Source organism: Trachypithecus francoisi, unplaced genomic scaffold (genome assembly GCF_009764315.1).
Source record: "Trachypithecus francoisi isolate TF-2019V2 unplaced genomic scaffold, Tfra_2.0 Lachesis_group17, whole genome shotgun sequence".
Classification (NCBI taxonomy): domain Eukaryota; kingdom Metazoa; phylum Chordata; class Mammalia; order Primates; family Cercopithecidae; genus Trachypithecus; species Trachypithecus francoisi.
Window position 1 is genome coordinate 41,431,592 of NW_022681462.1, and position 144,179 is coordinate 41,575,770.

At 38.7% G+C, this 144,179-nt stretch overlaps 2 protein-coding genes and 1 pseudogene across 6 annotated transcripts; 2 read left to right on the plus strand and 1 right to left on the minus strand.

Moving 5' to 3' along the window:
* Positions 1-603: 603 nt before the first annotated feature.
* ZC3H6 (zinc finger CCCH-type containing 6) lies at positions 604-61,351 on the minus strand. 3 transcript variants are annotated; one of them, XM_033175450.1, is made up of 13 exons: positions 46,436-47,321; positions 40,392-40,397; positions 36,958-37,138; positions 33,620-33,742; positions 25,529-25,802; positions 23,789-23,922; positions 18,584-18,700; positions 17,828-17,939; positions 13,596-13,705; positions 12,565-12,818; positions 10,816-11,327; positions 10,280-10,513; positions 604-3,861 (listed from the first exon to the last, which is right to left on the minus strand). In XM_033175450.1, the coding sequence occupies exons 1-13, from the start codon at positions 46,441-46,443 to the stop codon at positions 2,378-2,380; spliced, it is 3,549 nt and encodes a 1,182-aa protein (XP_033031341.1). In that variant the 5' UTR covers positions 46,444-47,321; the 3' UTR covers positions 604-2,377. The 3 variants fall into 3 exon arrangements, with proteins under 3 accessions (XP_033031341.1, XP_033031340.1, XP_033031342.1); XM_033175449.1 differs by lacking the exons at positions 40,392-40,397; positions 46,436-47,321 and adding an exon at positions 60,920-61,351; XM_033175451.1 differs by lacking the exons at positions 40,392-40,397; positions 46,436-47,321 and adding an exon at positions 34,130-34,170 and having other exon boundaries at positions 36,958-36,989.
* A 4,479-nt stretch (positions 61,352-65,830) lies between these two features.
* Positions 65,831-65,927, plus strand: LOC117063179 (annotated as a pseudogene).
* A 16,670-nt stretch (positions 65,928-82,597) lies between these two features.
* ZC3H8 (zinc finger CCCH-type containing 8) lies at positions 82,598-124,233 on the plus strand. 3 transcript variants are annotated; one of them, XM_033175452.1, is made up of 9 exons: positions 82,598-82,807; positions 87,435-87,519; positions 99,950-100,172; positions 102,460-102,593; positions 104,916-105,032; positions 106,104-106,215; positions 107,546-107,655; positions 108,543-108,590; positions 123,443-124,233. In XM_033175452.1, the coding sequence occupies exons 1-8, from the start codon at positions 82,734-82,736 to the stop codon at positions 108,573-108,575; spliced, it is 888 nt and encodes a 295-aa protein (XP_033031343.1). In that variant the 5' UTR covers positions 82,598-82,733; the 3' UTR covers positions 108,576-108,590; positions 123,443-124,233. The 3 variants fall into 3 exon arrangements, with proteins under 3 accessions (XP_033031343.1, XP_033031344.1, XP_033031346.1); XM_033175453.1 differs by lacking the exon at positions 123,443-124,233 and adding an exon at positions 115,717-115,758; XM_033175455.1 differs by having other exon boundaries at positions 82,605-82,807; positions 99,955-100,172.
* Positions 124,234-144,179: the final 19,946 nt, after the last annotated feature.

The window sequence follows — 144,179 nt, forward strand, 5'->3', positions numbered from 1 at the left end:
GATTCTAAAAACACCAACTGACCTAAAAGAAGAGGTATTTATTGGGGGAAAATGCCTACTTATTCAATTTGTATGAGAAAATGGGAAAAAAGAAGAAAAACAAACTATGTTTACAGGATATGACAGAATAGTCCATAAACTAATGTTATCACAATAAAAATGCTGCATAATAACAATTATTTTAAACATAAATTAAACATTTTCATATAAAATACATTGTCAACTTTGAAACTAAGTTCAAGCTTTCTTGTAAAATAGTCTCTAGAACACCAACTGAGGTAATAGGGACCCAAGAATACTGAATGCATGAACATTACATAATTTGCATTAATAACTTTTAAACCTGACTTTTTAATAAATCTTGGAATATCTCCTTTAGTTGTAAAAAAGATATTCTGTTAACAGTTTGGATTCTATTTTGATCTTTAACAAGCCAAATTATCTTTTTTGTATGATGCTTAAAATGTAAACAGCATTGCTTGACACAATAATTATAAATTACATGAATGAATTAAAAGGTTTGCTAAAAATTTCATTTACTAAAATCAGCCATCTTTCCGATTTTATCCTGACAAAAGAGTAAATTACACTTTGGGATATATATATATATTTTTTCTGTCAGTTTAATCCATTTTATTGACTTCTCAATTAACAACAAAGTTCATTTGGACAGTAAATCAGAAAATACTTTCTATGGTGGCTTTAAATTACATTTTTTAACCCAAAAATGTTATCCAGAGCCATTTTAGACAATAAATGTATCCGAAGTACAAACAGTAAAAATTCACATTCCCTTCAGTAACTCTCCTTCCACTTAGAACACAATGAACTTCTTAGGTGGGCAGAGTTCTCGTTCACTTAACCACAACCCCATTTTAGCACAGAACTGCATCAAAAAGAATTGAAGAAGTGATTAGAAAGGATATGCATTATTAATAAACCATCTGCTATGTGAGTGTTAGGTTCCCACGAAATATTTTACTTTTCATTAAAAAAAAAAAAATCCCTTCTCAAGGGCACTGCTTTCATTAGAGGACTGATTTCATTACCTATTTTCATTATCTTTTATAGTGAAATGCTCCTTTTCAAGTTATTAATACGCATTGGAGTTGTTACCAGCAAGCACTGTCCTACACCTCCAGTTCAAAATAGGAGTAGCAGTGTAATACTTAGATTCAGTTATAAATTATATACGTATAAAACAAATAGAGTTGCCATTATTTATATATTGCAATAAATACACAAGAATGAATACAAGTTATTTTTCATAAAATACAATTTCTAATCAATTTAGGAGATTTCCACACTATGAGGACATTAAATACTTAAAACACCAGGTAATCCCCTCTGTTACAGAATGCCAGCCGGGTGAGATCTGAAAGAGATTCTTTATTGATAGCCAAATATTGTTGACTATACTAGCAATCTGTGTTTTCTTGCTATTTAAGAAAAAAATACAGAACCTAGACATTTAAAACATTATTCGTGTAATAATCACTACAGACTCTCACTGAATCTTTAAAAATTGTGTTAAAAATCGCCAAAGTCATGATGAACACAATTAATGCAGCTACATCATTTGAAAAAGCAATATAAATTATGCTGCTAAAGACAAAAACGTTGACATACATAAACATCACAATGTAACACAGCAGTAACTAATTGCTATTTCATATGAAAAATTAAATGTAAAAAGTTATGCTAGGGAACTTGGAAATTTTTCACTTTAGCAAAATGTTCTATTTATATACCTCCAACTTCTATGATACAGTATACAATAAAATACTTTAAAAAGATATGACATTCAAATGCTTCATTTACACAAATAATATTGCCAATACCAATAAAAGTGATGCCCTTAAACATGAACTGCTCTGCTAATTATAATTTTAAAATTTTTTTTACTTGATTTTACATTTTAATTAGCAGTTAGCATTACATATTAATCAGTTCTGTGCTGACAAATAGAGAGGTCCTAGTCAAAATACTGTTTCTCAAAAGTAATGTACATCATATTGCTTGAAACTAAACAACCATATAAAAAGTGGCAATCATTTATCTAAACATTGATTATGAAAGACAACTGGCATATACTCAGGCAGAGTGTTGAGTTCATGATTGTTTATTTACAATAAAAGTACTTTTACTGAAGCTAACATAAGTTTTTAGGTCAATTACTACAGTCTCTTAAAGTTATAAAAATATTATATAAAATACCACAGGCTTTAGAGGCTATAACTTCATGTGGTTCTGATACTAGCAGCTGAAAAGTGTTTATAATTTAAAAATAAATAAACTATAGAGGTAAACCAGTTACAAAACAGCAGAGGACTGAGATAGTCACAAGAGTGAAAAGAATTGCTCAATTACACAATAGCTAACAAAATGGTGAAGCAGTTGGATCAAAAGTTTTAAAAACCTCTTTCAGAGATTTGTCATCTGTTTCTCTACCAGGATCATTATCTGGGGTTGGGCTCCCCTGTCCTAGCTGCCTTGCCTGCCTTGGATCACTGTACTGTGGCCTAATTAAGCCTGTTAATGCCTGAACAGGAAGGCTGTGCACTGCTGGGACCTGAACCTTACCAGAACTCCTGGGAACATCTGCCTGTGGGTCAGCTGGCCCATCAAGAGTGACTTCCACATTTGGATTGGTTTTCTGTGGAAGGATAGCTTCTCCAGGAGAAGGCTCATTTTTGTCACTACTTTTTAAGCCACCACTTTTTTTCTGGTTCTTTGAGTTTTCTCCTGAAGAAGCTGTTGCTAGTTCTGATGTGGATGATGAACCATGATCCCTAGGGTCATACAAACTAATACCACTAAGAACTGAAGTTGAAGTTCCCAGTGGAAGGCCAGCTGAGGAAGAGAGTTTAGGGACATATGGAGGCAGAGCCCCGGAACCAGAATTGCTAGCTCCTGCCCCTGAGGGCTGTGATAAACCAGGGTTTGATCTGGCTAAGTGAGGGGCACCCTTTGATGTATGTGAATCCTTCATAACCACTTGATGAGACTCTGTATTGGACAGTCTGTGAAGCCTAGGATCAAAATTCTTTTGTAGTCTAGGATCTCCTAATTTACTTCCTGAAGTGTGTGAGTCTCCAAATTGTTCTAGGTAGCCTTCTCTGCTTGTTGTGTTAATTTTGGCTTTGGCTGCTAATTTTGGATCAATGGACACTGTGTTTTGATGAAGATCGCTTTTGGTATTCCATAACCTATTTAGCCTCTGGTCAGCTATAAGTGGGGGCAGAGGTAAATTGATTGAAGACACTGGATCAGGTTTAGGTAAAGGTACTGGAAGTAAGTCTTCCGGAGCCCACACGATGTGTTTTGCAAAGTTGGGTTTGGTTAGAGTAATGTCCATTTTAATGTGACTGAACTGTCTCAATTGTGACCTTGGATCCTGGAGCATTATGCCAGGTGAGGCATCCAAAGGTATTAAGAAAGCTTTTTCTCTCAGTTCTCTTTCTGTATCTTCATCATCATCATCGCCTCTTTTGTGTTTGACATTAGTGCCAGCATTTGCATGATGCAAATCAAACTTTGCTCCACTAACAGAAGAGCCTACGTGACCACTTCCATTCCCTCTCAATTTCCTGGGATCCCACGCAAGTCTAAGATCCAGTGGGGCAGACTCAGAAGGTTTTCTAATGTCTTGCCTTGGGATAGTCCTAAGTCTAGGGTCAACCACTTGGTTTCCTTTACTTTTCTCTTTAGCAAGTCTTGGATCAGTAGGAGTGCTGAGTTCTGTGGAAGGTTGTTGCTGATTCCTTAAAGTTTCTGTTTGTTTCTGTAATGTTTTCAGTATTGATTTGACACTGCTTCCTTCTTCCTCTTCACTACTGGAATACCAGTTAACTGTATCATCTAAACGCAGACAAAAACTTATTATAAAGAATGAAGCATTTATATGTAGACTTAATTAACATTAAAAAACACATACTCTTTCTGAAATAAGTATAGTCTAACTTCAAGAAAATGCATAACAAAAATGCCAGATTTCAAAACTGGAACAAAATAAGATGTGGTAAGAAAACTATCAATTCAGTCATTATACTCTATTAAGGAAGCAGGGTGATACTAGAATATGTGTAATGTCATTCTAGTCAGAGAAAAGGCAGGACCTTTCCTTCCAACTGGCCAAAGGGAATTCAGATATGTGTGTTGTGTGTGTGGTGGGCTGTAGGAGAAAGGAAAATGCTCTTAGCATTCTAAAATGTGCTAGGTCTCTTCAAATCAAGCATTCCTTAAGCTTCCTAGCTCTGAATTTATCAAGTTAACAATGGACTAAAAAGAAAACAAAACATTGAAAGTGATGGTTAAGGTAGCAATGGAAACTGAGCAAATGAGAAATGGGGTGGAGACTTTTCATTTACTCTTTATTATATGTTTAGATATTTGACCTGTGTGACTATATTAGCTATTCAAACATTAACTTTAAAAATAACAAAACTGGCCAGGCGTGGTGGCTCAGGCCTGTAATTCCAGCACTTTAGGAGGCTGAGGCAGGCAGATCACAAGGTCAGGAGATCGAGACCATCCTGGCTAACACGGTGAAACCCCGTCTCTACTAAAAATACAAAAAAATTAGCCGGGTGTGGTGGCAGGCACCTGTAGTCCCAGCTACTCAGGAGGCTGAGGCACGAGAACGGTGTGAACCCAGGAGGTGGAGCTTGAAGTGAGCCGAGATCGAGCCACTGCACTCCAGCCTGGGTGACAAAGCAAGACTCCATCTCAAAACAAAACAAAACAAACAAACAAACAAAAACCCTAACATCCTAAGACTCCATCTCAAAACAAAACAAAACAAACAAACAAACAAAAACTCTAACATCCTAAAACTTATATACTTTATGAGAACACTTTGAGTCTTACTTTTAAAGCCTATTTAACTCTAGTGTATTAGACACGAGTTTAAGAAGCCTACCTATCATAAGTCTTTTCTCTAGCAGAAGGAATTACAAACTGATGTTTCAGAAGGGTGATTCTCTCCTCTCCATTAAAATAGACACAGGTTGGCTCTGAATTGGCCACAAGGTATCTCCTGTTCACATTCTTTTTTTTTTTTTTGAGACAGAGTCTCGCTCTGTCTCCCAGGCTGGAGTGCAGTGGCCGGATCTCAGCTCACTGCAAGCTCCGCCTCCCAGGTTCAGGCCATTCTCCTGCCTCAGCCTCCGGAGTAGCTGGGACTACAGGCGTCCGCCACCTCGCCCGGCTAGATTTTTGTATTTTTTAGTAGAGACGGGGTTTCACCGTGTTAGCCAGGATGGTCTCGATCTCCTGACCTTGTGATCCGCCTGTCTCAGCCTCCCAAAGTGCTGGGATTACAGGCTTGAGCCACCGCGCCCGGCCTCTCCTGTTCACATTCTTGCCAGAACGTAAGAGTCAGAACATGGGATACAGATATATAGATATACTGTATATGCATATATGTATCTCCATCTTAGAGTATCTTGGATCAGCAGAATATCCTAGACATTCTCATTTTTACCTCATCTCACTGCTCACTAATGCATGCCTACTACATGAAACTTTAGTGTTACAGGGTTAGTTTGAACAGAGTAATGCTTACAAAACAAGCATTGGTATTGAGGGTAGAATGTGGGTTAAAACAGCATATGGTATGTCACAACTGCAAAAAGTTTTACTCAGATCTCAGTCTGAAAAAACTACTTCTAGACACTAGATCTCTTTTCTTCTCTTTGACATCAAGGAAACCTACAGATGGATTTGTGATTCACTTTTACCAGTTGCAATTACTTTAAATATTTCTGTATAGTAATTTCACTCCTCATAGTATTCGTTACTTCTATCCTTACTTTTTCATTCCCATATCAATATATTTTATAAGCATTATATATATATTTTATAATTTATAAAGCATACTTAGAAATCTTTCTTAAATGAGAGTGAAAATAGTAACAGAGGGAGAGTAGAAGAATAGAGACAGGCTGGTGGAAAACAGATATTAGATAAAAAATGATAATTAGCAGCTTTTTATCAAAGCAGAGATAAAATGCATAAAAGCATTAAAATCCATAAAAATTAACACAAACACAAGTAAACCTAGCTGTTCAAAATATTTCTGTATCAGAGCCAACAACTCCCACAGAACACTACCAATTACATAACATTATAGAATAAAGTTTTCTATTATCTAAAAGTTTTATTATCTTTGTTTATGAAACTTTAAGACTACCGAAAGATTACTTATTTATTTATTTATTTTTGAGACACAGTCTCACTCTGTTACCCAGGCTGGAGTACAATGGGGTGATCTCAGCTCACTGCAACCTCTGCCTCCTGCAAGCGATTCTCCTGCCTCAGCCTTCTGAGTAGCTGGGACTATAGATGCGTGTCACCATGCCCAGCTAATTTTTGCATTTTTAGTACAGATGTTTCACCATGCTGGCAGGATGGTCTCAATCTCTTGACCTCGTGATTCACCCGTCTTGGCCTCCCAAAGTGCTGGGATTACAGGCGTGAGCCACTGTGCCCAGCTGAAAGATTACTATTAAAATGTTTATAATTTAAATTGTACAGGAAATTCACTTATTAGGAATCTTTCATTCTCCTGTGATGTTAGGTAAATGAAGAATTAGTAATATCTTCTTTGAAAATGTAGCAAAAAATGGTCATATACATTGATGCAAGAAACTGAAGAGGACACCAAAAATTGGAAAGATATTCCATGTTCATGGATTGGAAGAATCAATATTGTTAAAATGTCCATACTACCCAAAGCAATCTACAGATTCAATGCAATTCCAATCAAAACACCAATAGTGTTCTTCAGAGATATAGAAAAAAACTGTCCTAAAATTTATATGGAACCACAAAGGACTCAGAATAGTCAAACCTATCCTGAGCAAAAGGAACAAAACTAGAGGAATCACATTACCTGATGTCAAATTATACTACAGAGCTATAGTAATCAAAACAGCATGGTACTGGCATAAAAACAGGCACATAAGCTGGGTACAATGGCTCGCACCTGTAATCCCAGCACTTTGGGAGGCCGACACAGGCAGATCACTTGAGGCCAGGCGTCTGAGACCAACTGGGCCAACATGGCAAAACCCTGTCTCTACTAAAAATACAAAAAAAATTAGCTGGGCATGGTGGCGTGCACCTGTAGTGCCAGCTACTTGGGAGGCTGAGGCACGAGAATTGCTCAAACTCAGGAGGTGGAGGTTGTGGTGAGCTGAGATTGCACCACTGCGCAACAGAGTAAGACCCTATCTCAAGAAAAAACAAAAACAAAAACAAAAAAATGAACTAACAAAAAAGCAGACACATAGACCAAAGGAACAGAACAGAAAACCCAGAAGCAAACCCATACATCTACAGTGAACTGATTTTCGACAAAGGTGCCAAAAACATACACTGGGGAAAGGACAATCTCTTCAATAAATGGTGCTGGGAAAACTGGATATCCATATACAGAAGAGTAAAACTAGACTATTTCTCACCATATACAAAAATCAAATCAAAATGGATTAAATACTTAAATCTAAGACCTCAAACTATGAAACTGCTACCAGAAAACATTGGGTAAACTCTCCAGGACACTGGTCTGGGCAAAGATTTCTTAAGTAATACCTCACAAGCGCAGGCAACCAAAGCAAAAATGGACAAATGGGATCATATCAAGTTAAAAAGCTGCATTATAAAGGAAACAAATGATGAGACAACCCACAGAATGGGAGAAAATATCTGCAACCTACCTATCCAAGAAGAGATTAATAACTAGAATATATAAGGAGTTCAAACAACTCTATAGGGAAAAAAAATCAATAATCCAATTTAAAAATGGACAAAATATCTGAATAGACATTTCTCAAAAGAAGACATAAAAATGGCACACAGGTATATGAAAAGGTGCACAACATCACTCATCATCAGAGAAATGCAAATCAAAACTACAATGAGATATCATCTCACCCCAGTTAAAATGGCTCTTAACAGGAAATAACAAATGCAGGCAAGGATGTGGAGGAAAGAGAACCCTCATACACTGTTGGTGGGAAAGTAAATCAGTATGACCACTATGGAGAACAGTTTGAAAGTTCCTCAGGCCGGGCGCGGTGGCTCAAGCCTGTACTCCCAGCACTTTGGGAGGCCGAGATGGGCGGATCATGAGGTCAGGAGATCGAGACCATCCTGGCTAACACGGTGAAACCCCGTCTCTACTAAAAATACAAAAACTAGCCGGGCTAGGTGGCGGGCGCCTGTAGTCCCAGCTACTCGGGAGGCTGAGGCAGGAGAATGGCGTAAACCCGGGAGGTGCAGCTTGCAGTGAGCTGAGATCTGGCCACTGCACTCCAGTCCAGGCGACAGAGCGAGACTCCGCCTCAAAAAAAAAAAAAAAAAAAAAGAAAGTTCCTCAAAAAACTAAAAATAAAGTTACCATCTGATCCAGCAATACCACTGCTAGGTATATACCCAAAAGAAAGGAAATCAGTATATGAGAGAGATATCTGTACTCTCACGTTTACTGCAGCATTATTCACAATAGCCAAGATTTGGAAGCAACCTAAGTGTCCATCAACAGACAACGGTCAGGCATGGTGGCTCACACCTGTAATCCCAGCACTTTGGTAGGCTGAGCTGGGCAGATCACCTGAGGTCAGGAGTTCGCAACCAGCCTGGCCAACACAGTGAAACCTCATCTTTACTAAAAATATAAAAATTAGATGGGCATGATGGTGCACACCTGTAATCCCAGCTACTTAGGAGGCTGCGGCATGAGAACTGCCTGAACCTGGGAAGAAGAGGTTGCAGTGAGCCGAGATCGTGCCACTGAACTTTAGCCTGGGCAACAGAGTGGGACTCTTAAAACAAAACAAAACAAAACAAAACAAACAAAAAACAGACAATGGGTAAAGAAAATGTGGCATATATACACAATGGAGTACTATTTAGCCATAAAAAGAATGAGATCCTCTCATTTGCAATAAGGAACTGGAGGTCATTATGTTAAGTGAAATAAGCCAGGCACATGAAGACAAACTTCTCATGTTCTCACTTATTTGTGGGAGCTAAAAACTAAAACAATTGAACTCATGGACATAGAGACTAGAAGGATGGTTACCAGAGACTGGGAAGGGTAGCTGGCAGATAGGGAGGAAGTGGGGATGGTTAATGGGTACCAAAAGTTAAATAGAATGAATAAGACCTAGTATTTGACAGCACAACAGGGTGACTATTGTCAATAATAATTTAATTGTACATTAAAAAAAAACTAAAAGAATATAACTGGATTATTTGTAACACAGAGGATAAATGCTTAAGGTGATGGATACTCTATTTACCCTGATGTGATTATTATGCATTGCATGCCTCTATCAAAATACCTCACGTACTCCATAAATATCTATACCTACTATGTACCCACAAAAATAATTTTAAAATTATAAATATATATTTTTAAACGTTCATATAATAGCTTGTAGCTACCTAGCGTTAGTTTTACATAAATGTCATGTTTGAGTGGCCAAACATCAATTTTGTAATTCATAAACAGAACTGAATGCTTTAAACTTTTCTCATCCTTTACTGAACTAACTGTTGTATACTTACCAATATCAAAAATACTAAGATAAACTTAGTTTCCATATAATATTTTTATGTTTAAAAATATTTCTTAGTATTATAGCAGATCCTTAATTATATAGCCTATGACATAAAAATATCTCTAATAACTGAATCATTTTGAAATTGGGCTAGAATTCAAAATCCTCAAACTGAAAGGTGTCCTTTTCTTGTTCTATTTATTTTCTTCAAAAAAAAAGCAAAAGGCTTGTTTGCAAGTCTGCACAACCTTGCACTCTAGCTTCAGATATTTTTACTGCTTCAAGTCAAACCTTTTGCAATTAAATATTAATGCAATTAATGGCACTGAAACCACAATCAATCACAAGATAGTTGCTATGAGATAAATTGGAAATAGAAGAGAGAGCTCATTTTTAATTCTTTTTTTTTTTTTTGAGACTGAGTCTCGCTCTGTTGCCCAGGCTGGAGTGCAGTGGCGAGGTCTCAGCTCACTAGAACCTCCGCCTCCCAGGTTGAAGCGATTCTCCTGCCTCAGCCTCCTGAGTAGCTGGTACTACAGGCACATGCCAACACAACCAGCTAAGTTTTGCATTTTTAGTGGAGATGGGGTTTCACCATGTTGGCCAGGTTGATCTCGAACTCCTGACCTCCAGTGATTCACCTGCCTCGGCCATTTAAAAGTTTTAACCCATCCAAATAGGTAAGATGCTATTAATAACTTCTGACACACCTTCTTCCTTGCTTGGTGCTCTATGAGGTTGGGTGCTGGTTTGTTCTTCATCTTCTTGGTATCTCTGAGTAAGTCTGACAAAAAGAGCTCTTTGCACCGCAGGGAGGAGGCCTGCTACAGGCAGAGGGCCATGGCCTGTCCTGGTGCTGCTGCCATCAGACCCACTCCCATGGTTAGGTGAGTCTTGAACAATAGGAGGCTGCTGCTGGGCAAATTCGCCATGCCACATCCCATCTACATGTATAACATGGGGAGAGACAGTCATTGAGTGAGCACAAAACTCCACCAAAGTCATAAGAAATGAAAACTTTCATAATAGGCACACTGGATTATCAAATTATGTCATTTAAAAATATTTCTAAAAGTTATCTAAAATTCTATTGTTTCAAAAGTTTGGCAAACTGAAAACATTTTAAGGTTTCAATCTTATCAATTTTATTTAGCTTTACTTAAAACATATGTTTCTATCATGCTTTTAATGAAAAATAGGACTGCATTTTAAATTAGGAATAAATTATTTCAAAAAGTAAACTTACCACCAGAGTTACTGGGTGGCTGAAAATTATGTACAGGATGCTGTGCATAGTAATTATCATAAAACTCAGCTGGGTTTTGCAGGGACTCATAATTGGTGTTAAGCTGCGTTTCACCAGGACTTTGCTGGTATGATGAACCTGGAGAACAGTGATTCTCTCTGGGTATTTTCATCACATGTCCTGGAAAGCCTGGGGAGTGGTAAGCCCCACCCATACTTGGTGGTGTCAAAGATGTGTCTGGTTGAACAAGTACTCCAGCTTGATTTTGAGGACCTACAATTTCAGGTGGACCAGGTGGTAAAGGTGGGCTCTGTGGCACTGGTAGACCAGGAGGTCCTGCACATGGGTGATGTCCAGGGGAGCATGGGTGCATCACAGGACTACTGTGTCCCTGAGACATGTTAGGTCCAGGACCTGGACTTGACCCAGAACTATAGATATGTTGAGGGTGTGGACTGCTTCCCTGAAATTGTGGTCCTGGTGGTGAGGCACTGTTATAAAATGCTGGTGGCCTGTAGACAGAAATAATATTTCTTACTTCAAAGAAAAACAAACAAGAACATTAACAGTTCTAAACAGATATTGGTTAAGTATGTTTTTTTTAATATCAGAATACTGTGTATTTAAGAAGGAATTTGTTCCATATCGTTGATAGGTAGAAACACGAAATAGACCTCTTGCTTTCATTTTAGCCCACTTGCTGCTTACTGTCAGCTGTTCTAAAACTTACTCTGTTTTGAAAAATACAGAAAAGTACAAAGATAAATAAGAATCAACCCTAATCCCACTACTCAGAGATAAAATTTTTTATTGGTTCTCTCCTACTACTCCTTTTTCAGGTGTATGTAACCTTTTACAATAAAATTAGAATCTACTACACATAAACATTCAACTTTTTATAACAACTTGTAATTGGTTATTGCTGGCATACAAAAAGACATTCAGTTTTTGAATGTTGCTCTTCTTTCTTGACATCTTGCTAATTTAATTATTTCCAATAGTTTTGTCTGTTGATTCCTTTGGGTTGAGGGAAACTTCCCAAATAATTAGGCTGCCACTCCACCTCTAATCTTTATAACTTTATCTGATTTCATTGACCAGGATACAATATATATTAGCAAAACAGTGGACATACTTATCTTCTTGACATTAGTAGAAATACTTTTAATGGTTCAAATGAATTGTGATATTTGCTATAGATTTCTTGTTCCTCATTGGCTGAGACCTCCTTGCTTTCCTGAGTTGTCAAGGCTAAACGAATGCTCCACAATGCGACTTAAGGCCCAGGTGAACAGACCCTGGGGAACTGGCAGCAGGGCTGGAATGGTGGTGTTAGAAAATGAAAATCTGGATCCAGAGGTTTTCCTCCAATAGCCTAAGGAATTGCTCTTCAAAAATAATCAAATACGTGGAGACCTATTTCCCACAATCTGAAGGCATTATCAACAACAATGCAGCCTCATAATCAAGTGAGAATGCCAAATCCACCCACCAAGCAGGGTCCTTCAGCATTACTATGCTGAGAGGTTTCAGAAGCTGTGTAAGAATTGCATATGGGAAAGCACTGACGGCAAGCAGCAGAGGGTGGGAATGGAAAACAAAGGGGGGAGCAGCCATCTGCGTGCATGCCAGATATGTGCTATCTCTAACCAAGTTTAATTATACGATTAGCTTGGAATATGACTTAGTTTCTTAATGATCGTTTTCAGAAAAAAAAAAGTTGATGTCATTTTGAAAGTTTTCACTTACTTCCTCCCAATTTTATGCGCTAAATCCACAGTAGGTTTTACAACTATTTCAAAAAGAGATGGAATTTTCCTAAAATCATCAGAGAAATCTGTCTGAAAATCGTCTTCAGGATCAGAAAAGGGAAAATGCTCTGGAGGGGTTGGCAGAAGCCCAACCCCTGGAGGTGGTTTGGGAAGAGGAGTTATGCCACGCTTTCTAAGTTCCTCTAATTCTCTTTCATCTTCATTTATGAGTTCTTCATCAGTATTCAACACCTAAAAATAATTGGCAAAGATTACTATTTCAAAGTGAGTCTTTTCCTCACATTTAAAACTAGAAAGACTTAAGTTTTGTTAGTAGAAAAATAACATTAAAGTTGAAATGAGCTGGTCACAGTGGCTCACGCCTATAATCTCGACACTTTGGAAGGCCAAGGCAGGTAGATCGCTTGAGCCCAAGAGACCAGCCTGAGCAACATGGAGAATCCCCCGTCTCTATAAAAAGTGCAAAAATTAGCTGCCCATGGTAGTGCCCACCTCGGAAGGTTGAGGTGGGAGGATGGCCCCAGGGGTGGGGGTGGGGGTTGCAGGACAGGGGGTTGGCAAGGAGCAGGGTGTGGAGGTTGAAGTAAGCTTAGCCAAGATCACACCACTACACCCAGCCTGGGCAACGCAGCAAGACCCTGCCAAAAAAAAAAAAAGAGAAAAGAAAAGAGAGAGAGAAAGAAAGAAAGAAAAAGCAGGCAAGAGAGAGAGGGAGAGAGGGAGGAAGGAAGGAAAGGAAGGAAAGGAAGGAAAGGAAGGGAAGGAAGGGAAGGAGGGAAGGGAGAGAGAAAGAAAAAAACAGTTGAAACGGTTTGGAGATAGCTAACTCCTCATTTTTATAAATAGAATGAGGTTCAAAAAGGTAAAGAATATTCCTCAAATAGAATAAAATATAAAATAGTAAACCTTCAATTTCTCAGCAGTTTCACAAAATATCATTTATAAAATATTATTCAAGTCAAATGTATTTGTGGAGAGATGTAATCAAGGTACAAAAATATTACTCACTTTGTCCAAAAGTTTCTTTGTTTCTTTAGTTAGATCATCATGGGAAAATTTACAGTTGTCTCCCTGGTAACATTTTGCTCCACTATGATAGAACTTGCAAGGAAATTCATGTAAATAAAAATATTAAGGAAAAGACCAGGTAAAATCAAGGTCTATTTTTTTTTTTTAAACCAAAACCTACAACTGTTAGACAAGATGGTTAAGTTCTAGAGATCTGCTATATAACATTGTACCTATAGTCAACGATACTGTATTGTATACTTAAAATTTTGTTAAGGGAGTAGAACTCATGATAAGTGTTCTTAACACATACACACACTAAACCATAACTGTGCTGAATCAATAAGGCTGTATTATTATATATTATACTGAATTTACTATAATCATATCAGCTTATTTTTTATTCTATTAAGGTTAGATATTTTAATTATACAAAAACATTCAAACAGCTTTTTTCTCTATTAAAACTAGAAAGCCACTTTTTAAAGAAAAAAAACATTTATACGTCATGTTAAAGGCAAATATCCCAATAACTAACTACAGACTAATCTTAAGATTTTGGAGACAAACTTATAAAGAAAATATTAAATCTAGAAGTATAGTGAAAAATGTACCATTCTCAGGTGATGTGTGCTCAAGCTAAAACAAAAAGGCACTATCATTAAAACATGTTTATGTCTGCCACAATCACTATTATTTAACATTCTTCTGGGAATGTGGCCAATACAATTAAAATTAAATAAGAGGTATGAATATTGTAAATGAAGTAAAATTATTATTATTTACAAACAGCATGACTATGTGACAAAAACCCTGTAAGAATAGATTGAAAGCTTTCAGAAACAGAATAAAGTATTTGTTTCCTAAAAAAATATGTCAAATCTGAAAAAATTTATTTTTCTTGATTAGGACAAATTTATTACATTTTATTTGTTTTTATTGTTTGCCAAATCACTTCTAACCTGAGAATATTACAACATTTTTTTAAAAAAGGAAGGCGTATATGCCTTATCAAATATCAAACATACTCTTACAGAGGGGAATAATCAAATACCACAATAGATAAGAGTAGTATAGAAGCAGAATTGTGTAAAAATGAGAATTTACGGTCTGGTAAAGATGCCATTTTAAATCAGTAAAGATGAGGCAATGAGTTAATCATCTGGAAAATAAAAGGTCCTTATAACACACTGTGTATTAAAATACAGTCCACATTCATGTAAATGTCAAATTTAAAAATACAATATTCATAATCATTATAGATTTCATTTTTGTAAAAAATTATGTGTATAGGCTGGGCCCAGTGGCTCACGCCTATAATCCCAGCACTTTGGGAGACTGAGGCAGGCGGATCACCTGAGGGCGGGAGTTTGAGACCAGCCTGACCAACATGGAGAAACCACACCTCTACTAAAATTACAAAAATTAGCTGGGCGTGGTGGTGCATGCCTGTAATCCCAGCTACTAGGGAGGCTGAGGCAGGAGAATTGCTTGAACCCGGGAGGCAGAGGTTGCAGTGAGCAGAGATCGCGTCATTGGACTCTAGTCTGAGCAACAAAAGTGAAACTCCATCTCAAAAAAAAAAAAAGAATTACGTGTATAAACATATACACATCCATTCATACCATAGCACAGAAAAAAAAGTCTGAAAGGCTTTATGCCATAATGCAAGCCTAGTTATCTCTGTAGGATGACATTACTTAGGATTTTTTAAGTTTGTTTGAAGGTCTTTAACCATACCAAAGTAGAAAGAATAATTAAATGAAGTCCCTCTCATGTTGACCTCATAGGTTCAACAACTTTCGTTTGTTGTGAGTATTTCCATACCTATTCTGAACAGATAAGGAATATTGTTTCTATTGTTTCTTTCCTTTTTTTTTTTTTTTTGAGATGGAGTCTTGCTCTGTTGCCCAAACTGGAGTCCAGTGGCACCATCTCTCGGCTCACTGCAACCTCCACCTCCCAGGTTCAAGCAATTCTCCTGCCTCAGCCTCCCAAGTAGCTGGGATTACAGTCCCACGCCACCACGCCCAACTAATTTGTGTATTTTTAGTAGAGATGGGGTTTCACCATGTTGGCCAGGTTGGTCTCAAACTCCTCACCTCAGGTGATCCACCCACCTCGGCCTCCGAAAGTGCTGGGATTACAGGCATAAGCCACCGCGCCTGGTCCCTTTCCTCCTTAAATTACTTATGGGAGTGGAGGAGGTGTCTCACTATGTTACCCAGGCTGGTCAACTCCTGGCCTCAAGCAATCCTCCCGTCCCAGCATCTCAGTGTTAGGATTATAGGTGTGAGCTACCATGCCTAGCCAGGAATACTTTTTCTTACCAATCAAGACTTCATTACCAACCTGGCAAAATTAATGTGTTAATTTCAACTAGTAACCAGTCAATATACAAATTTTCCAGACTCTTAAAAAGTGTATTTTTATAATTCCTTTCTTCAGATCAGGACACAAAGATGATCCACAAATTGTATCTAGATATCTCCCAAGTTACTTTTATTGATTTCTAGAAGTTCCCCTTTCCCTTTTATTTTTGTATCATTTGTTAATTTTAATACAGGTCATAGATAGTATTCAAATACTCTCTACTGTATCATATCAAAAGGCATTTAATATCTGGTTGTTTCTTTTTAGTAATGTTAAGACTGATCAGTCCTTTCAGGTGTTGTCAGCTTCATCCATCAATTGTAAAGTTCCTAATTAACTTTCACCTCATGATTTTAGCAGGCATCAGTAATCACTGCCCAGGTCTATTGGGGAGAATTTGCAAAATTTGGGATTGCTGGGTCAAAGGGTAAATGCATATATAATTTTGCCAGACTGCCAAGCTCTCTATAGGAATGCACCATTTTGACACTGCCAGTAACAAGGTTTTCTCACATCCTTGCTAACAAACTTTGCTGTCATGGTTTTTTGATTTTGCAAACCTGACACAGCTGCAAATGTTATCTCAGTGTGGCTTAAATTACATTCCCCTTATTAGGAACAAGACTGAACATCTTTCTATATGTTTTGGGACCATTTGCATTTCTCTTTCTGTGAATCTGTATCTCTTGCCTCATTTTTCTTCTCAGTGTTTAGAAACTCATATATTAAGGGTATGACCTCTTCATAAGTGATATAAATTACACATAATCTTTCTCACTTTATTATTTATCTTTTTATTTAGCTCATGTTACATGTATTTGTTTTGCAAATGCAAGCTTTTTCATGGAGTCAAACTTTCAATCTGTTCCCTTTTTGCTTCTGGATTTTGAGACAAGGAAATTTTTCTGTTCTCCTGGGTTATAAAGAAATTCATCATGTATTCCTCCGGTAATTGCATGGTTCCATTTTTTGACATTTTGATCTATGGTAACAGGCATTTTTCATTTTCCATTTTATTCACTTTCTTTTTTTCACATTTTTAAAACACAACAGAATTTAAAAATTTATCTGGAAAAATAAACATCAGAATCTACCAAATATTACAGTGTGCTGTTGTGGCAGAAATAATCACAGCAAAGCAACACAGACAAGAGGGTGAGCAAATCCATGAAGCCAAACACGAACTCCAAAAAAATAAATCCATACATATAAACATATTATCAATGATAGTTTCAATTCCGTGGGGGAAAGCTTTATTAGTCATAAGTGGTAGTGAGCAACCTGATAAGATATTTGGGGGGAAATTAACATGGAAAAATTGCAGAATACATTTTTTTAAAGGACCAGAACACTATATATAGTGAAATTCCAATTTGGGTAGGAGCAGGAATACAATTTACATGTATATATTTCCCAAGGGAGAGCAGGGAAGAATACAGCATCTATTATTGAGTGGTAAGATTTGATAAGACTTTTATAATTTTCACAATGATAATTTTATTACTCCTGAACTTAAGTAAAATAATTATGGAGTAAAATAATTATAGAATAAAATAAGTATTTTGCCAACTACTCCTTCAGGAAGCAGATTCTCTTGAAATACTTTAAGCTGATTATATTAAGGTAACTTCCCTTCACAGAATTTTTTCCAAAGGGCAGTTATTTCATTTCCCTAAGGAATAAAAGTCCGTTTGCTCTTTTGAAGTACAAAGTTTGACTAGACTGGCTTTATGTAATGTGTTGTTTTAAATTTAAAAACCAAACTAGGCTTTCTAGGATGTATTTATTATTTTTTAAAACCTCAAGGATGCTTTAAAACCTCAGCATTTTGTTTAACATACATTTTAAATAAAGGATATTATGCATATAAATGCAATTCTCTCCTTTGGTACAATATCCTTGTAAATAAAATTTGCAGATCTCTTTTCTTTTCTCCAACTCTGCATCATGATCAAATTTACACTGATCTCCCTATTCACAAAAAAAAAAAAAAAGAAAGAAAAGAAAAAGAAAAAAAACGGTAAGAAACAAAGAGAAACAAAGAAACAACAGCTGAATTTTCTACATGGTGTCTCATGGTAAAATTATGGTCATTATCTTCAGTCTTTAATAATGAACAAATAATAACTCAAATGACCCCTTAGAATTCCTGCCCAAGACAGTGAATGTAGCTACATGCATTGAGGCAGCACAGTGAGCAAGACCTCACAGGATACTGCCTGAGTTCAACCAGCACTCACCATTTCTAGCTGAGCTACCATGGGAACTTACTTAACCTCTTGGTGCCATGAATAAAATGGGGATAATAACATTAACTACTTTGTAGGGTCACTGTAGGATTAAATCATTTAATATTAGTTGTACTTTGAACAGTACTTGCACGTAGCATTATGGTCTTTTAAACAAAATTAAAACATAATTTCAACAAATTATGTTATTGTCCCAGAACGTAAATGAGCTCTAATGTATGGTATTTCCATGCAAGATACATTTTAAAGACCCAGTTTTATTACAACTACATGAGAAGAGAAAAAAATTAACCACCCCCCAAAAGACTTTAATCTTAAAGATTATTTTGGAAGTTAAAATGATTAATGATACCTCTATAAATTTACCTTAATACATCTCCCTTCCAGGAAGTATTTACAGATTTGTTTTCCTTTGTGTTCCACTGTGTGCTGATTAATAAATTCCTGAGTCATAACCTTCCATTTTTTCCCTGGTTTACTATACTGCAAGAAAAAAATTTCATTTGAATGCAACATATGAAACATTAATAGGTATCAAAATGTATAATTAAGTTAATCTGGAAAAAAGTACAAATTGACTACAAAAAGTGATCAAGACTGAACATTCTGATGCTATTCATTTATTTGGAGAGAGATATGTGTCTAGTAATCTACTTATGCTACTAGTGATTACCAAAAAAAGTCTATTTCTTTCTATTTTAATGAAGATGAATATTTTAAAATAAAATTATAAAAAGCTTGAAAATCCACAATTCTCAATATGAGCAAAGGCACAATAAAATATGCACTAATATTATTGATAGGTATGTTATAAAAGACTTTGAAATATCCATATTGTTTGACATACAATTTGTACTTTTGGGGATTATTTTGAAAGAATTATCAGGGAGACACATAAAGATCTATTCATATAATAAATTACTGCAGAAATACTGACATAGTAAAAACAAACAGAAAAACGAGAAACACTCTACACATCTAAAACTAGGAGACTAGTCAAATACACTATGATACATTTAGGTGGCAGAATATTATGCAGTCATTAAAAAAATCAACAACTTTGGATCATAAAAAATGTTTACATGGTGGCTCATGCCTGTAATCCCAGCACTTTGGAATCATTTGAGGCCACGAGTTTGAGATCAGCCTGGACAACATAGTGAAACCCTGTCTCTACTAAAAATACAAAATATTAGCTGGGCGTGGTGGCACAAACCTCTGTAATCTCAGCTATTTGGGATGCTGAGGCATGAGAATCGCTTGAACCTGGGAGGTGGAGGCTGCAGTGAGCCAAGATCACGCCACTGCATTCCTGCCTGGGCAACAGAGCGAGAGTGTCTCAAAACAAAACAAAACAAAACAAAAAACAAACAAACAAAAAGTTTACAATAATTTTTGAAGTAAAAAATTGATCCTAATTCTACAATAATAAATAAAGCCAAAGGAAAAAAGACAAAAAGAATATACCCCCATATTTTACGGTGTATATGTCTCTGGATGGCAGGATTAGAGATTGTATATGTGTGTGGTTATTTTGTACTTTCTTTAGGGCAAAAAAAGGGCAAACAAACAGGGAGCGTGTATTACCTTTAACTTTTAAATTTAAAAAGTTAAGAAAAAAACTTAAGAAAATTAAAGGAAAAGAAATCTTATAGCCCTACTTGTTTTCCTTACCTCTCCTGAGTCCCCTATTCAACTTCTGCTTTACGTGTAAGATTGAGTAACAAGGCAGAGTATGATGCTTAACCATGCTAAATGTAATGAGTTACATTCATCAACTCTAAAAAACAACAATATTGGTCGGGCGCGGTGGCTCAAGCCTGTAATCCCAGCACTTTGGGAGGCCGAGACGGGTGGATCACGAGGTCAGGAGATCGAGACCATCCTGGCTAACACAGTGAAACCCCGTCTCTACTAAAAATACAAACAATTAGCCTGGCGAGGTGGTGGCGCCTGTAGTCCCAGCTACTGGGGAGGCTGAGGCAGGAGAATGGCGTGAACCCGGGAGGTGGAGCTTGCAGTGAGCTGAGATCCGGCCAAAAAAAAAAAAAAAACACAACAATATTTTTCAAGCACCTGGTATGCACTGTGCCCTGTACATCACAGGAGTTCAACGACTATCTACTCTTCTGATTTCTGTTTTCCCTTTTCTCTTAATTTGCTAAAAGATAGAGCATAAAGTTCAATCTACTGAAAACAAGAAATTGCCTCACAGCAAACATTGAGGCAACAGATGTCTACATTGAAATCTGATCCCCAGCACTCACAGCTGAAATCACATTTTACTATAAGAATTCTGAAAAAGGTACAACAATACCAAGTAAACAGATAATCCTAGAGATTTGTTTTTAAAATATAAATATACCTAATTCACCCCAGGAAAACACAATGAAATTGCTTATAATATACTCTGATAGACTCATTTAAAGTGTCTCAAATCTATATAAATTTGATTCACAAACATTTTTATGTTTACAGATTCATTTAGAATAAGCAGATATAAATGACCAGCTCACATAGGCATTCTGTATGAAGAATCGTGGCTGTTATAAAATAAAACAAACAGCCAAAGGAACTGAATTATGCAAAAATCAACGAGCCAACCTGACGAATACAACTCTGAAATTAAAAAGTAAACAAATTAGGTAATCTCACACACACACACATACAACACCCTGAAAAATGCAACAAGTTGTACTTATGTTTCATTAATAACTTACTCTTTCTGTATATATTACTTTCAAATAATGTTTCATTGTTTTAACAGAGGATTGTGGTGGGGAAGTGTTTTGTTTTGTTTTTTAGTTTAGTTCCACTTAAATGAGTAGAAAGTATCTCGGTGTCCACAGCTATAGGAAAGGTACTACAGAAAATCTAAAGCAACTTTAACAAATAAATTTTTAGGGCAAAATTAAGTGCCTAGAAGATATGGCGAGTTATGCAGACTGACAGAACTCAGGAATTGTGCCTTGCAACTCCTATATTCTTTGCATTACAACACAGTACTGCAAATAAAAAACAATACAAGAAAGGAGAGAAAGAGGGAGAGATGGAGGGAGAAAAAAAAACAAGCTACCTACTGTACTCGGTCATTTTAAAACTTACTTACTTTAGAAGATATATTGATACAAGAGACAAGAGCATAAAAAAATATATATCAGGTAGAGGAAATGTAAGGATCTACCAGGAAAAAAATATTACAAAAAATGTAGTAGGTACAGTAAACACTAACACAATTTGAGTATTATGACCAATAAAATGAAGAATCCTTTAAAATTCAGTGAAAGTTTGCTTCTTCTGTGACTACTCTTGATTTTTCAAAAAAAAATTATGATGAATCTGAAGGCACCCCTGAATTGATTTGGCTTTGGAGACTCATAATCTCTGAAAGGCCTAGAGATGGATCTATCTTGGCCACTCTGGTGTGGCCTGCATGTTCACGCTATTCTGGATGGGCCAACTGCAGACCATTCCTGAAAATGAACTGCTTCCTTGGGCTCTGGCACACTCCCAGTTGTTTATGGAATCTTAAGAATTGTCTCTCATGATAGCCAATAAACTGACATGATTGATAATGTATTTTTATCTTGATATTTCTGTTACATAATTATCTTTCAGGTATAGCCCAGATCTATAGACATCTAAAATGTTGTGCTTCATGGAGCCCTTAGAGTTAACTTAATACTATACCCTCATTTTGCAGATTAAGCAAATTGAGGCAAGGCCGGGCGCGGTGGCTCAAGCCTGTAATCCCAGCACTTTGGGAGGCCAAGACGGGCGGATCACGAGGTCAGGAGTTTGAGACCACCCTGGCTAACACGGTGAAACCCTGTCTCTACTAAAAAAATACAAAAAGCTAGCCGGGCGAGGTGGCTGGCGCCTGTAGTCCCAGCTACTCGGGAGGCTGAGGCAGGAGAATGGCGTAAACCCGGGAGGCGGAGCTTGCAGTGAGCTGAGATCCGGCCACTGCACTCCAGCCCGGGCGACAGAGCAAGACTCCGTCTCAAAAAAAAAAAAAAAAAAAAAAAGAGACAGGTAAAACTTGCTCAAAGTCACACTTTCCTGGAAGCTAATTTTGTTTAAAGGTATAGGGTGTAAGAACTGGATATAGGAGCAGGCTTTCTTAGAAAGCATTTGTATTAGTTTGGGTTAGGGAAATCAGCACATTCTAAAGGTCTACTAGTGTCTAAGAAGATGACAGGTAGGTTTATTAGTCACCCCAAAATTCTAAAATAATAACTACAATAATTCCAAAACTGCTGTTCCATGGAACAGTGAGTGGCTCAGTGAATGTTAGTAGGTGTGTAGGGAAAAAAAATTGTTTGTAGTTGAGTGAACGATGGGTTGAACAAAATAAGCTTCTTTCTGGCTAAGCTGCTCAGAAGCTTTACTACATTAATGTCAACTGAGAATCTCTAAAAGCAGATGGCATGTGCTGTGTTTTGCAAATTTATTTGGGTCTGAACTTCTTTTTTTAGGTCACACCTGTTAACATCTCTCTAAACAGTATACTAAGGAGTGCATATTAAGCAATCTCTGCCCATTATCTTTAAACTGAGAGATCTGAAAACCAAGTATTTTCGAATTATAGTATATAGCTATCACTCTCAGCTCTCACTCAAAGTTGCAGTTTTTTTTTTTTTCTTGAGATGAAGTCTTGCTCTGTTGCCCAGGCTGGAGTATAGTGGAGCCATCTCGGCTCACTGCAAGCTCGGCCCCCTGGGTTCAAATGACTCTTCTGCCTCAGCCTCCCAAGTAGCTGGGACTACGGACGTGCACCACCACATCCGACAAATGTTTGTATTTTTGTAGAGACAGGGTTTCTCCATGTTGACCAGGCTGGTCTTGAACTCCTGACCTCAGGATCTGCCCAACTTGGCCTACCAAAGTGCTGGGATTACAGGTGTGAGCCACTGTGCCCGGCCAAAACTGCAGCTTTTAATGACCCACTATTGCCTCTATAATTCAATCAAATCTTACTAGAATAGCAGTAGAATACAGGAATTGGACCACTGTAATCCAGGGAGTCACTACAAGGTTAAAGTTCATGTTCAGAGCTCAACTCAATTTGACATATATTTATTGAATATCTACCACATGTAACATATAAGTTCACCTTTCCAACCATTTATATCCCCCTTTCTTCTCTTTCAATGCTTTCAACTCTAAAAAGGAAGTTAATTTACCACTGCCTCCCTTCTTGTCCCCGCTACATATTGAGCTATTAGCATTTTATTGCCAATTACATCTGGGGAAGATGATTCCTAGGAAAGAAAAGCACAAAAGAAGACTAACAGAGGATATATTTTTGCTTTTAAACTTATCAATTTTATTTTGAGGTTCCTTCAAACATAACAATTTTATTTCAAAGTCACCAACATTTGTACTTCTATACTAGTTTCACAACTAATTAACAACTATTTTTTGGAGGTGACTGATACTCATTTTATCTGAGCTGGTAATTTTTCATTTACTAGGAAAGTATCATTAAAATCACAATGCTTTCTTTGCCACCAAATAAATTAAAAGATGAAAAAGCTCCTCCCTTCCTTATATATAAATTCTTAGTACCTCTTGAAAGTCATCCGATACTGAAAAAACATTAGGCCCTTTACTGGTTCTTCCCCCACGTTCTTTTCGTTTGATTTTCTTCGGCAAGCCACGTCCACGGCCAACATTAAAACTTTTAACTCTCTGTTCAATACCTAGAAAAGTTAAAATGTACTTAAATTTAAGAGAAAAACAGCATACCTTCCAATTTATTAGTTTATAAGGAACAACACATTTTAATAGTCTATAATAGTGCATTTTTTTCTCCTTCTAGATTCAATGAAAAAAATTAAATCTTTATATCTTATCTCCTTGGTACTGTTTCTTAAGGGATGTTAACAACATAGGAAGGCAAGGAACAAGGATATGCATGGCTAGAGAAGCAAAATCGTTTTATTATTTTTAATTTTCCTTAGCATAAGATCATGAACAAGCCTTTCTGTTTTTAAGAGAATCAAATATTATATTCCTATTTAAGGAAGACATTGTAGGTATCAGTGGTTAATTAGCAGCAAATCAAATATCCACTGATAATTTTGAGTAGATATATACACATGAAAAAATTATACTTTTTTTGTTTTTGAAAAACTTGGTATTTAAAAGTATACAAAAAGATACCCAAATTACAAAAATTGTTTTTCTTTTTAGAGACAGGGTCTCACTCTGTCAGCCAGACTGGAGTAAAGTGGTGAGATCACAGCTCACTGTAACCTTGAAGTCCTGGGCTCAAGCAATCCTCCCACCGCAGCTTCCTGAGAAGCTGGGACTTTAGGTGTGAGCCCTTGGCCTGGCCAATACTCAGCTCTTTAAGAGGACAAACAGGTAGGAGCTTGAAAAGAAAAGCCCCAGGTGGGAAGGGATGAGCAAGACTTCTTTGCATTACCCTTATTCTCCAAGTGGGATGATCCCTGATACCACAACATCTAGACTACAGGAACAAACTTGCTCAGTACAACAGCATATGTGTAGAAAAATTATTTTCCCTTTATTTCAGCTAAAGCCTACATTCACATTTTTCAAAGAAATTTTGCTAGGAAATCAAGAAAAAATAAAGTCATAGAAATAACCAAATTTACTCATAATGGATTCCTGTATGCAAAGATAATTAAAGGGTAGTTATATAGAGTGTGGTTCCTCACTACTTCATTTCAGTCTCATATTGCTCCACTTTTCCTGAAGCAGGTATTTTGACTAGCCAATACTTAACGCTGATTTGAGCCTTACATGACCCATAGTTTCTTCACTTATTGTCAACAGCTGGCAACTTGTCTTGTCTCTCCAGGGACCATGTAAGGTGATCAGTGCAGAAATGTCTTTAGATTATGTTTTTATCTCCAATTTTCAAGGATGTTCATAGTTCATGCACATTTGTTTAGCAAAAATGACTGCTGTATTTTAAAGCCTAATAAAACAATAGCTTCCCAGCTTTTCTAAATTTAAAGCAATACATACAGCAAGAGAGACAACTGTATACTGACATCATATAGAAGCAAGGGGAAAAATATAAGAAAGTTGGATTGCATTTTTATGTATTTGTAAATCATTAGAATATCTTTCCAATTGAAATATTCATATATCATACAGATTGAAATATTTGTAGATTCTGTTCTAAAGTTCTACAAACTAAAAGAAAACGAATTTAGGTTCTATAAGAATAAGCTAATCTTGAGCGGGGATAAGAAGTTTCTAAGTTTTTACTCCACAGATGCCTGTTTTAATAAGGTTCTCACATTCTAAGACAGACTGTAATTTCAAACTTACCTTGCTGAACTCCTTTCATTCTCTGTTTTTTCCCTGATTCTTTAGAAAATGATGACCCTAAAGCAATATTTGAGGTTTCTTTAGCTTGCCTGTATTGTTTCAGCTGATTGGCAAAATCTTCCTCTGTTTCCTGACCGTAATTACCAAAGTTGTCATCACTGTAGTTACCGAAGTTGTCATCACTGTAGGTGCTGTACTCATCATATTCTTTACTTTTAAATTTTTTATGTTGACCCTTCTTTGATGTCATGTAGCTTCCTGATATATGTCCACGCTAAGTGAAAATGGACAATCATTATCAGGATTTTTCAATTATATATAGCAATTGACAGTAGCACAGGACATCCTTCCCCCCCAGCAAGTTCGGAGAAAGGAGAAAAGATAGTTACTAGTTCTGACTCTTCATTAGTACTTATCTACGATACTACTTAACACTAAGTTCAAAAGCCTAAATGTTACCCTGAGATAATTAAATATTGTAATCTTTATGCTTTAGCCTTTGTTTTCTATGTTCTATGTCTCAGTATCTTACACACAGGAAAAAGTAAAAATACACACCATCATACTATAAATTTTTCCTCCAAAAAATGAAAAAGCCTTTTTGAAAACAGGGAAAAGACAGTTAAATAGCTTGGGGTGGGGGAATGTGGTAAAACATACTATTTCTCCTAACACTGGAAAATTCTCAAATTACATTATATTTAATAAAAAACTGTATGTGTGGAAAATTTTATAAAAAGAAAATGTCTGTATCAAGGGTCTAATAGAAAAAACAGAGCTTTCCCTAATAGTGAAAAACATCTAGTGAATAAGCTGCTCATTAGAAACTTATTTATTTATTTTTAGAAACTGTTTATTACAACAAATATTATTACTTTTATTGTTTCCTTACTAAAGCATGTGAAAACAAAGAATACACTTTAGTACTAGAAGTTTATTAAATGACAGTATTCAGGTCTGTCTATTCACTGAAATATTTTTATTAGCTCTATTGTATCCTCTGTCAATATTTTATAATAAAGCGAGAAAAAATTGCACATAATTACAACTTAAGGATCTAGAAAAATCCAAACCAAATAACTCATCTTTAGCTTAGTTCATTTTATTTTATTTATTTATTTATTTATTTATTTATTTTTTTTTTTTTTGAGACGGAATCTGGCTCTGCTGCCCAGGCTGGAGTGCAGTGGCCGGATCTCAGCTCACTGCAAGCTCCGCCTCCCGGGTTCACGCCATTCTCCTGCCTCAGCCTCCCGAGTAGCTGGGACTACAGGCGCCCGCCACCTCGCCCGGCTAATTTTTTTGTATTTTTTAGTAGAGACGGGGTTTCACCGTGTTAGCCAGGATGGTCTCGATCTCCTGACCTCGTGATCCGCCCGTCTCGGCCTCCCAAAGTGCTGGGATTACAGGCTTGAGCCACCGCGCCCGGCCTTATTTATTTATTTTGAGACAGAGTCTCACTCTGTTGCCCAGGCTGGAGTGCAACGGCACGATCTTGGCTCACTGCAACCTCTGCCTCCTGGGTTCAAGCAGTTCTCCTGCCTCAGCCTCCCAAGTAGCTGGGACTACAGGCGCACACCACTATTCTAGCTAATTTTTGTATTTTTAATAGAGATGGGGTTTCACCATGTTGGCCAGGCTGGTCTCAAACTCCTGACCTCGTGATCTGCCCGCCTCAGCCTCCCAAAGTGCTGGGATTACAAGTGTGAACCACTGCATCCAGCCAGCTTAGTGCATTTTAAATGTGATATTAAAATACTACTCTGGCCAGGCACGGTGGCTCACGCCTGTAATCCCAGCACTTTGGGAGGCCGAGGCAGGCGGATCACCTGAAGTCAGGAGTTCGAAAAGAGCCTGGCCAACATGGTGAAATCCCGTCTCTACCAAAAAATACAAAAATGAGCTGAATGTGGTAGCATACGCCTGTAGTCTCAGCTACTTGGGAGTTTGAGGTGGCAGAATTGCTTGAACCCAGGAGGTGAAAGGAGGTTGCAGTGAGCCAAGATTGCACCACTGCACTCCAGCCTGGGCGACACAGTGAGACCCTGTCTCAAAATAAACAAACAAACAAACAAACAAACAAAATAAAATATTACTCTGGCAAAATACCAATACGAGACTATGTATTTAATGAAACGCAATGAAGTATTAAATCTTTCTAATTATAAAATAGAGAAAAAATGCACAATCAAGAAAACCAATTCACTCATCAATTTTAAATTTTAAAAACATTGTATCATATTTTTGATTTGTTTTAAGTAGTACTTTTTAAAGTTTATAAACTCCATTCTGAGTCTAGCACTTCAGAAGTTCAGAAGGGAATTTATGATTGTAGCCAAAACACAGTGTTTCTGACATTTTTTAAAAGCCATTATGAAAACTAAGCAAAACAAAAAATAATTGCTTAGATTAAGTTGAAGATTAAATTAACTAGTTAAATGATGGTTACATTTCTTTTTATTAAAACTGTGACTATATTAATACTTGATATATTTCAACACTTTATGATTAAAGATTACTCTGTTAATAGATGAGTATAAATTTTTCTCTGGAGATTAGATACTTCTCACAGAAGTTTTAAATTCTTAATATTAATTCAGTTCTCTGATTTGCATAGCTTTATCATAATAATCTCTGTGTTCCTACCTTAAGTAGAATTATCCCTAAATTTTCATTTACCTCCTCCCTAGTTTCCCAACTGTAAATAGTCTTAAAGTCCCCTAAGAATGCACATTCCATCCCATGGCTCCTTCTGTGGTTAAAGACTTCTAGTGTCGACTGCTAAGGTCCTTCACATTCAAATTCACACCATGTGGTATGAGCTTTCCAGGAAGCATGAAATGAAAAAAGGGTTACAGAGCAGCCCCACTTTTCTAGAGCAGTTCATACATTCATCATTGGGATGAACAAAATGCACTCACAGGCAAGGGTCTAGCAAGTATTTTTTCAAGTCCAACCAAGAGAAGATAAATGAAAAAGACAATAAATCCCACAAAAATAGATATCTTTTCTAATCACTCTGCCAACTGATTATTAGGCTATATAAACTGCTAGAATGTCTGTAGGGATAGATTTGGTTTCCGTAAAACAAAAATGGGCCCCACAGCAATCACTGGAAACAAATAAAGGAAAAGGAGGCCCTGAAGAAAGATGAGAAAAAAGGAAGCTATATTAAGTTCTCTAATTTAACTGCTAGGTGTTGACAGTATATTCTAATTTTGCCCCATAATTTTAGAAGTTATATAGCAGATACTTGTTATCTAACAAAAATGGATTTTTAGATATAGTTAGGATATAATCTTAATTCTCAGTGAGTCAACTCCAAAATATATATATGGAAGAAATGGTATTCAACTTTCTCTTCTTGTAAATAGCAGATTGGGTAATTCAGACTAGCTGTCTCTCTTAAAAAAAGTAGAAAAGATAGAAAAGTATTTTTTATAGTTTCAAGTTTGCTACCAAAATGCTCATATTGTCGTGTCTTTTTCTTGAAAATAGCAGACTTCAGATATAAATATAAATTTATAATATAAATTTCTATATCTGAAGTCTGTATTTTTTTTTTTTTTTGAGACAGAGTCTTACTTTGTTGCCCAGACTGGAATGCAGTGGCATGATCTTGGCTCACTGCAACCTCTGCTTCTCCAGTTCAAGCGATTCTTTTGCCTCAGCTTCCCCATCCTCAATTATAAAGGGATTGCAAAATGTGAATCAGAGACCGCAGCCCAGCCTTCAGGAATCTGAGTGGCTCAGAAGTCTCAAATCCTGAAACTGGAATAAAGTTTGTAAGGGTCACCAGAAATCTGGCAGAAGTAAGTAAAAATCCTTTCTGAAGGAAAAGAACATCACCCGAGGCCTCAAGTTATTTCTACAAAATGCTTAGAACAGAATAGACAAAACTGAAAACAAAAATAGGCTTATGAAGAGGTGGGATCACATGAAAGAGAACCAGCAAAAAATAACAGGCAATAGAAATACAGACTTCAGGCCGCGCACGGTGGCTCACACCTATAATCCCAGCACTTTGGGAGGCAGAGGTGGGCAGATCACTTGAGGTCAGGAGTTCGAGACCAACCTGGCCAACATGGTGAAACCCCGTCTCTACTAAAACTACAAAATTTAGCTGGGTGTGGTGGCATATGCCTGTAGTCCCAGTTACTTGGGAAGCTGAGGCAAAAGAATCGCTTGAACTCGAGAAGCAGAGGTTGCAGTGAGCCAAGATCATGCCACTACATTCCAGCCTAGGCAACAAAGTGAGACTCTGTCTCAAAAAAAAAATACAGACTTCAGATATAGAAATTTATATCTGAAGTCTGCTATTTTCAAGAAAAAGACACGACAATATAAGCATTTTGGTAGCAAACTTGAAACTATAAAAATGACCTAGAAGATTTTAAAAGAATCATATTTCTATATATGAAAAATACTTAATAGATGGGTTTAAAGGCAAATTACACTCTAGCCTGGGTGGCAGAGCAAGACCCTGTCTCTAATAAACAAACAAACAAACAAACAAATAAATAAAGGCAAATTAGATCTCTCAGAAGGGAAGAGAAGACTAAAGAAGAAAGATTAGGTAAAGTGTATGTGGTAAAATGTTAACTGGGAAATCTGTATGAAAGATATACAGGAGTTCTCTGCACCATTCCTTTTTTTTTTTTTTTTTTTTTTTGAGACGGAGTCTCGCTCTGTCGCCCAAGCTGGAGTGCAGTGGCCGGATCTCAGCTCACTGCAATCTCCGTCTCCCGGGTTCACGCCATTCTCCTGCCTCAGCCTCCCAAGTAGCTGGGACTACAGGCGCCCGCCACCTCGCCCGACTAGTTTTTTGTACTTTTTTTTAGTAGAGACGGGGTTTCACCGTGTTAGCCAGGATGGTCTCGATCTCCTGACCTTGTGATCCGCCCGCCTCGGCCTCCCAAAGTGCTGGGATTACAGGCTTGAGCCACCGTGCCCGGCCTCTCTGCACCATTCTTGCAACTTTTTTGTAAGCCTGAAATTATGACAAAATGAAAAGTTATAAAACATGAGGATAAAATAAACACAATGGCCCAATAAATAAAAGCTGAGAGAATTTACTGATAGCAAACCTGCGCAATAAGATATGCTAAACAAAGGCTAAATGATGTAGCACATCTAGCTAAAAGAAAATGGTATCATATTAAAACTCAGATCTATAAAAAAGTGAAAAACACTGGAAATGAAATGTAGATAAATATAAAAGACCATCCTTTATCTTAATTTCTTTAACTGATTTTTTGAAGCAAAAATAATAGCAGGATATCTATAGGGATATATAATAGTGTAATATTAACAATACATATTTATTAACAATAAATAACTGCATAATGTTTAAAAAATGTGAGATACCTCAAACAACTGCACTATTGTTTATACATACAAATTGATCTTGCCTCCCACAGTGGCCACATAGAAGGCTATGTACTTATTATAATAATGCTGCCACTATTTTAAATATTTGGAACTTCCTATTTGGGGATACTTTCAGTGATAATTTATGAATCCAGAACCTGTCTCATTACTTGATATTTTCAAATGTCTTCTTACCTGAAATAATAATGCCCATCCTGAGCATCTTTTCATTCATTGTAAGAGTCTCCAAATGACTTCTGAATATTTCTAAAGAATAAGTCTAACTACATATCAGTGTTGCTGAATTAAAAGTTTTGTCATTTGTGGTAAAAATATTTTTTAATGAATAGTTATAAAATGTTCTGAGAAATAGCAACAACCACTGACTCTAAAATCACTGGACATATTGACCTTACAAACATTTTGATATTTACCTAACTAGATAAAATTATTAACTAATATATAATTCTTTTCAAATTTTGAGAAGATATTTTAATAAAACCGCATTTATTTTTTATTTTTTATTTTTTGAGACGGAGTCTCGCTCTGTCATCCAAGCTGGAGTGCACTGGCCAGATCTCAGCTCACTGCAAGCTCCGCCTCCCGGGTTCACACCATTCTCCTGCCTCAGCCTCCCGAGTAGCTGGGACTACAGGCGCCCGCCACCTCGCCCGGCTAGTTTTTTGTATTTTTTAGTAGAGACGGGGTTTCACCATGTTAGCCAGGATGGTCTCGATCTCCTGACGTTGTGATCCGCCCGCCTTGGCCTCCCAAAGTGCTGGGATTACAGGCTTGAGCCACCGCGCCCGGCCTAAAACCTCATTTATTTAATGGTCACTTAGCAATCTGAACTATAAAGGCGGCAACAGTGAATCAGACAATAGAAATAACTAACAAAAATAGTCTTTCGGTTTCTAAACTCACAAGAGATTAGGAACACCAAATTAGGAAAAAGAATAGTGCTGCTGTAGACCAGAACAGTGACAGACTGGCCAAAACGAGAACTCAGAAACTCTGGGGCTTTTCAGATAAGTACACACTGATCTGAATACTTCCTAGTGACTCTGAAAGCATCATTACTTGCCTAGCACAAAATACTGTATATTTGGAGACAGGGCCTTTAAAAAGGTGACTAAATCAGAATTAGGCTGTTAAAGTGGGCTCTAATCCAGTTTGACTGGTGTTCCTACAGTAAGAGGAAATTTGGACAAAGGGAGACACCAGGGGTTCCTGTGCACAGAGGCATGACCGTGTAAGGACAACGCGTGAGAAGGGGCCAGTGACAAACCAAGGAGAGAAGCCTAGCACAGATCCTTCCCTTACAGCCCTCAAAAGAAACCAATCCTGCTGGCACCTTGCTCTGGGGCTTCTAGACTCCAGACTGTGAGAAAACACATTTCTACTGCTTAAGCCACACAGTCTGTAAAATTTTATGTTAGCTCTAGCAAACTAATACATTATGTATTCTTTATATTCAAAGATTTCAAATTTATAGCCTATGTCTGATAAAATACCAGAAAGAATAAAATTCAAAGTTTAATTTTTCTCTTAAAAGGGCAATACTCAAAACCACAATGAGATGCCACTTCATACCATTTTCTGTTTCCAAAAGAAAACAAAGAAAAAAAAAAAACATATGTTGGCAAGGATGTAGAGAAATTGAAACCCTCAGGCATTCTGTAAATAATGTAAATGTATTTTTATACTTACATTATTATAATGTAAATAATATGTAAATATTGTAAATAATGTAAAACAGTGCAGCCACTGTGGAAAACTGCTTCGTGGTTCCTCAGACAGTTGGACATAGAATCACCATATGATCTAGCAATTCTACTCCTAAATATATACCCCAATAAACCGAAAGAAGTCTTAAAAAGATTTTTGTATACCCATGTTCATAAGCAGCATGATTCACAATAGCAAAAGGTAGAAGCTTTTTTTGATGAACACCCACATGTCCATCAACAGATGAATGGATAAACAAAATGTGATACATACATACAGTGGAATATTATTCAGCCTTAAAAAGGAAAGAAATTCTGACACATGCTACAGCTTGGGTGAACTTTTAAAATATTATGGTAAGTGAAATAAGCCAGATACAAAAGGACAAATACTGTATGATTCCACTTATATGAAATACCTAGAATAGGCGAATCCATAGAAACAGAAAATAGAATAGTGGTTTTCAGGGGCTGGGGGCAGGGGAAAACGAGGTGTTATTGCTTAATGGGTGCTGAGTTTTTGGCCGGGCACGGTGGCTCAAGCCTGTAATCCCAGCACTTTGGGAGGCCAAGACGGGCGGATCACGAGGTCAGGAGTTTGAGACCATCCTGGCTAACACGGTGAAACCCCGTCTCTACTGAAAAATACAAAAAGCTAGCCAGGCGAGGTGGCTGGTGCCTGTAGTCCCAGCTACTCGGGAGGCTGAGGCAGGAGAATGGCGTAAATCCGGGAGGCGGAGCTTGCAGTGAGCTGAGATCCGGCCACTGCACTCCAGCCGGGCGACAGAGCAAGACTCCGTCTCAAAAAAAAAAAAAAAAAAAAAAAAAAATGGGTGCTGAGTTTCTGTTTGGAATGATCAAGAATTTTTAGAAATGTGTAAGTGGTGATGACTGAACAACACTGTGAATATACTTAATACCACTGAATTGTAGAGTTAAAATGGTACATTTTATGCTATCTATGTTCTATCACAAAACAAAAAAATGGCAATACCTGAGTAAATGGAATGTCATAATCCCTGTAGAAACCAGTTCTTTTTTTATGGGAACTTTCTGTATGTTCAACATCTGAATCAAGGCTGTAGTCCGAACTATCATCACTAGATGGGGAATTATGCTGAAGGGAGGGGAAAGACAAATATGTTACATTTGCAAAAGGAAGAAAATTTTACTAGTAATTAGATAAGCTTGTTTCAGCCAAAGGTACCAACCAGTAGATTATATTATTCCAGGAGACTCTGAAGTACTACTGAAAAATTCTTGCTCCAAAGGCCACCACTATTCCAACTTCACTGAGGTTTTCTGAGAAGAACGTATATCTTCCTCTCTGCTCAGAGACTTTATGACATTTTCCTCATTATCCCTTTGACCTAAACAGAAATACTCCGCCCCGTGCTCTAAAATGATCTATATTTAAGCTAAACCTAAAGAAAGTAAAATTGGCTCCTAGATCACCAAAAAGGGTCATAGAACATGAGTAGAATATGTATTAATTTGTTTTTACCTAAAATGGCTTTGGGGTTCTTACTCTATTGCATGAGTACCCTAAAACTAAAAGATACCAAAACATTGCAAATTACAAAAATAAAATACATCTGGCCCACAAAACTGAACAAAAGTGAAATGAAAAGCATAATTGATAATGATTATTGATGTCAAGTATAATGATAATTGATATCAAGAGTAACCGTTTTCAAGTATTAATATAATTTCAAAAAAAAATGGGACCAAATCTTCTCCATCTGGTCAAAATGATTACCCTCCCGAGTTGAGCATTCTCTTTAAAGAGTTCTTACATTTCTTAGCAATGAAGACACTGGCTCTGTGTATTATTATCCTTGCAGTCCCAGCATCTAGATCTAGTACAAACTCAGTAAAAATTTGCTGCCATGATTGAACTCTGATGCTCTTATAAGGACAGGCTCTGTTTTTCTCTAACCCATCCTGAAATGTTATTTTAGGAAAGACAAATTGCTTCCCTTCATCTTGTTCCTAAATGGTCTGGAGTTTGGTCTTTATGATTTTATTGCTTTTGTCTCTGCTGATTTGATAGGTGATATGAAGAAATATTTTTTAATTATGCTGTCAAACGCTTCAACTTTAAGTATCTAATCATTCTTGGCTAGGATTTAAAATAAACAGTATATATTTAAAAGCCAAGTTTGCTCAGTCACCATGAGAAGGCAGCTCCAGCTCTAAGGAAAACTTTTCATCTGAAAAATACTAATAGAATTATACTCTGAAAAGATTTGGTCCTTGTGTTTCTTGGTAGGGTGGATTACACACTCCAAAAAGTCTCAGACTTTTTGACTCTCTGGAATTAATTTCATTACGTAGTACTTTTCTAGAAAATTTTCCATTTCATCTTGGTTTTAATATTTATTTTCATAAAATTATATACATAAATTTCTTATGATTTTAATTTCCTTTTTGATAGTTATTTCACCCTCAGCATATATACATTTATTTTTCTTTTCCTTTTTATTATTGATTAGTTTGGTCAATGATAAATATGTTGTTGATCTTTTTAAAAAAACTATTGGCTTTCATTCTAATGCATTCACTTGTGCTCATAACTTTATTAAGTACTTCCTTTTTGTTTTGTTATTATTCTACGCTGTTTGATCATAGCTTATATTGTTTTCTTAATTTTTTGTCATTTTTAAGTATTAGGTTAAATTTTTCATATGCTTTGTGGGCATGCTTTCTTTTCTGGAAGACTTACTCTCCATTATTCCCTTTTATCTTACAATAACAACTATGAAATGTGACCATAGTCCTATCTTGCTTCTCATGTAAAAAAACGGATGGAATGGGCCAAGAAAGCTTTCCTAGCTTCATAGCTCTAGGGTTATCTCTTCTGCTGTTAGCATGAAGTATTCAAAAATATGGCTATTTTCTGAGCTATGCCTCTTCTGCTTCCTTCCCCCACTTGTTATCTATTTCTTTCCTTGGCCCTATATGCCTGTTTCTCAATGTAGATTCTACTTCCAGAAGTTAACTCCTCAGTGTGGGACTGTCGTAGAAAGGGATTTGGTTGATTCGTATTAGGGGTTCATTAGGTCCAGATCTTTTCAGCACCATCCAATTTCTGTAGTCACCTTACATTCATGCATGAACTGGTGATGATAGTACAGCCCCTCCCAGTTTCTGTTGCTGTTTTCAGGCCCATAAGGTTTCCATGCTGGGCATGGACCATTTGAGGTGAGTATCTGTTGGCAACTTGGTTTCTGGAAGTCCCTTTATTTTCCCTCTGCTTCATTTATACTGATGCTGTTGCGACACTGGTCTTGTTGCTGTCTACGGTTTGGCTCCAATCATTTGTATTTTTTAGGTTTATTAGAGATAACTTGTTTCTTCCTTCTTTCGTAGATGTTGTCAATGGGTTTTGGTTGTATTATCCTAATTGATGCGATTTTAATGGAGAAAATTCAGGGAATTTCAAAACCTGCTCCTCCATTGCTGCCAACTTGTCCATGATTTCTCAGTCAGCATAGGTTCCCCTTCTTCCCTACCCCAAATACACATAATTCTCCATCCAGTACCCTGCTGTTTTTCTGATAGCATTTGTTTTTCACTTGTGTGTTGCCTCTCTCCTCATTGCAATGTAATCCCTTTAAGAGCCAACTATTTCACTCACTACTATAACCCTCAGCACACAGCATAAAGATATCCATAGTAAGCACTCGATCATACATATAAATGAATACGTAAACAAATAGATGGACAATGCGAATGCGCTAATCTGTATCTGTAGAGAATGAAACTCTCTTTCCTTAACCTTCCAATATCCATGTATACAATTTTCCATCAATTAAAATATTATTTATTTCAATCTGTATTAAAATTTAACTGAAGCCCAGCGTGATGGCTCACACCTGTAAACCTAGCAATTTGGGAGGCCATGATCAGCAGATCACTTGAGCCTAGGAGTTTGCCTGGGTAACATAGCAAAACCCTCTCTACTAAAAAAAAAAAAAAAAAGAAAATTAGCCAGGTGTGGTGGCATGCACCTGTAGTTCCAGCTACTCAGGAGGCTGAGTGGGGGATCACCAAAGCCTGGGAGGTTGAGGCTGCAGTGAGCCAAAATTGTGCCACTGCACTCAAGCCTGGGCAACAGACCCTGTGTCAACAACAACAAAAAATTTAACTTAATTACTTTTTAAATCTTTAAGATAATTCATATAATCTTTGTTTAGAAAGTTTAATCACATAAATGAAAATATCTAATCCATATGTTTTATAATAAAATCATGACTTCTGCTTTCTAATTTTTAATATTTTATATTTCATAAAAATTTATCAAAGAATAAAAAGTAGATTCTAACTAACCTTATGTTTCTCACGTTTTCTCCTTTTGGATTTTTTCTTCTCTCTCTCTTTCTTATGTTTTTTTCTTGATTTTCTGTAGGCTTTCTCACTTTTCTGCTTTTCATTCTCTTTTGCTTCTTTTTCTTGTATTTCTTCAAATCCTGCATCGTCTATTTCACCATCTTCTAATTCGCCATCTTCTCTACAGAAGGAAAATTTTAATTTTCAAATATCAATTCTAAAACAAATCTTACAGAAAGATTTTCAAAAGAAAAAAGCATATGCTAAGAATTTATGTTATATTCATTTAGACAAGTGTTTGAAACATTTTTCTATAAAGGCCCAGAGAGTAAATATTTTACATTTGCAGGCTGTATATGGTTTCTGTTGCAAATTCTTCTTCGTTTAACATTCCTTTAAAAATGTAAGAACCATTCTCAGCAGCCGAAGTTTGCAAACCTCTTAAATTAAAATCACTGATTCTCACAAAATGAATGCATGAATAAATACAGTGCTATCCCAAAGTACTGCGACAGTTACCGTCTACTAAACTTTCTTCAAAAAAAAGGATTAAACTAAAATGCTATAAGAAACACTTGACTTACAAGAAGATATTTTTAACTTAGTAGCTCATAGACAGCTATAGTTTTAAACTAAAAGCAACCTAAGAACCAAGAATGGGCTGCCCTTGGGGAAAGAGGATCTAGGATCCGGTTGGTGCAGCTTATGGCTTGTCACTATGCGTACAGTCCTTAAATTATTATTTTATTTCTAAAAAATAATTCTTTAAATAGATAATACAGGCATGTGGCTTAAAGGCAAACCTCAAAAGGCACAAAAGGATCTGTCTCATTTTAAGTTAAAAAATACTGTATCACTATCAAATAATTAAACATTTCTTCATTTGAATATCATAACTTCTTTTTTCTTTATTATATGTTCCCTTTCCTGCGCTTACGTATTTTCAGAAATTTTAGTAGGTGTGCATAACACAATTTGTATTTTGTACTTAAATATTATACATTTCATGGCTGTATATTTATTTGATCAAGTTCTTTTATATCATAAATAATTCACATAGAGCTGAGCATTTGACTGCTTGCCGATAACTCAGCAATAAGCATTTTTAAGTGTGAAGTTATTCTTTGGTTGAACTTTATTCTTGATATGGGGCTTACTTAAGAGTCAGATATCTGGTCTACAGAAATTACCATGCTCAGGAATGTTGACATGTATCGCCATAATGCTTTGCACAAGGGCTGCACCAATTTAGATCTTTGGCAGTGAATCAGTGGATTAGTTTTACTACAACTTTACTAATGGTGGTGGTGGAATTTCAGTTGCTTTTTTTTTTGCTAGCTTAATAGGTCTAAAATTTTACTTTCTTTGATGACTAGTGAAGTTGAATTCTCCCTGCCTGTTATATTGCATACTTTGCCTGTTTGTGTCACTGTCCTTCTTTTGGATTGGGGTCATACCATTTTTTTAAGCTTATCTGTATAAAATTTTATTCAAAACTAGTACTGTTGGTCATACTTAATACAAATGATTTTCCTAATTTGAAAAAAAAAAGTTTTTAAAAAGCTTTTTTTTGAGACAGGGTCTCACTCTGTCACCCAGACTGAAGTGCAGTGGCACAACCTCAGCTCACTGCAATCTCTGCCTCCCAGGTTCAAGCGATTCTCGTACCTCAGTCTCCCCAGTGCTGGGATTACAGGCACACGCCATCACGCCCAACTAATTTTTGTATTTTTATAGAGATGGGGGTTTCACCATGTTGGCCAGGCTGGTCTCAAACTCCTGACCTCAAGTGATCTGCCTGCCTTGGCCTTCCAAAATGCCGGGATTACAGGCACGAGCCACCACGCCCAGCCAGTCTATATTAATTCTTACCAACAAAGTAAACACTAAGTAAACAAACAAACAAAAAAACAAATTTTCATACAGATAGTAACAAAACTCAAGCCACAAAACAATTCCTCAACGTGAATCTGTAAAAAAGATTCATAATAAAACTATAAATCTAATTTCTTTCCAAATACTAGTATCTTTGCTATTATGGAGGCAGAATCCTAGAAACAAGCTGACTTTTACATTGATTACGACATTTTAAAAGATGGAAACCAAAATATTCATTAACAGTATTTTCAAATGCAAATAAACCAATCGACACACATGGAAAGATGAATACATAAAACAATTTTATCATTTAATCATACTTCCAAAACACTATAGTTTGAAAAAATGCAAACTACTACAAATAGTACATGCAGAAAGGCAAATGTCTATGTATATATGGCAGCAAATGAAAAACCACTAAACTATGGTGTGTGCATTTTAAAGGTAATTTAGAATTACCAGGTATGTGTAATTTCTAAAACACAAAACTGAAAATGTCACTCTCCTGCCATAAATCTTCAATGATATGATATGGTATCTCAAATCTGCTTCAAAATAATCCACTACGGATAGTGGACATGGTCTTAATAAGATTGGCCATGTGTTGGTAAACTGCTGAAACTGTGGGATGTGTATATGAGGATTCATTCTATTCTTTATACATTTAAGGGGTTCTGTAATAAAAAGATAATCTTCAATGGTTCCTTCTGCTTACTCAGCTACCTTCAGTTTCTCAACTCTACAAGCCTTAAAAAGTGCCTAAAATCTCTCAATGCCCAGCTCACGTCACCAGCCTCACCACAACTCCTTCACCTGGCTAATTCCAATTCAATATTTCGGATGCAGTTTAGATGTCATTTCCTATAAGATGTCTCCCATTACTACCCAGGTTTAGGTGAGATGCTTCATTCTAAGTACTCCTCTGCTAGCTCTCATTTCTCTTATCATTGCACTCCGTACATTAGGTCAAATGACTTGTTTGTTCATTGGTGAAAGCATGGCACCTTGCTATTTACTGAATGACTGAATGAATGTATAATACCCATAACTCTTGCATCATAGAACAGGTATATGATACTATCCTAAAGTGGCTGTAAAGTCACTGGAATTTTCCCCAGCTTCTATTATAAAATCAAAGAGATACATATTCACTTAGACTTGAAAATTGCTTATGAGGCAGTCTTGACATTCTGGCTATTTCAATTAAAATGTTTTGAACTTTTGTAACTATAAAACCTTATAGTCCAAGAAAATGAGTGCACATATTCACCAAAAGACAAGTATAAGAATGTTTTTGGCAGCTCTAGTCATAGTAGTAAAAAATTATAAACAACAAATCTCTATCAACAGGCAAACATATATAAATTATGCTTTATTTATATCATAGAATACTAAAAAGAAAAAAATTAACAACTGCTACAAAAAATATAGAGGAATCTTATAGACATAATGAGGAGCAAAATAAGCCAGACACAAGACAGTACTGTATGATTTCATTTAGACGCACTTCGAAAACAGACAAACCAATATATAACAGAAGTCAGAATAGTGATTACCTCTTGCAGGACTGCAAGTGACATAAAAAGGGGTATTAAGGAAACTTCTGAGGTATTGAAATATTCTGTATATTGATCTGTGTGGTGATTACCATATATACACTACACATATTTGTAAAAACTCATCAAGTTATACATTTAAGTACTGTGTACTTTGCTATCTATATTTATACAATAAAATTTAAAACACAAATGACAAAAAGATCTGTAAGTGTTTATCCTTTCTTTTACTGCCTCTCTCCTTCAACGTGAGCTCCTTAAAGCATAAAAAAAATTACACCTGGAAATCACTGCTTCATATTTAGCATTTTAACTAGAGCTATTTAAACACAAAGAACACATGTTAAAAATGCCCATAAATTCATGTCCTACTTTACATACATTATTTAAATGTGAAATATGGGCCATTTATATTTGTTATGAGACATAAAACACTGCAAGCTTTTAAAATTTTTTCTTTATTTTCCCTTACCCTACTTATCATTTCAGCATTCACACAATAGCAGACTTAAACTTGTACATTTTTGTATGGCTACAAAAAATGCGAGAGAAAGAGGAAATAGAGAACAACAATTCACACTATGATCTGCTTCCAAACCCTTTGAAAGTCAGTTTTGGACACATGTGGAAAGCATGTGTGGTATAATGGAAAGAGAAGGAGATTTCATGGGAGGAAAGCTGGATTCTTACTCCAGCTCTATCACCAAAATAAAAAAAAGCTTTCTTAATTGAGCACCTAGTAACGTATCAGATACTAACCTAGTGATCTTGAGAAACACCTAGAAGAGGTAACAGAAATAATTAAGACTGCTTATCATTCTCCAGATTTTGAACTACCTTAATACTACAAGAGCTGTTTTGTTTACTAAACACAAGATTTTTAAAAAATGTAATACATAAAATAGATAAGTTTCTAAGTCAATTAATTATATACAGGTGATGTTTTATTAATGTAAACATAATAGAGAGATTATGTCCTTTTTAAAAAAGGAGCATATTCATGTTCTTGTACCAATGACTGGTAAGTAACTGTCCAGTTAATAAACAAATTAGTTTTAATAGATTTTATCTCTTAGGCAAATCTATATAGATACAAAGTAGATTAGGAGTTGCCAGGTAGATTAAAGGGAAAAACAGGGAGTGACTGCCAGTGGGTAAAGGGTTACTTTGTGGAGTGGTGAAAACGTTCTAAAATTAAATAGTGGTAATGACTGTACTACTCTGAATATACTAAAAACCAGTGAACTGTACACTTTAAAAGTGAAATGTATCTCAATAAAGCTGTTATTTTTAAAAACAGTTAAAAACATTTTTTCTCTAGATTTAAATATCTAGATTGGAGACAACTGGGGAAAATCATAAACACTATGATATAAAAATTCAAGACTCTGAAAATGGTCAGTACCCTTGTCATTCATGATGTTCTTATTTTAAGGTAATTATTCATTAAATCTTTACAAACTGATGTGCCTTAATAGAGGATTCTACTTTTTTCTATTCTGATATTAATGGCTGTTAAAATAAATTAACCTGAACTATTCAGTCTTACCTCCACAGGTAGTTTCTGCTTTTTCTTTATGCTTGCCTAAAGGCTCCTGTTACAAGCTACAGATCAGAAACTGAGTCTTCTGGAAGAAACACAAAAGCCTCTATAAAAGACTATACAAGTACTCCTGATAGATGACAGTACAAAGACATTACTCATGAATGCAAACTTCTTGGGATAATATAATATGATAATCACAAAAAAGACAAATCTTCAGAATGTACCAAGTGACTGTGTCGGAATCTCTAGGATTTCTTTCCAGTCCTGGAGCAAGCGACTTAATAGAATTAGACTGCTTACCCTAAGACCAACAGAGCAAAATTTCCTAGATGTTTGAAATGATTACTTATAACATTTTTCTGTTTATGCTTTTGTACGAATTCACACAGTCGTTTCTTTCTTACTATAGATGATAGGGTAGGATAACTGCTCTGTACTGGTGCCCTGGAAAACTTGCATGCCTCCACACAGGCCACTTAGGTAAGCCCAACGATAGGCTGACCTAAGCCTTGGCAGAATGCCCTGTGTTCCTTCAGAATATGGAAAGATAGGCAGTCTTGTGAGGTGCTGCTACAAGGCTATTTCTTACCTACCTCCATATTTTGTGGGAGCCTGCTGGGAGGCAGTTTCTCATCCACCTTCCCTGGTTCCATGAGGTCTGAGATTCACCACCTTGCCCACTCCTTAGGATGTAGCTGTAGGCTAAAAAATTGCTTAGCTACAGGATGGAAACTGTTCCTCAGCAACAGAGTGCCCACCACTCATGTTACCTATCATTTGGCCCCGTTTGGTTTCAGTGTTATCCTGTGGATGAGCAACTGACACCATGCTGATCATGCATTTGTCTATGTAATTAATAAATTAATAAACTGTCTGACTCTGTCAGCATGCTTGATAGATAACTGGATTGAGTCTAGGCTTTGCCCATGCCTACTGTGATCTTTTCCCTCAACCTAAATAGCACATGTATAGTTCTCTTGATTAATTGTTAAACTAACTCCCTACCTTACCCCTACCAAACTAGATATTTCTCCTCAAGGAAAATACTGTCTGCTCACACTGGGGCCATGGAAGATCCACTTGACATGAGTTTTTGTGATTTTCTGTTTATCTCAAAACTTGGCCTTGGGCATTTGTATCTTGGATGGCTTTCCGTATCTCCATTTTCTCTTTATAGTTTCATAAACAGTTCCTCTTGAAAAATTATCAGTAGTAAAATCTGATGAGCATCAATAGTTTTCAAAGTGTTTTTTATCTTTATCCTTTATCCAATACATTCTTACACTTCTACAATTATTTAGTTTGCAGAAACTTAGCTCACTCCTTTTTGACTATCTACAGCCATGGCAATTTTTACTTGGTTTGTTTTACTCCTCAAGCCCATCTTAGAATTTGTCAAAGCCTCAACCCAAATATAAAATCCTTCAGGAATGAGACTTAGTACAAATATATGGGAAATATTATAAATTTTAATTAGCCTAATGGCCTCCATAGTCCTGTGACAACCTTTTCAATTTTTGCTGAACTCTATGCACCGTATCTCCACCCAAGAGATAACTGAGAATTCCTTATTTACTTTTGTTACAAGTAATTCCTGTTTTGTTTTTGAAACTACAGGTGGCTCTCCTAATTTTTACCTCCTGAATCAACAACATATTTACTTTTATTTGCCTCATTAGAACCTAACTTGCATATACACATAATAACTCTAAGTAACAATGTAATAATTAGATGATTTAAGAGACTTCTCATGTCTTCCAGGAGATCATGCTTACCTGGGAGTGTCCGAGAGGACACTGATCTCCCTGATGGGGGTTACAAAACTTGAAAAAGCTATCAAAACTTGGTTAATAATGCTGACTGAAAAGATAAAGCCATAAAGCCCTAGAAGTATAACAAACTAATCTAAAATAATTAATCCAAGTGGTTACGGGTAACAGCATAGCTTTAGATTTCTTAATGGCACGCCAAGAAAAAAAAATAGGACATATTGCTAACATTTCCTGATGAATGTGGAGGGAAGGTTGACTAACCTATAGTCAAACTGAAAGAAAAGACAATTTGACTAATCACAAGCAGACTCAGAAGGACCCTTGAGATCTTATCTCCTGGTCAAAGTAAGGAAATCTTTGGTCATCAACCTAAAGTGACTTCCAGTCTCTCCTTATCATCATTCTGGTTATTCTTGTCTCACAGTCTTCTAATGCCTGGTCTCCAGAGCTGTATATGCCACTGCATAGCTGTTATTTCACTGATGGTACAAAAAATTATTTTGCAATGGAAGGAAAAATAAAGGGATTCAGCCATACAGCAGTGAGTGAATGATGTAATCACCTGTTCTATTTCTACAGGACTAAGGGATGATCAAAATAGGGGAGCGAATTGTTAAAACTCTGCTAGGTTCACCAGACACGGTGGCTCACACCTGTAATCCTAGCACTTTGGGAGGCCAAGGCGGGCGGATCACGAGGTCAGGAGATCGAGACCATCCTGGCTAACACAGTGAAATCCCATCTCTACTAAAAATACAAAAAGTTAGCCGGGCGTGGTGACGCACGCCTTTAGTCCCGGCTGCTCTGGAGGTTGAGGCAGGAGAATGGCGTGAACCTGGCAGGCGGAGCTTGCAGTGAGCCGAGATCACGCCACTGCACTCCAGCCTGGGCAACAGAGCGAGACTTCGTCTCAAAAAAAACAAAACAAAAACCAAAAACCTCTGCCAGGTTCCCAGTCTGTGCACTCAAAAGTGTTGACCCTATGTCCCTTAGCTTAACAAACACTCACATCCCATCTCAGACTTCTTTGTTAAGAATGTCTGTGGTTTTGTGACATAAGCAGAAAAAATAAAATAAAATAAAATGGAGAATTTCTAGTCCCCAAGTGAATCAATTAGAACGTAATGCCTAGAATCGGCCGAGCACAGTGGCTCACGCCTGTAATCCCAACACTTTGACAGCCAAGGCGAGCAGATTGCTTCAGGTCAGTAGTTCGAGACCAGCCTGGCCAACACGGTGAAATCCTATCTCTACTAAAAATACACAAATTAGCCAGGCATGGTGGCGGGTGCCTGTAGTCTCAGCTACTTGGGAAGCTGAGGCAGGAGAATCTCTTGAACCTGGGAGGCAGAGGTTGCAGTGAGCTGAGATCCAACCACTGCACTCTGGCTTGGGTGACAGAAATGAGACTCTGTCTCAAAAAAAGGAACTTAGTGCCTAGAATCCCTCCCAACATGTAGTAAGCTTTATTTTCTTCTTCATCTATCTCTTCCACTTTCTGTGTGGCGAGAAACATTACTTAACCAGCAAGCAGATTGATTTAGATTTATTTATTTAAGCCCTGGTGGTATTTGTATTATTTCTTAGAAGTATTTATAAAATATTTTATTGAGGCCTGGCGCGATGGCTCATGTCTGTAATCCCAGCATTTTGGGAGGCCGAGGTGGGCGATTACCTGAGGTCAGGAGTTTGAGACCAGCCTGGCCAACATGGTGAAACCCCGTCTCTACTAAAAATACAAAAACTGGCCAGGCATGGTGGGACATGCCTATAATCTCAGCTACTCAGGAGGCTGAAGCAGGAGAATTGCTTGAGTCCAGGAGACAGAGGTTGCAGTGAGCTGAGATCGTGCCACTGTACTCCAGCCTGGCCGACAGAGTGAGACTCTGTTCCACAAAAAAAAAAAAAAAAAAGTATTTTATTGAACAATCTATAAAATATGTAAATAATCACATAATCACAGTTAAAATTCTAGAGATTAAGATGAAACTAAAACTGAGATTAGCTTACATAGTGTATGCCAGAAACCCCTAACTAATTTTTAGATGTGAGTGGCAAATCTGGCTTTGAGCTTCAAGAAACAAAAATTAGGCCTAAGACAACAGTACTTCCAAGACAAAAACAGACCAGTTGCTCAAGAAAACCACACTTTTTTTCTGAGAGTAAGATCAGAGAGAAATTTCTCCTCTGAGTCCTCATAATGACAATATTACCTGATATAATGGACAGTACTTGACATGACAGACACTGTCCTCAAGAGTGTCCATACAATCAATGCAACATTTTATTGCTTACAGAATATGCCAATTTGAGCCAAGGGCACACTACCAAAGTTCGATTAAGAAAAAACAATTATGTAAAGGAACAAAGTACTACTGTGCGAGTACACAACTGTCTGACATTCTCACGTAATCCAGAGATGAAATCCAAAATATCCGGAGTCGCAATTCTTAAAAACTATATGCATGTAAAAATTGTATGTCCTTCCAGCTAAAAAAAAAAAAAAAAAAAAAAAGGCCATTCATTCATTTAATATGTATTTATTCACCACATTCTCAGTGGGGATACAATGGTAAACAAAAACAAGAAAAAGACATGGTTTCTTCTCTCATGAAGTTTTTAATCTTGGGGTAGCACAGACACCGAAGAATCACACAAATAAACATAAAATAACCACACAAGTATATGAAGTAGGTAAATGGTGCTATGAGGGCACACAACAGGGGAAAGTCATCCGTCAGGGAAGTGTGGAAGGCTTTCCCTGAGGAGGTCGTAAATAAACTGAGATGAGGAGTCTGCCTGAGAGACAGGGGATGGGGAAGGGACCTCTGCAAACAAAGGAATAGGATGAGCAAAACTTCTGTGTAGAAAACAGTATGACACACTATAGGAACTGAGACAAGGCCAGTGTCATAAATGTGAATTACTTCAATTCCTCAGGAGTTATTTGAATGTTTGTCAGGAAATGGTGGCTACCAGGGCAGACCAGCTGGGTGACAGCATGGGATTTGGAGTTATAAGATGCTATAGGTTTTTTTTTTTTTTTTTTTTAAATTGAATAGCATTTTTTTAAGCGCTCAAATAACATTAGTCCAAACCTTTTATTGTACAGGTTTTTCAAAAGCTGGGCACGGTGGTTCATGCCTATAATACAAGCACTTTGGGAGGCTGAGGAGGGTGAACTGGTCAAGCCCAGGAGCATGAGAGTAGCCTGGGCAACACAGCAAAACCCTGTCTCTATAAAAAAAAATACAAAAATGAGCCAGGTGTGACGGTGCGTGGCTGTGGCTCCAGCCATTCTGGAGGCTGGGGTGGTAGAATCGCCTGAGCCTGGGAGGTCGAGGCTAGAGCAAGCTATCATTGGGCCACTGTATTTCAGCTTGGGTGACAGAGACCCTGTCTCAAAAAAAGGTAAAAAGGCTTAACCATATGAAGCCAGAAAATCATATAAAGCTGGAAAATAGGTCACCCTATTTCATTTCAGGGTCCCAGATAAGTTGGTAAAGAGTGGTTCAGGGCCAGGTGCAGTGGCTCACGCCTGTAATCCCAGCACTTTGGGAGGCCGAGGCAGGCAGATCACGAGGTCAGGAGATCGAGACCATCCTGGCTAACACGGTGAAACCCCATCTCTACTAAAAAAATACAAAAAATTAGCCGGGCATGGTGGCGGGTGCCTGTATTCCCAGCTACTCAGGAGGCTGAGGCAGGAGAATGGCGTGAACCTGGGAGGCAGAGCTTGCAGTGAGCTGAGATCGCGTCACTGCACTCCAGCCTGGGTGACAGAGCAAGACTCCATCTCAAAAAAACAAGAGTGGTTCAGGGACAGGCATAGTGGCTCACGCCTGTAATCCTAGCACTTTGGGAGGCTGAGGCGGGTGGATCACTTAGGTCAGGAGTTCGAGACCAGCCTGGCCAACATGTTGAAACCCTGTCTCTACTAAAAATACAAAAATTAGCTGGAAATTGCTTGAATCCGGGAGGTGGAGGTTGCAGTGAGCCGATATTGTGCCACTGCACTCCAGGATGGGCAACAGAGCAAGATTCTGTCTCAAAAAAAAAAAAGAAAAAAAAAAGAGTGGCTCAGTTCAGCTACACATCAAAGTCAGTGGTGGGGGGTGGTGGCCATGAGAAGAGGAATGCTCAAAGAAATGAAAACTATTTTATTAATAAGGTTTGCAGTTCAGAAAAGGGCTGAGCACCAATATCTAGAAGAGAGAGTGGAATATAGTGAGGTAGGTGATTGTCAGAACAGCAATTTCTACCTAAAGTTAGAGAGGATCCAAACCAAAACAAAAACCGAATGAAATCTCTTATTTAATGAAGACCCACGGTTCTGGCAAAGTGAGGTCACCTGAACCTGGAAATTAAAATAGGAGTGTTAAATGAGAATAACCAGCAACAAAAGATTTCTTAAAAGGACTACTTAAGGCTTTAAACTTACGTGGCACATTAAAACTAATTACTTAGCATCATAGTAAGGTAGAACACAAAGCTCTAGAATCAGAAAGATCTGTGTTCAAATTCTGCTTCCCAATGTACTACCTATATGAACATGAACAAATTATGCCATCCCTCTAACACTGTTTCCTTCTCTACAAAATGGGATGAATTAATCACCCTTACCACTGCAGAGTTCTTAGATTGAGACAAAGTTAAGTAATTACCTATCATTGTACCACCTAGTAGATAGCCCTCAATGAAAGCTTCCTTTCCCTTTGTGACTTACGTAACTATACATATCTGAATAGAATTACTACGCTGGACTACAAATACTTCCACAGAAAAGAACTGGGAAAGGTTATAAATCCAAGGAGAAGGGATTCTATGTGGAAATTTCTCTTATTTTCCTTCAGAGGATAACAATGAAAAATTATCTGGAACAGGTTTAAAAAAAAATGAAAGAAAGCTGGAATAAACCAAGTTTGGAGTCTGTTCCTGAAGATATTTGTACTTTATTCCATCTCTACGCAATACACAGCAGCAGTCTGCATGAACACCTCTCATATTCTCAAAGTCTCCCCAAGGCAACACTAAAACATAAAACGGAGTATGACATCTAGTGATCACAGGGATTATGGTGACAACAGATGTTAATGATCATTCAAAGTAACCAAGTAAAGGATAAATCAGCAACTGTCTGGTAAAACAGAAAGGCACGCCATGTATTTTATTTACAAAGAGTTCCTTCAAAATGTTTCCAACAAATTGGTTTTTGATAAGAAAATATTTGCTAATTATTAATTATCTGCCCCCATCCAATGCAAGATGGAAGAAGTAGTGCTGAACATTAATCTAGAAAATTAAGAATTTAAAAATATATCCATAAGCTTGTATGTTTGACATCATGAAGAAAACCACACTATTCCTAAAATATATTATGCTTTATGTCATAAGCAGAGACAGAGTATTGCGTGAATAAACCAAACTGTGAATTGACTTGCCATAGCTTTTTTTTGGGACATTTTAAAAGTTATTCTTTTTATATTTCATTTACTCTCTTGGGTATCTAAGCTAGAAGTGATTTACTTTCATTACCTTTCAAATTATCCTCTTGATTTAGGCTTTTAGTGCAGACTGGAGAACTAGAAATTCCACGGAAACAAATCTCAGAAAACAAAATTCCCTTAGAATGTATCAGAAAATAATCTTCTATGTGTCATGATATCGAAAGTTTAAAAAGTTGATACTTTCCACAATATTTTCATATAGTAGTTCTCTAGAAATGCTTACTGGATGAATCTACAATGAACCAGAGTGGAACGGCCTATTACCTAGTAATATCCCAAATGGGCATTTGGCCTGTAAATATCTAATATCCCAATCCAGTATCTGCTACTAGATTAACTATAATTATAAGATACTGCAACGGGGGGGCATAAGGGGAGCAGATTTTTTAAAAGAAATGTTCCAAATTATACTTTGGCCTAAGTATTCGGCCAAAGTATGCTTCTCCAATTCTGCCTTGGCCCATCTCAAGTCATTTTTGGTATCCCTGAATGTCACGAGGTCAGAGATTGTTGCATGATCATTCAGTTACCATTATATCTAAACAGTGTAATAAAAATCTGGCCAGGCACAGTGTCATGCCTATAAGCCCAGCACCTTGGAAGGCCAAGGTGGGCAGATAACTTGAGCCCAGGAGCTCAAGACTAGCAAAACCCCGTCTCTACCAAAAACGCAAAATTTAGCTGGGCGTGGTGGTATGCACCCATAGTCCCAGCAACTTGGGAGGCTGAGGCAGGTGGGCAGTGGAGGTTGCAGTGAGCCAAGATTGTGCCACTGCACTCCAGCCTGGACGACAGAGCCAATCTTGTTTCCAAAACAAAGTAAGCTGTGCACTGGGTTGCCAAGACGTCATTCCCAAAGTATACTCCTTAGCGCCTGGCCACTATGTCCTCGACCCAGCCAAATAGGACATATTTCCGGAAACCCAGCAGGCGCAAGCCAAGTGACCATTAAAAGCCTGGCTGAAACCTGCTTACCCTAATTGCCAAGGACTCATCGAAAATCCTGCCTTGATTTCGTTGGACCTATGCAAGATCAGCAAATGTCTTTCCTAATTTCAGACCCACTCCTAAAAACTCACTCTTGGGAGCTCTGCGTGAAATTGGGCCCCTCTTCTTCTGGTATTATGTTTTCAAACTGACAGGGATAGGAAAGAAAAACTTATCTGGGAACGAAAATTGGATCCAACATTTAACCTGTCAAAAAGTCTGGCAATGATAACTATATATATTCTTGCTTAAATAGTCTATTAATCATTGAACAACAACAACAAAAAGTGAAAAACAATTTTTTTTTTTTAGACGGAGTCTCGCTCTCTCACCCAGGCTGTGTGCAGCGACGTAATCTCGACTCATTGCAGCCTCCGCCTCCTGGGTTCAAGCAATTCTCCTGACTCAGCCTCCTGAGTAGCTGGGATTACAGGCACACACCACCACACCCAGCTAATTTTTGTATTTTTAGTAAAGATGGGATTTCACCATGTTAGCCAGGCTGGTCTTGAACTCCTGACCTCAGGTGATCCACCCTCAACCTCCCACAGTACTGGGATTATAGGCGTGAGCCACCACACCTGGCCTGAGAATATTTTGCAAGTATGTCATTTAGGTGCAGTGGCTCACGCCTGTAATTCCAGCACTTTGGGAGACTGAGGCCAGCAGATCTCTTGAAGTTGGGAGTTTGAGACCAGCCTGGTCAACATGGTGAAACCCCATCTCTACTAAAAAATACAAAAATTAGCCGGGCATGGCGTTGTGGGCCTGTGGTCCCAGCTACTCAGAAGGCTGAGGCAGGGGAATAATTTGAACCCAGGAGGCAGAGGTTACAGTGAGCCAAAGATCCCACCACTGCACTCCAGCCTAGGTGACAGAGTTAGACCCCGTCTCAAAAAGAAAAAAAATTTACTCTCAGTATCTGAATATTCATTTTCCAATTTAAGGTGTTTCACATAAAACTTGGAATGAAAATCTTTTTGTTTCACTTTATATGTTGAAATTTTCTCAATTAGATGAAGTATAAATGTACATTAATGCAAGAAGAAAATGTCACAATAATTATGAATGCTATTTATGTACAAAAGAAACTAACAATTTTCAAATAGGCAAATAGTGTAATAATATTGAGAGTTAGCTAATGAATTTAAGAAGAATATTAAATCCTTTTTCAGACAACAAATAATTATAAAACTTTTAATGAAAAATACAAAGCAGAATAGAAATTTTGTCATAATTTCAATTGCATTCAGTTGCATTACCAGTATTCATTATACTAAACAAAATCATTTCTAAAGACTATATTTAATTTTCATTTTATTCCATGAATTTTTTTTCTTCCTTTTCTTTTCTGAGACTCACTCAAAATCCATGAATCTTCTAAGAGAAAATCTTTTTTGAGGATTCTTCACTTTTTTTGTAGATAAATTAAAAGCAGAATGTTATAAACTCTACCACTTTAGAATTTTATGAGGAAAACCTCCAAAGTTATGTACAACATAATCATTTTTGCTCGATATTAGATATGTGTATACATATTTATATACGCACACATATATATAAACACAGACACATATAAAGACGTTAGAGGAAGAAAGTTCCTCCACCTATTTTGTATTCCACTAACTTTAGTGGAAAGTGACCCTCAATTTAGTGTCTGTATGTGTATTACAGCAATCACAGGAACAATTTAGCAACAGGTAGCACTGAGAAAATTATCGTTACTGCACTACAATGTCCTACTCTTAAAATAAGATTACTAATATTTCTAATAATAAATTATAATAACTTCAGGGATAACATTTCATATCTTAACATATGCCAGAAGTTTATGATGATGATACTGACTTCTGCTCTAGCTTTAACAAATATTTGTTTTCACACTTGGCCATTTGGCAGTCAAAAAAGGGATATTTTGTGCACTAAATGTACAGCCAAAATACTTAGGTAATTCCTATATCAATTCATTATTTAATTCCATTTTCATGTGCTTATACAAAATATAATTTTAAAAGAGGATCTTATATATTCCAAGGATGTAGAAAACAGCCTCCCTTATGGGTCTAACAGGGGATATCACAAAAACTCAACCCCACACAGAAGCACCAGTGATCTAATAACATTTTATTGTTAACTGCCAATAATCAAGAAAAATCTATGCAAGAAAGGTGTTAGTTCTTCTGATCTCTATGCATTTTCAATGAATTCCCTTCACAGGCTGAAAGTTGTACACAATAGAATTGCTTTCTATAGCTAAAAACTTACAGATCTAAATTAGCTAGACTTGATTTCACAGTCTCTTAAAATATAAAGATTATTAACACCCTTATACATTAAAATTTTAGTATTTTAAGATTTAGAAAAAGGTATATTTTAAGATTTAGAAAAAGGTATATTTTAAGATTTAGACAAGTGTCACATAAGATGAATTTCTAATTAAGATAAAATTGTCTGTGATTCAGTAATATCCAAAATAAAAAACATTTATAAATGTCCAAAATCCCAATCCAGCAACTGATACCAGAGTAACCATCATTATGAAGCAAGGGAAAGACGGCTGAAACTGAATGCCATAGATAGGTTGTGGTTCTCACCCAGGGCTGAGTCATCTTGGACAAGTTATTTGCCCTTCCAAGTCTGTTTCCTAAACTACAAAATGAATATATTAATATCTTCTCTGTCTATATGTACCAAATGAAGTTATAGAAATTATAAACTCTGATATATGTAAAATATTGAGTATCATGAGGGTTCCAAATCTAGGTTATTTTCATACCAACTGTATGAATAGACTGTGATTGATTTTTATGTAGTTTTATGCTTACTTTTAATGTTTACTCTTTTTAGAAACTACTTGGAACTTGGTTATTTATTTATTTATTTGCCACTCAAGAACGCGGGTATGATTTATGAAAGTATATTAACAGTTATCTGAAGTATTAATGTTAAGCTAGAACTCAAATTACAAATAAAACAAAATAAAACAAATACAAAATCATAATAGAGGAAGCTTGCTCTTTGCCAAGAGTAATAATAATCTGCTGAAATCGTTATTGTTAGTCACTCAATGACTACTGTCTTGGTTGGTACACATCAGCAGCAGTCAAATAACACCTCCCAGAACCCAACCACCAAAAAAAAGATACTGGGAATAAGAATGTCCTCAGAAAGCTCAACTGTAAAACTAAAACATAAACCAGAACAGAGGTTAGGAAGTCAAGCACAGAGGATCAAGTAAAAGATAGGACTAACTAAATTTAAGATACTAACATGCAATGAAAATAACTGTATCTACCAGAAATATGGAGGTGAGTAGTTCGGTCAGCAATGGAAGCAGTGAAAAAGGAAAGGTACAAAACACTATCATGTAAGCATTACCCAGGAGAAAGGATATCCTATAAGGCAGATTGATGTAGGCAACTGCTTGAAAAGTATATTATGGAGCTGGGATTATCACTTTATCAGAGCTGATGCCACTTAAAACTTCTAGTCATTTATAATCAACTCCCTTGTTATTATCTCACGATCTTGCTCAGTAGGCAACTACTGAAATTTGGTTTTCCATTCAGCATTCTACATTGAAAGAATACACTCCCTGATGTAAATTTCTAGTCCTTATTTTACTTAAATAAACTGGCATTCTCTTGTGATGGGGATGTATATGCTCAGATAAGAGTGTGGGCTCTGGAGTCAGGTTACTTTGAGTTCCTACTGACTGACTTTGTGATCTTGGGAAACTTACCAATCTGTTGTCTGTTTCCTCATCTGTAGAAAAGGGGCCTAATAATAGGACCTATTTCCCAGGGTTGTTGTGAGGATTAAACAATTCATGTAAAGCACTTAAAACTGCACCTGTCATATAGCAAGTGCTAAACAAATGCTAGTCTTGTTATTATTTTTGAACACGAATTAACATTCCTGTGTCTGATTGCTCTGACACTGATCAGTTTCTAAATCTGAAAAATTAAAGCAGGGCCACTGTGTTCCACAACTCCGGGGGCATCAATGCACAAGAGAATAGAGTTCTCCGGCCGCTCTGAACTGAAGGCATGATCTGGTGAATTCAACGTCACCCATCTATGAGGTTCTTTTTGGTAGCCAATCTGTCCAGGCGAAAACTTGACTTAATATATAAGAGTTATAAACCTAAATGTCTACCCTAGTGAGGCAGATCCCCTAGATAAGTGAGGGACACCTTGAGTGGTGAGTTTGCCAAGAAACTGTGAGTGATAAGACTGTGGAGGGCAGAGCACAAATCAAGCCTTAAATGCTTTCAAATACAGATATTTTAAAACATTCTGTCACGCAAAAACAGTATAAGCAGATTCTAAGCCTGAAGCCCACCAGTGTGCAAACCCTGCAGCACCCTTTCATTCAAACCTTAAAATATTTTAACTTAGTATAAGGTATATCCTGTGACCTATTTTAACCTTAATTTTTCTTTACTGCTGTGACTATCCCTTCTTTTCTTCTCCCTTGGTTTCCAAAAACTTCTGTGCTCTTCTCCATACCTCTTGACATACATACTTGGAGTGGTATCATTCATTTCAACTAACATTTCAATCAGCTAAAAATTTCAGATATTTATATCCAACTCTATCAATGCTAAGAAATACCTCATGAATTTTGCCTGTCTACTTCCTCATTGCCAATGCCTTTGGTCAAGTCCTCATCTGATTTCGAGATGTTTACAATAGATTTGGCTCATTCTATTCTCTCATTGTCCACATCCAGTCACCAGCAAATCCTATTGGTTCTAACACCAATCAAACCATATCCAGAATCCAACCATTTTCACCTAAACCATCATCATCTGTTACCTAAATTACCACAGCAGTTCCTTTTACTACTCATTTACCATACTACTCATTTACCATATACCATAGAGGATCCTGTCCCTCCTATGGTCAATCCCCCAGTGGCTCCCAGGCCACTTAAGAGTGAAATCCAAGGTCCACACAATGGCTTACAAGGCCCTATACAATTGCCTATTACCCCTCTAATTTATTCTTATTACTCTCCCCTTTGCTCATTCTTTTCTCTGGCCACATCCCTTGTGTTTTCCTCAATTAAATCAGGCTCATTCCTGGTCCAGGCTTTCTCTACCTCCCACTCCCTTTATTTGGATGCTCTTTCCTCAAATATCTTGGGTCTGGATTGTTATCTTATATCAGGGTTCTTTGCTCAAAGGTTACTCTTTCACAAGTGCTTCCCTAAACACCCTCCCCACATCCACTTGACTCCCCATCTCCCTTTCTGCTTTATCACCATCTAACACATCTGTTTTTCACATTTATTTTCTGTCTCTCCCAAGAAAATGTAAGTTTCATTATGCAAGGATTTTTTTTCTTCATTGCTGTATTCCTAATCCTAGAACAATTTGTATTAAGCTTCATGTTTAATGAAAATGACTGAAAAGCTTCCTAACTTGTCTTCCTTCTACTGATTTCCCCTTCTGTAGTCCACGTCTTCCTGTCCCCCAGGCAGTATACCAAAAAATGCATCTGATAATTCTCCTGCTTAAAGGACTTTGATGGGATCCCCACATCCTTCAGGGTCTGGCCCCAAATTTAATCCGTTTACCCATTCCCCAAAATAGTTGTACATTCTCCACATACTAACACTTTTATCATCCCTGAACCTACTTGTGCCATTTCTCCAAGCTTTTTGTGTATCTCTGCGTTTACTTGGCCCAAGTTTTATTCATCCTCCAGGTCTAGCTATGCCATGATGTCTCCCAGAAGCCTTCATATGTACCCCCACAACACTTAGTTCAGGCCTCCATTATAGTACTTGTGCTATAACTATGTATTTACCAATCTGTTTCTGCAACTAGATTATAAGATCCCAGAGAGCAAGTTCATGATGTTGTGTCCAGAGTTGTTTTGCCAGTGCTTAACACTATGCTTAGCAGAAACACTGTCTTAAGAATGAAAATGTAATGAATGAAATTTTAAAATGAACGAAATAATTTCTTTATGAGAGGTTGGGGGAAGAAAAGAGTCTTCCTAAGAGTCAGAGTGCTTTCCAACATCAAACCTGAGACCCGATAGGAGTTTTTACATTTGCTAAAGAAAAATTTCCTTTAGTAATTTCAACAATAATTAAATTAGTGGATTCAGGAATCAAAAAGTTTTGAGTTAATGGCTAGTCAGGAAAGGTATTTACTCCACGGAACATACTAATTTACAAACCAGATATTGTGTGAAACAAAAAGTGTAGTCTGATCTGAGAAAAGGCATCTGCAATTTTTTTTTTTTTTGAGAAGGAGTCGCGCTCTGTTACCCTGGCTGGAGTGCAGTGGCGCTATCTTGGCTCACTGCAAGCTCCGCCTCCCGGGTTCACACCATTCTCCTGCCTCAGCCTCCTAAGTAGCTGGGACTAGAGGTGCCCGCCACCACGCCCGGCTAGTTTTTTGTATTTTTTAGTAGAGACGGGGTTTCACTGTGTTAGGCAAGATGGTCTCCATCTCCTGACCTCGTGATCCGCCCGTCTCGGCCTCCCAAAGTGCTGGGATTACAGGCTTGAGCCACTGCACCTGGCCGCATCTGCAATTTTTTATACTAACATTGATTTTTTAAAGTGGGAAGGAAAATTGAAAATAATCTAGTGCAACTACTTCATTTCACAAGTGAAAAAAATCATGAAAAGGGGGAAGAGCTTTAACCAACTTAGAAGATCAGGATCAGAACCAAGGTTTTATTCAAAATGAAGGGCTCTCTCTCAAATGTAACACATTACAATTCCAAGCTACTCAAGAATCAAAGTCCAGAACTTACTCCATTACTTTGCTGTGCAAACTTAACGAAGAGGGAAAACAATATCCAAGTAGGAAAATAATATTGCAAGAGTGAAAATAATAATACCTGGGTTCTTATCTAGGTTGTATTTGTGAGTTCTCAGACAATTCACTAAACCTTGTAATACTACCTTAATTAACTACTACGTGAGATTAATGTGAGAATCAAATGAAAGTCCTGTTGCAAATGAAAAGTATAATCATCTTTTCCATCCTCATCCCTTCAGATTCTCCAGTGCAGTCTCTTAGCAAGTTTTCAATCTATGCTGGGGGGGCATAAACCACTTGCAATTCTGACTAGTTGGAGTTTTGTTGTTCTTGTTGTACAGGACAGAAGCAGTGAGGGAAGGGTGGAGAGGTTGTTTATATATTATAAACTTCCTCCCAAAGGAGAGTATTATTCATACCACCTATCAATTAAAGACTCTTTGAGACTTACAAACTCTTAAATGTTTCATGTTAAAAAATTATCTTTTTCCCCAGTACAGGACCTATAAAACCTTTTACCATTAGTATATTTCAGAAAATTCTGTAACAATTGCTTGCCTTATATTTATCTTTTCCTACTCTACTACAGATGTGTCCAAAGAAAGGACTCATAGTGTTTCGTCTTCAGTTGTTGTTTGTGAATTGTTTTAATTGGGTGAACATCCAGCTGAAATATAAAACTAAGCGGCTGGAGTTGTGCCTGAGAGAACTGAATAAAAGAGAACTAAATGACAAGAGACCAGAATTATACCTCCCTCTGATTTCCCCCAACTCTTTCCTCTCCAAATCTATTACCTATTTCTAAAGACCTTTAGAAACTAGGCTCTAGGCTTATGCAAAAGTCCTCTACTACATTCTACATAGCCACAAGTTTATTTACAAATATTTTTATATTAATAACATTTTATAAAATACAATGTTTTAACTCCAGGTGTGAAAATATTTAAAGGAAAGTACACTAAATGGATATTTTTTTAAAGTTATTCATTTGGCAAACAATCTTGTGCAAAATGTTCACTATATAACATGTACAAGGTCAGGCATGGTGGCTCACGCCTGTAATCCCAACACCCTGGGAGACTGAAATGGGAGGATGGTTGGAGCCCAGGAGTTCAAGACCAGCCCGGGCATATAGCGAGATTCTATTCTTTAAAGGAGAAAAATACTATGCATTCTGTGAATTCCATTTACATTTAGAATCTCATTTTCACATAAACAGTAATATTTTAATTTGTATAAAATCAAAGCAATTGTAAATATAAATAATAGGCTTCGTTTTTTTTCCTGCACACACAATATGCCTTAATTTTTGAAAATGTTATAAAAAGAGTATCCTTGACTGGGCACAGTGGCTCACGCCTGTAATCCCAGAACTTTGGGAGGCCAAGGATGGTGGATCACTTGAGGTCAGGAGTTCAAGACCAGCCTGCCCAACATGGTGAAACGCGGTCTCCACTAAAAATACAAAAACTTAGCCAGGTGTGGTGGCGGGTGCCTGTATTCCCAGCTACTAGGCGGGCTGAGGCAGGAGAAAGGCGTGAACCTGGGAGGCGGAGCTTGCAGTGAGCGGAGCTCGCCCCACTGCACTCTAGCCTGAGCAACAGAGTGAGACTCCATCTCAAAAAAAATAAAAATAAAAAATAGTAATAATCCTTGAGACAAAGCCTAGCTCCATACACCAAGTTTCATATCTTTTTCTCCACTTAATTCACAGAAACTTTTATAACAGCATAAAATAGCTATAACATGGAAAGATACAGTATTTTGGGATCCCGCAGATTAGTCCATTTTTTTCCCCAAATTTCTTAAGAATTATCCAGGGAGCCTATGAAAAATACCTTAGAGATTCTGATTCAGTTGCTCTGGGCAGAACAAAAATTTATTCCCCAAAGTGATTCTGATGATTAACTAACATTGGGAAACACTGATCCAGTATAGCGGTTCTCAATGTGGCACATATTACAATTTCCTGGGGAGCTTTTAGAACTCTTAAAACCCAGGCGGAGGTCCAGACCAACAGAAATAGCAGCAACACTTTAAAAAAAAAAAAAAAAAACAGTTCACCAGGGAAGGTTAGAACCATCGATCTGATCTTGCAGAATTTCTCCTGACTTCTAGTTCACTTTGTTTTGATGTAGTTGTTTTGTTTTTCATGCGGGTTGACAAAAAAAAGTGTGAAAAAAATAAACCATCTCTTTCACCTCAGAACCAAGATGCCACTTAACAATTGGCTAAGTGGAGCTAACCTTTTTGCTTCAGAAATCGCTGGAAAATACTCTTAGTCCTAATTTTAAATAAAATAGACTAATCTTTAGCTCCTACTACCAAGCTATTAACATATCTTAAAAATAATTATTTAAGGTTTTCTTTTTAACCTCTAAATCAGTATTTTAAAATTTCAAGCTATTTAAAAGGTCTGTCATCACAGTTCCTTACCAGCAAAATTATTTTGATACTTGAATTTGATGACATGATGTACAATATATATATTAAAGTTACACTGTGCACTGAGAGGGAAACAGATTTCCTTCTTCCATATAAAAAAGGATTTCAGCTCCATTAGCAAAACCCCATCATTGGTTTGTCCACAGATACTCAAGAGTGGGAAACTTCTCAAGGTATTACTCAACCCATTCTAAGAACATTCTTTTTAATAAAAAAGATAACGTTACAAAAATCATTAAAAATATGCCAAGTGCAAGCTTATCATTTTTAAGAGTGCATTTTACTTTCTAAAAATTATTATACCTTTGATTGACGTGCCGTCTGGGAATCCACTTTTATTATTACAATACTGAAGTTGTTGAAATATCACTTTTATCCCTCTCAAAATTGCTAGGCATTTAGATATTTCAAATTTCAGCAGTGTTTGTGATTTTTCCTTCTGGGTTTTAAAAACGTGTTTAGGATGCTTTACCAAGCAGATCACATTACTACAGATAAAATTTCAGCAATGTATATAGTCTATAGTAAAATGTATATTTTTGATTACTTCTATTCACAAAGGAGTAACTGTGAGGTTCTAGATTTTCAAATTAATATTCTAAGTAAGAATCAGATGCAATGGATTTTGTTTCAGTAAGTTTAATGAATGAAAGCCACCCTTTCTCATTATTAAAGATATATACGAACGAAAGTTTGAATTATAACCAAAATTTAAGTATACTACAGTATACTTTGTAAATGTCCCCAAACTTGAATGGAATCCAGAATGTGCCTCTTAAGGCACAGAGCAAAAAATAAAAAATCAGAATCTCAATTAAATATTCAAGTGATACACACCATCTAGAAAATTGGGCAAGCCTGAATAATCCATGGAGTTTTTCCGTTAGGGTAAAACTATGCTACACTAAGTTTCTGCAAAGCCTAAGTATTTTGTGTTAACATACTGAACTTGAAACTTGGCCATCTCAAATTCCAAGGGGTAAGACTGTATACAACAGATGGCCTTTTGGTGCTGCTTAAAACTTCCCTGAAAACCAAACATGTTTTTTTTTAGAGGTGTTCTCGGTTCTCGGGAAGTAGTCAAATATTAAAACACCCGTTCCTGAAAATTCCTGGCTGGTCCTATCTGGCCGGGAGCACCGACCCCTGGACGGGAAGAGGCAGGACCGCAGCACCGAGCCGGGACGCTGAGAGCCGACCGGCGCACACGCAACCCGCCCGGGGGCGGGGGGCTCGCACGTGCCCAGCCGGGGGCGGGGCCGGCGCCGGCGAGCAGCGACCCCGGCTCGGGGAGGCGGGCGCGGCCGGGCCGACCTCCCCCGCGGCCGCGATCCAGCAGTTTACATAAGGATGCGCGTCATGGAACTGACGGAGCCACACAGAGACGTCTAGGTCATGCAGGAGGCGCCCGGCCCCGGCCCGCTCCCGCCGCCCCAGACCCCTCCTCTCATCCGACAGAAAGACAGACAAGAAGGGTTCCCAACCTGTCGTGCCCTGCATGTTCAGAGTCTGTCATGTTTGGTCAAGAACGGGGCGGGGCTGGAGGGCAGGTCTGCGAGGCCGGCGGCGACGGGGCGCGGGGAAGACCCCTGCGCCGCCTGCGGGAACCTGCTCCCGGCCGCCGCCGACAGGTGACGAAGTGGTAAAAACTCACGGTTACTAGTGAGCGACACAGACACAGACTTTCCAGTCTATTAACAACCACGCCAGAGAGGTGGGGCTCTAACTGCAAACACTGGGCAACGGCCCCGCGCTGCCGGCGCTGCCGCTCTAGTCTCTATTCGCCGCCGGTGGCTGTGGCGTGGGAGCGGGCGGGCGGCGTGCAGCGACGCGGGGATTTGGACAGTGGCCGTAACGGTGATTTCTCCTCACCAACATGGCGGCACCCGAAACAGGCGGCTCGAGAAAATGGCGCCGGCCGCAACACCTTTCCCGGGACTAAAGGGCAAGAGAGATTCCTCCGCGAGCCGCGGCCCTTGGCCAGCCCGCCGGGGCCGAGCGCGTTGACCATTGGAGGAGACTGCCCGTCAATCACCTTTAGGGGCGGGTCTTCGCCCTTCTCCGTGCGGCGGCGGAGGCGGCAGCCTAGTGGCGGGGCCGGGCGGCGAGAGACGCGGCCGGATGGCTCTTCGAGTGTCTGCAGGAGGGGGAGGCGGCCCACGGGACCAACGAGGGCCACCAGCGCCTTAGCTCCCGGCCCAGTGCGGGCCGCGGTTTTTCCTGCCAGAGGCCCACCGCTTGGGGAGTTCCGGACGCACCAAGCAAACTGGCCCCAAAAGCATTAGCCGAGGCGGGCAGGGGTGGGATAACAAAGAACAAGGCGGCTGTAGAGTCCTTAAAATTTTTTGTTAAAACCTTTGTTCTTGCAATAATAGGGAAATGCGGTTTATCCTTCACAGTTGTAGCAGGTATCTGTTTTTGTAACAGTTAGTGCTCAGCATCGTGTTTTAAGGAAAACAGCTTGCCCATGCAGTTTTTTTTATATTTAGTGCTAAATTTACCCATTACTTGAAATAGGAATAGCTATTGAAATAATTATATAAACGTTACTTTATTTCGTAATAATATTAACGTAAAATGTATGCGAGTATTTTATAAATAACCATTAGGCATGCTTATTTTTATTTTATTTTATTTTTTTGTAGGAGATGGAGTCTCGCTCTGTAACCCAGGCTGGAGTGTGGTGTTGGCGCTCTCGACTCACTGCAACCTCTGCCTCCTGGGTTCAAGCAATTTTCCTGCCTCAGCCTCCCTAGTAGCTGGGACTACAGGCACGCGCCACCACGACTGGCTAATTTTTGTATTTTTAGTAGAGATGAGGTTTCCCTATTTTGGCCAGGCTGGTCACCAACTCCTGACCTCAGGTGATCTGCCCGCCTGGGTCTCCCAAAGTGCTGGGGTTACAGCCGTGAGCCACTGCGCACGGCGATGCATGACTTTTTTTTTACACTTACGAACGTGACCTTAAAAAATTTTTAAATGACATGTCAGTGTTTTGGCCCATTTAATATATTAAATGTCCTGAAGGAAAGTTCCTTGCTTTATACTAAAATAGACAATGATTAATCCAAATATCTGACTTTAATTTGTCTTTCCTTAATAATGCATTTTACTAATGCATAAGTGGAATGCATTCAGAAACAATGAGTGGATTAAATTAGAAATGTAAAGTTTTTGATATTAACATATACATTGAAAATAAAGGCCGGACATGGTGGCTCACGCCTGTAATCCCAGCACTTTGGGAGACCCAGGCAGGCGGATCCCCTGAGGTCGGGAGTTCGAGACCCGCCTGACCAACATGGAGAAACCCCGTCTTTACTCAAAATACAAAATTAGCTGGGCTTGCTGGTGCATGCCTGTAATCCTAGCTAATCAGGAGGCTGAGGCAAGAGAATCGCTTGAACCCGGGAGGAGGAGGTTGCAGTGAGCCGAGGTCAAGTCGTCATTGCGCTCCATCCAGCAACAAGAGCGAAACTCCGTCTTAAAAAAAAAAAAAAGGCGCGCTTTGTTTTTTGTTTTTGTTTTTTTTTTTGAGATGGAGTCTAGCTCTGTCGCCCAGGCTGGAGTGCAGTGGCCGGATCTCAGCTCACTGCAAGCTCTGCCTCCCGGGTTCACGCCATTCTCCTGCCTCAGCCTCCTGAGTAGCTGGGACTACAGGCGCCCGCCACCTCGCCCGGCTAGTTTTTTGTATTTTTTTTTTTAGTAGAGACGGGGTTTCACCGTGTTATCCAGGATGGTCTCGATCTGCTGACCTCGTGATCCGCCCGTCTCGGCCTCCCAAAGTGCTGGGACTACCTTTTTTTTTTTTTTTTTAGTTGAATACAGGCAGTGACAGGACCTGTACTTACAGCCACATTTTACTGTAATACGTTTCTAGGAAGCTTTCGAAAGATAGATCTGAAGAAACTATATTAGCATTTGGAGTTACATTAAAATCTCAGGACTTCGGTTTTATTGTAACTGTTTTAGTTAATTTAGGCCTTTCTGCAGCTCATTTGGGTAGCCGATTTCTTGAAGTTATCCAAAGGCCCTTGTAAACAGTTGCTGTTCTTTCTTGCACTTCTGTTTTCCCTGTGCCCTGTATCTGGAGGTCTGAGAATGTCTTTCAAACTTTTCATTAAGGTGTTTGGTTTGCGATGGCGTAGGACAGTGCAGTTCTCTCTGGATGAAAAGCCTCCTTTTCTAACTGTTGGCATGTGCCACTTAAGAAGTTTGATGATAAAATTTGTCATCAGGGCTTGGTCTTTTTCTCTAGGTAACAGAAAGGGGAGGTGTGTGTGGGTGAGCATTGAGGGGCAGTGCTCCTTTGAGGCTATGGGTTTTTAGAATCTAGAAGTGCTTAGACATCTGTGACACCCTGTCTTTAATTGCCTCAGTTAAGGAGCAATGTAGATATCAAAGAGATTACACTAATTAATTTTAAACCTAACGGATTTTACCTAATAATGACATATGGGTCATGAGAACTACAGAATTCTTGTTACTTAATGACCTTGTCAAAACCTCAGCAAAAAGAGACCACCAGACTGTAGTGAGGCTTGTAGCAGCATACGGTCGTGTTCCTAGGATGACTGCAGATCTCTCCCCAGGCCTCTCGGTTAAATGTCTCCCAGAGAAAACTCAACACTGCCCACCTGGCCATAGGCCCTTGACCCCCTTTCTTGGAGCATTTACAAAAAAGAGCTTACAATTGTGAGTCCTTCCTGTGTCCCCTTGACATGTATGTGTTCTCTCCTACAATTCAGGAGTATCTTTCTTAAGGACCTGAAAGCCATTCCTTTGAAGTTTAATCATCTGGAAGGTTACTTACTGTCTCCCATTCTTGGTGGGAGGGTACAATCCTGACTTCAGTGATAATCGCCGGCTAGCTGACACAGCTGGTCTAATCACTTTTATACTGACTGACTTTGAAATTTTTTGCATGCATTCCGGCTCTTTCATCCTCCCTTATTCTCTCTGTAAGCTGCTCAATTACCTCTGCATTGAAATGGAACGCTGCTCTTTCCCCTACTGTTAGTAATTACTGAATAAAATTGTTTTTCACCACTTTAATGTCCAGTTTTATTTATCTTTGACAACCTTCCCCACCCCGTACGCACACAAAAATTGTAATGGACATAAAGGTACCAACACTTTATTTTGCTAAATAAATTAAACATATTAAACATCTTATGGTTATTTCATAAAAGACACTTTAACATCAAAAAAGTAGAAAGGATATCATTATTTTTGTTTCGTTGGTTTGTTTTTTTTTTTTTTTTTTGAGACAGAGTTTCACGTCATCACTGGCTGGAGTGTAGTGGCACCATCTCAGCTCACTGCAACCTCCGCCTTCTGGGTTCAAGCAATTCTCATGCCTCAGCCTCTGAGTAGTAGCTAGGATTACAGGCACGCACCATTATGCCCGCTAATTTTCGTATTTTTAATAGAGATGGTGGTTTCTGCCATGTTGGCCAAGCTGGTTTCTATCTCCTGACCTTGAGTGATTCATCTGCCTCGGCCTCCCAAAGTGCTGGGATTACAGGCATGAGCCACTGTGCCTGGCCAAGGATATACTTTAAAAAGCCAATCTACTTTGAATTCCTTTACATTTAGTGTTAAGAAAATCCCTTTTATTGCCCGTGTTTTGTCCCAGATGGTAAGAATAAGCCCTGGTATCCCAAGGCTCCCAATATTGGCACAAATTACAGTGCAACAAAGTGACACAGGAGCTGCGGACCACTAGACATTCGGAGACTGATCAGACTTGGGACAAAGACATCTCCTAGGTGATCATCCTAGCTGGAGGATTAGGGGGCCTTTTCCCCATCCTTCCTGGTAGCTTATACAAACCCTAAATGTATATGTGCCCCTAGGCAGGGGGAGAGAGCCCCAGTTACAACTATTTTCTGCCTACCTACCAAAATAGGGGCTTAGAGGCAGAATTAATTTGGCAGGAATAATTCCCTGTACAGTACACATTGAGATTACAAATGAATACTTGCATTATTCACTGGAAAGTTGTTTAGCACACACACATACCCTAAAAATACAAGCATCTGAAGAGTAGCCATGTCTTTGAAAAAGTGCTTTTATTTTATTTTAAAATAGAGTCTCACTCTGTCCCCCAGGTGGAGTGCAGTGGCATGAGCTCGGCTCACTGCAACCTCCACCTCCTGAGCTCAAGTGATTCTCCTGTCTCAGCCTCCTGAGTAGCTGGGCCTATAGGCGTACACCACCACACCCGGCTAATTTTTGTATTTTGTAGAGACAGGGTTTCACCATGTTGGCCAGGCTGGTCTCTAACTCCTGACCTCAGATGATCCACCCACTTGGGCCTTCCAAAGTGCTGGGATTACAGGTGTGAACCACAGCACCTGGCCTGAAAAAGTATTTTTAAAATGTTGCCTCCAATTCTTTTGTAGCTCGTAAGCATGATGATTAGATTTTCAAAAGCACGTGTGAGATATGCCTCCTCAAGCCTTGTTATGACCTCAGCATATCCAGATGTGCTAGAGTGCAGTGGCACAACTATAGTGTTTAGTGATCTGTGACACCTTGTCTTTAATTGCCTCAGTTAAGGAGGAGTGTATGTATCGCAGATATCACACTAGATAATACAAGAACTAGAACTGCAGCCTTCTACCTCAGCCACCACCATCACCCGCTGTCCACACCCCCCACACCCCCCCACTGCCCCAAGTAGCTGGGACCACTGTTACACTCTATCACATCTGGCTTATTTTTTGTAGAGGCGAGGTCTTACTATATGCCCAGGCTGGCTAATTTATTTGTATTTTTGTAGAGACAGGGTCTTGCTGTGTTATTTAGGACTCATTTCTCTCAATACAATTTTGTAATTTTTTCCTATGTCTTTATTTTTGTAGAGACAGGGGTTCACTGTGTTGCCCAGGCTGGTCTTGAACTCCCAGCCTCAAGCAATCCTCCAGCCTCAGCCTTCCAAAGTGCTAGCAATACAGGATTGAGCCACCACACATGGCCTTAAGTTTTAATATAGAGTTTAGAAGTAGTCATTTAGAATTTATAATTCGATACAACATTTAGAGTTATCAAGTTCCATAAAGAAAATGAGATTTTTATCAGCATTGCCTTGAATCAATAGACCAATTTTGAAAGAACTGACAATTGCTTAGTTATGTCTTACATTTTATGAATATGTAATATCTCTCCATTTATTTAGGACTCATATCTCTTAATACAATGTTGAAATTTTTCCTATGTGTCTTTCATTTATATAAATATCTTGCATCTTTTATAGATTTATTCTTAAGTATTTTGTATTTGTATTTGTTTTCTGTTGCTGCATAACAAGTTACCACACACCTAGTGTTTTATTTCTTCCTTTCCAATCCTTAGACTCCAGTTTCTTTTTCTGCCCTGGCTAGGATCTCCAGCACTAGGACATTCAATCCTGTGTTAAATAGAAGTGGTTTTATTGGATATCCTTGTCTTGTTTCCCCAGATGACTATAAAGTTTTCCCATTTAGGATGATATCTGGAGATTTTATATACAGTTGTCCCTCAGCATACATGGGGGATTGGTACCAAGACCCCTGCATATACCAAAATCCATGCATATTATATGAAACTCTATTGGCAACTCTACTATATGAAAAGTGGGTCCTTTATATACACTGCTTTCTGCACCCCTACGATACTCCCAAGTCTGGTTGAAACAAATTCTCATATAAGTGAATCCTTGGTTTTTTCCCCTAAGAATTCACCTTTTACTGTAGGTCATAATTTTTCACTCTTATTTTTATTGTCTCTGTTTCATCAATTTTCACTCAATCATATTATATCTTTATTCCTGCCTTCTTTTTGGTTATTATTTTATCTTTAACTTCTTCATTCATTAATTTTGATGCATCTTTTCTATTATAAGTATTTATGGCTATAAATTTCTCTTGAAGAACTGCTTTAGCTGAATCCTATAAGTTTTAATGTGTGGTATTTTTATTTTCGTTCAGTTATTTTACAATTTTTATTATAATTTATTCTTTAACCTATGAGTTACTTAGAAGTGTTTTTAACTTCTAGCTTCACTGCCATAATGTCATAAGTTTTGGTCTGTATAACACCTATTCTTTACAATTTTGAGGTTTTGTGTATAAGATTCATTTTTGTAAATGAATCTTACATTTGGGCTTAAAAATGTAAATTCTCTCATTGTTAAATCTATATATGTCCAGTAGGTCAAGATTATTCATTGTAAAGTTCTTATTTTCTATATCCTTGCAGATTTTTCTTCGTCTGTTTGATAAAACAATCAAGTAAAGTAATTTAAATCCCTCATAATGATGTATTTCTCCACTTCTTTTACAGTTATATCACATATTCTTTATTTATTACAAGGACATTGTACATAAGTGTCTAAAGTTGTTTTCCCTTCCTAGTAAGTTATTTAGTAACTTTTTCCTTTTCTAATGATGCTGTTTTTCCTAAAGTCTTTTAAATCTTTTTCTTTAATATTCATATAGCTATAAAATCTTTCTTAGTTTCTGTCTAATGAGCCTTTTTTTTTTTCATTGTTTTTTCAGCATTTCACAAGCTCAAGGCTCTGTAGTACCCTGATTTTAGTCTGGAGGACACCAGTACAAAATGTGGGTCACTGTCTGTCCAAGGCAGTGGTGAGGGAAACAAGGGTACAATTGGAACTGTTTCTTTTCTAATTTCTCCTCTCACAACCTTCCCAAGCTGCTTCCTGCCCCAGACCCAAGACACCAACTGTTATGGTTTGAGTGTGACCCCCAAAATTCATGTGTTGGGAACTTAATCCTCAATGCAACAGTATTGAAAGGGGGGCCAAATGGGAGGTGCAGAGGTCATGAGGGGTTTGCCCTCATGAATGGATTCATGCTGCCATAAAAAGGGCTTGCAGGAGTTGTTTCTCTCTCTTCTCTGGTTCCACCATGTGAGGACATGGTGCTCTTCCCTTTCTTGCCCTTCCGTCTTCCACCAGTGGGGACACAACAAGAAGGCCCTCACCAGGCCACACGGCAGTGCCTTGATCTTGGACTTCCCAGCCTCCAGAACTGTGAGGAATACATTTTTGTTGTTTCTAAGTCAACTAGTCTCAGGTATTTTGTTATAGCAGCACAAAACATACTAAGACACCAACCCATAGACATCAGTTTAAAATAGCACCTAGTCCCACAAACTCCACCATCACCATTGCATCTCCAGACGTTTTTCACAATTTTCTCTGTTACTTGTCACTTTGTTAACATTTTACCATATTTATTACACTATTAGCTATCTATTCTTTCTTTTATCCATCCATCAGCCGATTGTATCTTTAGACAGAGTTCAAAGTAAGTTGCAGACTTCACTGGTTTTAGCCTGTTTGGGCCACCATAACAAATTATCATAGACTGGTGGTTTATAAACAACAGAAATTTATTTCTCACAGTTCTTGAGGCTAGAAAGTACAAGATTAAGGTGCCAGAAGATTTGATCTGCTTCCTGATTCACAGATGGCTGTCTTCTCCCTATGTCTTCACATGGTGGAATCGGCAAGGGAACCCTCTGGGTTCTCTTTTATAGGGGCACTAATCTCATTCAAGAGGGCTCCAACCTCATGACCTAATCACCACCCAGAGGCCTCATCTTCAAATACCATCACATTGGGGATTACGTTTCAACATATGGAATTTCAGATTATCAACATAAATTTGGGGGGAACACAAACATTCCGTTTATAGCACCTTCTGAACACTTCAGCATACAAATCATTAATTAGAATGTAGTATTTTTTGCACTACCATTTTAAGGTAAATTGTACATACAGTGAGGTACAGAATCTTGAGAAAACAATTTGATGAGTTCTGAAAAATGCAGGAAATACATACACCTGCGTCACCCAAATCCTTATGAAAACATAAAACATGACTATACCCTAGAAATTTCCCTCCGCCCCTGCCCATTCAATCCTCATCTGCATCCAGAGGCAACCATTCCTCTGACTTTTTTCACTATAAATTAGTTTTGCCTGATTTAAACATGGTTATGATTTATAAATAGAATAAATGCTGTTTTGTATAAGGCTTTTTTCACTCAGAAAAATGACTTTCTTCATTTTTTTTTTTGCTAAAAATTCCCTTTTTTTCAGTTTTTGTATCTCTTGCTTTTTCAAAATCTTAGAGGGAAAACATTCAGTCATATGAAGTATGCTATTAGCCATAGTTTTTGACATGCCCTTATCAGATGGAGGAAATCTATTTTTTTGTTTTGGAGGGGTTTTTTTGTTATTTATTATTGGTTTCTTTTTTAATTCCACCATAGTTAGACAACATACTTATATTATTTCAATTCTATTATATTTGTTAATATATTTATTAACAAATATATTTATCTATTAAGGTTATCTATTAAGGAAATCTTTCTGTTAAGGAAATCTATCTATTCCTAATTTGCTGAATTGATGTTGGATATTGTCAAATAATTTTCTGCATCAGTTGATAAGATCATATAGATTTTCTTGTTTTGACTCATAACATGTTGGATTGCACTGATTGATTTTCAAGTAGCAAACCACCTTATATTTCTGATATGAACTCCACTTAGTTGTTGCATATTATTCTTTTTATATTGTTGGATTTGATTTTAAACAGTTAAGGATTTAAAAATCTATGTTCAAGAGGGATATTGGTCTGCAATTTTCTTTCTTTGTTTTTGACTGTTTTTGGAATTGGGTTAATGCATGCCTAATAAAATAATTGGGGAAGTGCTCCTTTCTTTTCTGTTTTCTGCGTCAGAGCATATAAAACTGGTATTTCTTCCTTAAATGTTTGGTAGAATTCTCCAGAAAAACCATCTGGGGCTTGAGATTTCTTATTTTAGAAGGTTTTAAGCTATGAATTTAATTTCTTCAATAGTTATTGTTCTGTTAGATTGTATACTTTACCTGAGATAAGTTTACATGGTGTGTAGTTTGTGAGGATTTGGCCTTTTAATCTAAGAGTGTTTCATAAAATTGACTTACGGTTTTTGTTTTTTTTTTTTTTATCAGTACAGTCTGTACTGAAATATCCTCTTTCATGTCTGATTGGTAATTTGTATCTTTTCTCCTTTTTCTTTTCAGTTTTGCTAGTGATTTATCAATTATCTCTTCAAATCATTAGATTTTGGTTTAACTTTATCCTTTTTCTGCTCTTATCTTTCATTGATCTCTGCCTTTATCTTTAATGTATCATTCTTTCTGCTTGTTTTTTCTAATTTCTGAAGGTAGAAGTTTATTTATTTGAGATCTTTAAGTATTCAGAGCTCTAAAATTCCTATAAACACTTCTTTAGCAGTATCTCACAAATTTTGCTATGTTGCATTTTCACATTCATCCAGCTCAAAATTTTTTTCTTTCCTTCCTTCCTTCCTTCCTTCCTTCCTTCCTTCCTTTGTTCCTTCCTTCCTTCTTTCTTTCTTTCTCTCTTTCTTTCTTTCTCGCTATCTTGCTTTCTTTCCTTTTTTTTTTTTTGAGACAGGGTCTTGCTCTTTCTCCCAGTCTGGAGTACAGTGGCGCAATCTCAGCTCACTGCAACTTCCTCCTCCCTGGTTCAAGCAATTCTCCTGCCTCAGCCTCCCGAGTACCTGGGATTACAGGCACGTGCCACCACACCCAGCTAATTTTTGGTAAAGACAGGGTTTCACCATATTGGCCAGGCTGGTCTCAAACTCCTGACCTCAAGTGATCCACCTGCCTTAGCCTCCCAAAGTGCTGGGATTACAGGTGTGAGCCACCACACCTGGCCTCAGTTCAAGATATTTTCTAATTCACTTCGTGAATTCTAATTTGACCTATGGAATTTTGAGAGGTATGTTGTTTAATTTCTAAGTATTTGGAGGTTGTTGTTGTTGTTATTTATTATTGATTTCTTATTCAATTCCATTATGGTTAGCGAATATACTCTGTATTATTTCAATACTATTACATTTGTTAAAGTTTATTTTATAACCCAGTTTATGGTTTATCTTGGTGAATTTTCCATATGCTTTGGATATTTGTGCATACCTATTTAGGACCATTATGACTTTATGGTGAATTTACCTTTTTGTAGTTACATAACATCTATATTTATCTCTGCTAATTTTTTACTCTAAGGTCCACTTTGATGCAGTCACTTTGGCTTTCTTTGGTTTAGCGTTTCTTAGTATGTATTTTACCAACCTTTATTTTTAACTTACCTATATCATGTTTAAAGTGAGTTTCGGGCCGGGCGCGGTGGCTCAAGCCTGTAATCCCAGCACTTTGGGAGGCCGAGACGGGCGGATCACGAGGTCAGGAGATCGAGACCATCCTGGCTGACACGGTGACACCTCGTCTCTACTAAAAAAATACAAAAAACTAGCCGGGCGAAGTGGCGGGCGCCTGTAGTCCCAGCTACTCAGGAGGCTGAGGCAGGAGAATGGCGTAAACCCGGGAGGCGGAGCTTGCAGTGAGCTGAGATCCGGCCACTGCACTCCAGCCCGGGCGACAGAGCGAGACTCCGCCTCAAAAAAAAAAAAATAAAAATAAAAAAAAATAAAGTGAGTTTCTTGCCAGGGGTGGTGGTTCACACCTGTAATCCTAGCACTTTGGGAGGTTGAGGTGGGAGGATCACTTGAGCTCAGGAGTTCGAAACCAGCCTGGTTAATATGGTGAAACCTCCTCTGTACTAAAAATACAAAACTTAGGCGGGCATGGTGGAGTGCGCCTGAAATCCCAGCTACTCAGGAGGCTGAAACAGGAGAATCCCTTGAACTTGAGAGGTGGAAGTTGCAGTGAGATGAAATTGTGCCACTGCACTCCAGCCTGGGTGACAAGAGCGAAACTCCATCTCAAAAAAATAAACAAATAAAATAAAATAAAATAAAGTAAAATAAAATGAGTTTCTTGTGGAGAACACATAGCTGGATCATATTTATTCATTCTGACAACCCCTTTGTTTTATTTGGTAAATTTATCCCACTTGCATTCAATGTACCTATTAATATGTTTGATTTTAAGTCTATCTTTAACATTTTTTCTATTCATTCTCTTGTTGCTCTTCTATTTTTTTCTTTTCTGCTTTAACATTTTGGGATATTCCATATTTGATTTATTTATTGTGTCTTTGAATATTCATTGAGTTTTTAATTTTAGTTTTTATATTTTTCAGTTCTCAAAATTCCATTTGGTTCTTCTTTATGTCTTCTCTTTTTTTACTGAGATGCTCTACTTTTTCCATTTGTTTCAAGGGCATTTAGTGTAGCACTTTTATAAAGAGCTGTTTCGAAGTCTGTCAGATAATTCCAACATATAAGTCATCACAGCTTTGGCATTTGTTGATTGTCTTTTCCCAGGCAATTTGAGATTTTCCTGATTCTTCGTATGCCAAATAAGTTTGAATTGTATCCTGGAGATTAGGAATAATAATATGCTATAAAGCCTCTGTTAAATCTTAGTTAAATCTTATGCAGAATGTTTATGTTTTTGTTTTTATAGGTAATAGACCTGGTTAGGTTCAGGCCTCGATTTCTACCCACTGTGATTCCAGTGCCTGTTCAACTGAATGCCTTTGCAATGCTATTTGAATCTTAGATCTGTACTACCAGGGACCAGTCAGGACATGGATGAATTATGTCTATTCAACTCTCAAAAGTCTTTGGCATGCCGACTATGATCAGATCTATGCATGCACAACTCAGTGGTAAGCCCAGGGGTTCAGAAATTTATGATGTCACTTTTGTAGGCCCCTTCTTCATTATGGTCTCCTAGAAATTTTTCAGGTCCCTGAAGCTTTATTTTTTGGTTGTCCAACCAGAAAGCTTGAGCTTCAGTTAGCCCCACTTCTGCACACGTTTGCAATTGTACCTATGTCTGGGCTTAGTGGCAGGAGGACCACAGAAAAAAGAAAATTAAAAACTTAACACTATTTCAGTGGTACTTTGAATTCTCATTTTCATCACCAGTATGCCTCCTTTAATTATTTTCTAGAGTCTTCAAACAATTCCATGCATCCTATCTAGGTAAACCTATATTCAGGGGATATAGTGTGCTTTTACTATGTTACCCAGAACCAGAAATCCCAATATATATAAATTTTAACCACCAAATACCTTAGTAATATTGTTCTATTCACTAAATATTTACTTAGAATGATCAGTTTCTTCATTCTCCGTTTTTTTCTTATAACTCAGACCTTTCACCTGAGATTTGCTGCTATCAAATTCATTCTTTCTAATTTCTAAATTTATTCAGAATTCTCCTAATTTGCTCATAGTGACCTCTCTGTTTTTGTTTTCCTAAATATGTCTTATAGATCACCTCCATTTTTGAATAATATAGTTTCAAAGTATAGAATTCTAGTTCGGAAGTTTTATTTTCTTTCAATTTATTGAAGATACAATTTTATTGTCTTCTGGATTCCCTTGTTGCTGCTGTGAAGACAGCTGGCAGTCTAATTGTCATTATTCTGAAGGTAAACTTTTAAAACTTTTCTGTGGCTACTTTACATATTTTCTCTGCTTTTCTGTAGTTTCAGTATGGTGTGTCTTAGTCTGGATTTCTTTTAATTATCCTGCATAGTATTTGTTTAATGTATTGATCTGTAAATTGGTGAGTTTCAACAATTTGGAAAGGAAAAGTCTCAAAGTCTCAGCCTTTTCTTTCTTTCTTTCTTTCTTTCTTTTTTTTTTTTTTTTAAGACAGAGTCCTGCTCTGTCACCCAGGCTGCAGTGCAGTGGCACAATCTTGGCTCACTACAACCTCCACTTCCTGGGTTCAAGTGATTCTCCTGGCTCAGCCTCCCGAGTAGCTGGGATTACAGGTGTGAGCCCCCATGCCTGGCTATTTTGTATTTTTAGTAGAGACAGGGTTTCACCATGTTGGCCAGGCTGGTCCTGAACTCCTGACCTCAAGAGATCCACCTGTGTCGGTCTCCCAAAGTGCTGGGAATACAGGCGTGAACTACCACACCCGGCCAGTCTTTTCTTTTCAAATATGTCCTCCTCCTCATTCTTTTTTTCTTCTCTTCTTATAATTATTATTAGTTATATGTTAGACATTTAAATCTATTATTTATGTTTTTATAATAATCTCTTCTGTAACTTCCCTTTTTTGGGGTGGCAGTCTCTCTACGATGTACTCTGGATAATTTCTTCTGACTTATCTTCCAGTTCACAATTTTCTTTTAAACCCTGTCTACTCTATTAATGCCATCTTATTACTCAAAGTCTAATCGGATAATCAGAATCAGTAGAAGATAAATAGATAGATGACAGATGATAGCTAGCTAGATTTACAGGGATTTGACCTTATGCAATTGTGGGAGCTGTTTAAAACAGTCTGTAAAGATCTTGTCTGATATTGGAGCTTCAGAGCTATAAGGTGGGGCCAGGCACAGTGGCTTATGCCTGTAATCCCAGTACTTTGGGAGGATGAGGTAGGAGGATTGCTGACACCAGGAGTTTGAAACCAGTCTGGGCAACATAGTGACACCCCATGGGAATGCAGTGAGCTATAATTTTGCCACTGATGGAGCAAGACCTTGTCTAAAAAACTTTTAAAATCTACAAGGCACATATTCAGGAAGGGAAGTTGGATGTAAAGTGGGGAGAATGAGGACAAACTAGAATCCCTGAGCATAAACCATAACCTGTATTAGTGTCTTAGTCTGCTGTACTTTAATGATGTAGGCGTTGTGCAGGAGAATCTTGAGCCCTTTATCATGGAACTAAAGACATGCTTGGCCCAGAATTTAGAAAATCTGAAGGAGGATCTGGGGTGAGTTATATCAGGTCTTGTTGCTGTCCCATATCAACAAGGCAAACTAGTAAACAACAATGTGCATGAATTGCAATAGCATCTTCTGCCCCTTCACTGACCTCCCGAATGTAAAAAGCAATATGGCTGCTGTTTTACTTCCACCTCCCAAATTTTATGCAAAATCTATCTTGTGGTTCACTCTAACTAGAAAAATGCAGGGTAAGAATCCTGGAAAACATGGGTTAGCCTAGCTAAGATGACATGTTACAAGATCACCAAGTATACCCTAAGATGACATGTTACAAAATCACCAAGTATACACTTTTTTTTTTTTTTTTTGAGACAGAGTCTTGCTCTGTCACCAGGCTGGAGTGCAGTGACACGATCTTGGCTTACTGCAACCTCTGCCTCCCGGGTTCAAGTGATTCCCCTGCCTCAGCTTCCTGAGTAACTAGGACTACAGGAGCCTGCCACCATTCCTGGCTAATTTTTTGTATTTCAGTAGAGAGAGGGTTTCACCATGTTGGCCAGGATAGTCTCGATCTCCTGACCTCGTGATCCGCCCACTTCAGCCTCCCAAAGTGCTGGGATTACAGGCGTGAGCCACTGTGCCTGGCCCAAGTATACACTTTTTAACTAGGTACCTGTAAATGTCTCTTTAACCCATATTTAGTTTTCAGATAAAAGCAATAGCAAAGTCATGCCTCAGCCTAACATGATGCAACAATCCCCCATTCAACCAAAAACATGCTACCCATTTTCCCAAGAAAGGATAAAACGTACCTTTTTCACTTTTGGGTGATGTTCATTCTTCTTTGAATTCTTCTTTTAGCTCAGTCACATCCCTCCTTTTATATCCCATAACTTAAACGAGATATAAAGTTAACTATTAACATATTTTGTGTCAGATGGGAGGGGAATAGTAGAAGGGAAAATTTTAAATATATGTGTGTGTGTGTGTGTCTATGTGTGTGTATTTCTACACCCATATTTCCACAAATTTATATCAAATTAAGAATGAAATATTCATAAATATTGCAATCATTTTTGCTACTGGTCACGTAGTTGGGAAGCAGCATCATTCGTTTGGGGTAATTCCTGAGGTTCATTGCCTCATGCCAAGGAAATCAAGGATGCAGACACACAACGACTGAGTTTAAGAGCAGAAGTTTAATAGGTGAAAGAAAGAGAAAAGCTGCCTTGTGCAGAGGAAGGGGTCCCCAAAATTTCCAGGTTCAGGGAGAGATGTGGGTGGTTTTATAGATGAGCTTGAGGAGGTGGTATCTGATTTACACAGGGTGCAAAGGATTGGTCGGACCAGGTGTGCCATTTATGTGGTGCTTGAAGAAGGTAGCAACCTCACCCTAATTTTTGATTATGCAGATGGGTTTGGTACGTGACTGGCGCCATGTTGCCTGTTCCCTGACTATACATGTGGTGACAAAGAAAAGGAAAGATACAGCCTCCATGTTGGATATGCCTGGCTCCTAGGTAGCCCTTTTCTATTGGCACAGCTGCCGGCATTTACCTCTGCAAGGTTCTAGCTTGCTTTTCTATATCTGCTGCTTGATTTTTCAGGCTGCTCTTTGTTAGAAAAGAAATGATTTTGGAGCTGCTTTTTTATTAAAAGGGAAACCTTACTGAGGACTCTCTTACCCTCATTAACAGCCTAAACAATTTCTTTTAAGCTCCTGTATCAGTTGCAGCTGATACTTGTACAACCACCTTCTGCTCCCACCCTTTGCCATATTCTCTGCTCTCCCAAGCTGGTCTTGACTCCTTGCTGGGTGTGAGGCAGGAGAATAGGGTCTGGAGGCAGGGAACTTAAGGCCAATTCGTGCTGAATCAAGGAAAAACACCAAGGTCTCGGGGCAGGGAATCTGAGGCCAATTCACGCTGACTTCCCAAAGCTGGATCAAAAGGAAAACACCTGGGTCTGGGGGAAGGGACCCTAAGGCCAATTACTTGATATTAGTAAATATCCTAAAGCTGAACCAAAAGGAACCCCCCCCCCATCTCCTCACACCAGAATAGCAAAGGATCAAAGGCTACTCTCCCTACAACTCTCTCCCCTCTACCACATCTCAGATGGAAAAGGAAAGTGCCCTGGATTGGCTGAGGGCCTAGCAGGGACCATCGCTTCATCTACATAGGGTGCCAATACACCTCAGACTTTAATTAGCCAGAGACCAAATCCTTCATCTATAGGTACCTCAAAAGGAGTACTTAAAACCTGGAAAACTTTGCAACTGGGCCCTTGAGCTGCTTGCTCTGGCCCATTCCCACCCTTTGGAGTGCTTTCTCGCTTTAATGCATGCCTGCTTTTGCTGCTTCGTTCCTGTGTTTCATTCCTTTGTCACTTTGTGAGTTTTGTCTAATTCTTTGTTGAAAAGACCAAGGACCACCACAACTTACGCTCAAGTACCCTCCTTCTTGATAACAGGTGGTTTGCCTGAAGGGTTTGGGGCACTTTCAGTGCTGCCTGTGGTGGTGGTGTTTTCTATTAACTTCAATCATGGAACATAGGATTACTTAGTCCCCTGCCTGGGAAATCATCTGCATTCTAGACATACTCTTCCTTAACTTCACTGTGTAGTCAGGATAACTTGTTAGTTAGGATTAATCACCCCTGCCAATACAATAAGCCCCTTCTTTACCTGTTAATTCCCTAGCATGAGGAACCCCAGGTGGCCAAACGGCAGTCTCAACCTCAAGTTTAATGGACTCATTGTCATGCTCCTTGAGGCAAACATTCCTACTTTCGGGATTAACTCTACACCGGTGGTTCTCAAGTGAGGAAGATTTTGCTCCCCCAAGAGGACACTTGGTAATGTCTGGAGACATTTTGAGTTGCCACAACGAGGGAACAGCAGCTACTGACATCTAGCGGTAGAGGCCAGGGATGCCGCCAAGCCTTCTACAGTGCGCAAGACTGTTCCCAATTATCCAGGCTGAAATGACAGTAATGTTGAGGTTGAAAAAGTCTGCTCTAAACCAGCAGAGCCCAAAGTCGTGGAGATAGGAAGCAAACATTATTCTAGGGCATCACTAGGAATAATACAGAGAGGATCTACCCCCCCTTGCAAGCTTTGATTCCCAGACCCCATGTCTCCCGGCTATGGGAGAAACAGCACCACGTATTGGTGATTGCTGATTTATAGCACATACTCATGAGGTATTATACCTAGCTCATACTGCAACTGAGTTATCACAGGCCATTTCACCATTTTAACATGTCAGCTGCTTTATTTTATTTTGGTAAAAGAAATATAAAATTTGCCATTTCAACCTTTTTTTTTTTTTTTTGAGATGGAGTCTCACTCTGTCTCACTCTGTCGCCCAGGCTGGAGTGCAATGGCACCATCTCAGCTCACTACCACCTACTCACCTCCGCCTCTCAGGTTTAAGCGATTTTCCTGCCTCAGCCTCCCGAGTAGCTGGGATTACAGGCACCTGCCACCTTGCCTGGCTAATTTTTCGATTGTTAGTAGAGACATGTTGGTCAGGCTGGTCTCGAACTCCTGAGCTCAGATGATCCACCCACCTTGGCCTCCCAAAGTACTGGGATTACAGGAGTGAGCAATTGTAGCCATTTTTAAGTGTATAATTCAGTGACATTAGTTACATTCACATTGTTGTGCAACCATCACCATTATGTATTTCCAAACTTTCCCATCACCTCAAACAGAAATTCTGTCACTTTTAAGCAACAATTCCCCATTTCACCCCCTCTCAGTCCCTGGTAACCTCTAATCTACTGTCTGTCTCTATACAGTTCTCTATTCTACATATTTCGTATAAGTGGAATCATACAATATTTGTCCTTTTGTGCCTGACTTATTTAACTTAGCATACTATTTTCAAAGTTCAGCCAGGATACAAAATTCAGTTCTGACAGCATGTATCAGAGCATCATTCCTTTTTATGGATAAATAATATCCTATGTGTGTATCACGTTTTATTTATCCATTAATCAGTGGATGCACACTTGGTTTGTTTCTACCTTTTGGCTATTGTGAATAATGCTGCAATTAACATGAATGTACAAATATATGTTTCAGTCCATTTTCAATTCTTTTGGGTATATACCTAGGAGTGGAATTGCTGGGTCATATGATAATTTTATGTTTAGGCCAGCTGCTTTATAGTAATAGGGAATTTCACTTATCTATTGCTATACAGGATAGCAAATTAGCTAAAACTTTGTGGTTTAAAAAAAATTGATCTTCTTTATTATTATTATTATTATTTTTGAGATGGAGTTTCATTCTTGTTGCCCATGGAGTGCAATGGCATGATCTAGGCTCACTGCAAACTCCACCTCCCGGGTTCAAGCGATTCTCCTGCCTCAGCCTCCCAAGTAGCTGGGACTACAGGCATGCGCCACCACGCCCAGCTAATTTTGTATTTCTAGTGGAGATGGGGTTTCACCGTGTTGGCCAGGCTGGTCTCAAACTCCTGACTTGAGGTGATCCACCTGCCTCAGCCTCCCAAAGTGCTGGGATTACAGGCATGAGACGACACAACTGGCCCAACATTGATCTTCTTATATCCTCTGTGGATCATGAATCTGTGAGCTGCTTAGCTGGGTGGTTCTGTCCCACAGTTTCTCATGGGATTGCTGCCAAGATGTCTTCCGGCTTGCTTAGTGCTGGGAGATCTGTTTCCAAGGTACCTCACCCACATGGCTGGCTCTCCACAGGCACCTGAGTGATTCATGACATGGTGACTGACTTCCCTTCATGCAGATAATTCAAGAGAATAAGGCAGAAACTACAATGTCTTCTTATGACCTCACAAATCATGCATCATCACTTTTGCCACATTGTATTTGTTAGAAATAAATCAATAAATTCTATCCACATTAAAGAAGAGGGGACTAAGTCTCCACCTTTTGCAGGGAGAAGTGTTAAGGAATTTTTGAATACATTTTAATATGACCACACCATCCACTGATTTTGGTTTTTGTTGTTTTGGTTTTTTTTTTAAATGGAGTCTCACTCTGTCGCCAGGCTGGAGTGCAGTGGCGCGATTTCGGCTCACTGCACCCTCCGCCTTCCAGGTTCAAGCGATTATCCTGCCTCAGACTCCCGAGTAGCTGGGACTAGAGGTGCACGCCATCCCGCCCAGCTAATTTTTGTATTTTTAGTAGAGACGGGGTTTCACCATGTTGGCAGGATGGTCTCTGTATCTTGACCTCGTGATCCACCGATGTTGGCCTCCCAAAGTGCTGGGATTACAGGTGTGAGCCACCGCACCCGGCCCCATCCATTGATTTTTTAAAATTTCAGGATTATATTTTTTATTTCTAGAAGTTCTACTTGGTTACTTCTCCCCAGTTCCTCGATGAGATTTTTTATAGTTTCTTTTTTATTAGTTAGATATTACCATATAGTAAACTACTTAAAAACTTAGTGACTTAAAACAGGAACCGTTTATTTAGCTCACAATTAATGTGGGTTAGTAATTTGGACTGGGATCATCTGAGAGTCTTCGGTTCTCTGCAGGACTCCATCATGTGTGTGCTCAGCTGTATGCTGCCTAGGAGGCTTTGCTTTTAGTGTTTTGCTAGCTGTTGACTGGGTGTTTTCACTCTCCTCCATTTGCCTTATCTTCCACATGTCTCTCCCTTATCGTCAGCAGGGTAGCCTGAACTTATTGTCCTGAAGAAAGCAGGCATAGAAGAGAGAGCAGACACATACAAAGCCTCTTGGGGCCTTGGCTTGGTATTGGCAGGCCACTTCTGCATTCTACTAGCTAAAACAAGCTGTTCTAGCAGGCAAAGTCAACTTAGATTAAAGAGGAGGTGAAATAGATCCTACCTCTTTGTGGGAGGAGCTGCAAAGTCACACCGCAAAGGACGTGGATACAGGGAAAGTTGGAGAATTTGGGGCCATTTTTGGCATCAATCTAACACAAACATATGTAGCCTTTTATATAGTCTTTGTCTGAAAATGCTAGTGTCTGATGCCTTTGCAGGTCAGATGTTTTAGCTGCTTTTTACCTGCTAATCGAATTTTCATTTGTGTCTGGTTATCTTTTGCTGTATGCTAGACATTTTATATAAAAAAATGTGTATGGTAACCATTTGAGTTCTATAATAGTGCTTCCTGCTAAAAAGGGAGTAATTCTAGTTTTCGTTTCCTTAATTCATTTTTTCCTCTCCATTTTTAGTAATGATTCATGTTCCACAGGTGATTGCCTATAACATAAACAACACAGGAAAGTAGAATTTCCCCTGGGAAGAGATCTGGTTTCAAATAGTTCCCTTCACTAATTGGTAGAGGGATCCTGATTCATGCCAAGAATCAGTCCCTTCACTTACAGAAGTCAGGTTCTCTATCACTGGCCCAACCTAGGGTTTGCGCCTTCCTTTCTACTATTGCCTTAAATGGCATTACATTGAGCGAAACTGAGCAATTCCCGGTTCTGCAACAGCATGCTCTATTTTCCTGCCTTAGTACAATTCTACTTAGAATGTCCATTTACTCTTAACTTTATCTTTTCCTATGGAAATATCTCAAGACCCAGCCCAAATACTCCCTTCTCAAGAAGCCTTCCCAACTGGATGCAATTTTTCCCTCTTCTGAATCCTGTTAGTATTTGGTACTTTGTAATGGACTTTTTGGTCTTGAGGTTACTTGTGTATTCATTTTAATCCCATTCAATTGTAGAGACCCTACAAGTTACATTACCAGACTACATATCTGCTTATTCATTTCAAAAATGTGGATGGTAATAGAACATCTTTTACAGGGCTGTTGTGAGGATTAAGTTAGCTAACATATGAAACGCAATTTCTAAGGAATAGTAGTGGAGTGCTCAGAAAAAATGCTAGCTGTTACTACCATACCTTGTAAATACTGTGATTTTGATGGAACAGTTTTCACCAAGGTGAAAGCAGAATCCTAACAAATCATTTAAAAAATTCTGGGCTGGGGCGGGGCGGGGTGGCTCACGCCTGTAATCCCAGCACTTTGGAAGGCCGGGGCGGGTGGATCACGAGGTCAAGAAATCGAGACCATCCTGGCCAACATGGTGAAACCCCGTCTCTACTAAAAATATGACCAACATGGCGAAACCCCGTCTCTACTAAAAATACAAAAATTAGCCGGGCGTGGTAGCACGCACCTGTAATCCCAGCTACTCAGGAGGCTGAGGCAGGAGACCGGCTTGAACCCGGGAAGCGGAGGTTGCAGTGAGCCGAGATCATGCCACTGCACTCCAGCCCGGACGACAGAGCTAGATAGACTCTGTCTCAAAATAAATAAATAAATAAGTAATAAATAAATTAATTAAAGTCTACTATCTGAGGTAATGGACGAAAAAGCCGACGGAAAGGCAACAACGGCGGCGCCTGCGCAGAGCCGAGCCGAAGGTGGCAGGGAGGGAGCGGGCTTGCACAGAGCCGCGGAGGGCGGCTCGGCGCATGTGCGGGGCGGGTGGGGCTGCGCGGGGCGGAGCCTGTGGCCCTGGTGCGGCTGTGGGTCCGTCTTGTTGCGTACGAGTTGTCACTCTCTCGGGTTGTTACTCTGTAGCTTCCCGGCTCGCGAAAGGGAGGACCTGTCTGGGTCATGGATTTTGAGAATCTTTTCTCAAAACCCCCTAACCCGGCCCTCGGCAAAACGGCCACGGACTCTGACGAAAGGTGATCCCACATCTTTTCATCCTTTGAATGCAGGGCTCAGCGGGACTCCGCCTCTTAGTTCTTCTGGATTGGAGGCCGTCCGGAACCACGTCCGGGCCGAGTCGGGGGAGCCCGTGGGGAGCACGTGGGCCGGCCGGACGCCACCGTCTGACCTATAGAGGTCGTGCGGGGTCCGGGTGGGAGCAGAAGCTGAACACGGGGCTCAGGCGTAGGCCGCCACGACCGGGGCTACCGAGAGCCTGGGCGGGGGAGCGGGGTGGAAGCGAGAAGGCTCCAGAATGCACCCCTTTCTCTGCACAGCAGCGAGTTAGGAGCCCGCTTCTGTGGTCCGGTAGCGTCTGTCTTTACTATTGTTGCCTGTTTCCACGTGACCGTAAACTCCCAAAGGACACTGATTTGACCTTTTTCACTGACACATGCTAGGCTCTTTTCTGTAGAAAGGACGAAACCATAGTTTATTAAAAGGTAAAGAATAGGGAATACTCTGCCGTTAGTCCACTGATTGGCGTGGAAAGACCCTAAAGACCACAATAAAGCAACAGACATCATTTGGACTTAATATTTCCATTAGGTTGGAAAAGCAAAGGAGACTTTTGGTCAAATGGCCCTAATTTGTAGATTTCATTTTTGGAGCAGTGCATAGTGCTTACACCCAGATATTCACTTTTTATTCTTTGAATTTGAAATGCTAAAAACTATCTTTGTTCTTAAACCTACGTCTTTTATTTCCCTCAACTGAGATATATTTCCAATTATGGTTGATTTTACCTCTCGATATTGCTCAGCTGTTCACTCTATCTCAAATTTTAACTGATCATCCAGAGCTTTACCTCGTGCTTTACATGAAATCATTTAATCCTCAAAACAAACTTAAAGAGAAGATGATGCTGTCTTTGTTTTACAAATGGGAAAATGAGGCACGGAGAGGCTAAATAACCTGCCGAGATTGCACAGTGTAAGTTGGAAAAACTATGTCCAGGACCCATGATTTTATCACCAAGCTTCTCATGCAAAATGACTAAAATAAAATTAGGCCTATAAATATTGGAAAGAGACAAAGACTCTAATTACTTGCAGATGATATAATTTACTAAGAAAAATAACTGGAACTAATTGATACGTTGTAAAATACATAAGAATTCATCACCAAAAAAAAAAAAAGATAACATGTAAAAATCCCAACAACAGCTATCAGTTTGAAAGTGTATTGGACAAAAATTCCATTCCCAAAAACTTGACTGCAATACATAAAAGACACTTGGAATTTTGCCAAAATGATGGGTGAAGGATGGTATGGAAGTATGGTGAGCTGTCCATATTATTTGCCCATTTTTCTTCTTTTTGATCTTTTTCAAATTCTAGGATCTCTTATCTGCGAGTACTTTACTCCCAATTGTCATTTGTCTTTGCCTATGGCATTATTTTTCAGTGTATAAAGGAATGGGGATGTTGTGGTTTTGTTTTATCCAGTCAAATGAATCAGTCTTTTCTCATATGGTTTCTGTTTTTTTTCCTAGTAATTTTTGATGGGAGTACTTCTCATTTATTCAAAAAATCGTATTCAGCACCTGCTATGGCTTTGGGGATATAGCGGTAAATGAACAAGAGATGAAAATTTCTGTACTAATGAATTTACGTTATTGGGGGAGAGGGAGAAAACATTACGTAAATATATCGTATTTAAATACCCTGAGAAAATGAATGAAGGGTAAGGGGAAAGTAAGTACTGGTGGGATGGTAGGGAGGGGGCAGATTTTTTTATTTTGTTATTTTTATTTTTTTGAGCAGAGTCTTGCTGTGTTGCCCAGGCCGGGGTGCAGTGGTGCGATCTCGGCTCGCTGTAAGCTCCACCTTTCGCTTTTGCACCATTCTCCTGCCTCAGCCTCCGGAGTAGCTGGGACCACAGGCGCCTGCCACCACACCCGACTAATTTTTTTGTATTTTTAGTAGAGACGGGGTTTCACCATGTTAGCCAGGATGGTCTCGATTTCCTGACCTCGTGATCCACCCACCTCAGTCTCCCAAAGTGCTGGGATTACAGGCGTGAGCCACCATGCCCCGCCGGGAGGGTGTAGATATTTTAAGAAGGTAGATAAGGAAAGCCTCACTGATAACGTTGGTAAGTTTTAAAAACCTGTGTAGGGACCTGAAGGAGGTGAGGGGGTTTCATAGTCTAGAGGAGTGGAGAAGAGTCTGTGTAAAGGTCCTCAGGGGAAGTGAGCTTGGTGTGATTGGGTTAGGGGAGCAAAGTGGCCAGAAGGACACCTAGGATGGAGTAAGAGGGACTTGGAAGTCTGCGAGGTATTGGGGTAGGGTTATGGGAGCCCAATCATGGAGTAACTGGTAGGTGCCAAAATAAGGACTTTGGCTTTTACTCTGAATGAGACAACAGACCATTGGAGGGTTTTTCAGCAGTGACATTTGAAATATTTTAGCAGGGTCATTCTAGTTGTGTTGAGAGTAGAATGTAGGGGTGCCAGAGCAGCTCGGATTGTTGTATTAGTGGCAAGAAGTGGTCAAATGTGGGTATGCTGAAGATAGAACAAACGGGATTTCCTCCAAGATTGGATGGGGATGTAAGAGAGGAATCAAGATTGACTTTAAGGTTTTGGTGGGGATCTTGAGAGGGATGGCGTTGCCAGTTTAGATAGCAAGAAGGATTAGGCTTCAGAGAGAAGAGCAAGAGTTCAGTGTTGGATGTTTTAAGATTACATGTGTCTAGTAGATGTTCAGGTGGTTATGTTGAGTAGGAAGTTAGCTCTGTTTGGTTTTAAGAGGAGGGGTTTGGATTGGAGACTTGGATATTGAAATCAACTACATACAGATGATATTCATAGTGATGATATAGAAAGGGATAGCCTAGAATGAGAATATAGACAAAGAAGAGAAGAGATGAGAACTGACTTTTAAAGTTGTGAAGATGAGGAACCAACAAAGGAGACTAAGAAGTTGTAGCTGTGAGGAAAGAAGAAATTAGAAGAGCCCACTATCTCTGAAGCTAAGTAAAGAACATGTTTTACACAGAAGAGGTGGTCAACTCTGTCCTATCCTGCTCGTAGGTTTAATATGAGTGCTGAGTATTGTAGACCTTCATAGTGAAAGTAGACATCTATTTAGAATGGGCAGTGTTGAATAATAGTGTGATTGTAGGGCACATACTTGGGAGCCCTGCCTGCCTGCTGGGGCTCAGATCTCAGCTCCACCATGTATTAGCTCTGTGACAAGTTACATATCCTTTCTGTGATTGTTTTCTCATCCATAAAATGGGCTTTTAGTATGTATGTAATAACACTGTTGTTTGTGATAAGTATTACGTGTATGGAGCAGCATCTGGCACAGAGTAAGCATCATTCAAGTGTTGGCTGATGCTGTTACTGCTATCGAGGTCATTATCGTCATTATTCCTCTGCCTAAGGAGAGGTTGCCTCCTACTCCATGAGGTGATTCATTACTGGAAACTATAGCAATAAAGGTTCACAAGTATTTGGGATTTTTGGTTCTTGTAATGGTGGCTTCGGTAGAAGGCTCACAAGTTGGTACCTCATCTGATGGATGTAACTCAGGAGCTCTGAGTCAGTGTAAACTGTTGAATTGGACAAAGCTGTGAAGCCTGAGCTCCTGTAACGTTGAAAGAAGAGCCAGAGAGCCACTGTTCACATTCTACTTGTGCTGTCAGTGCTTTCCCTTTGTAACATGTTTCCTTGAGACGGGACGTGTTGCCCAATTCCTTGCCTTTATCTGGTGTATAACTCATATTTTAATTCACAGCTTTTCCCAATCTTGTGTTCAGTAGTCACCACTTACTAAGACACTATTTTCTTCAGCTCCCTGTATCTCTAGTATCAACCATTATTTAGATACACCTATACATTTTATTGGCTTCTTTGTTCACCAGTTTCTTTTATTTCCCATCCCTCTTGGGTTCATATTTAGTTTCGCTGGAATATCCTCAAGTAATTGTCTCAGACTGTTGTATATATGCATGGTCAACTTCTCAGTCCTGTAAGTCTAAAAACAGTTCTTCTTTTTCGTCTTTACACTTAAATGTGTTTTTGTCTTGCTCCTAATCTCAAAAGGCACTCTGCATTCTGCCTAAAATACCCTTCTCCCTCGCATTCCTTTCTCCTCTTTGTTGGCTAACTCATAAGTATCATTTAGGCTCTAAATGCCTCTGGTCCCCAAGTCTGGTTTGTGTTCTGCGTATATGCCCCTATACTTACCATATACCATATTGAAAGAGCTTTATTTTTTTCTCCCAAGCAGATGGAAAGCTCTCAGAAGACAGTGACAGGGTCTGTATTTTTCACTGTTGTAGTCCAGGGCCTAAGGCCTGGAGCCTGTTGAATTAATGGAATGATGGATGAATGAATGATTTATATAGCTGCTAATGCTTGAACATTAAGGTGGTATAATCTAAAATTTTAGTTTTATAGGTTATTCATAAACATGTATTGACATTTATTGGTCATCATCATTTTGTACATTACCTGGAGTATTTGGTGTAGAATTTGAATTTGTAATTTCTTTGAGGATAAGGTGAAGACAAGCCAAAGCAGCGAATTGTAACACTGTGGTATAAACTCTTCCGGTTGAAAAAACCCTTTTGTGTTATTTGATATTTTTGCAGAATCGATGGTGAAATAGATGATGCAGAAGTTGAAGAAACACAAGAGGAGAAAATTAAACTGGAGCATGAGCAAATTCCCAAAAAAGTAAGATTAAGTTGACAACTGTTTAAGTTAACACATTTTTTTTTCTCAGTTTCACATGGAACAACAAAAAAGGAAAAAACAGATAGAAATGGACATGAGAAATTAATGAAGGATCCTACTTGTCTCATTTTAACCAGCATTCGGGACCCAGTTACTTAAATCAAAGAAACCTGGTTATACTTTTTAAAGAAATTATTATTCAATAACATTATTGTCATTTAACATGACCTATTTTTAATAATTGCCTTTATTTTGGCTTTTGTTGTTTCCAAAATGGATTGTAAACAGTTTCAAAAGCTTCTTTCAAGTTGGGTTAACATTTTTGAGGGTTATGATTTGTTAACTTAACCAACCTTAATGATTTATAGCTTAAAGCCCCTATTAGTTCATTAGGGCTGCCATAACAAAGTACCACAGACCAGGTGGCTTAAACTGGGCGTGGTGGCTCACGCCTGTAATGCCAGAACTTTGGGAGGCTGAGGTGGGTGGATCATGAGATCAGGAGTTCAAGACCAGCCTGGCCAATATGGTGAAACCCCGTCTCTACTAAAAATACAAAAAAAATTAGCTGGGCATGATGGCACGCGCCTATATGTCTGTAGTCCCAGCTACTAGAGAGGCTGAGGCAGAAGAATCGCTTGAACCCAGGAGGCGGAGGTTGCAGTAAGCCAAAATCCCGCCACTGCACTCCAGCCTGGACGACAGAGCGAGACGCCGTCTCAAAAAAAAAAAAAAAAAAAAAAAAAAACCCAGAACTTGATTGTCTCAAGGATCTGGAGGCTGGAGGTCCCAGCACAAGGTTTTGGCAGGGTTGGTTCCTTCTGAGGGCTGTGGGGAAGAATCTATTCATTCCTCTCCCCTAGCTCCTGAGGGAGTGCTGGCAGTCTTTGGTGTTGGCTTGCAAAAGTATCATCCTGATCTCTGCCTTCATATTCACATGGTGTTCTCCCTGTATGCCTGTGTCTGAATTGTCTGAATTTCCTATTTTTTGAGGCAGAGTCTTGCTCTGTCACTCAGGCTGGAGTGCAGTGGCACGATCTCTGCTCACTGCAACCTCCTTCTGGAGTCAAGCAGTTCTCAGCCTCCCAAGTAGTTGGGATTACAGGTGTGCACCACCATGCCCGGCTAATTTTTGTATTTTTTGTAGAGACAAAATGTACATGGGTTTTGCCATGTTGCCCAGGCTGGTCTCGAACTCCTGGGGTCAAGTGATCTGACCGCCTCGGCCTCCCAAAGTGCTGGGATTATAGGCCTGAGCCACTGTGCCCGGACGAATTTCCATTTTTTATAAGGAACTCAGTCATTGAACTGGGCCCACCCTAATGACCTAATCTTAATTAATTACACTTGCAATGGCCCTATTTCCAGAAAAGGTCACATTCTGAGGTATTAGGGATTAGAAGTTCATTATAAGAATTTTAGGAGGGCACAATTCAACCCATAACAAAGATAATGTCTATTCCTGTCTTGCCCTTTTCTGTTTTTGAACATGGAGAAACCCCATCTCTACTAAAAATACAAAATTAGCCAGGCATGGTGGCAGGTGCCTATTACTCGGGAGGCTGAGGCAGGAGAATTGCTTGAACCCAGGAGGTGGAGGTTGCGGTGAGCTGATATCGTGCTACTGCACTCCAGTCTGGGCAAGAAGAGTGAAACTCCGTCTCAAAAAAAAAAAAAAAAAAAAAAAATTTGAGTTTTAACACACTATGGAAGAATGGGTTAAATTGTCACTGAGACTCATAAGACAGAAATATACTTTTAATGGTATATCTTTTACTTAGCTTGCTTATTTATTCATTTATTTATTTATTTATTTATTTATTTTTGAGATGGAGTCTCTGTCGCCCAGGCTGGAGTGCAGTAGCGTGCTTGGTTCACTGCAACCTCCTCCTCCCAGGTTCAAGCAATTTTCCCACCTCAGCCTCCCGAGTAACTGGGACTACAGGCACATGCCACCACACCTGGCTAATTTCTGTATTTTTAGCAGACATGGAGTTTCACCATGTTGTCCAGGCTGGTCTCAAACTCCTAAGCTCAAGTGATCCGCCAGCCTCGGCCTTCCAAAAGTGCTGGGATTACAGGTGTGAGCCACCATGCCCAGCCTCCTTAGCTTTATAAAAGAATACAGGACAGAAGATAAAGCAGGTACAGTATCTTCATCTTCTTGGAAGCCTCTCAGCTACCCAAGTAAGCAACTTCTTTTGCCCTCTGGGGCCTGTGTGGCTTCCAAAGATGAGAGCCAAAGTTGACGGCAAGAAATTGCAACTTTAAGTTCCCACAAGTTTTCTATATTACTTGAGTCACATAGGCCTCAGTCTTTTATGCCCACTTTTAGCTCCTCCAGTCTTTGTTTTATATGTTATAACCTTGCACAGCAGACAGGCAGAAACATTCTACAACTGTCTTATGTACTTTCCACAAAACACTATTGTGAGAAGATGGACTCCTAGGTTATTCCCAACCAGGCTTGCTTCAGCACAGGCTCTTCACTCACAAGTACATAAAAGGTGAATACATTATCAAATAAATATCACAGCTAATTAATTAACTTACTTATTTTTGAGACAGAGTCTTGCTCTGTTGCATAGGCTGCAGGTAAAGTGGCGAAATCTTGGCTCACTGTAACCTCCACCTCCCAGGTTCAAGCAGTTCTCCTGTCTCAGCCTCCCGAGTAGCTGAGATTACAGGTGACTGCCACCCACCTTGCCTGGCTAATTTTTGTATTTTTAGTAGAGATAGGGTTTTGCCATGTTGGCCAGGCTGGTCTCGAATTCCTGACCTTGAGATCTGCCTGCCTCGGCCTCCCAAAGTGCTGGGATTACAGGTGTGAGCCACAATGCCCGACCACAGCTTATTTAAAAGAGAACACCCAGGTAAACACTTTGCAAGTTAAGAAAGAGCATTACCTCAGAGATATTGAGGGTTTGATTTCATACCACCACAATAAAGCAAATATTGCAGTAAAGCTAGGCACAGAAATGTTTTGGTTTCCCAGTGCATATAAAAGTTACATTTATACTATACTGTAGTCTGTTAGGTGTGCAATACCACTATATCTTAGAAAACAGTATATATCTTAATTAAAAATTCTTTGTCGCTAAAAAATGTTAACCAGCGAGTCATCATTTTGATGGCAGAGGGTCTCGCCTCAGTGTTGATGGCTGCTCAGGGTGGTGATAGCTCTGGCAATTTCTTAAAATAGGACAGCAGTAAAGTTTGTCACCTCAGTTGACTTCTCCTTTTACAAAAGATTTCTCTGTAATATGTGATGCTGTTTGATAGCATTTTACCCACAGTAGAACTTCTTTCAAAATTGGAGTCAATCCTCTCAACCCCTGCCACTGCTTTATCAACTAGGTTTATATAATCTAAATCTGTTGTCATTTCAACAATGTTCATAGCAGCTTCACCAAATATAGATTGCATCTCAGGAAACCACTTTGCTCACTCATAAGAAACAGCTCCTCATCTGTTCAAGTTTGATCATGAAGTTGCAGCAATTCAGTCACGTCTTCAATCTCCACTTCTAATTCTAGTTCTCTTGCTATTTCCACCACACCTCAAATTACTTCCTCTACTGAAGTCTTGAACTCCTCAGTCATCCCTGAGAGTTGCAATCAACTTTCAAACTCCTGTTAATGTTGACATTTGACCTTCTGCCATGAATCACGAATGTTCCTAATGGCAGCTAAAATGGTGAATTCTTTCTAGGTTTTCAATTTACTCTGCCCAGATCCATCAGAGAAATCACTTTCTCTGGCAACTATAACCTTAAAAAGTGTATTTCATTCTTAAGTAAGACTTGAAAGTCAATTCCTTGATCCATAAGCTGCAGAGTGGATGTTGTGTTTGTGGACATGAAAACATGCATCTCCATCAGAGCTCTTGGGTGACTGGGTGCATTGTCAATGAGCAGTAATATTTTGAAAAGTATTTTTTCTGAGCAGTAGGTCTCAACAGTGGGCTTAAAATATTCAGTAAACCATGCTGTAAATGGATATACTGCCATCTAGGCTTTGTTGTTCCATATATAGAGCACAGGCAGAGTATATTTAGTGTATGCTCTTAAGGGCCCTAGAATTTTCAGACTGGTAAATGAGCATTGGGCTTCACCTTAAAGTCACCAGCTGCATTAGCTCCTAACAAGAGTTAACCTGTCTTTTTGAAGCCTTTTAAAGTATTATATTTGTATAAATTTACAGGGTGCAAGTGCAATTTTGGATTACATGCATAGATTGTAGTGGTAAAGTCAGGGTATTCTTTGAAGCTTTGAAGTGAGGTATTGACTTCTCTCTAGTCCTAGAGAGGACTAGAGTTTGAACTAGAGTTTGAAAGTTGATTGCAACTCTCAGGGATGACTGAGGAGTTCAAGACTTCAGTAGAGGAAGTAATTTGAGGTGTGGTGGAAATAGCAAGAGAACTAGAATTAGAAGTGGAGATTGAAGACGTGACTGAATTGCTGCAACTTCATGATCAAACTTGAACAGATGAGGAGCTGTTTCTTATGAGTGAGCATTATATCTTCTTCCAATATAATGCTGTTTCATTTACTTTGAAAATCTGTTGTTTAGTGTAGCCACCTTCATCAATGATCTTAGCTAGATCTTCTGGATAATTTACAGCTTTTACATCAGCACTTGTTGCTTCATCATGCACTTTTTTTTTTTTTGACACAGAGTCTTGCTCTGTTGCCCAGGCTGGAGTGCATTGGCATGACTTGACTCACTGCATCCTCTGCCTTCTGGGTTCAAGTGATTCTCCTGCCTCAGGCTTCCGAGTAGCTGGGACTACAGGTGTGCACCATCATACCCGGCTAATTTTTGTATTTTTAGCAGAGACAGGGTTTCACCATGTTGGCCAGGCTGGTCTCGAACCCCTGGCCTCAAGTGATCTGCCCGCCTCGGCCTCCCAAAGTGCTGGGATTATAGGCGTGAGCCACTGTGCCTGGCCTATGCACTTTTATGTGATGGAGACATTGTCTATTCATAAACCTCAAGAACCAACCTCTGCTTACTTCAGACTTTTCTTCTGTAGCTTCCTCACCTTTTTCCACCTTCACAGATTTGAAGAGAGTTAGGGCCTTGCCCTGGATCAGGCTTTGGCTTAAGGGAATGTTGTGACTGGTCTGATCTTCTATCCAGACCAATACAACTTTCTCTGTATCAGCAATAAGGCTGTTTTGTGTTCATATCATTAGTGTGTTCATTGGAGTAGCACTTTTAATTTCCTTCAAGAACCTTCCCTTTGCATTCACAAGCTGGCTATTTGGCTTATGAGGCCTAGCTTTCAGCTTGTGTCGGCTTTTGACATACCTTCCTCGCTAAGTTTAATCATTTCTAGCTTTTGATTTCAATAGAGACATATGACTCTTCTTTTCACTTGAACACTTAGAAGTCATTGTAGGGTTATTAATTAGTCTAACTTCAATATCTTAGTGTCTTAGGGAATAGGGAAGCCTGAGGAGAGAGGGAGGGAGAAAAACAGGAGATAGGATGGTTGGTGGAGCGGTCAGAACACATGCAACATTTATCGATTAAGTTCTCCATCTTATGTGGGCATGGTTCATGGCACCCCCTCAAAAATTACAGTAGTAGCCAGGCGCGGTGGCTGGCTCAAAAAATAATAATAAAAAACAAAATTAAAAAATTACAATATTAACATCAAAGACCACTGATCACAAATCACTGTAATAGATATAGTAATAACAAAAAAGTTTGAAATATTGCGAGAATTATCAAAATGTGGCACAGAGACACAGTGAGCACATGCTTTTCGAAAAATGGTGCCAATAGACTTGTTCAATGCAGGGTTGCCACAGACCTTCAATTTGTAAAGAAATCCGTTATTTGTAACACATGGTAAAATGAAGGACATTAAAATAAGATATTCCTATAACTTTCTTTGTAGGTATCTCACATCTTATATACCTTTTGTTATATTTATTGCTAAGTGTTTAATGAAACTATTGTGAATAATTTTTGTTGTTGTTGTTGTTGTTGAGACGGAGTCTCGCTATGTCGCCCAGGCTGGAGTGCAGTGGCCGAATCTCAGCTCACTGCAAGCTCTGCCTCCCGGGTTTACGCCATTCTCCTGCCTCAGCCTCCTAAGTAGCTGGGACTACAGGCGCCCGCCACCTCGCCCGGCTAGTTTTTTGTGTTTTTTTAGTAGAGACGAGTTTCACTGTGTTAGCCTCGATGGTCTCGATCTCCTGACCTCGTGATCCACCCGTCTCGGCCTCCCAAAGTGCTGGGATTACAGGCTTGAGCCACCGCGCCCGGCCGTGAATAATTTTTTTAAAGTATCATTTTCTGGCTGTTGGTTCTCAGTGGTTGGCATACACACATATGTAGGGATGCATGGAAGACGGATTTTTGAGTTCTTGTTCACATTTCTGAAAATATCTTGAATTTATCCTCATTGTTGATAGATAGTTTGGCTGAAATAGAATTAAGTTTGAGGTTACTGCTCCTTTGTCTTCTACTATCCAGTGTTACAAAGGTGAAGTCTTACCAATTTCATTGTAATATCTTTGTAAGTATCCCGTTTTCTCTGGAAGCTTTAAGGCTCTTCTCTTCATTCTTGGCATTCTTAATTCTATGAGATTGTGAATCTTTTTTTATTCTGCTTAGTGCTATTGTGGTGAGATTATTTACTTACATCCTTTTATATGAGACAGATCTCTTTTTATCTCTTTTTTCTTTATATCCCAAGATATTTCCTCTGTTTCTATTTATCATCATTTCATAAATTACAATTTAACTAAGATCTTATTCTTGTTTTGATAGCTTTCTAACATTGTTTTTGAATATATTTTGAATATCTTTGTGTATTTTTTAATTTTCGAGTTCTTTTTCTCAAATGATGGTTACTTCTTCTGGATCTATTTTTCAGTTATTTTCTTGCTTTTTTGTTATGTTCTGTAGATCAGGGATCGGTAAGCATTTTCTATAAAGGACAAGACAATAAATATTTTAGATTTTTAAGCCAAGAAGCAAAATTGAGGATGTTATGTAGGTACTTATATAATGAAGGAGAGAAAACAAATTTCCACAATCTTTGACTGATAGAATTCAGTACATAATAATAGTCGTTTTTAAATACAAGTCTAATGAGAAGAATGGGATTCTTTGTCAGGTAATTATTTGCTTAATTGGGGTTCAAAGTTACTGTTCTTTATCATCAAAATTGATTACAAAGATTCATCTGTTAAGCTGATATAATAAGACTTTATTTCATCTGTGAAAGTATCTTTTCACTACAGATAGATACTGCCAAATACTGATATCAGTTCACCAGAATATAATTTTAATTGAGCATATTCATTGCCTGGAAGGCATTTATGGAACTTTATTCAATTCTTCTCTTAGATTTGTCTTTTAGCATGTTACTACATTGCAGATGAATCACTGCCAATCGAAGGTTAGGTGGAAGTTCCTCAGTTGCATAGTTAAATGGATTTTGAAGCACTTACATTAAAGTCTGAAAAAACACTTCCGGAACTGTTTGAGTGTGCACAATGTATCTGCTGCAAATTAATGTGGGTATGGAGATCTTGTTCCTATTTTAACTTTGAACAGCACAGTGATACTGAGCAGTATCAGTAACACCTGTGAACTCATTAAAAGCCAAGGAAAACCACTGGGACGTATTTACCTGATTTTAAATTGTCTGATGAAGCTCCAGTTTCCTCATATCTTTGAGCAGCTGTTCTTGCCAAAAGGCCACTTAAGAACTTTATTTTCGGCCGGGCGCGGTAGCTCAAGCCTGTAATCCCAGCACTTTGGGAGGCTGAGGCGGGCGGATCACAAGGTCAGGAGATCGAGACCATCCTGGCTAACACGGCGAAACCCTGTCTCTACTAAAAAATACAAAAAACTAGCCGGGCGAGGTGGAGGGCGCCTGTAGTCCCAGCTACTCGGGAGGCTGAGGCAGGAGAATGGCGTGTACCCGGGAGGCCGAGCTTGCAGTGAGCTGAGATCTGGTCACTGCACTCCAGCTTGGGCGACAGAGTGAGACTCCATCTCAAAAAAAAAAAAAAGAACTTTATTTTCTCTGGACAGATTTAACTGCTATAATCCATCATGATTTAATTAACTCACTATCAGCTTTCTTTGGCTACAAATAAAACTTACTTGATTATAGTCTTGTTTTTGTTTTATTTTTGGAAAGAAAGAAATTTGTGGATTTGATCATTTATTTTAAATTTTCTAATTAAAAAATAATTTTAATCAGAAGAGAGCGAGAGTAAAATTTCTCATTTTTCTGTTACTCTCTTGTGAGTTGGGAATATTGTGATGAATGCTTGATATTCTAATGTCAACATACATTGTGTTCTTTTAGCACTACTGTAGTATTGTTACATAATAACCACAGTGATTTGCCATCTGACTTGACAGTATAATGATCCACAGTTCACTGTGTGCCTTTAAATACTTGACCTTTGAAGTCTGCTTTTTGTGTTTTGATGTGGTAAGTATGCTCTGGAAATAAAAAAAATAAAATGGCATGAGGCACTCAATGAGGCACTCAAAATGTTGTCAATTTATAACTGTCAGGGCAATTTGTAGTGCACTGAGCATCTCTGTGAAGTGATAAGAATGCCATGAAGGTCTCTTGAAGCTACTCAACTCTGCTGTTGTAGCAAAGAAGCAGTTCATACAATATATAAATGAATGGGTGCGCCTGTGTTCCAATAAAATTGTATTTATGGACTCTGAAATTTGAATGTTATATAGTTTTCAAGTGTCATGAAATGTTCTTTTGATTTCCTTTGTTTCAACCATGAAAAAAATATGTAAAGTTCATTCTTAGCTTGTGGGTGTTTACAAATACAGGTGGCAGAGCGGATTTTGCCCTTGGGTTGTAGTTCACTGACTCTAGCTCTAGATTTTTGTCACATTCTTTTGTATTCCTTTGTTGTCCATTCATTTAAGAAAGGCCCAGAGAGTTACTAGATGTCCTTTGCTGTTGTGTTGGTAAGTCTGTGCCTCTAAAGGCCTTTTCTCTAAATAGGAAGCCTGACGGGGTGGTAAGTGAGTGGGCTATGCGGATAGGAGGTTTCCCAGTAGTATAACAGTTCTCAGCCCACTTTGTGCCATGCACCCCCTTTAGCAGTCTGGTGAAGCCTGTGGACCCCTTTTTGAGTTTTTTAAGTGTATAAAATAAAATATTTTTGATTACAAAGGAAATTGATTTGATTGAAATCCAGTTTATCAAAATATTAAAAACAAATGCTATAGAGTAATATGTTCTTTATTAATACATTGAATATTAAGACCTAGCAGAGCAGTTAGTCTGATTATTCTAATTTTGCAGTGATCGTGAACATAAAAGATATTTTGAGATCTGCAACAACTATAATGTGATACATGAAAATATTTGTGATTTGTATTAGTGACAGTCATAGGCACTGCTGATACTGCTATATTTTGTGTCCTACGTTCAAAACAGAAGAACATATTTGAACATACTTCCCTTGTTCAAATACCAAATGTCAATTTGGAGGTTGATGAAAATAATATGTGGTTTTCTTCTCATTCAAGTTCACTGAATTTTCTGAATTCAATCCATAGGCCTTTGAGGGGGGTCTCTGGACAGCAGGGTGAGAACCCCTGCTTTATGGTGAGTAGGATGGAGTATTTTTCTGGTAGGAGTTGCTGCCAAATGCCAGCATGTGGAAGATTTAGTACCTCCATGTGGGTGGTCGTAGTACCCACATCTTAGCTTTTACCAGACATTCTATTTCACTTCTTTGGATAACAGGCTTCTCTTTTTTTCCTAGGGAAAGTACCTGGGTGATTGTGTTCTGGAGAGGGAGAGGGCAGAGAGAATTTGTTGTAACAGCTTTGTCTGTTTTATGTAGAATTTTAATTCATTCTCATTTATAGCCCCATTTCTCACACTGTACCTAAGCCCAACCTCTGGAGCTTAACTTCCTTTTTGTCTGTCAGAAATTTGATTCTTAATTCCTGATGAATGCACTTCATGCACACACACACAACACACACACACACACAACACACACACACACACACACACCACACACACACAGTTACCTGTACTTTAATTTTGGAGGTTTCTGGAGGCCATACTAGTTCAGTAAACCATCTTGAATAAAAAGAGTTATTTAGACTCTATTACAAAAGGAGAAAGGGGTTGTAATCATGTTCATATACTTTTTAAATTATACAAAAAGCAAACTGAAGCAATGAGTTTATAGCTTGGTAAGTGAAGAAAAGTATTCAATTATTTGTATTTTATATATTTCAATGCCCTCTGAAAAGAATCATTAGTAATATTCATCCCTACTGTATAATAAAACAGCACAATTGATGATTGTCCTGGCTTTATTAATGTTGCCAGATTGTTTCATGTCTTCATTTAATATAAGTCAGACATATTATTACTTGTCGTAAAAAGAGTCTGCTTCAATACTGTAGGCCTGTGTGTTCTGTGCAGGCAGAGGGAACTTAATCGCTTATTTGGATCATTTTAATATTTTGATTCATATGCACTGAAGAAAATCTCACCTCTGTGTATTTGATTAAGCTGAACTTCACAGGAGCTGCTACATACTGAATAATCTTTTTGGTTCCCCCATGCCTACTAAATAAAATTAAAGGCCAAAACCAAGGTAAACATAATCTATCACAGGAGTCAGCCAACCTTTTCATAAAGGATCAGTTAGTGAATCTTTCACCTTTGTAGGCTGTGTTGTCTCTGTCACAACTAAGACAATATGTAAATGAATAGATGTAATTGGTGTTACAGTAAAACTGTATTTACAGAAACAGGTAGTGAAGCTGAAAGTTTGCCAACCCCTGATCTGTCAGTCCAGAAGTTATCTTTACAAGTTTATTCTATGGTGTTAGTGGGAAAAAGGCACTCTTTCTTGAAGACTTGGAGACAAGAAGTTTGGTGGCCTGAAGATATTAGATTGGTTGATAGTCTTGTCTGGTGTAGTGAAGATAAGGTATAATTGAGGCCATTGTCAGATCAAGAAACTTCCTCAGCTTGTTTGGATTCTTTAAGCAGGGAGCAAGTTCATTTTCTAGGCTTATAATCAATCCTCTGGTGGAACAACTCCTAAATTTGAAGCTAAACATCAGAAGTAAACTATTGCCAGGCACGGTGGCTCATGACTGTAATCCCAGCACTTTGGGAGGCCAAGGCAGGCGGATCACTTGAGGTCAGCAGTTCGAGACCACCCTGGCCAATATGGTGAAACCCCGTCTCTACCAAAAATACAAAAATTAACTGGGCATGGTGGTGCACGCCTGTAGTCCCAGCTACTCGGGAGGCTGAGGCAAGGGAATCACTTGAGCCTGGGAGGCAGAGGTTGCACTGAGCCAGGATCGTGCCACTGCTCTCCAGCTTGGGCAATAGAGTGAGACTCCGTCAAAAAAAAAAAAAAAGTAAACTGTTAAATTGGACCATCTGATATATTTTATAATAACGAGTCTTCTGTTTTGTTTTTTGTTTGTTTGTTTTGAGTTTGCTTCTTAGTTATCATGTGAAAGCAAATAAGGGACCAGATCCCAGAGTATGCTTTGAAACAGAATCATTGTCCACTGTAGTGATAGGCATGCCATTTCTTCCTGATGTCAGAATAAGAGCCCTTTGATCCTTGGTCATTTTTTAAAAATAAACTTTCTGATTAAAATGTGTCATACATACTAATTCTAATTACATAGTTTAATATCCCTGTGTCATGTAGACACATGTGTAACCAATACCTGAAAATTTTTATGCAGAAATTGCTTTAAGTCATCTGCTATGATCAGCTTGGGCTCCTCTAGGATTAGCTCCCATACCTGGGTTCTTCACCCTTGCCATGGGCACTTGCAACAGCAGAGTTAGGAAACTTTCTGAAAGTGAAGTTAACTTGATTACAGAGAACAGGGTAGTTCTTTATTCCTGTCATCATTGTTGCTACCACTCCTGTGAGTTATAGGAGAAAGACTAGGCTTTGGTAACTTAGATGTATCTTAAGTGTAAGTGGATTTTCATACGGACCATTACAGTTTACTTGGTGTTTTACAAAATGATAAATTATTGAGGACATTTAAAAGTACTGTCAATGCAGAGGCAGAAATGTAATGTGTGAACTGTAATACTGTAATCCTCTCACAGCAAATAATTAAGATTTGGGGGTTTAGATGTTTAATTCAGTCAAATGCATACAATGTACACATTTAGAATCTTCCCTCAAATCATCTTTAAGGATAGATATATCATAGTGGTTTGTTAGTTTGTTTTTAATTCTGGAAGTGTTCAAATATATCAGTGGAGAGAATAGTATATGAACTCCATGTACCTATTACCCAACTTCAACAATGACCAGTTCATAGCCAATCTTGTTTCTTCTGTACAGCCAGATTGTTTTGAATCATGCTGGGTTTTTAAAATTGAAGTTTTAATTTTTACTTAGTTTAGACACTTTGGAAACTCTGCAATATCACCAAAAAGTTCGCTGCACAGAAAATCAAGAAGTAAGGACTATGATGTTTATAGTGATAATGATATCTGCGGTCAGGAATCGGAAGATAATTTTGCCAAAGAGCTTCAACAGTACATACAAGCCAGAGAAATGGCAAATGCTGCTCAACCTGAAGAATCTACAAAGAAAGAAGGAGTAAAAGATACTCTACAGCGTAAGAGTCAAACTATTTTATCATTTAAAGTTTATCTAGAGAAGCAGTCACAGTTGTCCATATATGGACAGAGGATTTTTCCTTGCACTTTCTCTCATGGTAAGACTGTGGTTTTCATGGATATTTATACCAGACATGAGCTTGCATGGCCAGAGACCTCATCTGAGACCTGGCCACTTGGTGCATTAAATGCTCAGTTTGTAGGAGGATGGAGGATGGAGGCGGGTTATCAAAGGCCATGTCTATTTCTAAAGGGAGAATGCTAAAGCCCTGGCCTCTGCATGTATGAAGGATAGGATATCCTATTTGTATTGTTGTCATTTAAAGAGGAATTGACTGGAATGGTTGTATGTCAGACTGTAACTCAGAAATATATTCTTCTGGATTACTAAAATGAGATTTAGTCATAAGTATGAGGGTAAATGGCAATTATAAATGAAATTTTTGGCCAGGCATGGTGGCTCACGCCTGTAATCCCAGCACTTTGGAAGGCCAAGGCGGGTGGATCACTTGAGGTCAGGAGTTCGAGACTAGCCTGGCCAACATGGTGAAACCCCCTGTCTCTACTAAAAATAAAAAAAGTAGCAGGGTATGGTGGCACACGCCTGTAATCCTAGCTACTCTGGAGGCTGAGGCACAAGAATCACTTGAGCCCAGGAGGCGGACGTTGCAGTGAGCCGAGATTACACAGTGCGGTCCAACCTGGACAACAGAGCAAGACTCTGTCTCAAAAAAATAAAACAAAATTTTAATGCTGTCATTTTTTTGTCGTTTTCTCTACTTAAAATGGATCTATATTGCTTGAGCCCAGGAGTTCGAGGCTCCAGTAAACTGTGATTATGCCATTGCAGGATGGATGGATAAATGCAGGGATGGATAGATAAATAAATAAAAACTTAATCTATTTAAAATGTTTTCAGTGAGAAATCTGACAGTAATATATGAGGTCATTTTAAACACTTAAAGCTTTTACTGTTACATTTCCTAATTAGATCCATCATACTCTGAACACTTCAAAAGGATCTGCCTTAGAGCTTGTAAGACTGATTTTAGGCCGGGCGCGGTGGCTCAAGCCTGTAATCCCAGCACTTTGGGAGGCCGAGGCGGGCGGATCACGAGGTCAGGAGATCAAGACCATCCTGGCTAACCCGGTGAAACCCCGTCTCTACTAAAAATACAAAAAAAAAAAAAACTAGCCGGGCGAGGTGGCGGGCGCCTGTAGTCCCAGCTACTCCGGAGGCTGAGGCAGGAGAATGGCGTGAACCTGGGAGGCGGAGCTTGCAGTGAGCTGAGATCTGGCCACTGCACTCCAGCCCGGGTGACAGAGCAAGACTCCGTCTCAAAAAAAAAAAAAAAAAAAAGACTGATTTTATTATCTTACTTTTTTCTTGACAATACCTTATATATTTTTAAAAACAATGAATGGAGAAGCCAGGGTGTATTATCATAATTCTCTTTTTGGTCCCTTAATCCCAGAGCTTCTAGAAAGACTGGTCAGTAACGGCCGGGCGCGGTGGCTCAAGCCTGTAATCCCAGCACTTTGGGAGGCCGAGACGGGCGGATCAAGAGGTCAGGAGATCGAGACTATCCTGGCTAACACGGTGAAACCCCGTCTCTACTAAAAATACAAAAAACTAGCCGGCGAGGTGGCGGGCGCCTGTAGTCCCAGCTACTTGGGAGGCTGAGGCAGGAGAAGGGCGTAAACCTGGGAGGCAGAGCATGCAGTGAGCTGAGATCGGCCACTGCACTCCAGCCTGGGTGACAGAGCAAGACTCCGTCTCAAAAAAAAAAAAAAAAAAAAAAAAAAAAAAAAAAAAAAAAGAAAGAAAGACTGGTCAGTATCATGCCAGTTTTCACTTATTGAGGCTTAGAGAACCTTCCTCAATTACTGTAAATTATACTTCTCTTTTCCATTTGTTTTGAGACAGGGTCTCACTCTGTTGCACAGGCTGGAGTGCAGTGGTGCAGTCATAGCTCACTGTAACCTTGAACTCCTTGGCTCAAGCAATCCTCCTGCCTTAGCTTATAGTCCCAGAGTAGCTGGACTACAGGTGTGCACCCACCACACCCAGCTAAGTTTTTGTAGAGACAAGATCTCTAGGCTGCCTAGGCTGGCCTTGAATGCTTAGGCTGGCCTTGAACTCCTAGCCTTGAGCAGTCCTTCTGCCTCAGCCTCCCAAAGAGCTGGGGTTACAGACATGAGCCACTGCACCTGGCCCCGTACTTCGTAAAAGTAAACTGCTATTGTAACTTTATGTCATTTTTTAAATTAATCTTTTACTTTTAGCTGCTAAACAAAAAAATAAAAATCTTAAAGCTGGTAACAAAAATGGCAAACAGAAGAAAATGAAGCGAAAATGGCCTGGCACTGGAAACAAAGGATCAAATGCTTTGCTGAGGAACAGTGGCTCGCAGGAAGAGGTATAAGAACATATGCTTCTAGGAGTACCTGGCCCCGCATGCTTTTGGACTTGATCTTACACTTCAGTGACAAGAAGTGCTGTGTGATATGGAGAGGTGGAAGCATCCCACAGAATCAGGCTTTTCAGATGAAGATGTCCTTTTAATATCCCTGGGTTCTCCGTGTTTTTCCTTCTTACTGCAGCTTTCTTTTTCCCACTAATTAGCTGCCAACACTACTTTAAAGCCTTAGTGTTCTCACTGTTGTTCCTGAATATAGGCACACAAGCTCCTTGATTTTTTTTATTATTATTATTATTATTATTGTTATTATTATTATTTTGAGATGGAATCTTGCCTTGTCACCCAGGCTGTTGCAGTCTTGGCTCACTGCAACCTCCACCTCCCGGGTTCAAGCGATTCTCCTGCCTCGGCCTCCTGAGTAGAGGGGACTACAGGTGCATGCCACCATGCCCAGCTAATTTTTGTATTTTTAGTAGAGACAGGGTTTCGCCATGTTGGCCAGGCTGGTCTTGAACTCCTGACCTCAGGTGATCCACCTGCCTTGGCTCCCACCACCCGCCACCTCCCTAAGTGCTGGGACTACAGTCATGAGCCACTGTGGCCAGCCTAGACTCCTTGATTTTTTTTTTTTTTTTAGTATTATACTATCAATGACTCTGGAAAAATGGGAAGCCAGAGAAGATGAAATAGTCATGAGGCATTTCAAAGGCCACTGAGTCTTACAAATTTTTTACTATCTAAAGTCCCTCATCCTGGCTCCCTCTGGAAATTAAAAATGAATATTTCTGATCATTGGCCTTACCAAATCTCCCCATCTTCCTATATTTTGATTTTGTTTTTTAGAAGTTCCTTTTCCTTGGTCTGTAGATGTAATCAGGGTAGAATAACAAGTACCTTTTCTGGATTCCACTTTTCTGAGGGCTTTTAACTGGATAGCAACCTTTTTTATTACACTTGGTTATAGGGGACAAGGGTAAAGGGTGGTAAAATATTAGAAATGCCAAATATTCTAGATTGAAAAGCATTTATATACAGTCTATCCCCTGCCTCCGTATTTTATGAATGAGGAATTTGAAGCCCTATGGTTCAGATAACTACGGGCCAAGCCAGGACTAGGATTTTTGTTTCCCAACACCCTGTCAGTATTCTCTTTGATTTGATTTACACGGCTCAAATGATTATTCAGCCAAAGCTGACAGCCCTTCTACACAAAGAACAAATTCTAAACATACATAGTAGAATTTAATAACATTACCAAATGAAACAAAAGATTTAAACTGGCAGATATTTATAAGACATAAATTTGATGGTGCTAAGTGGAAATTTGACATTATTGTAAATGACTGTACAGTCAGCTCCCTTGTTTGCACATACTGTATTCCTAAGACTGTATTCAAAAATTTGGTATACAGAAGCTATAAGCGGTAGCATAAGTTAACATGTAAAAATTACCTTATGTTTCTGAAGAGCTTAAATGCATTATAAAATTTCCTTCTTTTTTTTAATATGAAAATCTCCTTTTATACCTTTATCACCATTTTTGATGGTGTATTGCTACTTGTGTTTGTTAACTGGGGCTGATAAGTGTGCTCAACTCACACCCAGTGAGCATCTCATTGAAACTAGATTCCACTGCTTTTGGTTCACTCTGGTTTCCCACTTTGTCTCTATTGCTCTAAAGATCTTTGTTCTTAGACTTCATTTTTTAATCATAAATATTATCACTTTCATTTAAAAAAAATTTTTTTTTTTCTCCCCAAGACGGAGTCTTGTTCTGTTGCCCAGGCTGGAGTGCAGTGGTGCAATCTCGGTTCGCTGCAACCTCCACCTCCTGGGTTCAAGCGATTCTCCTGCCTCAGCCTCCAGAGTAGCTAGGATTACAGGCATCTGCCACCATGCCCGGCTAATTTTTGTATTTTAGTAGAGACGAGTTTTCACTATGTTGGCCAGGCTAGTTTTGAACTCCTGACCTCAAGTGGTCCACCCACCTCAGCCTCCCAAAGTGCTGGGATTACAGGTGTGAGCCACTGCGTCTGGCCCATTTAAAATTTTTTTCATTCATTTTTACAAAATAAGGGCAATGTATAATAAAATATACAAATCAATACAAACACTGATATTCAATGATGGAATGCTGTTGAAACTGACAAAACATTCATTTTTAACCTGGTGTACAGAAATCCAAATTTACATATGAAGGCCAGTTTAGAAGAGTCACCCTTTAAGGCTTCGAAGTTGGTTTAAATAATTTTGTGTAACAAAATAAAATATTTAATTTTCTGTTTCTTACATTTAGTTTTTTTGTTTTTGTTTTTAAAGGATGGTAAACCTAAAGAGAAGCAGCAGCATTTGAGTCAGGCATTCATCAACCAACATACAGTGGAACGCAAGGGAAAACAAATTTGTAAATATTTTCTTGAAAGGAAATGTATTAAGGTATAAAAATGTGTAAACAAAAATCTACTAAAATGTAAAACTGCTCTTTCTGTTTGATACTTTTCTAATTCATACCTTTAGGTTTTTAAAGCTGTTTCATTCTGGAAAAAATTCAGTTAGAAAATTTTAGTGAAGTATTCTCTCATGTTTAAAAAAGTAGCCAGGCCTGTAATCCCAGCACTTTGGGAGGCCTAGGTAGGTGGATCACCTGAGTCAGGAGTTCAAGACCAGCCTGGCCAACATGGTGAAACCCTGTCTCTACAAAAATACAAAAACTAGCCAGGTGTAGTAGCGCATGTCTGTAGTCCCAGCTACTCGGGAGGCTGAGGCAGGAAAATCGCTTGAACCTGGGCAGTGAAGGCTGCAGTGAGCTGTGATTGCACCACTGCACTCCAGCCTGGGCGACAGAGCGAGACTCTGTCTCAAAAAGAAAAAAGATAATTTTTTTTTTTTTTAGTGAAGTATTCATAAGAAAGTAGGCCAGTAATCCCAGCACTTTGGGAGGCCGACATGGGTGGATCACCTAAGTCAGATAATTTTTTGGGGTGGTGGTGGTGGTTGTTCTTGTTGTTTTGAGACAGAGTCTCACTCTGTTGCCCAGGCTGGAGTGCAGTGGTGCAATATCGGCTCACTTCAAGCTCTGCCTCCCGGTTTCATGCCATTCTCCTGCCTCAGCCTCCCGAGTAGCTGGGGCTACAGACGCTTGCCACCACTCCTGGCTGATTTTTTTGTATTTTTAGTAGAGATGGGGTTTCACTGTGTTAACCAGGATGGTCTCCATCTCCTGACCTCGTGATCCGCCCACCTCAGCCTCCCAAAGTGCTGGGATTACAGGCGTGAGCCACCGATAATTTTAAAAAATGCTTTGTGTTTAAAAATGTTTGGGACTTAAGAGAATTTTAAGCAAATATATGTGATGTAGTTATAATTTATTAACAATTAGAATGTGCTACCTCTAAGACTTTGGTTCTTTCTGGAATCATTTGCTTATTTAAAGTTTAGTAGGAATTAAATCATAATGACTTGACTATGAGAAATAATGGCTTTTCCTTGCTCCTTCTTTTGGCTTAGGGAGACCAGTGTAAATTTGATCATGATGCAGAGATAGAGAAGAAAAAGGAAATGTGTAAGTTTTATGTACAAGGATATTGTACCAGAGGTGAAAACTGTCTGTATTTGCATAATATCCTTTATCACAAGATATAGTGACTTTATTCTTTATAAATATTTACATGAACATTTTAAATGTGCAAAATTTTTAATGAAACCAGTGTTTTAGCTATACCAAAATGATAGTATTCAAGTCCAACTTAGTATCAAAGTGATTAAATTGTACATGGATTTTTTTCATAAGCAAGAAAAGAGGAATTCTTTAGAAAATCTCTCGAATGATGATTCTTTCTGTTCAACATGGGTGATATAGAGGGTCCATGAGACCTCTTCAAGTCCCAGAAAGAATATCACAATTTCTACTGTGACACTAATTGAATCTATATTCAAATAAGCTACTTCATAAAAAGGCAGGGATTATGTAATTTGGGAGTACCTGTTTTCTGTGTATTCTGTACTGTGTAGAAATTAATTGTCCCTTAATTTGTAGAATAGCCTTGGCTCTTCAGTGCAAATGGCACAGACAGGTTATAAAAACATGGAATATAAACATTTTAGGTTAATAGCACCTTTAGTCATCACAAAATTTTTTTTTCTTCGGGCATTCAGTATAAGGAGTATCAAAATGTAATTTGAGGAATGTTTTCCTAGAAAACAATATTGAAGTTATATAGATTTATTCTGTTGTAAACAAGTCTAATGTGCAAAGGATCCAGTTTTGTAAGATATGTTGTTTTTGACTTTGATTCCTCCACCCCCAAAGGAATGCTTTAAAAATGATCACATTTATCAAGGTATTTAAAATATATACCCCTTTCATATATGAAACATGCCTGTACTCTATTATAAGAATGGATATGAAGGAAGAAAATGTCCTGTGATAGCCATTAAACTTGATTTATGTATGTAGTCTTTCTAAAATTAGATTTTTCAATGTATTCCAGTTAATTTATTATCTCGTACTTTAAATAGAGAAATCCAGTTTCTACTAGTAGGAAAGGTCTTTTTCTTTTCTTTCTTTTCTTTTTTTTTTTTCTTTGCTCTGTTGCCTAGGCTGGAGTGCGGTGGCACAATCTTGGTTCACTGCAACCTCCGCCTCCCCGATTCAAATGATTTTGGTGCCTTAGCCTCCTGAGTAGCTGGAATTATAGGCATGCCTGCGCCGTCATGCCCAGCTAATTTTTTGTATTTTTAGTAGAGGCGAGGTTTCGCCATGTTGGCTAGGTTGGTCTTGAATTCCTGGCCTCAAGTGATCTGCCTACCTCGGCCTCCTAAAGTGCTGGGATTACAGGCATGAGCCACTGCCCCTGGCCACAAAGGTCTTTATTTAGGAAAAACAAAGTCATTAAGTTAATAACATTTCAGTTGGATTACAATGTTCTTTTCCTTAACACTTGGGTTACATGAATATCCTTGTAAGTTTTACCATACAGGAACAAAATGTTATCAGGGAGAATATTGCAAGTTTTCTCATGCTCCACTGACTCCTGAAACACAAGAATTGTTGGCTAAAGTAAGTATACTTTTTCATAATGTTTTGTTTTTTCTTTTTTAAGGAATATGTTTGAACTAAGGATGAGAATTTGAAGATAATTAAGGAGAGTGCCCCTTAGGTTAGCATATGGGATATATTAGGACTGATAACTTAAGAATTCAGCTTAAATATTTTTCATTTGTATATGTTTCCTTGTAGCTAAAAGGAAGATGTATATTCATTGCTGATTTAAGTTGAATGATGTAAAATCTTCAGTGTAATTAGCCATTTTAATAGCTAAGCTAAGCTAAACAAAGCAAATCAAGTAAGAAAAACAGTACCCCTGTTATAAAGACTCTTGGAAGGAAAGTTACAAGTTACAGGTTTATAAACATTTTAGAATTACATCAGATAATAGTTAAGTAGTAATTTCAAAATGTTTTCTTCAGATATTCTTGCAGTCTGTGAGAAAAGGTCATTGAAAAGTTACAGTCATTTGTATTCTTTCATTTCTCATGTTAGTTGGAGCTAGTCTCTTAAAAAGTTAATCTAAGTATACATACAAATTTAAAAGATTCTTTTGAAGCCAACCATACGATCTTGTGGCAAAATGTTCCTTTGAGCATATGCAAATATTACAAAGTCAAAGGTGCTTGTTTATAGATATTTTTAGGTTGTAAAATATGAATGGTTAATGTGGAATTAGAAGTTGTACCAAATATTCCATTGTTTATTTGTATGAAATAGATATGGAAAAGTGACATATATAAAATAAGTTTTTCAGTTCCTGTAGTATTAGTAAATAATATTAGGTGATTATTAGGATGAATTTGATTGGAATCATTTGAAAGTTATGAGTATGACAGTATACCTGAATTAGACATGAATGCATAAAAATGATTATGTGATTTTTTTTTTCATATTAGGTTTTGGATACTGAAAAGAAGCCATGTAAATAAAATAGACATAAAAAGGTAAAATTAGAATTTACCACATTTCTTTTTTTCTTGTCTAAACATCTCCAGAAGTTGGCATGTCAACCTCAATAGGGTTATCAAATAGAAGTATTTTTCTTCTTCCTCCCCCAGTAAAAAAGAATTATAAAATATTTGATATATTTACATACCTATGTGGATCGACATCAGCCTGCTTCCTTGTGTGGGCTTGTCTTTCAGGTATATTTTTATTCTTCTCTTGTATTTGTAGATTTACCAAATACATATAATTCACAAAACAATATATTTAGTTCTGCTTATGTTTGGATTTTATTCAGACTGTATCATACTGTCTGTATTAATTGATGACATGGCTATTTTCACTCAACATTATTCATTCATGTAGATGCATGCAGCTGTCATTCATTTTTACTCCTATATAACATTTCATTCTATGTTTATGTTAGTTAGTCATTCTATTAATGAATGTTTAGGTTATTTTCAATTTTTAAAAATACAAACTCTTTTTGTAAGTATCCATATACATACCTCTTGGTATGAATGTGCAGAAGTTATCCACAGTATGTGCCAAGGAGTAGAATCATATCATCATAAAATTTAATATAATCAGTTTTTTCTCAAGTAGTTATACCAGTTTATACTCCTACAAACTGTGTAGAAGAACTCCTGTCATTCTACACTTGCCAATATTTTATATTGTCAGTACTTTAATTTTAACCAATTTAGTGGATATAAAAATAGAATCTCATAACTTAATTTGCATCTTTTCTTATGCTTACTGGCTTTTGAGTTTCATCTTTGGTGAAATGCCTGTTAATGTCTTTTGCCCATGTTTTTATTGGTCTGATTGTCCTTTATACATTGATTTTTATATATTCCTTATATAATTCTTTGTGAGTTATGTGTGGCAGGCCTTCTCCCATTTTGTGGATAGTCTTTTCTTTTTTTTTTTTTAAGGCATCTCAGTGAGTAGAATTACTTATTTTGGGAATCTTTTTGTTTATGGCTAGTTTTGTGTTTTGCGTCTCGTTTAAGAAATTATTCCCTATCGTGAGTCTGTAAAGTAATTTAACTTTCTTTTTTTAAGTTTTGGAGCTTTGCCTTATACATTTATATTTTAATCCATTGGGAATTGTATTAACAGTTGGTACAGTAATGGTGTTTAGCAAAAACAACTACCAGATTCTCAGTAGTGAATAACACAAAGTGCTTATTTTTTATGCATGTATAGATTGGCTGGGAGTTGGCTGATCTCATCTGGCCTTGGTTGGGTTGGCTCTGTTTCATATGGCAGATCTGCTGGGACAGTTCTTATCTAATTTTCCTGGGACCAGTGGGCTAGCTAGGGCATGTTCTTCTCATGGTGTTGGCAGAAACTCAAGAGGGCAAAGCCCTGTTGACAGCACATTTACTTGGCTAAAGTAAGTCATGTGGCCAAGCCCAAAGTCAAGGAGAAGGAAACTGTACTCTACCTTTTGTACTTTACATGTGGGAGGAACTGTTAGAATGAATGAAAAAAGAGTATAACTATAACTCTAGGGAGAAAAGAAAAAATAATAGTAATTGACTTTTTAAAAACGGTATCAGAGGCCTCATACCCTTCTTTTTTCTGTTGTTCCCTTTTTCCCATATGAATAACCAATCTCCCAAGTATTATTTAATTAAAAAGCCTGCTTTCCCCCACTAACCTGTAATGCCCCTTTTGGTATATGTCAAGTTTCCATCAAGTGAAGATCTGAAGGTCTGTTTCTGGGATGTCAGTTCTCCATTTGTCTTTTTTTTCTCCAGCATATACTACCTTAATTACTGTAGCAACACTTGTTTGTATCAGTCATTTTGATTATAGCTTTTGCAGTAGGAGTGACTCTGTATTTCACTGTAGTTGTAATTTTCATTTCTCTAATGACTATGAACATCTTTGCATGTGCTTATTGGCCATTAGCCAGTTTAGATCTCTGCCCATTTTAAAATTAGATTGTTTTCTTACTGAATTTTAGGAGTTCTTTACATATATTGCATACAGATCCTTCATTAGATACTTTATTTGCAAATATCCCAATCTGTGGCTTGTCTTATTTTATTAATGTTATGTTTTGAAGCATGAAAGTTTTCATTTTGATATCGTACAGTTTATCAGTTTTTCTTTTGTGGATCATGCTTTCCGTGTTGTATCTCAGAATTTATCGCCTAACACAAAGTCACAAGATTTGCTCTTACGTTTTCTTCTAAAAATGTTCTAGTTTTAGCTCTTGTGTTTATATATATGATTCATTTTGAGTTAATTTTTAGGAATTGTGTGAGTTAAGGACAAAATTTTTTAATGTGTAGTTATCCAGTTGTCCCAGAACTTTTTTTTTTTTTTTTTTTTGAGACAGAGTCTCACTCTGTTGCCAGACTGGAGTGTAGTGGCACAGTCTTGGCTCACTGCAGCCTCTGCCTCCCAGGTTCAAGTGATTCTCATGCCTCAGCATCCTGAGTAGCTGAAACTATAGGCATGCACCACCACGTCTGGCTACTTTTTGTATTTTTAGTAGAGATGGGCTTTCGCCATGTTGGCCAGGCTGGTCTTGAACTCCTGACCTCAGGTGATCTGCCCACCTTGAACTTCCAGAGTTCTGGGATTACAAAGGTGAGCCACTGTGCCTGGCCACCAGCACCATTTTTAAAAAAGACTGCCCCTTCCCTCTGACTTGCCTTCACGCCTTTGTCAAAAATCAGCTGACTATAAATGTATGGATTTATTTCTGTACTCAGTTGTGTTCCATTGACCTCTGTATGTGTGTCCTTATACACTATCACAGTGCGTTGATTACTATAACTTTGTACTAAGTTTTGAAATAAGGAAGTGTAAGCTGTCTAGCTTTGTTCTACTTTTCAAAGATTGTTTTGGCTACTCTGGATCTTTTGCTTTTCCATATAAATTTTAATATCAGCTCGTAAATTTCTGCAAAAAACCCATGCTGAGATTTTGATAGGGATTGCATTGAATCTGTGGAAAATTGCACATAGAATTCTGATCTATGAGCGTGGAATGTCTCTCCATTTATTTAGATCTTCAGTTTCTCTCAGTTTTGTAATTTTCATTGTACAAATGTACAGTGTACACTTTTTAAAAATTTATTCCTACATATTCTGTTTGATGCTATTGAATGGAATTGCCATTTAAACTTTATTTTTAGATTGTTGACTGGTAGTATGTAGAAATAGAATTTATTTTTGTTGTTGATCTTGTTTCCCAAGACTTTGAATTCATTTATTAGCTCTAGTAGGTTTTATTTTGTGTGTGCATGTCTTCCTTAGGAATTTGTATATATAGGATTATGTTATCTGAGAATAAAGATAGTTTTACCTCTTCCTTTTTTTTTTTTTTTTTTTTTGAGGTGAATTCTTGCTCTTGTCCCCCAGGCTGGAGTGCAAATGGCACGATCTTGGCTCACTGCAGCCTCCGCCTCCCGGGTTCAAGCGATTCTCCTGCCTCAGCCTCCCGAGTAGCTGGGATTACAGGCACCTGCCACCACGCCTGGCTAATTTTTGTATTTTTAGTAGAGACGGGGTTTCATCATGTTGGCCAGGCTGGTCTCAAACTCCTGACCTCAGGCAATCCACCTGCCTTGGCCTCCCAAAGTGCTGGGATTACAGGTGTGAGCCACTGTGCCCAGCTACCTCTTCCTTTCTAAACTAGATGCTTTTCGTTTCTTTTTGTGCCCTATTTTACTGGCTGAAACCTTCTATACAAGGTTAAATAGAAGTGAGAGCAGATAATGTTGCCTTTGTCCTGATATTTGGCAGAAGCATTCAGTCTTTCACCATTACATATGATTTTAGCTGTAGATTTTTATAGATACTCTAGTTCAAGGAAGTTCTCTCCTATTTCTAGTTTTTTGAGTACTTTTATCATGGATTAATCTTGGGTTTTATCAAATGATGTCTCTGCATCTGTTGAGATGGCCATATAATTTTCCCCTTATTTTATTCACATGATATATTAGTTGTTAAACAAATCTTACATTCTTGAGATAAACCTCACTTGGTCATGCTGTATATAATTTATTATTGGATTTCATTTGCTAATATTTTATTAAGGATTTTTGCATCTTTTTCATGTTTATGAAGGTTATTCATGTGTAGCTTTCTTTTCGTGTGATGTCTTTTTCTGGCTTTCATATCAAGGTAATACTGGCCTCCTAGAAAGAGTTGAAAAGTGGCCGGGCGCGGTGGCTCAAGCCTGTAATCCCAGCACTTTGGGAGGCCGAGACGGGCGGATCACGAGGTCAGGAGATCGAGACCATCCTGGCTAATACGCTGAAACCCCGTCTCTACTAAAAATACAAAAACTAGCCGGGCGAGGTGGCTGGCGCCTGTAGTCCCAGCTACTCGGGAGGCTGAGGCAGGAGAATGGCGTAAACCCAGGAGGCAGAGCTTGCAGTGAGCTGAGATCTGGCCACTGCACTCCAGTCCGGGCGACAGAGCGAGACTCCGTCTCAAAAAAAAAAAAAGAAAGAGTTGAAAAGTGTTCCAGCTTTCTCTGTTTTCTGGAAGAATTCATGAAAAATTGTTATTATTTCTCCTTTAATTCACCAGTAAGATAACTGGGCCTGAGTGTCTTTTTTTTTTTTTTTTGAGATGGAGTCTCGCTCTGTTGCCCAGGCTGAAGTACAGTGGCACAATCTTGGCTCACTGCAAGCTCCACCTCCTGGGTTCATGTCATTCTCCTGCCTCAGCCTCCTGAGTAGCTGGGACTACAGGTGCCCACCACCATGCCCAGCTAATGTTTTTATACTTTTAATAGAGACAGGGTTTCACCGTGTTAGCTAGGATGGTCTCGATCTCCTGACCTCGCGATCTGCCTGCTTCAGCTTCCCAAAGTGCTAGGATTACAGGCGTGAGCCATTGCGCCTGGCTGCTTTTTTTTTTTATTATTAGAAGATTTTACATAACAGATTCAATTTCTGTCCTTGTTATAAATTTATTCAGATTTTTCTTTTTTAGAAAAAAACAGCTTGGTAATTTGTATCTTTCTATTAATTTCGCTGTTTCATCTAAGTTGTCTACTTTGTTGGTGTAAATTTGTTTATAGTATTATCTTATAAACCTTTTGAATTCTGTATCATAAAAATTTTTTTTTTTTTTTTTTTTTTGAGATGGAGTCTCACTCTGTTGCCTAGGCTGGAGTGCAGTGGCACAATCTCAACTTACTGCAACCTCTGCCTCCTGGGTTCAAGTGATTCTCCTGCCTCGCTTCCCAAGTAGCTGGGATTACAGGTATGTGCCACCAGGCCTGGCTAATTTTTGTATTTTTAGTAGAGATGGGGTTTCACCATGTTGGCCAGGCTGGTCTTCAACTCCTGACCTCAGGTGATCCGCTTGCCTTGGCCTCTCGAAGTGTTGGTATTACAGGCATGAGCCACCACGCTCACCCTGTTGTCCAGGCTGGAGTGCAGTGGCATGATCTTGGCTCACTGCAACTTCTGTCTCTTGGGTTCAAGTGATTCTCCTGCCTCAGTCTCCTGAGTAGCTGGGACTACAAGCACCTACCATCGTGCCCAGCTAATTTTTGTATTTTTAGTAGAGACCGAGTTTCACCATGTTGGCCCGGCTGGTCTCGAACTCCTGACCTCAAGTGATCTGCCCACCTCAGCCTCCCAAAGTGTTGGGATTACAGGCATGAGCCACTTTGCCTGGCCAGCTTTGTGATATTGAGGCTTTTAATCTATGAATATGTTGACTGTAGTCTTTTTTTAGACATAGGGTCTTGCTCTGTTGCCTAGGCTGGAGTGCAGTGGCACAATCATAGCTCACTTTAGCCTTGAACTCCTGGGCTCAAGCAGTCCTCCTACCTAAGCCTCCCAAGTAGCTGGGACTGCAGGTGTGTGCTACACCTTGCTAATTGTTGTCTGTAGTCTTTCAAAATGTCTTTTGATAACATTTTATTGTTTTTCCCAGTGGGTTGCATATTTTTTTTTAACAATTAACTATTTTTGAGGTATACAGAACAGTCAATAAATTGCACCCATTTTAAATATACACATGCAAAATAAAACCTACTAGAGTTAATAAATTCAGCAAAGTCTCGGGAAACAAGATCAATACACAAAAATAAATTCTGTTTCTACATACTACCAATGAACAATCTAAACATGAGGTTTAAACAACAATTTCATTCAGTAGCATCAAACAGAATAAAATAGGAATAAATTTTAAAGGTGTACACTTGTACATGGAAAATTACAAAACTGAGAGAAACTGAAGATCTAAATAAATGGAGAGTATACAATTCAATGAGTTTTGATACCAGTTTTGACATGAGTGTATAACCATGTAGCTACCCCCACAATCAATAAATAGGACATTCTATCACCCCAGAATGTTCCCTGTGACACTTTACTACAACTCATTCTTCTCCTCTCAGACCTCAGGCATTCACTGGTATTTTTCAGTAAGTATCTGTTGGTTTTGTCTGTTGTAGAATTTCATATAAGCAGAATTCTATAGTCTACACTCTTATGTCTTTTGCCCAGTATGGTGTTTTGATGCTTTTTTATGTGTGTATTAGCAGCACACTTCTCTTTATTACTGAATTGTGTTCCTTTGTATGGATATACTGGTTTATTCATCTGTTGATTGACATTTGAGTGTTATAAGTAAAGCTTCAGTGAACATTTGTGTTCAAGTCTTTGAGGCAATATAATTTGAAATAAAAGCAATGATAGTGTATTTTTGTCCTGGGTTTTAGAGAGACTGCTATTAATATTTTCCCCACTGAATACAGTGTCCTGCAATTTTCTGGTAGAAACTCTATCAAGTTACTGAAATTCTCTTCAAATTGTAGTTTGATAAGAGTTGTTGGGCTTTTTGTTTCTTTGTTTTATAATCATGAAGAGATGTTGACTTTTTTGGAATGCTTTTTGACGTGACCAGAGTTTTTCTTTTTATTCTGCTAAAGTGACAGATTATATCTATGTATTTAAAAATACTAATCCACCCTTATATTCCTGATATAAACTAAATTTTTAAATATAAATGTGAAGTTTTCAAATATCATTATGTGAAGACATTTGGCATAATATTAATGGTATCTTCTTAATAGCTGTAAAATCTGTAGTTATGTTTACTTTTTATTCCTTTTTTTTTTTCTTTGAGACAGGGTCTCACTGTCACCCAAGCTGGAGTGCAGTGATGTAATCTCGTCTCACCACAACCTCTGCCTCCCAGGCTCAAGCAATTCTTCTGCCTCGGCCTCCCAAGTAGCTGGGATTACAGGCATGTAATTTTTGTATTTTTAGTAGAGACAGGGTTTTACCATGTTGGCCAGCCTGGACTCAAACTCCTGACCTCAAATGATCCACCCGCCTTGTCCTCCCAAAGTGCTGGGATTACAGGCCTAAGCCACCACGCCTGGCCTTTATTCCTTATGTTGATTATTTGTGCCTTCTGTTTTTCTTGATTGATTAGCCTGGAGTTTCATAGTTATGTTATTCTCTAGAAAGAACCAACTTTGCTTTCCTTAATTCTATTTTATACTAATTTTCTATTTCATCAGTTTATCTTCTAGATTATGTCAGTCCTTTTACATTGTTTGGGCTTATTTTGCACAAAGATTGTTAGCATTTCTTCTTAGCACATCTAAACCTATAAATTTCTCTTAATGTACTCTTTTACTTATATCCTCAAAGTTTTTTTAATTAAATATTCTTATAAAAGTAATATATGCAGATAGTTTAAAAAGTCAAGAGGTTATACAAGAATTATCATGGAAAAACAGCAGTCCTTCATATCATGATTATTTTTGTAGATGCTGGAAAAGCTTTCTCTGCTAAATTCAACACTCATTTCTTATTTTAAAAAAACACTAAAAATAGGAATAGATGGATACTTTAAAAGTTTTTTGTTGTGATAAAATACACATAACATAATATTTACCATCTTAACCATTTGTAAATGTATAGTTAAGTAATGTTCAGTTCATTCATATAGTTTTGAAACCATTACCACCACGTATATCACCAGAGCTCATGTTTTTAATCTCAAAACTAAAACGCTGTATCCATTAAACAAAAACTCCCCATTTCCTCTTGTCTTCAAGGCCTTGACAACTACCATCCTGTTTTCTGTCTCTTGTGATTTTGACTACCTTAGATATCTCATATAAGTGAAATCATATAGCATTTATCCTTTTTGACAGACATTTCTGTCACCACCATCCTATTTTCTGTCCCTTGTGATTTTGACAAATTTAGGTATCTCATATAAGTGAAATCATATGGTATTTGTCCTTCTTGACAGACTTACTTCATTTAGCATAATGTCCTCAAGATTCATCCATACTGTAGCATGTCAGAATTTCTTCTCTTTTTAGGGCACAGCCTCCTGTTGCCCTGGAAACACCCAGACAGAAGGGTAGGCAACTGCACCCACCCCCACCTCTCATAGCCAGACAGGCCAGGCCACACCTGCTAGAGCTTCCAACCCAGTGGTCCCACTTCTACTTGAACTCTGCAGGCAGGTGCGAACCCCATGTTTACCCAGGAAGTACACGAACAACAGATTAGGGCTGACCTAGCAAGGATACAGCTTGTCTGTCAACTGAGGTTCCTGTCTGAGGGAGAGCCCCATGGACAAGAACACTCAACAAAAGAAACACGGGCACAGAGAGACAGTAATCAGAGGGCTCCTCCAAGACCCAGGAGCAGACTAGAATCTAAGCCAGTCAACTGTAATCAAACCCCTAAGGTTATCAAGAAGAAAAAAGCAAAAAATCCATCCAAAGGACAGCAGCTTCAAAGATTAAAGAACATCAGCCCATACAAATGAGAAACAACCAGCATAAGAACTCTGGCAACTCAAAAAGCCAGAGTGCCTTCTTACCTCCAAATGACTGCACCGATTCCCTAGTAGTGGTTATTAACCATGTTGAAATGGCTGAAATGTCACAAATAGAATTCAGAATATGGATAGGAACAAAGATCAATGACATACAGGAGATAGTCAACCCAATCCAAGAAATCTAAGGATTACAATAAAACAATACAGGAGGTGATAGACCAAATGACCATTGTAAGAAACAACTGAGTTGACCTGATAGAGCTGAAAAACAGACGAGAAGAATTTCAGAGTGCAATCTCAAGTTTTATCAGCAGAATCAACCAAGCTGAAGAAGGAGCTCAGAGCTGGAAGACCGGCTCTCCAAAGTAACTCAGTCAGAGAAAAATAAAGTAAAAACAATAAAGAAGACTGTATTAGTTCCTTCATGCATTGCTATAAAGAAATACCTTAGACTGGGTAATTTATGAAGAAAAGGAGTTTAATTAGCTCATGGTTCTGCAGGCTGTACAGGAAGCACGGAGGCTTCTGCTTCTGAGGAGGCCTCAGGAAACTTACAGACATGGCAGAAGGTGAATGAGGAGCCAGCATGTTGCATGACCAGCAAGAGAGAGAGAGAGTGGGAGGAGCTACACACTTTTAAACAACCATATCTTGCGAGCACTCACTCACCATTGCTAAGACAGTACCAAGGGGGATGGTGCTAAACCATTCATGAGAAATCTGCCCCCCTGATCTAGTCACCTCCCCACCTTCAGCATTGGGGATTACAATTCAACATGAGATTCGAGCAGGGACACAGATTCAAACCATATCAAAAACTGAACAAAACCTCTGAGAAGTATGAAATTATGTAAAGAGACCAAATCTATGACAAATTTCTGTCCCTGAAAGACAGGAAGAGAAAACAAGCAACTTGGAAAGCATATTTCAGGATATCATCCATGAAAATTTCCCCAACCTTGCTAGAGAGGCCAACATTCAAGTTCAGGAAATACAGGGAACCTCTGCAGAATTCTACACAAGAAGATCATCCTCATGACACATAGTCATCAGATTCTCCAAGGTCAAAATGAACGAAAAAGTAGTTAAGGGCAACTGGAGAGAAGGGGCAGGTACCTACAACGGGATTTTTTTTTTTTTTTTTTTTAGAAAGAGTTTTGCTCTTTTTGCTCAGGCTGGAGTGCAATGGCACAATCTCAGCTCACCACAGCCTCTACCTCCCAGGTTCAAGTGATTCTCCTGCCTCAGCCTTCCGAGTAGCTGGGATAACAGGCATGCATCACCATACCTGGCTCATTTTTGTATTTTTAGTGGAGACAGGGTTTCTCCATGTTGGTCAGGCTAGTCTTGAACTCCCGACCTCAGGTGATCCACCTGCCTTGGCTTCCCAAAGTGCTGGGATCACAGGTGTGAGCCACCGCTCCTGGCCCTACAAAGGGGTCTTTAGGCTAACAGCAGACCTATCAGCAGCAACCATACAAGCCAGAAGAGATTAGAGGCCTGTATTCAGCATTCTTAAAGAATTTTCAACCAAGAATTTAGTATCCAGCCAAACTAAGCTTCATAAGCAAAGGAATATTAAATCCTTTTCAGACAAGCAAAGGCTAAGGGAATTTGTTACCACCAGACCTGCCTTACAAGAGGTCCTAAAGGGAGTGCTAAATATGGGAAGTAAAGACCATTACTGGCCACTACAGAAACATGCTTAAAAGTACATAGGCCAGTGACACTATAATGCAGCCACACAAACATGTCTGCATAATAACCAGCTGACAGTGTTATGACAGAATCAAATCTACATGTGTCAATACTAACCTTGAATGTAAATAGGCTACACACTCCAGTTAAAAGGCACAGACTGGAAAGTTGAATATAGAAACAAAACCCAATGGTATGCTGTCTTCAGGAGGATCATCTCACATGCAATGACACCCATAGGCTCAAAGTAAAGGAATGGAAAAAAGTCTACTAAGCAGATGAAAAACATAAAAAGACAGGAGTTAGCTATTCTAATTTCAGGCAAAACAGACTTTAAACCAACAAAGATTTTTAAAGACCTATGAAGTGACTTAAATAACCACACAGTAATAGTGGGAGACATTAAACACTCCACTCACAGTATTAGATCATTTAGGTAGAAAAGTAACAAAGATGTTTGGGACCTGAACTCTATACTTGATCAAAATGGACCTAGAGGACATCTACAGAACTCTGCACCCAAAAACATCAGAAGGTACTCATTCTGTGCTCATGTGCACGACACATACTCATGTATGTGCTCATGTGCACATGACACATACTCATGTATGTGCTCATCTGCACATGACACATACTCTGAAATTGACCATACAACCAGGCATAAAATAATCCACAGCAAATTAAAAAAAAAAAATCACCCCACTCACACTCTCAGACCACTGTGCAAGAAAAGTAGAAATCAATGCTAAGAAAATCGCACAAGGCGGGACACGGTGGCTCATGCCTGTAATCCCAGCACTTTGGGAGGCCGAGGCGGGTAGATCACCAGGTCAGGAGATCGAGACCATCCTGGCTAACACGGTTAAACCCCGTTTCCACTAAAAAATACAAAAAAAATTAGCCAGGCGTGGTGGTGGGCGCCTGCAGTCCCAGCTACTTAGGAGGCTGAGGCAGGAGAATGGCGTGAACCCAGGAGGCGGAGCTTGCAGTGAGCCAAGATTGCGCCACTGCGCTCCAGCCTGGGCAACAGAGCGAGACTCCGTCTCAAAAAATAAGAAGAAGAAAGAAAGAAAGAAAATTGCACAAAACTATACAGTTACATGGAAGTTAACCTGGTCCTGAATGGCTTCTGGGTAAATAATATTGTAAGTAGTGTTGTGAAGACTTTCCCTTATGTTTTCCTCTAGGAGCTTTATAGGTTTAGCTCTTAACATTTACATCTTTGATCCATTTTGTGTTAATTTGTGTATGTTGTCTAAGACAATGGTCCAGCTTCATTATTTTGCATGAGGAGATCCAGTTTTCCTAGCACCATTTGTTGAAAGACTGTCCTTCCTTAATTGAATGGTCTTGGTACTTTGGTCAACGATTATTTACCACAGATGTGAAGGTTTATTTCTAGCCTCTCCACTCTGTTCCATTACTCTATATGTCTATCTTTTATGCTGTTAGCACACCGTTTTGATTACTGTCACTTTGTATTGAACTCAGGAAGTGTGAGTCCCCCAAATTTGTTCTATATATATACATATATATACACACATATATACATATATGTATACATGTATACATATGTATATACATACACATATACAAACATATATACACATACACACACATATACATATATACACACATATACACACATGTATATATACATATACACACACATATGTATATATACATATATATATATATTGGCTATTCTTTCAGATCCCATGTGAATTTTAAGACGGATTTTTCTATATCTGGAAAAAAACCATCAATTTGAATCTAATAGAGATTGCATTGAATACATAGATTGCTTTGGGTAGTAATAACATCTTAACAATATTGTCTTACAGGCCATTAACATGGGATGTCTTTCCATTTATTTATGTGCCTTTGATTTCTTTCAGCAGTGTTTTATAGTTTTTATTACACAAGTCTCACCTCCTTGATTAAATTAATTCCTAATTACATTTGGCCCTTGAACAACAGAGGAATTATGATTACTGAACTGTTGTGCAGTCAAAAATCTGCATATAACTTTTCACTCCTCAAAATCATAACTAATAATAGTGTACTGTTGACAGGAAGCCTTACCAAGAACATAACCAGTCGATTAACACATAAGTAGACTCATATCTATATATATATATTTTTCGAAATTGTAGTGAATCTCCAAAAAATTCTCCAAAGTATTTATTGAAAAACATCTATATATAAGTGGATTCATACAGTTCAAACTTGTGTTGTTCAAGAGTCAACTGTATTCTATTCTTTTTGGGTATTGTAAATTGAATTGTTTTAATTTCCTTTTTAGACTGTTCATTGTTCTGATTATTGTGTGTTGAGGTTTTCTACATAGGAGATCATTGGGGGGATACTTTTTTAACATGATAAAATATGCTATACCTTAATAGGAATGCACCATACTTAATAGGGCAAACAGTAGAGGCATTTCCACTAGAAGAGTCTATGTTCCATTGACACTGCCTGGTTTCTAAACCTTGAGTAGAGTTCCCTTCTAAAAACATCTGCCTTTGGGGTCAGGTTCATTTAAGAATATCCTTGATGAAACAGTAACAATTATTAATGTTATTAAACCTCACATATAGTCTTTTCAATATTATGCCTAACAGAATGGGAAGATATAAAAAGTATTTCTGCAACTGTATTCCTAAGAAAAGTACATGTGCTGTGCTATCTGAGTTGCAAGCTGAATGACTTGTTTTTCATGACTGCTATTTTTACATGAAAGAACAACTGAGAGCTGGGTGTGCTGGTATGAGCCTGTAATCCCAGCTGCTCCGGAGGTGGAGGCAGGAGTTTGAATTCAGGTCCAACCTGGGTAACACAGTAAGACCCTATTTCTACAAAAACAAAAACAAACAAACAAAAAAACACAACAAACCAGACACACATACAAACACGAACAAACAAAACTGAGGGGCAGATTTTTTTTTCAGATACAGGTGTTTGACAGGAACTTTTTCAGAAATGAACAGAGTGACTGTCACTTTGAGGAGGACAACTGAAAATATTTGTCTTCAATGATAAAATCAAGCGTTTAAGCACAAATTACAATTTTAGAACATTTGCTCTGTCCCTGTGAGCTTGAAAGCTTTCCTGTACCGAAAGACTGTTTTGGCAAGGTTCATTGGTGATATTAACGAATGTGACTTTTAAAAAACACTCTACTATATAATGAAACGTAGAAGATCTGCGTAGATTAGTAAACTGATATTTTCCACATAAACAATGCACAATATGACAAAATTATACATGCATAAAGCACCCATCCACCCTATAAAGACCAATGGATTTTAATATAACAGTATAAAAAGTTCATTGATGTGGTTTCAGATTTCATACTGCAACTTGAAAATTGTTTCCATTTGCTTTTAATATTCATTCACCTATCACTTTATTTTTAGTTTTTCTTTTTTTTTTTTTTTTTTTTTTTTGAGATGGAGTCTCGCTCTTGTCACCCAGGCTTGAGTGAAGTGGCATGACCTTCTCTCACTGCAACCTCTGCCTCCCAGGTTCAAGCGATTCTCGTGTCTCAGCCTCCTGAATAGCTGGGATTACAGGCATGTGCCACTACGTCTGGCTAATTTTTTTGTATTTTTAGTAGAGACGGGGTTTCACCATGTTGGCCAGGCTGGTCTCAAACTCCTGACCTCAAGTGGTCCACCCGCCTTGGTCTCCCAGAGTGCTGGGATTACAGGTGTGAGCCACCGCACCCGGTCTATTTTTAGCTTTTCTGAATAATTTTTAGGTTTGTTTCTTGTATGGAACATATGTAATTGGGTTTTGCTCTGCAGACTGAACCAAAAATCTTTTTCTTTTGATAAGTGGATTAAGATCATTCACATTTATTAAAATGACCAAATGTTTGGTTTAGTTTCTGTCATTTTATTGTTACTGTTTATTTCTTTATAATGTGTTTTCTTTGTTTTCTATTAAATTTTTCTTTTTTCATCTCATTTTTTGTTCTCTTTCCGCTTTTGTCTGATAATGTTTATCATGTTTCCATTCAAATTTATTCTTTCTTGTCATATAGTCTTAATTTGTAATGTTATTTTTTTCCTGTTTGTCATTTCTGAGGTTAGTCAATTCTTGTCTCATTATTTATATATATATTTTTTGCTTCAGTTCTTATCTTAGTTTTTGAATTTCAATTCAGAATGTTCTTTAATTTTCCCAAAGAGGGGTATTTAATTCAGTTTGGATTTTTGCTTAATTGTTTTCTTCAGCTATGTGTTTTTTGTTGTTGTTTTGGGAGGTGAGAGCTGGGAGTAAGGGCGGCTAAGCTGGGAATTTTCATGAGCTGATGTGTTTTTGTTCTCTGTTTTCTTCTGTAGGTTGCATTGTACAGATGAAGAGTACTTAACACCCATGCCTGTTCAAGACTGTTCAAGACTGGTGATTTGGAGTAGTTTACAAGATTCCTCATTCAGAGTGCCCTCTTGTGTGACTGGGGTGATGTGCAGCTTCCATAATGGATGGGACAGAGAGCTGGGATCTAATGTACAAGTGAAGGGCTTGGTCTTACACTGAGACATTCCAGCCATTGGAATAGGAGAGGAGCATATATGGCAGAGATGTTGGCTGATGGGTAAATATGATAGTAAATTGTAGAAAACTCTTCTGATTGATCGGATTTCCTTAATAAAATAGGAAGCAAGGTTAGGCTGAGTGAGGGTGGGTGAAGAGGTAGAGGAGGTTTGAGGAGAGAGAACTGCTTGGAAGACATTGGTAGACAGAACATAAAAACAGAGTTGGTTCTCTTTATGACGTTAAATAGTTTCACAACATATTTTTAATGGTTGTTCACAATTTCATTTTAGGGCTTAAATTACGGTTCTATGATTTTTTTAAACCAGTTTCCTATTGTTAAACATTTATTTCCAGTTTCTTACTATTATAAATAAAGTGAAACAACATCTCTTACTATACCATTTCTAAATTTGGAGTTCCTAACTTTTCTGTTGTTAAAATATAAGAATATTTATCTTTCTCATTGGTTTATAAACTGTAGTCAGATTATACACTTCTGTAAATTACAAACTTTAGGAGTGTGATGGTATCATTAACACAGGATTCAAATACAAAATGTTCCAAGTACAAATAATAATGAGATTCTAAATATGCAGTTTTATATAGTAAAATTATTATTGGACAAATACCATGAAATGGAAACTCGTCATTATATTGTTTTATTGCTGGGAAAAGTAATACTATTACCAACTTGCTGGACATACAGAGTACACCAAAGCTAGTGATACTTCTTAGCCAAGTCCTATTTGAAAATAGGAATCAAAGTTATTTTCATTGTTATCTAATCCCACTAAAGCAAGAAAGGGAATTGCATATACTCCAAGCAAAGGTTTATCAGACAAGACCAAAGAAAGCAGGAAACAAGGGTAAATCCTAGACCCTTAGAAGCAGGAAACTGAAGAATGAAGAGCAAGTCATCTCTCAATGCCCTTTTGCTGTCTGCCCAGGTTGATTGGTTCACTTCCCAGCTGTGGCTCAGGAGGAAGGCAAGGCACTTCTTATTTAAGTCTCATAACAACCTTATAAGGTGGATAATGCAATTCATTGCATAGAAAGGGAGTAAATAGGAATACTTAATTTTTAATTTTCATGAGCCTTGTCAATACTTGTAATTCATCTTCTACTATAGTCTAGCAGTTTATTTCCTAATATTACCTCATGTATAGTTTGATACTTATGAAGTATAGATTTTATATATAAAGTTTATATATAAGGAAAAAAACAATTCTTATATTTCTGAGGCAGCACCCATCTCACTTGTAGACTTAAAAGACACAGCAGAGATTTGAGGGACTCAGAAGTCAAATAGAGTAGGTTAAAAACCTCTTATTTTTCAAATAATTGTTTTAAGAAACAAGCATACCTGTGTCAGTGAAATATCTTAACTTGTGTTGAATCAAGTTAGGAGAGAGAGATTCTCATGAATGTGTCCTGTGTTGTCAAAGCAGCTGCCAGCCTGTGGGTCTCTCCTACCTGGGTTATGGCAGCACCTCACAGCCAATTGCTCCATTCTCCCCTTTCCTCTGTACAGTTTGCTCTGGTTCCTCAGAGCAGATTTCCAAGTATACTGCTTCAGCCATGCCCTCACTGTGTCGTTCCCTGAACCAAGAGCCATTCGTCCCAAGAGCCATTTGTGCAAAGTACTCTATCACCTAGCCATTGTAGCCATACCAAGCCGGGCTTCCTACTTCCCTCTGCTCCCCTTGGTTTCCTCCTGTGAAGTAAATCTCACTGACCCTTGATGCCGCTCCAAGCATATATAATATATAATATATATGTGTGTGTGTGTATATATATTATATAGATATATAATAAAACCATAGTCTAAAAAATTCAAACCAGGAGAAATAAAGCAAGAAAATTATATGGGAAAAATCTGCACAGATTTATTTGGCCAGCATGGTTATCATGGCTCTATTAAATTTATCCCTGACCATCTTTAAAGCCAAAGCAAACAGGATAAAGTGGTCAACTACTTACCTCTCAATATCAGAAAGGAGGCAGGAGGCAAAACCTCTCTTAATTTCATAAAAACAATTCTTATGTGGGTCTTCATTATGGACATCACAGAATAGAATGGACAGAATTCTGATTTATAAAATTCTGTGTGACAGGTTTCATATGGGTCTTTTTATGATCAGTTACTAAAAGCCACATAATAATAGAACTCAATTTTTTTTTTTTTTTGACAGTCTCACTTTGTTGCCCAGGCTGGAGTGCAGTGGTGCGATCTCGGCTCACTGCAGCCTCCGCCTCCCGGGTTCAAGTGATTCTCCTGCCTCAGCCTCCCAAGTAGCTGGGACTATAGGCGTGTGCCACCACGCCTAGCTAATTTTTTGTATTTTTAGTAGAGACGGGGTTTCACCATGTTAGCCAGGATGGTCTCGATCTCCTGACCTCATGAGCTGCCCACCTTGGCCTCCCAAAGTGCTGGGATTACAGGCATGAGCCACCGTGCCCGGGCAGAATTCAATTTTTATCTGTTGGTGAGATAATATAGGTCAGGTATGTAGCCTTTTGGTGTTTTGACTTGATCCAATCGTAGAACTTCAGGAATTCAGACCCAGAGATGTTAAATGACTGTCCCCTGTTTTAATAGGTTTCCTGACTTTCAGCATAATTGTCTCAGTTCACTGACTAGTTTCTTACAAGCATAACCATTGGGGGTGTTACATGCAAGGATTTCTTCAGGCCGGGTGCAGTGGCTCATACCTTTAATCTTGGCACTCTGGGAAGCCAAGGCAGGAGGATCACTTGAGTCCAAGAGTTTGAGACCAGCCTTGGCAACATAGCAAGATCCCATCATCTTTACAGAAAATTTTAAAATTAACCAGGCATGGAGGTGCACATCTTGAGTCTCAGCTACTTAGGAGTCTGAGGCAGGAGGATCACTGGAGCCCATGAATTCAAGGTTGCAGTGAGTTCTGATTGTGCCACTGCACTCCAGCCTGGGCTACAGAGGCTTGTCTCTTAAAAAAAAGGAGGGGGGATTTCTTCTGAGTTGTGCTTGCTGAAGTCAAAATACTAGGTGATTTGGTGATGTGCCTAATGAGCGTGGGGCTCTTCCTGCCAATTAGAAGCACAGATATCACATTTGGAGTTTGGTGAGATCAGAATATCTCAGGTTGAGCACCTGCTGAACGCTAGGATTGTGTCTATGCATTTTAAATCTATTTTTAGTCTCTATTACAATCTTATAATAGGGATTATGACACCAGAACGGAGGCAGCTGTCTTAAGATTTCAAGGGGTGCTAGCTGAAGATAAGAGAGAGGAAAGTTGGGAAGAAGCTGGATCCTTGATAACAGCTGAGCCATGGACTTAACCAGTCTTAGAGAGACCCCACCTTCAGATTTCATGTCATACCACCTGAAATAATATATTTTCATTATTGGTCAAGCCATTTTGATTTGGGTTGTCTACTGTGCTACCTGCAGCCAAAGGGAAACTAATAAATGTGAACCAAGAAGCAAACCTACATTCTTCTTCCCAGAGTCCATGTTTCTCCCCCTCACCAACCTCTTCACCAAAAACTACATTCATTGTATTCAGCTCCTGCAAAGAGCACACATTAAGAAACAGGTGTAAGGAAGTGTTATACACTGAATGTATGCATCCCCCGAAATTCATGTGGTGAAATTCTAACTCCTAGGACTATTAGGAGGTAGGGCCTTTGGGAGGTGATTGGGTTTTGAGGGTGGAGCCCCTCATGAATGGGATTAGTGCCTTTATAAAAGAGGCCCTGGGGGGCTGTCTCCCTTTTCCACCATGTGAGGACACAGCAAGAAAATGGCTGTCTACAAAGCAGGACGCAGGCCCTCACCAGACACTGACTCTACCAGCACCTTGACCTTGACCTCCCCCAGTCTCCAGAACTGTGAGGAATAAGTGTTGTTGAAGTCTATGGTATTTTTGTTACAATAGCCCAAATAGACTAAGAAATGAAGAGAAATTAAGATGGGAAGGGCTATTTTCATAACAAGGAGCAGAAAACTAGAAAGAATAGATATATGTAGAGGATTAAGAGGAAAGGGGAGAATGTATATGTTTGGGTAGGGAGGGACAAGATGCCCAACTCATCTTAAAAGTGCTGTTGATTCCTGAGAAATTTGTAACACTCATTTACATTATTTAAAAATAAACTAAGAAATTCAAACTTGGCTTGGAGGCATGAAAAAACAAAAAAAGACCTGTTTTTAGTTACTATATATTATTCTGAACTACATTATTTAACGTCTCTGAAACTGGAATATATTTTACAATTGATAGACTCACATTTTAATTAGCAGGTTATTGTTTTCTTGGTGGTACATAAGAAATGGTGAATCTTATTGATTCAGTGACATTTAGATTCTATTACGTATAATTTTTAACTGAAGTTGTACATAGTTAAATAAAAGTTTACTGTGAAATAAAGTTTGTTATGGAGTTTATTATGGATTAATGAATTATAAAAGCATAATGAAGGTTTTTTCAATGAAAAAGAGTGGTTCTCTGCCCCCTCCTCCTTTCTGTAGGCAGAGTTCTAAGATGGCTCCCAAGATTCCTCTTTTCTGGTGTACATGACCTACATAATCCCTCCCCTGAATGTGGGCATTATTATGAATATGATGGATTTCACTCCCATGATTTTTATTATATGGCAAATATGAAGATTTGACATTTGATGCAATTAAGATCTCAAATCAGTTGATTCAGAGTCTAAAAAAATGTGGGGGAGGTTATCATGGGTAGACTTCGATGAATCAGGTAAGCCTTTTAAAGAGACTGGGCCCTTTCTGAAGTCAAAGATAGGAAGCATCAGAGAGATTCTGCTATTAGCCTTGAAGAAGTAAACTGCCATGTATCTAGAACTTGTGGACAGCCGCTAGTAGCAGAGAGCAACCCCCAGATGACAAGAAGTGGAGATTTCAGTCTTTTCAGCCAATTAATCTACCAGCAACCTGAATGAGCTTGGAAGAGGTGCTCCAGGCTTATTTTGTATCTTCCCACCAAAGCCCTCAGATCAGCCATTTCTCCAAGCAGCCCAGATTCCTTTTAGTTGAGAATAGTATTTGCAAACCAGTATCTGGTCGCTAGATGTGCTCATTACTACTGAATGTCGCTGCATCTAGTGCCTTCTTAAGACACAACTAGGGAATATGTGTGTTGTATGTGTGTATAAATGTACACACATTTACATCTATATTTCAACATATATTGGAAACCATGATTTCACACCAGCATCTCCAATTCCAGTCCAATTTTCTACCTCTCCATACGTTTTTTTTTTTTTGAGACAGTCTCATTCTGTCATGCAGGCTGGAGTGCAGTGGCGCACTCTCAGCTCACTGCAACCTCTTCCTCCTGGGTTCAAGCAATTCTTCTGCCTCAGTGTCCCGAGTAGCTGGGATTACAGGCACATGCCACCATGCCTGGCTAATTTTTGTATTTTCAGTAGAGACGGGGTTTCGCCATCTTGGTCAAGCTGGTCTCGAACTCCTGAGATCAGGTGATCCACCTGTCTTGGCCTCCTAAAGTGCTGGGGTTACAGGCGTGAGACACTGTGCCCAGCCTATTACCTTTTTTTTTTTTTAGACAGAGTCTCATTCTGTTGCCCAGGCTGGAGTGCAGTGGTGCCATCTTGGCTCACTGCAAGCTCCGCCTCTCGGGTTCATGCCATTCTCTGCCTCAGCCTCCTGAGTAGCTAGGACTACAGGTGCCTGCCACCACACCCGGCTAGTTTTTTGTATTTTTAGTAGAGATGGGGTTTCACTGTGTTAGCCAGGATGGTCTCGATCTCTTGACCTCGTCTCCTGACCTCTGCTCGCCTCAGCCTCCCAAAGTGCTGGGATTACAGACGTGAGCTACCACGCCCGGCCCTGCCTTTCCTTATTTTTAACAACCTTCTTCAACAGCGAGAATTCTGGATCCCAATATCTTTAATATACATATTCATTTAATTGATTATGAGCTCCATCGCCACTGCAGCTACCCACTGCTACCCCATCTCTGAGTGAAGGATCAGACTCTGATACTCTTCTGGGCTTCAGGCATACCAAGCCATGTCCCTGCCACCACATTCTCCACCTCACGTAAAGACACTGCCCTCACTCTGCTTGGGCTCCAACACCTTATGTCAGATTGCCATCATCAATCTGGATTCCTCCCCATCCCTTTCAGAATTCAGTGCCCTGTATCTTGCACAAATTCCCTCCTCGCCCCGCCCAGGCTCAGACACCGTGTGTCCTCCCCAGGCTCAGACACCCTGTGCTGGGCTGCCAGCATCACCACTCCCCACACAAACATCTCTCATTCCACTTGGTGCTCCGGCTCCACTTGGTATAGATTCCACCTTTAATCCTACTTCACCCTCATCCTCCAACATCCCAGGCCACGCTGACTTGTGCAGATGTCCTCTTCACCCTCTTTTGGCTCTGATTCCCTTTTGTGGGCCACTCTTCTAAGCAGATGGCCTCCTCACTCTGCTTGGGCTCTCTCACCATGTCAGGCGGCCATCCTGTGAAGACACCTGTCTTCCCTATGTGGGGTTCCTGCATTCTGGGTCAGATTGCCGTCTTCCTTTTGTGACTTCAATTTTTGTCTGACTCCATTATCCTCACCCTGCTCAGGCTCTGGTGATAGCCTGCGCTTGATTACCCTCTCATGTTGACATTCTCAATGTAGTCATGTTCTGACACACTGCGTCTCTGTCTCCCCTTTCTCACTCTGGGGATGCCATGCTCTGTGGCCCATTAAATTATTTCTTCATTCCCTAAGTTTATGGCATATTTCTTTATTACTTCTAATTGTCAAAGTAAGCCTATGAGGTAGATGATGTCATCGCCATTTCACACCAGAAAGCTAACATGGTTGAGTTTTTCCCAGGGTAATTCAGCAAATGATTGAGCTGGTATTTGAACCCATGTCTGTCAAACTCAGAAGTTCTGAAGCACTCTTCATACTAAAACACCTTCAGAGAAGCAGCCGGAGGTACAGATAAAGGGGGTAAGGTAGCCTGTTTCAGGAGAAAAAGCACCCTGTTTTCATTATTGTCTTGTGTTTAAATCCCATTTTCTTCATTTTTAAGCTGTGTGCCATTTGGCAGTTAATCTTCCTGAAACTTAGTTTCTTCATCTGGAACATGAGCTAAAAATAAAATTTGTCATGCCTACATTATGATTTTGATTTGAGGTAATGGATGTAAATACACTGAAAAATTTAAGGGACAATACAATGGAAGTTGTCTAATATGCATTTTTAAGGGAACCAAAAGGGATCTTGGGGAGGGGGTGGATTGTCCAAATCAAATGCCATATCATCATCACCTTTTTCTGAAATCAGCCATTCATTCAAGATAGGTCCAGAGAGTTAATTTGGGTCCTTTGGACTAGAAATATATTTATGTTATTACAAATGAAATGATCCCCAAATGTCAGAGGAATTTGAAGTTGTCACTTTTAAGATATGATTTGTTTCAAGAATTTTTGCCTGGAAATATAAATTTTGGAGTTATCAGCATGTAGATAATATTAAAAACTATCAGACTGTATAAGATTATCTGGAAAGTGAGTGGACATAAAAAGAGAATAGTAATCCAGTACTGAACCATAGGATACTCCATAATTAAGAGTCTGAGGAAATAAGGAGGACTCAGCAAAGAATACCAAACAGAAATGGCCAGTAAAACAAGAATGAAGAAGTGGAGGCATCAAACAGAGTACCAACAATAAAACATAGACCTAAATTCAGACATAATAACTCAGTTACATGTAAATGGTCTAAACTTCAAAAGCCAAATCCAGTCCACTATGTGTGGAATGTAATGGTGCAATCTCAACACACTGCAACCTCTGCCTCCAAGATTCAAGCGATTCTCCTGCCTTTGCTTCCCAAGTAGCTGAGATTACAGGTTCCTGCCACCATGCCTGGCTAATTTTTGTATTTTTAGTAGAGATGGGGATTTCACCATGTCGGCCAGGTTGGTCTTGAACTCTTGGCCTCAGGGGATCCTCCTGCCTCAGCCTCCCAAAGTGCTGGGATTACTGGCGTGAGCCACCACGTTCAGCCCAGTCCACTATGTGTTTTTGTAAATAAAGTTTTATTGGAACACAACTATGCCCATTTGTTTACATGTTGTCTATGGCTGCTTTCCCAATACAACAGACTTTAGTAATTGCTACACAGGATGTATGGCTTGCAAAGCCCAAAATATTTACTTTCTGCCTTTACAGAAAAAGATTGTCAGAAAAGATTTTTTTTAAATGACCCAACTATATGCTGTCTACAATAAAGTCACTTTGGTGAAAAGTAAAAGGATGGGAAAAAATACAACATGCAAACATCAAACAAAAGAAAGATGGAGAGGCTATATTAATAATAAAATAGACTCCAGAGCAAAGATAATTTCAAAAGATAGAGTCACTGCATAGTAACAAAAGGGGTGACTTGTTATGACATTACAATCCAAAATGTGTACACATCTAAAAACCGTGAATCAGAATATGAAGCAAAAACTGGTAGAACTGAGGCAAGAAATAGACAAATTTACAATTATATTTGGTAACTTCAACACTCGTTTTTCTCAGTAATCCATATAAGTAGTAGACAGAACAAATATATAGAAGAACTGAGCAACACTATCAGTTAACTTGGTCTAATTGACATTTATTGAATATTCCTCAAACAAGAGTAGAATACACATTCTTTTTTTTTTTTTTTTTTTTGAGATAGAGTCTCTCTGTCACCCTGGCTGGAGTGCAGTGGTGCAATCTGCACTCAATACAACCTCTGCCTCCTGGGTTCAAGCAATTCTCCTGCTTCAGCCTCCCGAGTAGCTGGCATTACAGGTGCCTGCCACCAAACCCAGCTAATTTTTGTGTTTTTAGTAGAGACAGGGTTTTGCCATGTTGGCCAGGCTGGTCTCGAATTCCTGACCTCAGGTGATCCACCTACCTCTGCCTCCCAAAGTACTGGGATTACAGGCATGAGCCACCTTGCCTGGCCAAATACACATTCTTTTCAAGTGCTCATGGAGCATTGACCAAGATAAACCATATCTTGGGTCGTAAAATAAAACTTAACAAATTTAAAAGTATTGAAATAATTCAAAGTGTATTCTCTGTACATAATGGAATTAGATTAAAAATCAGTAAGAAGGCTGAGCACAGTGACTCACGCCTGTAATCGCAGGACCTTGGGAGGCCAAGGCAAAAGGATCACTTAAGCCCAAGAGTTTGAGACCAGCCTGGGAAACAGAGTGAGACCCCATCTTTACAATTTTTTTTTTTAATCCGCCAGCCATGGTTGTGTGCACCTGTGGGTCCAGCTACTTGGGAGGCTGAGGTGGGAGGATCACTTGAGCCTGAGGGGTTGAGGCTGAAGTGAGTCGTGACTGTGCCACTGTACTCCAGCCTAGGAAACAGGGTGAGATCTTGTCCCAAAAAAAACAGTCAATAAGAAAGATAATAGAAGCCCAGACACAGTGGCTCACACCTGTAATCTCAGCACTTTGAGAGGTCAAGGGCAGGTAGATTGCTTGAGCCCAGGAGTTTGAGACCAGCCTGCCAACATGGCAAAACCTGGTCTCTATAAAAATTGGCTGTGGTGGTGTACATCTATAGTTCCAGCTACTTGGGAGGCTGAGGCACAAGAATTGCTCGAACCCAGGAATCTCAAGTAAATAATCTAAAATGGATTAGAGCTAGAAAAAGTATAGCAAAATAAATCCAAAGCAAAATGAATGAAGGCAGTGAAGACAACCATAGAGATCAATGAAACTGTAAACAGAAAAATAATAGAGAAAATTAATGAAACCAAAAGCTTTGTAAGTCAAAATCAATTTTAAAAAGTCAGTTAAACCAAGTTCTTTGTAAAGGTCAGTAAAATTGGTAAACTTTTAGGCAAACTGATAAGGAGCAAAAGAGAGATGACAAAAAATACCAATGTTAGGAATAAAAATGGGAATAGTACCAGCAATCCTGCAAGAAATGAAAGAGATAAGAGAATACTACAAACAGCTATATGCACACAAATTTGAGATTATAGATGAAATACACCAACTCCTCTAAAATCACAAATTACTAAACCCACATAAAAGGAAGTAGATAACCTGAATTAGTCCTTGTAACTATTGAAGACATTGAAGTCATAGTTTAAATTTTATACAAAAGAAATCTCCAGATTCAGATAGTTTCACTGACAACTTCTACCAAAATCTATAAAAAAACACCACAAATTCTACACTGTCTCAACATTAGGAAGATGTCAATTCTCTCCAAATTAATTTAGATTTAACACAACTCTTATAAAAATCCCAAAATAATTTTTTTGTACATATAGACAAACTCATTCTAAAATTTATATGGAAAGGCAGAGGGAGTAGAATAGTCCAAACATATTTTTTAAAAGAATAAAATTTGAAGACTCATGCTAGCTGATTTTAAAAATTACTATAAGCTATAGTAATGAAGATAGCGTGACACTGGTGAAGTGACAGACAAACGTATCAACTTAATGGATGAGAGATTCCAGAAATAGGTCCACACAAATATAAGCAACTGATTTAATTGGTGTATTTAGACTATTATTTACATTTAATGTAATTATTGATATGTCAAGACTTAAATTTGCCATTTTATTATTTGTTTTGTTCTTTGTTTTTTGTTCTTTTTTTCTTTTCCTGCCTTCCTGTGAGTTACTTGAACATTTTTTAGAATTCCATTTTTATTTCTCTATAGTATTTTGGAGTGCATCTCTTTGTGTAGTTTTTTTAGTAGTTACTCCATACATATATAAAATGTATGCATATGTAACAGTCCAAATACACTTAATATAATTGCTGGTTAGCTAGAATTTTATGTCTGACATTTTGTTAATTGGTTTTCTGAATGTCTTATGTCCTTTTTGTTTCTCTATTCCTCTATGAATGGCTTCTTTTGTGTTAAATATGTATTTTCTAGGCTATTATTTTAATTCCTTTGATATTTCTTTTACTATAGCCATTTGAGTTATTTTGTTAATGATTGCCCCAGGGATTATAATTAACAATGTAAAACAATCTAGTTCAGATTGACACCAACTTGATTTCTGTAGTAGACAATGAAAACCTGTTCCAATATGGCTTTTTTCCCTTTTCCCAATTATATTTGTATACATTATAAACTCATCAACACAGTTGTATAATTGTTGCTTTATGCAGTTGTCATTTAAATCAGGTAAAATTTAACAGTGTTATAAACAAAAAATATTTTTTTATATTTACTTACATAATTTCCTTTATTGGTGTTCTTTATTTCTTTGTGTGAATTCAAGTTACTCTCTAGTGTCCTTTTGTATCAGCCTAATGGACTCCCTTTAATATTTCTTATGGGGTATGTGTGCTAACAATACCTTTTCACAATTTTTCTGTATTTGAGAATGCCTAAGTTTCTCTTTTCTTGAAGAAGAGTTTGGCTGATATCGAATTCTTGGTCAACAGCTTTTTTTCTTTGATCTCTTTGAATATGTCCTCCCACTGTCTTCTGGCTTCCATAGTTTCTGATGAGAAGTGACCTGTTACTCTTATTGAGGCTCCCTTATGCTTGAGGGCTTGTCTCTTACTGGTTTAAAAATTCTTTTTGAAACAAATGGAAGAACATACCATGCTCATGGATAGGAAGAATCAATATTGTGAAAATGGCCATACTGCCCAAGGTAACTTATAGATTCAATGCCATCCCCATTAAGCTACCAATGACTTTCTTCACAGAATTGGAAAAAACTGCTTTAAAGTTCATATGGAACCAAAAAAGGCCCCGCATTGCCAAGACAATCCTAAGCCAAAAGAACAAAGTGGAGGCATCACACTACCTGACTTCAAACTATACTACAAGTCTACAGTCACCAAAACAGCATGGTACTGGTACCAAAACAGAGATATAGACCAATGAAACAGAACAGAGCCCTCAGAAATAATACAACACATCTACAGTCATCTGATCTTTGACAAACGTGACAAAAACAAGAAATGGGGAAAGGATTCCCTATTTAATAAATGGTGCTGGGAAAATTGACTATAAGTAGAAAGCTGAAACTGGATCCTTTCCTTACTCCTTATACGAAAATTAATTCAAGATGGATTAGAGACTTAAATGTTAGACCTAAAATCGTAAAAACCCTAGAAGAAAACCTAGGTAATACCATTCAGGACATAGGCATGGGCAAGGACTTCATGTCTAAAACACCAAAAGCAATGGCAACAAAAGCCAAAATTGACAAATGGGATCTAATTAAACTAAAGAGCTTCTGCACAGCAAAAGAAACTACCATCAGAGTGAACAGGCAACCTACAGAATGGGAGAACATTTTTGCAATATACTCATCTAACAAAGGGCTGATATCCAGAACCTACAAAGAACTCAAACAAATTTACAAGAAAAAAACAAACAACCCCATCAAAAAGTGGGCAAAGGATATGAACAGACACTTCTCAAAAGAAGACATTCATACAGCCAACAGACACATGAAAAAATGCTCATCATCATTCGCCATCAGAGAAATGCAAATCAAAACCACAATGAGGTACCATCTCACTCCAGTTAGAATGGCAATCATTAAAAAATCAGGAAACAACAGGTGCTGGAGAGGATGCGGAGAAATAGGAACACTTTTACACTGTTGGTGGAACTGTAAACCGTTGTGGAAAACAGTATGGCAATTCCTCAAGGATCTAGAACTAGAAATACCATTTGACCTAGCCATCCCATTACTGGGTATATACCCAAAGGATTATAAATCATGCTGCTATAAAGACACATGTACATGTATGTTTATTGTAGCACTATTCACAATAGCAAAGACTTGGAATCAACCCAAATGTCCATCAGTGACAGAATGGATTAAGAAAATGTGGCACATATACACCATGGAATACTATGCAGCCATAAAAAAGGATGAGTTTGCGTCCTTTGTAGGGACATGGATGCAGCTGGAAACCATCATTCTGAGCAAACTATTGCAAGAACAGAAAACCAAACACTGCATGTTCTCACTCATTGGTGAGAATTGAACAATGAGATCACTTGGACACAGGAAGGGGAACATCATACACTGGGGCCTATTGTGGGGAGCGTGGGGGAGGGATAGCATTAGGAGATATACCTAATGTAAATAACGAGTTAATGGGTGTAGCACACCAACATGGCACATGTATACATATGTAACAAACCTGCACATTGTGCACATGTACTCTAGAACTTAAAGTATAATTTTAAAAAATTCTTTTTGACTTTCAACAGTTTGATCATGATGGGTCTAAGTGTGGATCTTTTTGTCTTTATCCTGCTTGGAATTCTTTTAGCTTCTTGGATGTGCATATTAGTGTTTTTCATCAGATTTGGGGAATTTCCTGCCTTATTTATTCAAATACCCTTTCTGTCTTTTCTTACTCTCTTCTCCTTCTGAGATGATCATTATACATATATTGATATACTTGATGGTGACCTCACAAATATCTAAGGCTCAGATAATTTTTCTTTATTTTTTCTTTTTTGTTCCTCAAGCTGGACAGTATCAACGACCCATGTTTAAATTCACTGATTCTTTCTTCTGCCTGCTCAAATTGTCTCGATCCTTCTTGTGAGTTTATTTCAGTTATACTTTTCAATTTAATATTTCTATTTGGTTCTTTTAAAATAGTTTCTATCTCTTTATCAATATTCTCTACTTGATGAGACAACCTCATACTTTCCTTTAGACATGGTTTTTCTTTAGTTTTTTTGAAAATATTTATAATAGCTGATTTAAAGTCTTTCTCTAGTAAGCTGATATGGTTTGGCTGTATCTTCACCCAAATCTCATCTTAAATTCCCACGTGTTGTGGGAGGGACCTGGTGGGAGATAATTTGAATCGTGGGGGCAGTTTCCCCCATACTGTTCTCGTGATAGTGAATAAGTCTCAGGAGATCTGATGGTTTTATCAGGGGTTTTTGCTTTTGCATCATCCTCATTTTCTCTTTCCACTGCCATGTAAGAAGTGCATTTTGCCTCCTGCCATGATTCTGAGGCCTCCCCAGCTATGTGGAACTGTAAGTCCAATTAAACATCTTGTTCTTCCCAGTCTCAGGTATGTCTTTATCAGCAGCATGAAAATGGACTAATACATAAGCTCTGAGCTTCCTTAGGGATAGTGTGTATTGACTGTTCATGCATGGGAGCATACTTCTTTGAGCCCCCTTTGTTTGGTAAGTTCATAACATTTTATTGAAAATTGGACATTTTAAACAATATAATTTGTCAACTTTGTAAATCATACTACTGCATCCAGGGTTTACTTTTTTCTGCTTATTGTCATTGCTGTTTGTTTAGTGTTTTTCCTGAACTAATTGTGTAAAGTTTGTATTTTTTTATTGTATATGGATCTTAAAGTCAGCACTCAGTTAGCTTAATAGACAGCCCATGATTGGCCAGAGATTTTCTCAAATACCTGGAACATATGAGTCTTCCAGTCTTCGTAGAGGAACTCTGTGTGTGAGTTGGAACATACCTTCAATATTCTGGCTGAGAATTTATAACTCTGCCTTAGGCTTTACTTCCTGCATGAGGAATACCTCAGGCTGGCCTGAGATGAGAACTTAGGATCCTTTCAGGTCTTTCTTGGGCATGTTCTCATCCCTGCACTTGCATAGTCTTCTAGATTCCCAGGGATGTGTCAGAACTTTTCAAAGCCCCCTATAGATATTTTGTTTCCCAGTTTTTTGTTTGTTTGTTTTTTGTTTTTGTTTTGTTTTGTTTTGATCAGCCTTTTGTTGGCCCTCGAGGTAACAACACCTCCAGCTGCAATATTAAACAATTGCTACTGATTGTTTTTGACAAATGGTAAGGTTGTTCATACAGAGTGAGCTCTTGAGTCTAAGCCCTGAGAAGGTAGCTTTTCAGTAAGCTGTGAGATCAAATGGTGAGTTTTGGGAGGTGGGGGGAGGGGTGGAGTTTTTGAGGAGCTCCAAACTTGTTCTACTCACTCCAGTGACTAGTAGGTACTAGTTTTCATAGCTGTTAAGTAGCAGGGCTTTCAGGCTTCAAGGCTTGTTCTGTGGAGCTGGGGAGAGGAGAATGACATTAGAGAAGTTAAAATGCCACAGGCATTTCACCAAGATTCAGCTGTTTAACTTGAATAAATTATCTTCAAATTGTTGCTAGCCTTCAGTTAATTTCCAAATTCAGAAAAAGTTGATTTTTGACTGTTTTCACAGTGTTTTTATGTCTTTCATAGAGGAGTGGAGTTTTGAAGATTCTTACTCTGCTATTCCAGAGGTAGAAACCTTAACTCACTTTTAGTATGGTTTGACATCACAATACCTTTAAAAAAAAAAAAACCTGCACTTTAAAATATATATATTTCTAAATATATTTCATATCTATGTATGTATATATAAGTAGAAGTATATATAAATAAACTATATATGTATTTATGACTGGTATGAAAATTGAACATGCCATCTTCTAGTACTTTTATTTCAAAATCCCCTTTCCCTGCCTGGCATGTCCAGGGACTCATCTTCCTGGGGAACGCAACTGCACTCAGAGGAATGAGACGGTAAACAATTGACAGATAAAGTGCACATGGCTGTTAGCAGGAAGCTCTTAGTTCATAAGAATTTGGGACCTTTACTCCATGCTCCAAATGTTTAAACTACCTTTTAAAGAGATTCCACAGAAGTGGTCTTATTTACCATTCCCATAAGTCTTAAATAAATACAAGCTTTGTATCCCAGCTGTATCCTACATAAAAATACTTCAAATGTATTTGCCTGGATGTGTTGCTTGGCAGGTATATTTGTTACATAATAATATAAACTAGACTTTAATCTTTGACTTCCTGAATGAATTTGTGATTCAGCCCCATATCTGCTGACACACCAGCTCTTTTCAGCCTCCCATATGCCCACAGACTGTAAGCCAATTTAAACTTCCTCATGTAGCTGAACTCAGTTAGGTAAACCCAGAACCAACAGAAATGCTCCTTATTTCAGCCAAATACACATAAAACAGTCATTTCAGTCCATGAAGGAGGAAAGCCTGGTTGCTGTGAATTCCTTATTATCTCAGAGACTGAATGCCCGTCCTTGTGTAGCTGTGAAGGATTCTATGTTCTCCCTAAGTTGGGGAGATGATGTGAGTGGTCCCTCAGGAAACAGAAACCTGCCCAACCTCCCCTGGCTCCTGCCACTCTGGATTGCCTGGAGTTCTGGAGGGCTGTGTTCTTTGGGATGTGTCCTACACCTAAATCTGAACCGGGGGGAATAAAAAGAAGAGAAAAAACACCCTTGACTTTTAAAATAGGATGTGCAGGCCTTCTGCCAAGGAGCTGGAACAGCGAGGCAGGGAACAGGGTACCCTGGAACAAATGGGAGACTTGGGAGATCTCCACCTGGGAAGACACTGCTGGGGTCTATGGCCTTTGTTCTGTTTCTGTTAAATCTTGGCAAGGACCTGTGACAAGGCTGCGGTGTGGGAGCTGCATGATGGTCCATGAAACAGTCTTCTGGGCCCACCCATGAATGGGCAAGGGTCTGTTGTTCAGAACTCTCCAGGTCAAATCACAGGATTTGTAAAGAGATTCAGGACAGCAGTAACTGGGCCCTGCCTCCTACCTCAGAGGCCTCACTCACATTTCCTCTGTTTTCAGAGGCAACCTTAGTGCATCAGGCAAGAGTCCATCTCGCCTTCCATCCCCCTTTGATCTCAGCAACCCGCACACTCCTTGTCTCAAATTGTCCTCCCTGACATTCTGGAAGCCGTGGAAGGGCATTTAGTGTACCCGCCCCGTCCAAAGCTGTATTCTCTGCAAGGATCAAGCACATAAAAGGCACTTGCTCAATATTCATTAAATCATTAAAATTTAAAACATTTAAATGCGTGCTGCTTTTTTCCATCCAACGATATGAAAAATGGTGACCTTTAAGTGAAAGAGAATAAATAGGATTTTAAAAAACGTTTAAGGCTGGGCGTGGTGGCTCACACCTGTAACGCCTGTAATCCCAGTACTTTGGGAGGCCAAAGCGGGTGGATCACCTGAGCTCAGGAGTTCAAGACCAGCCTGGCCAATATGGTGAAACCCCGTCTCTACTAAAAATACAAAAATTAGGTGGGTGTGGTGGTGGGCACCTGTAATCCCAGTCACTCGTGAGGCTGAGGCAGGACAATAGCTTGAATCTGGGAGGCAGAGGTTGCAGTGAGCCAAGATCGCACCAGTGCACTCCAGACTGGGGGACAGAATGAGACTCTGTCTAAAAACAAAACAAAACAAAACAAAAACAAACAAACAAAAATTTACGCCTTATCCATGAAACAACATAGATGGAAGTTATGTGTCCTTCTGCTCAGGTAATTCAAGAATTCCCCAGACAAAGGCAGAAATGAAGGAGAATGGCCAAGTATGCAGCTAGTGGTTCCTTATGCATAAGCCAGCTGCATACATGCCACCCCTTATGTGACATTCCCATGAACATCTGAGGTGTCCTCCATGGCTCTGCACAGTTCCTTCTGAGCAAGCCATACTCTTTTGTTATTTCCAGACTTGGGAATCTTAATTAGTACTAGCCACCAACTACCTAATAAACACTTCATAGCTGATCACCACACTCTAGTGGATCAGGGATTGCAGTTGAGGGCACTGGTTGCTTGAGTTGGGAGTTGATGTCTCTCAGTCAAAGACCACCAGAAACACACATATAGTCACCAAAGTCAGGTTTACTATCTGCTGCAGCAAAAGAGATTGCATATGGTGGGGGGGTGTCTTTGTCTGTTTTCTGTTGCTATAACAGAATACCACAGACTGGGTAACTTATAAAGAAAATGTTTAGCTCATGGTTCTGGAGGCTGGGAAGTTCAAGAGCATGGCAATGGCGTCTCGTGAGGCCTTCTTGCTGCATCATACCATGGTGAAGGGCATCACATGGTAAGAGGGCAATAGCAGGAGAGCCAGAGAGAGCTCACTTCTATAATAAAGCCCTTCCCCCAATAACGAACCCACTCCTGTGATAGTGACATTCATCCATTTATGACTGCAGAGGCCTCATTAACCCATTAATCCATTCATGAAGACAGAGCTAACATTAATTCATTCATGAGGGCAGAGGGATTAATTTTCCAACACATGAACATTTGGGGGCACATTCAAACAATAGCAGAGAGGAACTGGGGAACATCTTAACAGGAGGGAGTTAGGGTCAGACAGGGCATTTGATACCAGAGAAAGTCATAGGATGATCCTGGGAGGGATGGGTCAGATTTTATAAACTAGAGAGTTGCTGGAAGAGTCAGTAGTACCCTTGTCTGGCTGTGTGAGTGAGTGGATGTTAGGAGAGTTTATGCTTAGATGATTTGTGACATTCATGTTCTGAATGGGTGTCATTTATAGGTTAGTTCTAGAGTAGCCATGTTGAAAAGTTGTGGCTTCCGTTTCAACTCTCAGTTCTCCCTGACAGCCTTGCTGCCAACAGAGCAATTTTTCACTCCGTTGCTGGAAAAGTGTAGCAAATGAGAGAAATGGACACCAGGAAATGACTCTGCCCACCTTACAACTGTCTCTCACCTTGCAGAGAGGGAGAGTTGCATGCAGGGATGCTAAAAGAGAAAAGACACCCTGGGCAGTTTCTCAGAAAGGGGGACTGCCTTGTCCTGGGAGGCATTTCTGTGGAATTCCTGTCCATTTGTCTTTTGACTCACTTTTGATCTTGATTATAAATTTTTTCCCTTCTGTTTGTCTAAGAGGAAAAGGAAATGTAGGTCATGCATCCTGGTTCTTAGGGCAGAGCCTGACTTTAATCAGCATGCAGATGGAACCCACAGAGTCCTTCACTTGCTCTGTAATGTCACCTGAAGTTAATAAAAGCAGAGTTTCCAATTAGTTAGCCTGACTCACTGGTAGACTATAGAGGAGGGAGGCTTCCTTGACTCTACTGAGGGTATATCTTAGTGCATTCAGGTTGCTATAATAAACTACCTTAGGCTGGGTGACTAATAAACAACAAAAATTTATTTCTTACAGTTCTGGAGGTTGGAAAGTCCAAGATCAAGGTTCCAGCAGCTTTGGTGTCTGGTGAGGACCTGTTTCATGACCAATAAATGGTGCCATTTTGCTGTGTCCTCACATGATGAAAGGTAGCAGACACACTCTCTGGGTTTCTTTTCTTTTCTTTTTTTCTCTTTCTTTCTTTCTTTCTTTCTTTCTTTCTTTCTTTCTTTCTCTCTCTTTCTTCCTTTCTTTCTCTCTCTCTTTCTTCCTTTCTCCCTTTCTCTCTCTCTCTCTCTCTCTCTCTCTTTCTCTCTCTCTTTCTTTTTTTTTGAGACAGTCTCACTCTGTCACCCAGGCTGGAGTTCAGTAGTGCGATCTCAGCTCACTGTAACCTCCGCCTCCCGGGTTCAAGGGATTCTCCTGCCTCAGCCTCCCGAGTAGCTAGGATTACAGGTGTCTACCACCACACCTGGCTAATTTTTGTATTTTTAGTAGAGACGGGGGTTTCACCATGTTGGCCAGGCTGGTCTTGAACTCCTGACCTCAAGTAATCTGCCCACCTTGGCCTCCCAAAGTGCTGGGATTATAGGCATGAGCCACCATACTATGCCTCTGGGTTTCTTTTATAAGGGCACTAATCCCATTTATGAGAGCTCCACCTTTATAAACGAATCACCTCCCAAAAGCCCTACCCCTTAACACCATCACCTTAGAGATGAGGTTTCAACATATGAATTTGGGTGGTTGGGGAAGACATAAACATCCAGACCACAGAAAGGGGTAAGAGCTGAATCAGCTGCTGTAGGAATATTGTTAGGGAGGAGGGAGACAGCAGGCCTGGAAGAGGAAGTTTGGGAGAGGGAGTGTTTTGGATCCTGCAGATTCTGAGGAGAGAATGACTTTGATTTTGTTTGCAGTTTTCCAGGCAAATCCAAGGTTGGGATTAAGATTCCACAGTCCTTGCTATCCCTGCAGTCAATGAATCTCTTTATGAAATATGCTGATTGAGCCCCTTGTTTCATCTTTTACTGCTGAAGTGAGTAGAATCATGTCATTACTAGTTATAAAATTAGTCAATGTCTTTTTCAGAAATAGAAAAAGATCACAATGTTTGAAAATCAGCTCCCTGAATGTCCCAGCGTGACTCTGCCCTCATTGCAAAATGACTTTCCTCTCTGCCTCTAAATTTAGCTGCAATTACACTAATAAAGTCATCATCTTGCTCCAAGATTGTTGGCAAAGAAAAGGATGGCTGAGCCTGGATGTGGACTTGAAGTGAAGTGACTGGTTGACAGTTGGTGGCTGTCTATGTTCCCTAGGATGGGGATGACCCCTTTCAGCAGTGTCAGGTGACTGACCCTCAGCTGATGTTTCGAGGGGAGGTTGGGATACTAGGTGTGTTCATTTCCTAGGGCTGCCAGAACAAAATACCACAAAGCAGGTGGCATTCTCTCACAGTTCCGGAGGCTACAAGTCTGAACTAAAGGTATAGACAGGGCCACACTTCCTTCGAAGGCTGCAGGGAATGATCCTTCCTTACCTTTTCCTAGCTTTTGGTGATTGCCA

Coding starts and splice junctions, on each gene's coding strand:
- ZC3H6 (XM_033175449.1), bottom strand. CDS start 60,951: ATGACAGACTCTGAACATGCAGGGCACGACAG. Junction 33,743..36,957: donor GAAAACGTGAGAAACATAAG/GTTAGTTAGAAT, acceptor CCCTCCCTTCAG/CATAATTCCCCATCTAGTGA. Junction 17,940..18,583: donor TGGAAGGGAGATGTATTAAG/GTAAATTTATAG, acceptor TTTTGTGAATAG/GGAGATCAGTGTAAATTTGA.
- ZC3H8 (XM_033175452.1), top strand. CDS start 82,734: ATGGATTTTGAGAATCTTTTCTCAAAACCCCCTAACCCGGCCCTCGGC. Junction 102,594..104,915: donor ACAGTGGCTCGCAGGAAGAG/GTATAAGAACAT, acceptor TTGTTTTTAAAG/GATGGTAAACCTAAAGAGAA. Junction 107,656..108,542: donor CACAAGAATTGTTGGCTAAA/GTAAGTATACTT, acceptor TTTTCATATTAG/GTTTTGGATACTGAAAAGAA.